A 144,179-nucleotide genomic window follows, 5' to 3' on the forward strand; every position below is an offset into this window, starting at 1 on the left:
GTCAATGGGGACCCGAACTTTGGAGCACTAAAATGTCTCTAAAAAAGTCATGGAAAGGGCTAGAGGGCTGCAAAATGTGGTTAAGAGTATGGCAAACAAATGTGGATAGGGATATGACTTAAAATAACATAAAATATGCAAAAATAAAAAAATATAATCTTGATCTAGGAGGACGAGGTCCATATGGAGTTGGATGTTGAGGAGGCGGTGGAAGCGGCGGTGGAGGAGGTGGAGGTAGCCAACACTGGTTTTGTTTTTTATTTTATTATTTTTTGTTAAATTAGGGTACACCCCAAAACATTGGGAAATATAACCTGTGATAACCCCCTCCAGTCGTGCTAAACAAACGTTCAGACAATACACTGGCTGCAGGGCAGGCCAGCACTTCCAAGGCGTAAAGGGCAAGCTCAGGCCATGTGCCCAATTTGGAGACCCAGAAGTTGAAGGGGGGAGACCCATCAGTCAGTACGTTTAGGCATGTGCAAACATACTGCTCCACCATGTCGCACGTCCCTGTGATGTCCACGATCCAATTGGATATCTTCTCTATCAACTTTCGATGTTCTTTTATACGCCTACCATGGTGATCACGGGGAATCGGGGTTCAATGCCGAAGAGGGAGCATGAGAAAGGGATACCACACCCAAGGCAGGTCAATGGCTGCAATGTGATCGAGAGGAACTGTGGGACAAGTTGTTAAAGCGGAAGCATCAAAGTAAAGGAGGGGCAATTACCCACTCCCGACTCGGGGAGGTAGTAACGATTAACAGTCTTAAGATGCCCTGTTATTGGAATGATTAATAAAAAATTATAGGTAGGGTTGAGCAAACCCAAACTGTAAAGTTCGGGTTCGTAAAGAACTTTAGGATTTTTCGACCCCGGACCCGAACCCGAACTTTTCAGTAAAAGTTCGGGGTCGGTGTTCGGCGAGTTAATGGCGCTTTTTGAAAGGCTGCAGAGCAGCCAATCAATGAGCAATTAACTTGTGTGCCCTTAGAAGCCATCACAGCCATGCCTACTAATGGCATGGCTGTGATTGGCCAGTGCAGCATGTGACCCAGCCTCTATATAAGCTGGAGTCACGTAGCGCTGCACGTAACTCTGCTCTTATTAGTGTAGGGATAGGATGCTGCTGCTGTGAGGGAGAGAATAGTAAAGAATTTTTTATCAGAAGTGCATGTTTAACTCAGAGATATACAACGATTTTGTTTTGTGGGTGCAGTGCACAATTTTTTTTACCCTGTCCTGAGCCCAGTGACACAGAAAAATTACTTTTATCCGTCTGTTATTTAGGTGGGCGTCGGCGGCCATTTTATGCAAGATCAGTGCACCAGCACAAATCCAAGCTTGAAATACTGCCATAATATTCTGGGTTTAAAAAAAACACAAATTTTTGGCAATACCCTACATTTGGGGCCTTTGCTGCATTTGTCAGTGTGAAATACAAGCTTGAAATACTGCAATAATATTCTGGGTTTAAAAAAACACAAATATTTGGCAATACCCTACATCTGGGGCCTTTGCTGCATTTGTAAGTGTGAAATACAAGCTTGAAATACTGCCATAATATTCTGGGTTTAAAAAAACACAAATTTTTGGCAATACCCTACATCTAGGGCCTTTGCTGCATTTGTCAGTGTGAAATACAAACTTGAAATACTGCAATAAAATTCTCGGTTTAAAAAAACACCCATTTTGGGCAAAATACTAAATTTGCAGCCTTTGCTGCATCTGTCACTGTGAAATACAAGCGTTAGACACTCCTGTTATATTCTGTTATAAAAAAAAAAAAAACATTTTGGGCAAAATACTAAATTTGTGGCCTTTGCTGCATCTGTCAGTGTGAAATACAAGCTTGAAATACTGCAATAATATTCTGTTATTAAAAAAAACACCCATTTTGGGCAAAATACAAAATTTGCGGTCTTTGCTGCATCTGTCAGTGTGAAATACAAGCGTTACATACTGCTGTTATATTCTGTTATTAAAAAACACCCATTTTGGGCAAAATACTAAATATGCGGCCTTTGCTGCATCTGTCAGTGTGAAATACAAGCGTTACATACTGCTGTTATATTCTGTTATTAAAAAACACCCATTTTTGGAAAAATACAAAATTTGCGGCCTTTGCTGCATCTGTCAGTGTGAAATACAAGCGTTACATACTGCTGTTATATTCTGTTATTAAAAAAACAACCATTTTGGGCAAGAACCTAAATTTGCGGAGAATGAGGGCAAAATAATAAATTTGCGGCCTTTGCTGCATCTGTCACTGTGAAATAAAGCGTTAGATACTGCTGTTATATTCTGTTATTTAAAAAAACATCCATTTGGGCAAAATACTATATTTGCGGCCTTTGCTGCATCTGTGTGAAATACAAGCTTGAAATACTGCAATAATATTCTGGGTTTAAAAAAACACAAATTTTTGGCAATACCCTACATTTGGTGTCTTTGCTGCATTTGTCAGTGGGAAATACAAGCTTGAAATACTGCAATAATATTCTGGGTTTAAAAAAAATAACCATTTTTGGCAATACCCTACATCTGGGGCCTTTGCTGCATCTGTCAGTGTGAAATACAAGCTTGAAATACTGCAATAATATTCTGGGTTTAAAAAAAACACCCATTTTGGGCAAAATACAAAATTTACGGCCTTTGCTGCATCTGTCAGTGTGAAATACAAGCGTTAGATACTGCTGTTATATTGTGTTATTAAAAAAACAACCATTTTGGGCAAGAACCTAAATTTGCGGAGAATGAGGAGAGTGTCAAATAAGGGACATGGCCCCGGTCGTGGTGCTGCTGGTGGAGCTCCTGTTGCAGGGAGAGGACGTGGTCGATCTGTGCCAGCTACACGCACAAGTGAAACACCTTCCTCAGGTGCGAGTAGGCGACAGAACCTTCAGCGTTATTTGGTCGGGCCTAATGCGGCTTAGGAATGGTGAGGCCAGAACAAGTAGAGGCGATAGTAGATTGGGTTGCTGACAGTGCCTCCAGTTCCTTCACATTGTCTCCCACCCAGTCTCCTGCTGAAAGATCAGAGTTGGCACCTTCAGCCCATGTCCATCAGTCTTTCACCTCACCCCCTTGCAAATCAGCCAAGCAGTCTGAGCCCCAAGTCATGCAGCAGTCTCTTCTGCTTTTTGATGACTCTGCTAGCAGGGTGTCCCAGGGCCATCCACCTATCCTTGCCCCAGAAGTGGAAGAGATTGAGTGCACCGATGCCCAACCACTTATGTTTCAAGATGAGTACATGGGAGGACCATCGCAGCACGTCTCGGATGATGAAAAAACACAGGTGCCAACTGCTGGGGCTTTCGAAAGTGTGCAGACTGACAAGGAGGGCAGGGGTGAAGACTGGATGGAAGATGATGTGGAGGACGATGAGGTCCTCGACCCCACATGGAATCAAGGTCATGCGAGTGACCTGTGTAGTTTGAAGGAAGAGGCGTGTCGCACAGAGCCACCAGGACAGCAGAAAAGGGAGCAGGGTGCAAAAGCGGAGCGGCCGTCCTCTAGACAGTACGCCTGCTACTGCCCACCGCAGCAAGGGACCGAGCACACCAAAGCCAGCCCTAAGGAGTTCCCTGGCGTGGCAGTTCTTCAGACAATGTGCTGACGACAAGACACGAGTGGTTTGCACGCTGTGCAATCAGAGCCTGAAGCGAGGCATACATATAATATTGTAATGTTGTGTCCCTCCTCCCTAATTAATCAATTGTTTGCTAAATATGTACCCAGTGTTTATATGTGTGTGTACTTGCTCCCTTCCTATCTTTGCGCCTGCTTGCTTGGCTCCTTCCTCCCTGGTGCATGGTCCTTTATCCTTTGGTTCGTTGAACCCTTGAGTTTAAGGATATGTGTTTATTTATTTATTTGTTTATCAATTTATAATAATAATTCAACATCCAGGACTCAAGGACACAGGTGCAGGGTGTTCAGGGTATGGCTAGGGTGTATAATTGTACGAATTGAGCCAATAGGAAATTGTGTAATTGAGGGCATCACTTATTTATTTGTGTATTTTTTTATGTAAATATAACAAAACAATAACAAACATAGGTGCACTCTGCAGTCTCACTAATTCTCAAACTGATTTTAAAATTGAGAGATTAGTCAACATGTCCTACGGTGTAGAACATGTCTAAGCCCGGACACCACGACAAGGTTTCTCAAGTAGCCCGGGACCCTACACTCTCCTACCTGAGCCATATGGGCGATACCAGGAGCCAGTGGGCAAATTACAGGAGCATAAGGCCGACTCGCAAACAACTCACCAGTTACCTCCAGCATGTGGCCATGCTTGCAATGGGAGGAGGGAGGAGTCTGTGAGTCCCACTCAAGACTTGCTGATATAGCCCAGGCTTCACAGGTGCACCTAAATGTGACCTGTAGATGGAAAACAGGCACATTTAAATAGGAGTTTATACACCTCCAGGAATCTATATATACAAACTAAGAAGACAGGTTGGCATTAGCAGGAGCTGCTCAAACCCACATGCAGTTGTGCATATATATAGGGGAGCAAATCCTGCACTTGTGGCCCGTTGCTAATGGCAATCCCCAGCAAAATGCATACAATGGAGGATGCCCGCGGCGAACCACAAGTACCACAATAGACATCCTACACAAGGTAACAAGTGTGGATGTGATAATTAATATAACAATATAACAAAACAATAACAAACATAGGTGCACTCTGCAGTCTCACTAATTCTCAAACTGATTTTAAAATTGAGAGATTAGTCAACATGTCCTACGGTGTAGAACATGTCTAAGCCCGGACACCACGACAAGTTTTCTCAAGTAGCCCGGGACCCTACACTCTCCTACCTGAGCCATATGGGCGATACCAGGAGCCAGTGGGCAAATTACAGGAGCATAAGGCCGACTCGCAAACAACTCACCAGTTACCTCCAGCATGTGGCCATGCTTGCAATGGGAGGAGGGAGGAGTCTGTGAGTCCCACTCAAGACTTGCTGATATAGCCCAGGCTTCACAGGTGCACCTAAATGTGACCTGTAGATGGAAAACAGGCACATTTAAATAGGAGTTTATACACCTCCAGGAATCTATATATACAAACTAAGAAGACAGGTTGGCATTAGCAGGAGCTGCTCAAACCCACATGCAGTTGTGCATATATATAGGGGAGCAAATCCTGCACTTGTGGCCCGTTGCTAATGGCAATCCCCAGCAAAATGCATACAATGGAGGATGCCCGCGGCGAACCACAAGTACCACAATAGACATCCTACACAAGGTAACAAGTGTGGATGTGATAATTAATATAACAATATAACAAAACAATAACAAACATAGGTGCACTCTGCAGTCTCACTAATTCTCAAACTGATTTTAAAATTGAGAGATTAGTCAACATGTCCTACGGTGTAGAACATGTCTAAGCCCGGACACCACGACAAGGTTTCTCAAGTAGCCCGGGACCCTACACTCTCCTACCTGAGCCATATGGGCGATACCAGGAGCCAGTGGGCAAATTACAGGAGCATAAGGCCGACTCGCAAACAACTCACCAGTTACCTCCAGCATGTGGCCATGCTTGCAATGGGAGGAGGGAGGAGTCTGTGAGTCCCACTCAAGACTTGCTGATATAGCCCAGGCTTCACAGGTGCACCTAAATGTTTGAGAATTAGTGAGACTGCAGAGTGCACCTATGTTTGTTATTGTTTTGTTATATTGTTATATTAATTATCACATCCACACTTGTTACCTTGTATAGGATGTCTATTGTGGTACTTGTGGTTCGCCGCGGGCATCCTCCATTGTATGCATTTTGCTGGGGATTGCCATTAGCAATGGGCCACAAGTGCAGGATTTGCTCCCCTATATATATGCACAACTGCATGTGGGTTTGAGCAGCTCCTGCTAATGCCAACCTGTCTTCTTAGTTTGTATTTTTTTATGTACCTAATTATAATTTGTTTTGTCTGTGGATCACGTTCACCACTTTTTTATATCTTTTTCTCTGATTATGTTTTGTCTACTATATATATATGTATAAATTATTCGCCTGACTGCAGGTTCATTATGGCCTATGGCCCATATATGTTGTTCACTCAAAATCATATTGTATATATAATCATGTAGTCACTGTTGATCATGTTTTGTCTATCATATATATATGTATGAATTATTTTCCTGATTATAGGTCCACTACGGCCCATGGCCTGGATATGTTGCTTGCTTACTTAAAACCATATTGTATTTATAATCATGTAGTCACCCTTTTGAAATTTGTTCAAAACACTAAATCATGTTAAAATACTAATCTGGCTCTTGTAACTGGCTTGCTTATTGATAGGTACTTTTGTGATCGATTTACATGTCTGTACTAACAGCACCCACCCCTGCTCTTTGCGTTCCATTGCACTCTTCACTTGTTGCGTTCCATTGGTTGTATTAGCGCGGCCTGGCGCCCAGTCTTTGGAACGCATCGCGGCTTCAATTTCCGTTTTGGGCGCCATCTTGCGCATGCACACTTGCTTTGATAACACGCCGGTTCGCACCTCAAAAACAAAGAAAAGTCTCTGGCTCCTCCTGCTTCCTCTTCTGCTGCAGTCTCGGCCTCTTCATCCACCTCTGGAGTGACAGTGGCATCTGGCACCCCGCAAACAGAGGATCTGCCAGCAACACCACCACCTGGGTCACCAAGCATCTCCACAATGTCCCATAGAAGGATTCAGCTCTCTATCTCCCAAACACTCTATCTCCCTCATCCGGTCAGCATTACACATTCATAACCAACTTCAGCACAGCCAGGGGTAAACGACAGCAGGCAGCTTTAAAACTTATCTGTTTGGGGGACCATCCCCACACCGCGCAGGAGCTGTGGACAGGCATGGAACAACAGACCGATGAGTGGTTGGTGCCAGTGAACCTAGAGCCCGGCCTGGTGGTGTGCGATAATGGGCGAAATCTCGTAGCAGCTCTGGGACTAGCCGGTTTGACGCACATCCCTTGCCTGGCGCATGTGCTGAATTTGGTGGTGCAGAGGTTCCTTAAAAATTACCCCGATATGTCAGAGCTGCTGCAGAAAGTGAGGGCCATCTGTGCGCGCTTTCGGCGTTCTCACCTTGCTGCTGTTCGCCTGTCAGTGCTGCAGCGTAAATTCGGCCTTCCCGCTCACCGCCTTGCACATGCTGGCTAGACTGTGCGAGCAGCAGCAGGCGATAGTGGAGTTTCAGTTGCAGCACGCACGGGTGAGACGCTCTGCGGAGCAGCACCACTTCACCACCAATGAGTGGGCCTCCATGCGAGACCTGTGTGCCCTGTTGTGCTGTTTCGAGTACTCCACCAACATGGCCAGTGCCGATGACGCCGTTCTCATCGTTCCTATCCCACTTCTATGCCTCCTTGAAAAATTGCTTTGGGCGATGATGGAAGAGGATGTGGCACAGGAGGAGAAAGAGGGATCATTTCATAGGGTTTCAGGCCTGTCATTCACAAGTGGCTCCGAGGGTGGGTTCCTGCATCCACAAACGCCAGGTACACAATTGTCCAGCCAGGGCACAGTTCTGGAGGATGAGGAGGAGGAGATGGAGAAGGAGGAATCGTGTTCACAGCAGGGTGGCACCCAAACCAGCTCATAACTATCACTGGTGCATGGCTGGGAGGATACAGAGGACACAGATGATACACCTCCCACAAAGGACAGCTTTTCGTTGCCTCTGGGCAGCCTGGCACACATGAGCGAATACATGCTGCAGTGTCTTTGCAATGACCGCCGAGTTGCCCACATTCTAACTTGTGCTGATTACTGGGTGGCCACGCTGCTGGATCCCCGTTACAAGGACAACGTACCATCCTTAATTCCGTCACTGGAGCATGATCGTAAGATGCACGAGTACAAGCGCACGCTGGTAGACGTGCTGCTGGTGGCATTCCCACCTAACAGCGGGGGCACAGTGGAAGCACAAGGCAAAGGCAGAGGAGGAGGAAGAGGTCACCAACGCAGCTGGGGCACCACCAGCACCTCAGAAGGCAGGGTTAACATGGCCGAAATGTGGAAAAGCTTTGTCAGCATGCCACAACAACCAGCACCACCAGCTCATATGGAACGTCTTAGCAGGAGACAGCATTTCAGCAACATGGTGCACACGCCTACACGTACTGAATGATGGGTCTGCCCCCTTCAACTTCTGGGTCTCCAAATTGGGCACATGGCCTGAGCTTGACCATTACACCTTGGAGGTGCTGGCCTGCCCTGCAGCCAGTGTATTGTCTGAGCGTTTGTTTAGCACAGCAGGAGGGGGTTATCAAAGAGAAGCGCAGCCGCCTGTCCACAGCCAATGTGGACAAGCTCACATTCATTAAAATGAACCAGGCATGGATCCCACAGGACTTGTCCGTACCTTGTGCAGAATAGACATGTTTACCGGCCTTACCCAGACATTGTTATACTACAGCGCAATTGCTCATTGTTGTATTTTTGATATTTCACACTCTTTTGGGGTGTACCCTAATTTAAAAAAAGTATAATAATAAAATTAATTAATTAATTAATTAATTAATTAAAACCAAAAACCTGTTTTGGCTACCTCGTCCTCCTCCACCGCCGCTTCCACCTACACCGCTACGTCCACCGCCTCCTCAACCTCCTACTCCATATGGACCTCCACCACATACATCAACATTATTTTTTGTTAATTTTTACGTATTTTATTTTATTTTAATTAATTTCACTAATTTTTCTGATACATTGTTGGGTTACATATCCCAAATTTTTGGCTTTGATATACCCCTGCTCTGTTAGGTCCCGGGCTACTTGAGAAACCTTGGCGTGGTGCCCGGGCTTAGACATGTTCTACACCGTAGGACATGTTGACTAATCTCTCAATTTTAAAATCAGTTTGAGGGTTTAGTGAGACTGCAGAGTGCACCTATCTTTTGTTATTTTCTTATATTGTTATATTAATTATCACATCCGCACTTGTTACCTTGTGTAGGATGTCTATTGTGGTACTTGTGGTTCGCCGCAGGCATCCCCCACCGTATGCATTTTGCTGGGGATTGCCATTAGCAACGGGCCACAAGTCCAGGATTTGCTCCCCTATATATATGCACAACTGCATGTGGGTTTGAGCACCTCCTGCGAACGCCAACCTGTCTTCTTAGTTTGTATATATAGAATCCTGGAGGTGTATAAACTCCAATTTAAATGTGCCTCTTTTCCATTTACAGGCCACATCTAGGTGCACCTGTAAAGCCTGGGACATATCAGCCAGTCTTGAGTGGGACTTGCAGACTCCTCCCTCCTCCCATTGCAAGCATGGTCTCATGCTGGAGGTAACTAGGTGAGCTGTTTGTGAGTCGGCCTGATGCTCCTGTAATTTGCCCACTGACTCCTGGTATTGCCCAAACGGCTCAGGTAGGAGAGTGTTAGGTCCCGGGCTACTTGAGAAACCTTGGCGTGGTGCCCGGGCTTAGACATGTTCTACACCGTAGGACATGTTGACTAATCTCTCAATTTTAAAATCAGCTTGAGGGTTTAGTGAGACTGCAGAGTGCACCTATCTTTGTTATTTTCTTATATTGTTATATTAATTATCACATCCGCACTTGTTACCTTGTGTAGGATGTCTATTGTGGTACTTGTGGTTCGCCGCGGGCATCCCCCACCGTATGCATTTTGCTGGGGATTGCCATTAGCAACGGGCCACAAGTCCAGGATTTGCTCCCCTATATATATTCACAACTGCATGTGGGTTTGAGCACCTCCTGCGAACGCCAACCTGTCTTCTTAGTTTGTATATATAGAATCCTAGAGGTGTATAAACTCCAATTTAAATGTGCCTCTTTTCCATTTACAGGCCACATCTAGGTGCACCTGTAAAGCCTGGGACATATCAGCCAGTCTTGAGTGGGACTTGCAGACTTCTCCCTCCTCCCATTGCAAGCATGGTCTCATGCTGGAGGTAACTAGGTGAGCTGTTTGTGAGTCGGCCTGATGCTCCTGTAATTTGCCCACTGGCTCCTGGTATTGCCCAAACGGCTCAGGTAGGAGAGTGTTAGGTCCCGGGCTACTTGAGAAACCTTGGCGTGGTGCCCGGGCTTAGACATGTTCTACACCGTAGGACATGTTGACTAATCTCTCAATTTTAAAATCAGTTTGAGGGTTTAGTGAGACTGCAGAGTGCACCTATCTTTGTTATTTTCTTATATTGTTATATTAATTATCACATCCGCACTTGTTACCTTGTGTAGGATGTCTATTGTGGTACTTGTGGTTCGCCGCGGGCATCCCCCACCGTATGCATTTTGCTGGGGATTGCCATTAGCAACGGGCCACAAGTCCAGGATTTGCTCCCCTATATATATGCACAACTGCATGTGGGTTTGAGCACCTCCTGCGAACGCCAACCTGTCTTCTTAGTTTGTATATATAGAATCCTGGAGGTGTATAAACTCCAATTTAAATGTGCCTCTTTTCCATTTACAGGCCACATCTAGGTGCACCTGTAAAGCCTGGGACATATCAGCCAGTCTTGAGTGGGACTTGCAGACTCCTCCCTCCTCCCATTGCAAGCATGGTCTCATGCTGGAGGTAACTAGGTGAGCTGTTTGTGAGTCGGCCTGATGCTCCTGTAATTTGCCCACTGGCTCCTGGTATTGCCCAAACGGCTCAGGTAGGAGAGTGTTAGGTCCCGGGCTACTTGAGAAACCTTGGCGTGGTGCCCGGGCTTAGACATGTTCTACACCGTAGGACATGTTGACTAATCTCTCAATTTTAAAATCAGTTTGAGGGTTTAGTGAGACTGCAGAGTGCACCTATCTTTGTTATTTTCTTATATTGTTATATTAATTATCACATCCGCACTTGTTACCTTGTGTAGGATGTCTATTGTGGTACTTGTGGTTCGCCGCGGGCATCCCCCACCGTATGCATTTTGCTGGGGATTGCCATTAGCAACGGGCCACAAGTCCAGGATTTGCTCCCCTATATATATGCACAACTGCATGTGGGTTTGAGCACCTCCTGCGAACGCCAACCTGTCTTCTTAGTTTGTATATATAGAATCCTGGAGGTGTATAAACTCCAATTTAAATGTGCCTCTTTTCCATTTACAGGCCACATCTAGGTGCACCTGTAAAGCCTGGGACATATCAGCCAGTCTTGAGTGGGACTTGCAGACTCCTCCCTCCTCCCATTGCAAGCATGGTCTCATGCTGGAGGTAACTAGGTGAGCTGTTTGTGAGTCGGCCTGATGCTCCTGTAATTTGCCCACTGGCTCCTGGTATTGCCCAAACGCTCAGGTAGGAGAGTGTTAGGTCCCGGGCTACTTGAGAAACCTTGGCGTGGTGCCCGGGCTTAGACATGTTCTACACCGTAGGACATGTTGACTAATCTCTCAATTTTAAAATCAGTTTGAGGGTTTAGTGAGACTGCAGAGTGCACCTATCTTTGTTATTTTCTTATATTGTTATATTAATTATCACATCCGCACTTGTTACCTTGTGTAGGATGTCTATTGTGGTACTTGTGGTTCGCCGCGGGCATCCCCCACCGTATGCATTTTGCTGGGGATTGCCATTAGCAACGGGCCTCAAGTCCAGGATTTGCTCCCCTATATATATTCACAACTGCATGTGGGTTTGAGCACCTCCTGCGAACGCCAACCTGTCTTCTTAGTTTGTATATATAGAATCCTGGAGGTGTATAAACTCCAATTTAAATGTGCCTGTTTTCCATTTACAGGCCACATCTAGGTGCACCTGTAAAGCCTGGGACATATCAGCCAGTCTTGAGTGGGACTTGCAGACTCCTCCCTCCTCCCATTGCAAGCATGGTCTCATGCTGGAGGTAACTAGGTGAGCTGTTTGTGAGTCGGCCTGATGCTCCTGTAATTTGCCCACTGGCTCCTGGTATTGCCCAAACAGCTCAGGTAGGAGAGTGTTAGGTCCCGGGCTACTTGAGAAACCTTGGCGTGGTGCCCGGGCTTAGACATGTTCTACACCGTAGGACATGTTGACTAATCTCTCAATTTTAAAATCAGTTTGAGGGTTTAGTGAGACTGCAGAGTGCACCTATCTTTGTTATTTTCTTATATTGTTATATTAATTATCACATCCGCACTTGTTACCTTGTGTAGGATGTCTATTGTGGTACTTGTGGTTCGCCGCGGGCATCCCCCACCGTATGCATTTTGCTGGGGATTGCCATTAGCAACGGGCCACAAGTCCAGGATTTGCTCCCCTATATATATTCACAACTGCATGTGGGTTTGAGCACCTCCTGCGAACGCCAACCTGTCTTCTTAGTTTGTATATATAGAATCCTGGAGGTGTATAAACTCCAATTTAAATGTGCCTCTTTTCCATTTACAGGCCACATCTAGGTGCACCTGTAAAGCCTGGGACATATCAGCCAGTCTTGAGTGGGACTTGCAGACTCCTCCCTCCTCCCATTGCAAGCATGGTCTCATGCTGGAGGTAACTAGGTGAGCTGTTTGTGAGTCGGCCTGATGCTCCTGTAATTTGCCCACTGGCTCCTGGTATTGCCCAAACGGCTCAGGTAGGAGAGTGTTAGGTCCCAGGCTACTTGAGAAACCTTGGCGTGGTGCCCGGGCTTAGACATGTTCTACACCGTAGGACATGTTGACTAATCTCTCAATTTTAAAATCAGTTTGAGGGTTTAGTGAGACTGCAGAGTGCACCTATCTTTGTTATTTTCTTATATTGTTATATTAATTATCACATCCGCACTTGTTACCTTGTGTAGGATGTCTATTGTGGTACTTGTGGTTCGCCGCGGGCATCCCCCACCGTATGCATTTTGCTGGGGATTGCCATTAGCAACGGGCCACAAGTCCAGGATTTGCTCCCCTATATATATGCACAACTGCATGTGGGTTTGAGCACCTCCTGCGAACGCCAACCTGTCTTCTTAGTTTGTATATATAGAATCCTGGAGGTGTATAAACTCCAATTTAAAAGTGCCTCTTTTCCAATTTACAGGCCACATCTAGGTGCACCTGTAAAGCCTGGGACATATCAGCCAGTCTTGAGTGGGACTTGCAGACTCCTCCCTCCTCCCATTGCAAGCATGGTCTCATGCTGGAGGTAACTAGGTGAGCTGTTTGTGAGTCGGCCTGATGCTCCTGTAATTTGCCCACTGGCTCCTGGTATTGCCCAAACGGCTCAGGTAGGAGAGTGTTAGGTCCCGGGCTACTTGAGAAACCTTGGCGTGGTGCCCGGGCTTAGACATGTTTTACACCGTAGGACATGTTGACTAATCTCTCAATTTTAAAATCAGTTTGAGGGTTTAGTGAGACTGCAGAGTGCACCTATCTTTGTTATTTTCTTATATTGTTATATTAATTATCACATCCGCACTTGTTACCTTGTGTAGGATGTCTATTGTGGTACTTGTGGTTCGCCACGGGCATCCCCCACCGTATGCATTTTGCTGGGGATTGCCATTAGCAACGGGCCACAAGTCCAGGATTTGCTCCCCTATATATATGCACAACTGCATGTGGGTTTGAGTACCTCCTGCGAACGCCAACCTGTCTTCTTAGTTTGTATATACCCCTGCTCTGCCTAGTGGACAATGTAATAAATTTCACAAATTTGTCTGTTACATTGTCAGGTGACATTCACCAATTCTCGGCTGTGATATAACCCTGCTCTACCTAGTAGACAGGTTAATACATTTCACAAATTTTTCTGTTACATAGTTGGGTGACATTCACCAATTTTTGGCTGTGATATACCCCTGCTCTACCTTGTAGACAGGTTAATACATTTCACAAATTTGTCTGTTACATTGTCTGGTGACATTCACCAATTTTTGGCTGTGATATACCCCTGCTCTACCTAGTGGACAGGTTAATAAATTTCATAAATTTTTCTGTTACATTTTCAGGTGACATGCACCAATTTTTGGCTATGATATACCTCTGCTCTACCTAGTGGACAGGTTAATAAATTTCACAAATTTTTCTGTTGCATAGTTGGGTGACATTCACCAATTTTTGGCTGTGATATACCCCTGCTCTACCTAGTGGACAGGTTAATAAATTTCACACATTTTTCTGTTACATAGTTGGGTGACATTCACCAATTTTCGGCTGTGATATACCCCTGGTCTACCTAGTGGACAGGTTAATAAATTTCACTAATTTGTCTGTTACATTGTCGGGTGAAATTCACAAATTTTTGGCTGTGATATACCCCTGCTCTACCTAGTGGACAGGTTAATAAATTTCACTAATTTGTCTGTTACATTGTCAGGTGACATTCACCAATTCTCGGCTGTGATATAACCCTGCTCTACCTAGTAGACAGGTTAATACATTTCACAAATTTTTCTGTTACATAGTTGGGTGACATTCACCAATTTTTGGCTGTGATATACCCCTGCTCTACCTTGTAGACAGGTTAATACATTTCACAAATTTGTCTGTTACATTGTCTGGTGACATTCACCAATTTTTGGCACTGATATACCCCTGCTCTACCTAGTAGACAGGTTAATAAATTTCACAAATTTTTCTATTACATAGTTGGGTGACATTCACCAATTTTTGGCTGTGATATACCCCTGCTCTACCTAGTGGACAGGTTAATAAATTTCATAAATTTTTCTGTTACATTTTCAGGTGACATGCACCAATTTTTGGCTATGATATACCTCTGCTCTACCTAGTGGACAGGTTAATAAATTTCACAAATTTTTCTGTTACATAGTTGGGTGACATTCACCAATTTTTGGCTGTGATATACCCCTGCTCTACCTAGTGGACAGGTTAATAAATTTCACACATTTTTCTGTTACATAGTTGGGTGACATTCACCAATTTTCGGCTGTGATATACCCCTGCTCTACCTAGTGGACAGGTTAATAAATTTCACTAATTTGTATGTTATATTGTCGGATGAAATTCACCAATTTTTGGCTGTGATATACCCCGGCTCTACCTAGTGGACAGGTTAATACATTTCACAAATTCGTCTGTTACATTCTTGGGTGACATTTTACCATTTTTGCCGTGAATAAACCCCTGCTCTGCATAAGTGACAGGGACCTAAATTGCAAAAATTCATCTGTTACATTGTCAGGTGACATTTTACCAATTTTGCCGTATACAAACCCCTGCTCTGCATAGCTGACTGGGACCTTATTTTTTGTAAAATCGTCTGTTGAATTGGTGGGTGACATGAACACAGTTTTGCAGATGAAAAACCCCTGCTCTGCATAGGTGACAGGGACTTAAATTTGTAAAATTTGTCTTTAATTGGCCCATTCATTCGATCCTTCCACTTTGATAACTTTTCCCACATATCAGCTTGATCACATTGCAGCCATTGACCTCCCTTGGATGTGGTATCCCTTTCTCACACTCCCTCTCCGGCGTGGAACCCTGATTCGCCGCTAACCATGATCAACATGGTAGGCGCAGAAAAGAACATCAAAAGTTGATAGAGAAGATATCCAATTGGATCGTGGACGTCACAGGGACGTGGATCAGGCAGAAGGTATCTAGAGTCAATAAAGCGGCTGGTGGTGCTGGTTGTTGTGGCGTGCTAACAAAGCTTTTCCACATTTCGTTCATGCTAACCCTGCCTTCTGAGGTGCTGGTGGTGCCCCAGCTGCGTTTGGGACCTCTTCCTTCTCCTCTGCCTTCGCCTTGTGCTTCCACTGTGCCCCCGCTATCAGGTGGGAATGCCACCAGCAGCGCATCTACCAGCGAGCACTTGTACTCGCGCATCTTACGATCACGCTCCAGTGACGGAATTAAGGATGGTACGTTGTCCTTGTAACGGGGATCCAGCAGCGTGGCCACCCAGTAATCAGCACAATTTAGAATGTGGGCAACTCGGCGGTCATTGCCGAGACACTGCAGCATGTAATCGCTCATGTGTTCCAGGCTGCCCAGAGGCAACGAAAAGCTGTCCTCTGTGGGAGGTGTATCGTCTGTGTCCTCTGTATTGCCCCAGCCACGCACCAGTGATGGCCATGAGCTAGTTTCGGTGCCACCCTGCTGTGAACTGTCACGGAACCATGAACCAGACGTACAACAAGAGATAAGTGAAAATAAGAAGGCTTTATTGAAAATAAAGCTGTAAAGCAAAAGTCCAAACGGATGGCGAAACCGAAGCAGAGTCTTTGCGAAGCCAGAGGTCAGGAACCAGAAGGGTAGTCAGACGAAGCCAGGATTAGGAACCAGCAGGGTAGTCAGACGAAGCCAGGATCAGGAACCAGCAGGGTAGTCGGACGAAACCAGGATCAGGAACCAGCAGGGTAGTCGGACTAAACCAGGATCAGGAACCAGAAGCAGCAGCAGTCTAGAAGCATGTGAACACAGGAGGACCAAGCAAGGAACTAAAGCCACAGACCTCCTATATATATGAGCTAGGCATCCAGCTCCTCCCAGTGGGAAGGAGGAGCCGCAGGGTGGGAGGCTACAAGAAACCCAGAAACCAAGATGGCCACCAGCACATGTCAAACGAAGGAGAACAGCAAGAAGGTAAGACCATGACAGTACCTCCCCCTCAAGGGCCCCTCCTCCGCGGAGTAAAGAACGGTTTCTGAGGGAAGCGTGCGTGGAAGGCTCGGAGCAAGGCAGGAGCATGGACATCTGCGGAGGGAACCCAGGAACGCTCCTCTGGACCATAACCACGCCAATGGACCAAAAACTGCACCCGACCGCGGACCAGGCGTGAGTCCAGGATATTGCTCACCTCATACTCCTCACGATTACCCACTTGGACCGGACGAGGCCGAGGAACCTAGGAAGTGAAACGATTACACACCAGTGGCTTCAACAGGGAGACATGAAACACGTTGGAGATCCGCATGCCAGGAGGAAGCGCAAGGGCATAGGCTACCGGGTTTACCCTGCGAAGCACTCGGAAGGGACCAACAAAGCGAGGCGCCAGCTTGGGAGTGGGCACTCGAAGGTTGAGGTTGCGGGTGGACAACCATACACGGTCTCCGACCTGGTAGGAAGGAGCAGGCGCTCGTCTGCGATCAGCCTGGAGTCTCTGGCGCTGCGCAGAGACCTCAAGGGACTTCTGGATCAGTACCCAAGAAGCACGTAGGACGGAAAGGTGATCCTCCACAGCCGGAATATCCTGGGGAGAGAATACCTCCGGTAACACGGCAGGTTGGAACCCATAATTGGCCATGAAGGGAGACGTCCCAGAGGAAGAGTTCACCGCCGTGTTCCTGGCAAACTCAGCCCAAGGCAGGAGGTCAACCCAATTGTCTTGGTGATCGGAGACATAGCAACGAAGGAATTGCTCCAAGGCCTGATTGGATCGTTCTGCGGCCCCATTGGACTGAGGGTGGTAGGCCGAGGAGAAGGAGAGATGAATCCCCAACTGGGAACAAAAGGCGCGCCAGAACCTGGACACAAACTGACTCCCCCGATCCGACACAATCTCCTTGGGCAAACCGTGCAACCGGAAGACCTCCCTGGCAAAAATCGTGGCCAACTCTTGTGCAGAGGGTAACTTCTTGAGAGGAACACAGTGGCACATTTTGGAAAACCGATCCACAATCATGAGAATGACCGTATGGCCTCGGGATGCAGGGAGGTCCACAATGAAATCCATCCCCAGGTGTGACCATGGGCGCTCCCCGGTGGCTATGGGTTGCAGAAGGCCCAACGGAAGGTGCCGAGGGGACTTACTCTGGGCACAAACGGAGCATGCCGCTACATATGCGGCGATGTCGGAACATAGGGAAGGCCACCAGAACAGACGTGAAACAGCCCAAGACAGCTGATTCTTTCCAGGATGCCCCGCGGTCTTGGAGTTATGGTAGGTTCGCAACAACCGAGTGCGCAACTCCTCAGGCACAAAACATCTGCCGTTGGGTCTCCCAGAGGGAGCACCAGATTGAGCCGCCAAAATCTGCTCACCCAGGGGAGAGGTCAGGCTGGTGCGAATGGCGGCCAAGATCTGATTCGGAGGTATGACCGAAGTCGGAATCGACTCCTCCCTGGACAGCTCGGAGTACTGCCGTGATAAGGCATCCGCCCTGATGTTCTTGGAACCGGGTAGGTAGGAGACCACGTAATTAAAACGTGACAAGAACAGAGCCCATCTGGCCTGACGTGGTGTCAATCTCTTGGCCTCAGAAAGGTAGGTCAGATTCTTGTGGTCCGTCAGGATGAGGACCGGAACCACCGAACCCTCGAGCAAGTGCCTCCATTCTTTAAGGGCCTGCACGATGGCCAATAACTCCCTGTCACCAATCTGATAGTTGCACTCCGCGGAAGACAGTTTCCGGGAGTAAAACCCACAAGGAAGCAGAGGACCCTCTGGTGTTCTACGCTGAGACAGAAGGGCGCCCACTCCCGTCTCAGACGCGTCCACCTCGAGGACAAAGGGCAACCCAGGGTTGGGATGCGACAGAATCGGAGCCGACACAAAGGCGTACTTTAGAGCCTCAAAAGCTCGGATGGCCTCGAGCGGCCAGACCTGGGAATTACTGCCCTTCCTGGTCAGATCCGTGAGAGGCTTGGCTAGCATGGAAAAGTCCCTGATGAACTTCCGATAATAATTGGCGAAGCCCAAAAAGCGCTGCAGGGAACGAAGACCACTGGGCTGGGGCCACTGTAAGACAGCCGAAACCTTCTCAGGATCCATGGAGAACCCCTCAGCGGAAATGATGTAACCTAAGAAGGTTACCTGGGATCGGTGAAATTCGCATTTCTCAAGCTTACCGAACAGCTTGTTCTCTCGTAACCGTTGCAACACTCGTCTGACATCCAGAATGTGGGCCTCCATGGATTCAGAATATACCAAGATGTCATCCAAATAGACCACCACACACTGCTGCAACAGGTCACGGAAAACATCGTTGATGAATTCCTGAAAGACTGTGGGCGCATTGCACAACCCAAAGGGCATAACCAAGGATTCATAATGACCGGTCCTGGTGTTAAACGCGGTCTTCCACTCATCGCCCGCCTTGATCCTTACCAGGTTATATGCCGCCCTCAGGTCGAGTTTGGTAAAGACCGTGGCCCCTTTAAGGCGATCGAACAGCTCGGAAATCAAGGGTATCGGGTAAGCGTTCTTGATCGTGATGCGATTGAGACCCCTGTAATCGATGCAAGGCCTCAACTCACCGCCCTTCTTTTTCACAAAGAAAAATCCAGCCCCTGCCGGGGACGAGGATTTGCGAATGTGTCCGCGTGAAAGCGCCTCCCTCACGTACTCCTCCATGGCCTCATTCTCCGCTACCGACAGTGGATAGACTTTGCCACGAGGAGGAACGGCACCAGATTGTAACTCTATGGCACAATCGTATGGGCGGTGCGGAGGTAGGGCAACCGCGCGCACCTTATCGAATACATCCCGGTACTCCTCGTATTCAGGAGGCAACAGAAAGTCCGAGGAAGTACACAGCAACTTGACAGACCCATGGATGCAACTAGCCCCACACTGCGGTGACCACGAGAGGATCTCGGCCGATCTCCAATCGAAAGTCGGATTATGCTTCCGGAGCCAGGGGTACCCCAAGACCACCGAGTAGTGTGGAGACGAAATAACCTGGAGGCAGACCGACTCTCTGTGAACGGCACCAATGGCTATCCACACTGGAAGGGTCTCATGAGTCACGTGTGGCGGCAGAAGGGGTCTGCCGTCTATCGCCTCAAGAGTCAGTGGGGAACCTCGAGCCTGCAGAGGAATGGAATTGGCGGCAGCGAACACATTATCAATGAACAAACCACCAGCACCAGAGTCCACCAACGCCTGGGTCGTCACCGAGCCCCCGACCCAGGAGAGGACAACAGTGATCAGTGGTTTGTCAACACGGGAAACCGGGGACGAGGAGACTCCACCCAAGATCTGCCCCCGACAGGATCTCAGGTGCGAGCGTTTCCCGGATGGTTCGGACATGCCAACCGAAAATGCCCACCGAGACCACAGTACATGCATCGGCCCTCGCGTCTCCGGAGTACCCTCTCCCCCTCGGACAGGCGAGCAAACCCCAGCTGCATGGGTTCACCCCCAGACAAGTCATCCCCAGGAGGCGTGGGAGGAGAGGGAGGCACGGGTGGGACAGCAAACGTGGGCGCCAATCTGTTAGAAAACCTCCGCAGGCTCTCCTTAAAGGAAGGTCTCTCCCTGAGTCTGGTGTCAATCAAAATCAGGAAAGAAATAAGAGACTCGAGCTCCACTGGTAGGTCCTTAGCTGCAACCTCATCCTTCAAGGCATCCGAGAGACCATGAGAGAAAGCAGCGACCAGAGCCTCATTATTCCAGGCCACCTCTGCTGCCAGGGTACGAAACTCAATGGTGTATTCAGCTACGGATCGTGAACCCTGTCTGATGGACATAAGGAGCTTCGCAGCAGAGGCAGCACGAGCCGGCACATCGAATACCTTCCGAAGAGAAGCAACAAAACCGGAAAACTCGGCAACCACCGGATTGTTGTTCTCCCATAAAGGGCTGGCCCAGGCCAAGGCCTTGTCCGAGAGCAGCGAGATCAAGAAGCCCACCTTTGATCTCTCAGTAGGAAAGGCATGTGGCAGCAACTCGAAATAAATGCCCACCTGGTTAAGGAAACCTCGGCACTGAGTTGGCTCTCCCCCAAAGCGCTGTGGAAGAGGGGCAGAACCGGTCATACCCCGAAACACCGCAGGTGCAACAACAGGTGTCGGGGTAGACTCTGGCGCAACAACCGGAGCGGCAGTAGGAGCGGGCCCAGGAGCGACAACCGACCCATCGGCAACGGGAGCGAAATGAGCCGTGCGTTCAAGCAGGGTTTGCAACGCCACAGCGAACCGACCCAACAGGTGATCCTGCTGATCAAGTCTGGCAACCAGCGTGGGTAGCGAGGATGGCCCTGTACCGTCAGAATTCATGGCTTGGTCCTAATGTCACGGAACCATGAACCAGACGTACAACAAGAGATAAGTGAAAATAAGGAGGCTTTATTGAAAATAAAGCTGTAAAGCAAAAGTCCAAACGGATGGCGAAACCGAAGCAGAGTCTTTGCGAAGCCAGAGGTCAGGAACCAGAAGGGTAGTCAGACGAAGCCAGGATCAGGAACCAGCAGGGTAGTCAGACGAAGCCAGGATCAGGAACCAGCAGGGTAGTCGGACGAAACCAGGATCAGGAACCAGCAGGGTAGTCGGACGAAACCAGGATCAGGAACCAGAAGCAGCAGCAGTCTAGAAGCATGTGAACACAGGAGGACCAAGCAAGGAACTAAAGCCACAGACCTCCTATATATATGAGCTAGGCATCCAGCTCCTCCCAGTGGGAAGGAGGAGCCGCAGGGTGGGAGGCTACAAGAAACCCAGAAACCAAGATGGCCACCAGCACATGTCAAACGAAGGAGAACAGCAAGAAGGTAAGACCATGACATGAACACGGTTCTTCCTCCATCTCCTCCTCCTCATCCTCCATCTCATCATCCTCCAGAACTGTGCCCTGGCTGGACAATTGTGTACCTGGCGTTTGTGGGTGCAGGAACCCACCCTCGGAGCCACTTGTGAATGACTGGCCTGAGACACTATGAAATGATCCCTCTTCCTTCTGTGCCACATCCTCTTCCATCATCGTCCGAAGCGTTTTTTCAAGGAGGCATAGAAGTGGGATAGTAATGCTGAGAACGGCGTCATCGGCACTGGCCATGTTGGTGGAGTACTCGAAACAGCGCAGCAAGGCACACAGGTCTTGCATGGAGGCCCACTCATTGGTGGTGAAGTGGTGCTGTTCCACAGAGCGTCTCACCGTGTGTGCCGAAGCTGAAACTCCACTATCGCCTGCTGCTGCTCGCACAGTCTAGCCAGCATGTGCAAGATGGAGTTCCAAATTGTGGGCACGTCGCATATGAGGCTATACATGTTGAGGTCCTTTAATCTTTCCTGGTAAGTTTTATCCTGCAATCCATGTACTAGTTTAGTAGCTCTTCCCTGAACTCTCTCCAAAGTATCAATATCCTTCTGGAGATATGGTCTCCAGTACTGCGCACAATACTCCAAATGAGGTCTCACTAGTGCTCTGTAGAGCGGCATGAGCACCTCCCTCTTTCTACTGGTGATGCCCCTACCTATACACCCAAGCATTCTGCTAGCATTTCCTGCTGCTCTGTGACATTGTCTGCCTACCTTCTGAAATAATGACCCCTAAATCCCTTTCCTCAGATACTGAGGTTAGGACTGTATCACTGATTTTATATTCTGCTCTTGGGTTTTTACGCCCCAGGTGGATTATCTTGCACTTACCATCGAGGCCTTCTGCAATTTCGCTGATAAAGATATTAAACAATATTGGTCCCAGAACAGATCCCTGAGGTACCCCACTGGTAACAAGACCATGGTCTGAATATACTCCATTGACTACAACCCTCCGTTGTCTGTCCCTCAGCCAATGCCTAATCCATTCAACAATATGGGAGCCCAAGCACAAAGACTGCAATTTATTAATATGCCTTCTATGTGGGACAGTATCAAAAGCCTTACTTAAGTCTAGATAAGCGATGTCTACTGCACCTCCGCCATCTATTATTTTAGTCACCCAATCAAAAAAATCAATAAGATTAGTTTGACATGATCTCCCTGAAGTAAACCCATGCTGTTTTTCATCTTTCAATCCATAGGATTTTAGATGTTCCACAATCCTCTCCTTAAGTATGGTTTCCATTAATTTCCTCACTATTGATGTCAGATTTACTGGCCTATAGTTGCCCGATTCCTCCCTACTACCTTTCTTGTGAATGGGCACAACATTTGCTAATTTCCAATCTTTTGGGACGACTCCTGTTACCAGTGATTGGTTAAATAAATCTGTTAATGGTTTTGCTAGTTCCTTGCTAAGCTCTTTGGGTGTAATCCCATCAGGCCCCTGTGACTTATTTGTATTAATTTTAGATAGCTGACTTAGAACCTCTTCCTCTGTAAAGACACATGCATCAAAAGATTCATTAGTCTTCCTTCCTAACTGAGGTCCTTTTCCTTTATTTTCCTTTGTAAAAACTGAACAGAAATATTCATTGCGGCAGTCAGCTAGTTCTTTATCTTCTTCCATATACCTCCCTTCTTTTGTTTTTAATTTGGTAATTCCTTGTTTTAGTTTCCTTTTTTCATTTATATATCTGAAGCTCTTATAACTTGCTTGGCCTCTCTCTGCCTAATCTTATAAATTTGCCTATCATCCTCGTTTTAGTTTTTTTTATAATTAATAAATGCTATCTTTTTATTTTTAATGATTTTGGCCACTTCTGCTGAGTACCACAGTGGTCTCTTCCTTTTTTTTTTCTTTTACTGACAAGCCTAATGCAATTATCTGTTGGCTTCAATAGTGCCACTTTTAAGTAGTCCCATTTCTCCTGGACTCCATTGAAACTGTTCCAATCTGATAGGGACTCATATACCACTAATCTAATTTTAGAAAAGTCAGTTTTTCGAAAAGCTAAAACTTTTGTTTTTGTGTGGTGTGACTCAGTCACTGTACTTATAGTAAACCACACTGACTGGTGATCACTAGATCCCAAGCTTTCCCCTACAGTAATATCAGATACCAAATTCCCATTTGTGAATACTAAATCTAAAATGGCCTCCTTCCGGGTTGTCTCCTCCACTACTTGCTGTAGAGATAATCCCAGTAGAGAATTTAGAATATCTGTACTCCTGGCAGAACTAGCTATTTTGGTTTTACAGTTTACATCAGGAAGATTAAAGTCTCCCATAATGATAACTTCCCCTTTCAATGTCATTTTAGCTATTTCCTCAACTAGTAGATCATCTAATTCCTTGACTTGGCTAGGTGGTCTATATATCACACCTACACGAGTTACCTTATGATTATCAAGCTGCAATGTAACCCAAACTGACTCTAAATTGGTCTGGCTAACTTGTATTAAATTAGATTTTATGCTATCTTTCACATATAGGGCAACCCCTCCCCCTTTCTTGCCTTCTCTGTCTTTCCTATATAGAGAGAACCCTGGTACTGTTATATCCCAGTAATTACTCACATTGAACCATGTCTCAGTAACGGCTGCTAAATCTATAATCTCAGATGCCATTATAGACTCAAGTTCATTGATCTTATTCCCTAAACTGCGAGCATTTGTAGACAAGAGTCTGAGCTTGTCATTTCTTAACCTATGTGCTACTGACATCTTCTGGCATTGTTCCGGGGGGCAGTCGGACTGCTTGATTATCACTCTTTTGCCCCCCTTTCCTAGTTTAAATGCTCCTTAGCAAATACTTTGAACTGTTCACTGAGGACATTTGTTCCCTTGAGAGAAAGATGCAAGCCATCTTTCTTGTACAGTTCTTTTCCATTCCAACGAGAGCTAACATGAGACACAAAGCCAAACCCTTGGTTCAGACACCATTCACCAAGTCATACATTGAATTCCTTAATGCGCATCTTCCTGTCATGCTGAAGGTTATACACAGGCAAAACTGCAGAAAATGAAACAGTCGATGCAACCTCCTGTATATCATTACCAAGTGTGTGAAAAGCTTCCTTCACCTTTGAAACCTCATTGCAAGCCAAATCATTTGTCCCAAGATTGACAATAACATCCACCTCCCTTTCCTGCTTTGCTTGCCTAACAATATTTAGGATACGTCGTCTGTCCCTCATAGCGGTAGCACCAGGGAGACATCTCACAAAACCATTTTCCTCAAACTTCACACCTCTAATCATAGAATCGCCCACCAACAGCTGCTTACTATCAGTCCTCACCTTATCCATTTTGTCTTTGGCTGCAGTCTTGCATACTTTAGGCATAGGAGATGATTGTTCCTCACCCACTGTGCCTGACCCATCCTCCATGTTGCTCTTGCGCTCTGAAAGTGCTGCAAATAAATTATGGAGAGCCACAGAATGTGGAACATGTCTTCTATCGACAACTCTAAGTCTACCAGAACCTGCAGTAACCCATCTCCCATTTCTAGGGGGCCTCTGTGGCAGTGGCATTGCAACATTCCCAGCCTGAGTTTGTTTAACAGTTAATTTACAAATCTAAGATTTCAAAATGCCATTTCCTGCTGCATTATGGAGAGCTGTCTACAGATCAGACAGCATCCAAACCTCTGAAGAGTAAAACCTGAAATAAAAGCACAACAATTCCTGCACAGAAGCAAGTCTGCGACTTTAAAGAGGGGAAAGATTTTAAACAAACAAATCTTACTTTTTAAGGTTGTATCCACCTCCAGATTATCTCCTGAATATCTCATATGCACTTAGTAATGCTGCAAGCTATAATTACAGATGCAGCAAAAGCCCCAGATGTAGGGTATTGTTTAAAATGGGTATTTTTTTAAACCCAGAATATTATTGCAGTATTTCAAGTTTGTATTTCACACAGACAGATGCAGCAAAGGCGCAAATTTAGTATTTTGCCCAAAATGGGTGTTTTTTTCATAACAGAATATTATTGCAGTATTTCAAGCTTGTATTTTACACTGAAATGCAGCAAAGGTCCCAGATGTAGGGTATAGCCAAAAATGGGTGTTTTTTTTAAACCCAGAATATTATTGCAGTATTTCAAGCTTATTTTTCACACTGACAGATGCAGCAAAGGCCGCAAATGTATTATTTTGCCCACAATGGGTGTTTTTTTAAACCCAGAATATTATGGCAGTATTTCAAGCTTGTATTTCACTCTGACAAATGCAGCAAAGGCCCCAGATGTAGGGTATTGCCAAAAATGTGTGTTTATTTTAAACCCAGAATATTATTGCAGCATTTCAAGCTTGTATTTCACACTGACAGATGCAGCAAAGACCTCAAATTTAGTATTTTGCCCAAAATGGGTGTTTTTTTTAAATAACAGAATATTATTGCAGTATTTCAAGCTTGTATTTCACACTGACAGATGCAGCAAATGCCCCAGATGTAGGGTATTGCCAAAAATAGTTTTTTCTTTTAACCCAGAATATTATGGCAGTATTTCAAGCTTCTATTTCACACTGATGAATTCAGCAAAGGCCCCAGATGTAGGATATTGCCAAAAAAGTTATTTTTTTTAAACCCAGAATATTATGACAGTATTTCAAGCTTGTATTTCACACTGACAGATGCAGCAAAGGCCCCAGATGTAGGGTATTGCAAATAATGGGTGTTTTTTTTTACATCCAGAATATTATGGCAGTATTTCAAGCTTATATTTCACACTGACAAATGCAGTAAAGGCTGCAAATATTTTTTTTTGCCCAAAATTTGCATTTTTTTAATAAAAAAATATAACAGCAGTATTTCAAGCCTGTATTTCACACTGACAGATGCAGCAAAGGCTCCAGATATAGGGTATTGCCAAAAATTCGTATTTTTTTAAACCCAGAATATTATTGCAGTATTTCAAGCTTGTATTTCACACTTACAGATGTAGCAAAGGCCCCAGATGTAGGGTATTGCCAAAAATGGGTGTTTCTCTTAAACCCAGTATATTATGGCAGTATTTCAAGCTTGTATTTCACACTGACAAATGCAGCAAAGGCCGCAAATTAATTTTTTTGCCCAAAATGAGTGTTTTTTTAATAACAAAATATAACAGCAGTATTTCAAGCTTGTATTTCACAATGACAGATGCAGCAAAGGCTGCAAATTTAGTTTTTTGCCCAAAATGGGTGATTGTTTAATAACTGAATATTATTGCATTATTTCAAGCTTGTATTTCACACTGACAGATGCAGCAAAGGCCCAAGATGTAGGGTATTGCCAAAAATTAATGTTTTTTAAAATCTAGAATATTATGGCAGTATTTCAAGCTTGTATTTCACACTGACAAATGCAGCAAAGGCCCTAGATGAAGGGTATTGCCAAAAATGGGTGTTTTTTACATCCAGAATATTATGGCAGTATTTTAAGCTTATAATACACATTGGCAAATGCAGTATTTCACACTGACAGATGCAGCAAAAGCCGCAAATTTATTATTTTGCCCAAAATGGGTGTTTTTTTTTATAACAAAATATAACAGCAGTATCTAATGCTTGTATTTCACACTAACAGATGCAGCAAAGGCCGCAAATTGAATATTTTGCACAAAATGGGTGTTTTTTTAATAACAATATTATTGCAGTATTTCAAGCTTGTATTTCACATTGACAGATGCGGCAAAGGCCGCAAATTTTGTATTTTGCCCAAAATGGGTGTTGTTTTTAATAACATAATATTATTGAAGTATTTCTAGCTTGTATTTCACACTGACAGATGCAGCAAAGGCCCCAGATGTAGGGTATTGCCAAAAATGGTATTTTTTTACATCCAGAATATTATGGCAGTATTTCAAGCTTGTATTTCACACTGACAAATGCAGCAAAGGCCCCAGATTTCGGGTATTGCAAAAAATGGGTGTTTTTTTTTACATCCAGAATATTATTGCAGTATTTCAAGCTTGAATTTCACACTGAGAGATGCAGCAAAGGCCCCAGATGTAGGGTATTGTTTAAAATGGGTGGTTTTTTTTAAATCCAGAATATTATGGCAGTATTTCAAGCTTATATTTCACACTGACAAATGCAGTAGAGGACGCAAATTAATTTTTTTGTCCAAAATGGGTGATTTTTAAATAAATTATAACAGCAGTATTTCAAGCTTGTATTTCACACTGACAGATGCAGCAAAGGCCGCAAATTTAGTTTTTTGCCCAAAATGGGTAATTTTTTAAATAATTTAATATTATTGCAGTATTTTAAGCTTGTATTTCACACTGACAAATGCAGCAAATGCCCTAGATGTAGGGTATTGCCAAAAATAGGTGATTTTTTACATCCAGGATATTATGGCAGTATTTCAAGCTTATATTTAACACTGACAAATGCAGTAAAGACTGCAAATTAATTTTTTTTTCCAAAATGGGTGTTTTTTTAATAACAAAATATAACAGCAGAATTTCAAGCTTGTATTTCACACAGACAGATGCAGCAAAGGCCCTAGATATAGGGTATTGCCAAAAATTAAAAAAATTTAAAACCCAGAATATTATTACAGTATTTCAAGATTGTATTTTACACTGACAAATGCAGTAAAGGCCATAAATTTATTATTTTGCCCAAAATGGGTATTTTTTTTAATAACAAAATATAACAGCAGTATTTCAAGCTTGTGAATTACACTGACAGATGCAGCAAAGGCTGCAAATTTAGTATTTTGCCCAAAATGGGTATTTTTTTAAATAACAAAATATAACAGCAGTATTTCAAGCTTGTATTTCAAACTGACAGATGCAGCAAAGGCTGCAAATTTAGTATTTTGCCCAAAATGGGTGTTTTTTTAATAATAGAATATTATTGCAGTATTTCAAGCTTGTATTTCATACTGACAGATGCCGCAAAGGCCCCAGATGTAGGGTATTGCCAAAAATATGTGTTTTTCTAAATCCAGAATATTATGGCAGAATTTCAAACCTGTATTTCACACTGACAAATGCAAAGGCCTAGATGTAGGTTATTGCCAAAAATGGGTGTTTTTTTTATTCCAGAATATTATGGCAGTATTTTAAGCTTGTATTTCACATTGACAGATACAGCAAAGGTAACAAATTAATTATTTTGACCAAAATGGGTGTTTTTTAAATAAAATATAACAGCAGTATTTCAAGCTTGTATTTTACACTGACAGATGCAGCAAAGGCTGCAAATTTAGTATTTTGCCCACAATGGGTGTTTTTATTTATAACAGAATATTATTGCAGTATTTCAAGCTTGTATTTTAAACTGACAGAAGTAGCAAAGGCCCCAGATGTAGGGTATTGCCAAAAATTGGTGTTTTTAAAAAAAATCCAGAACATTATGACAGTATTTCAAACATGTGTATTTCACACTGACAGATGCAGCAAAGTACGCAAATTTATTATTGTGTTCAAAATGGGTGTTTTTTTAATAACAAAATAAAACAGCAGTATTTCAAGCTGGTATTTTACACTGACAGATGCAGCAAAGGCTGCAAATTTAGTATTTTGCCCACAATGGGTGTTTTTTTTTTATAACAGAATATTATTGCAGAATTTCAAGCTTGTATTTCAAACTGACAGATGCAGCAAAGTACGCAAATTTATTATTTTGTCCAAAATGGGTGTTTTTTAATAACAAAATATAGCAAAAGTATCTAACGTTTGTTTTTCACACTGACAGATCTAGCAACAGCCGCAAATTTAGTATTTTGCCCAAAATTGGTGTTTTTTAATAACATAATATTATTGCAGTATTTCTAGCTTGTATTTCACACTGACAGATGCAGCAAAGGCTCCAGATAAAGGGTATTGCCCAAAATTTTATTTTTTTAAACCAGAATATTATTGCAGTATTTCAATCTTGTATTTTACACTGACAGATGCAGCAAAGGCCGCAAAATTCGTATTTTGCCGAAAATGGGTGTTTTTTAAACCCAGAATATGATTGCAGAATTTCAAGCTTGTATTTCACACTGACAGATACATCAAAGGTTGCAAATTTAGTATTTTGCCAAAAATGAGTGTTTTTTTTTAATCCAGAATATTATGGCAGTATTTCAATCTTGTATTTTACAGTGACAGATGTAGCAAAGTCCCCATATGTAGAGTATTGTTTAAAATGGGTGTTTTTTTAAACCCAGAATATTATGGCAGTATTTCAAGCTTGCATTTCACACTGACAAATGCAGTAAAGGCCGCAAATAATTTTTTTTGCCCAAAATGGGTGTTTTTTTAATAACAAAATATGACAGCAGTATTTCAACCTTCTATTTCACACTAACAGATACAGCAAAGGTTGCAAATATAGTATTTTGCCCAAAATAGGTGTTTTTTTTATAACAGAATATTATGGCAGTATTTCAAGCTTGTATTTTACACTGACAAATGCAGCAAAGGCCCTAGCTGTAGGGTATTGCCAAACATGAGTGTTTTTGTAAATCCAGAATATTATGGCAGTATTTCAAACTTGTATTTTACACTGACAGATATAGCAAAGGTCGCAAATTTAGTATTTTGCCCAAAATGGGTGTTTTTTTTATAACAGAATATTATTGCAGTATTTCAATCTTGTATTTTACAGTGACAGATGTAGCAAAGTCCCCAGATGTAGAGTATTGTTAAAAATGGGTGTTTTTTTAAACCCAGAATATTATGGCAGTATTTCAAGCTTGCATTTCACACTGACAAATGCAGCAAAGGCTGCAAATTAAGTTTTTTGCCCAAAATGGGTGATTATTTAATAATAATTTAATATTATTGCAGTATTTTAAGCTTGTATTTCACGCTGACAAACGCAGCAAATGCCCTAGATGAAGGGTATTTCCAAAAATGGGTGATTTTTTACATCCAGGATATTATGGCAGTATTTCAAGCTTATATTTAACATTGACAAATGCAGTAAAGGCCTTAAATTTATTCTTTTGCCCAAAATGGGTATGTTTTTAATAATTGAATATTATTGCAGTATTTCAAGCTTGTATTTCACACTGACAGATGTAGCAAAGGCTGCAAATTTAGTATTTTGTCCAAAATTGGTGTTTTTATAATAACAGAATATTATTGCAGTATTTCAAGATTGTATTTGAAACTGACAGATGCCGCAAAGGCCCCAGATGTAGGGTATTGCCAAAAATAGTTTTTTTTTTTAATCCAGAATATTATGGCAGTATTTCAAGCTTGTATTTCACACTGACAAATGCAGCAAAGGCCCTAGATGTAGGGTATTTCCAAAAACGGGTGTTTTTTTCCCCAGAATATTATGGCAGAATTTCAAGCTTGTATTTTACACTGACAGATACAGCAAAGGTCGCAAATTAATTATTTTGCCCAAAATGGGTGTTTTTTTACAACAATTTATAACAGCAGTATTTGAAGCTTGTATTTTACATTTACAGATGCAGCAAAGGCTGCAAATTTAGTATTTTGCCTACAATGGGTGTTTTTTTTAATAACAGAATATTATTGCAGTATTTCAAGCTTGTATTTCAAACTGACAGATGCAGCAAAGTACGCAAATGTATTATTTTGTTAAAAATGGGTGTTTTTTAATAACAAAATATAGCAGCAGTATCTAGCGTTTGTTTTTCACACTGACAGATCTAGCAACAGCCGCAAATTTAGTATTTTGCCCAAAATAGGTGTTTTTTTAATAACATAATATTATTGCAGTATTTCTAGCTTGTATTTCACACTGACAGAGGCAGCAAAGGCCCCAGATGGAGGGTATTGCCAAAAATTGTATTTTTTTAAGCCAGAATATTATTGCAGTATTTCAATCTTGTATTTTACACTGACAGATGCAGCAAAGGCCGCAAATTTTGTAATTTGCCGAAAATGGGTGTTTTTTTAAACCCAGAATATGATTGCAGTATTTCAAGCTTGTATTTCACACTGACAGATACAGCAAAGGTCGCAAATTTAATATTTTGCCCAAAATGGGTGTATTTTTTTATAACAGAATATTATTGCGGTATTTTAAGCTTGTATTTCACACTGACAGATGCAGCAAAGGCTCAAGATGTAGGGTATTGCCAAAAATTTGTGTTTTTTTAAACCCAGAATATTATGGTAGTATTTCAAGCTTGTATTTCACACTGACAAATACAGTAAAGGCCGCAAATCTAGTATTTTGCCCAAAATGGGTGTTTTTTTAATAACAGAATATTATTGCAGTATTTCAAGCTTGTATTTCACACTTACAGATGCAGCAAAGGCCGAAAATTTTGTATTTTGCCCTAAATGTTATTTTTCTATTAACAGAATATTTTTGCAGTATTTCAAGCTTGTATTTTACACTGACAGATGTAGCAAAGGCTGCAAATTTATTATTTTGCCCAAAATGGGTGTTTTTTTTAACCCAGAATATTAAGGTAGTATTTCAAGCTTTTATATCACACTTGCAAATGCAGTAAAGGCCCCAGATGTAGGGTATTGCCAAAAATTTGTGTTTTTTTTAAACACAGAATATTATTACAGTATTTCAAGCTTGTTTTTTTACACTGACAGATGCAGCAAAGGCTGGAAATTTATAGTTTTGCCCAAAATGGATGTTTTTTTAATAATAAAGTATAACAGCAGTGTATAACGCTTGTATTTAACACTGAAGAATGCAGCAAAGGCCACAAATTTAGTATTTTGCCCAAAATTGGTGTTTTTTTTAATAACATAATATTATTGAAGTATTTCAACCTTGTATTTCACACTGACAGATGCAGCATTGGCCGCAAATTCATTATTTTGCCCAAAATGGGTGTTTTTTTAAAATAATAAAATATAACAGCAGTATTTCAAGCTTGTATTGTACACTGACAGAGGCAGCAAAGGCCGCAAATTTAGTATTTTGCCCAAAATGGGTGTTTTTTTTTTATTCCAGAATATTATGGCAGAATTTAAAGCTTATATTTCACACTGACAGACGCAACAAAGTATAACAGCAGTATTTCAAGCTTGTATTTCATACTGACAGATGCCACAAAGGCCCCAGATGTAGGGTATTGCCAAAAATGGGTGTTTTTCTAAATCCAGAATATTATGGCAGTATTTCAAGCCTGTATTTCACACTGACAAATGCAGCAAAGGCCCTAGATGTAGGGTATTGCCAAAAATGGGTGTTTTTTTTATTCCAGAATATTATGGCAGTATTTCAAGTTTGTATTTCACACTGACAGATACAGCAAATTAATTAGTTTGCCCAAAATGGGTGTTTTTTATAATATCAAAATATAACAGCAGTATTTCAAGCTTGTATTTTACACTGACAGATGCAGCAAAGGCTGCAAATTTAGTATTTTGCCCACAATGGGTGTTTTTTTTTTATAACAGAATATTATTGCAATATTTCAAGCTTGTATTTTAAACTGACAGATGAAGCAAAGGCCCCAGATGTAGGGTATTGCCAAAAATGGGTGTTTTAAAAAAAAATCCAAAACATTATGGCAGTATTTCAAGCATGTATTTCACACTGACAGATGTAGCAAAGTACGCAACTTTATTATTTTGTCCAAAATGGGTGTTTTTTTATAACAAAATATAACAGCAGAATTTCAAGCTGGTATTTTACACTGACAGATACAGCAAAGGCTGCAAATTTAGTATTTTGCCCACAATGGGTGTTTTTTTTTTCATAACAGAATATTATTGCAGTATTTCAAGCTTGTATTTCAAACTGACAGATGCAGCAAAGGCCCCAGATGTAGGGTATTGCCAAATTTTTTAATTTTTTTAACCAGAATATTATTGCAGTATTTAAATTTTGTATTTCACACTGACAGATGCAGCAAAGGGCGCCAATTTCGTATTTTGCCGAAAATGGGTGTTTTTTTTAATCGAGAATATGTTTGCAGTATTTTAAGCTAGTATTTAACACTGACAGATGCAGTAAAGGTTGCAAATTTAGTATTTTGCCCAAAATGGGAGTGTCTTTTAATAACAGAATATCATGGCAGTATTTCAAGCTTGTATTTTACACTGACAAATGCAGCAAAGTCCTTAGATGTAGGGTATTGCCAAAAATGAGTGTTTTTTAAAATCCAAAATATTATGGCAGTATTTCCAGCTTGTATTTCACATTCACAGATATAGTAAAGCTTGCAAATTTAGTATTTTGCCCAAAATGGGTGTTTTTTTTAATAACAGAATATTAATGCAGTATTTCAAGCTTGTATTTCTCACTGACAGATGCAGCAAAGTCCTTAGATGTGGGGTATTGTTTAAAATGGGTGTTTTTCTAAACCCAGAATATTATGGCAGTATTTCAAGCTTGCATTTCACACTGACAAATGCAGTAAAGGCCGTAAATTTATTTTTTTGCCCAAAATGGGTGTTTTTTTTTTATAAAATAGAACAGCAGTATTTCAAGCTTGTATTTCACACTGACTGATGCAGCAAAGGCCCCAAATTTAGTATTTTGCCAAAAATGGGTGTTTTTTTTTATAACCGAATATTATTGCAGTATTTCAAGCTTGTATTTCACACTGACAGATACAGCAAAGGTTGCAAATTTAGTATTTTGCCAAAAATGAGTGTTTTTTTAAAATCCAGATTATTATGGCAGTATTTCAAACTTGTATTTCACACTGACAGATATAGCAAAGGTCGCAAATTTAGTATTTTGCCCAAAATGGGTGTTTTTTTTTCATAACAGAATATTATTGCAATATTTCAAGCTTGTATTTCACACTGACAGATACAGCAAAGGTTGCAAAATATAGTATTTTGCCCAAAATAGGTGTTTTTTTTATAACAGAATATTATGGCAGTTTTTCAAGCTTGTATTTCACACTGACAAATGCAGCAAAGGCCCTAGATGGAGGTTATTGCCAAAAATGAGTGTTTTTTTTAAATCCAGAATATTATGGCACTATTTCAAACTTGTATTTCACACTGACAGATGCAGCATTGGCCGCAAATTCATTATTTTGCCCAAAATGGGTGTTTTTTTAAAATAATAAAATAAAACAGCAGTATTTCAAGCTTGTATTGTACACTGACAGAGGCAGCAAAGGGCGCAAATTTAGTATTTTGCCCAAAATGGGTGTTTTTTTTATTCCAGAATATTATGGCAGAATTTCAACCTTATATTTCACACTGACAGACGCAGCAAAGGTCGCAAATTAATTATTTTGCACAAAATGAGTGTTTTTTTAATAACAAAATATAACAGCAGTATTTCAAGCTTGTATTTCATACTGACAGATGCCACAAAGGCCCCAGATGTAGGGTATTGCCAAAAATGGGTGTTTTTCTAAATCCAGAATATTATGGCAGTATTTCAAGCCTGTATTTCACACTGACAAATGCAGCAAAGGCCCTAGATGTAGGGTATTGCCAAAAATGGGTGTTTTTTTTTATTCCAGAATATTATGGCAGTATTTCAAGTTTGTATTTCACACTGACAAATGCAGCAAAGGCCCTAGATGTAGGGTATTGCCAAAAATGGGTGTTTTTTTTATTCCAGAATATTATGGCAGTATTTCAAGTTTGTATTTCACACTGACAGATACAGCAAATTAATTAGTTTGCCCAAAATGGGTGTTTTTTATAATATCAAAATATAACAGCAGTATTTCAAGCTTGTATTTTACACTGACAGATGCAGCAAAGGCTGCAAATTTAGTATTTTGCCCACAATGGGTGTTTTTTTTTTATAACAGAATATTATTGCAATATTTCAAGCTTGTATTTTAAACTGACAGATGAAGCAAAGGCCCCAGATGTAGGGTATTGCCAAAAATGGGTGTTTTAAAAAAAAAATCCAAAACATTATGGCAGTATTTCAAGCATGTATTTCACACTGACAGATGTAGCAAAGTACGCAACTTTATTATTTTGTCCAAAATGGGTGTTTTTTTATAACAAAATATAACAGCAGAATTTCAAGCTGGTATTTTACACTGACAGATACAGCAAAGGCTGCAAATTTAGTATTTTGCCCACAATGGGTGTTTTTTTTTTCATAACAGAATATTATTGCAGTATTTCAAGCTTGTATTTCAAACTGACAGATGCAGCAAAGGCCCCAGATGTAGGGTATTGCCAAATTTTTTAATTTTTTTAACCAGAATATTATTGCAGTATTTAAATTTTGTATTTCACACTGACAGATGCAGCAAAGGGCGCCAATTTCGTATTTTGCCGAAAATGGGTGTTTTTTTTAATCGAGAATATGTTTGCAGTATTTTAAGCTAGTATTTTACACTGACAGATGCAGTAAAGGTTGCAAATTTAGTATTTTGCCCAAAATGGGAGTTTCTTTTAATAACAGAATATCATGGCAGTATTTCAAGCTTGTATTTTACACTGACAAATGCAGCAAAGTCCTTAGATGTAGGGTATTGCCAAAAATGAGTGTTTTTTAAAATCCAGAATATTATGGCAGTATTTCCAGCTTGTATTTCACATTCACAGATATAGTAAAGCTTGCAAATTTAGTATTTTGCCCAAAATGGGTGTTTTTTTTAATAACAGAATATTATTGCAGTATTTCAAGCTTGTATTTCTCACTGACAGATGCAGCAAAGTCCTTAGATGTGGGGTATTGTTTAAAATGGGTGTTTTTCTAAACCCAGAATATTATGGCAGTATTTCAAGCTTGCATTTCACACTGACAAATGCAGTAAAGGCCGTAAATTTATTTTTTTGCCCAAAATGGGTGTTTTTTTTTTATAAAATAGAACAGCAGTATTTCAAGCTTGTATTTCACACTGACTGATGCAGCAAAGGCCCCAAATTTAGTATTTTGCCAAAAATGGGTGTTTTTTTTTATAACCGAATATTATTGCAGTATTTCAAGCTTGTATTTCACACTGACAGATACAGCAAAGGTTGCAAATTTAGTATTTTGCCAAAAATGAGTGTTTTTTTAAAATCCAGAATATTATGGCAGTATTTCAAACTTGTATTTCACACTGACAGATATAGCAAAGGTCGCAAATTTAGTATTTTGCCCAAAATGGGTGTTTTTTTTTCATAACAGAATATTATTGCAGTATTTCAAGCTTGTATTTCACACTGACAGATACAGCAAAGGTTGCAAAATATAGTATTTTGCCCAAAATAGGTGTTTTTTTTATAACAGAATATTATGGCAGTTTTTCAAGCTTGTATTTCACACTGACAAATGCAGCAAAGGCCCTAGATGGAGGTTATTGCCAAAAATGAGTGTTTTTTTTAAATCCAGAATATTATGGCACTATTTCAAACTTGTATTTCACACTGACAGATGCAGCATTGGCCGCAAATTCATTATTTTGCCCAAAATGGGTGTTTTTTTAATTACAAAATATAACAGCAGTATTTCAAGCTTGTATTTCACACTGACAGAGGCAGCAAAGGCCGCAAATTTAGTATTTTGCCCAAAATGGGTGTTTTTTTTAATTCCAGAATATTATGGCAGAATTTCAAGCTTATATTTCACACTGACAGACGCAGCAAAGGTCGCAAATTAATTATTTTGCACAAAATGAGTGTTTTTTTAATAACAAAATATAACAGCAGTATTTCAAGCTTGTATTTCATACTGACAGATGCCACAAAGGCCCCAGATGTAGGGTATTGCCAAAAATGGGTGTTTTTCTAAATCCAGAATATTATGGCAGTATTTCAAGCCTGTATTTCACACTGACAAATGCAGCAAAGGCCCTAGATGTAGGGTATTGCCAAAAATGGGTGTTTTTTTTTATTCCAGAATATTATGGCAGTATTTCAAGTTTGTATTTCACACTGACAGATGAAGCAAAGGCCCCAGATGTAGGGTATTGCCAAAAATGGGTGTTTTTTTTATTCCAGAATATTATGGCAGTATTTCAAGTTTGTATTTCACACTGACAGATACAGCAAATTAATTAGTTTGCCCAAAATGGGTGTTTTTTATAATATCAAAATATAACAGCAGTATTTCAAGCATGTATTTCACACTGACAGATGCAGCAAAGGCTGCAAATTTAGTATTTTGCCACAATGGGTGTTTTTTTTTTATAACAGAATATTATTGCAGTATTTCAAGCTTGTATTTTAAACTGACAGATGAAGCAAAGGCCCCAGATGTAGGGTATTGCCAAAAATGAGTGTTTTAAAAAAAAAAAAAAAACATTATGGCAGTATTTCAAGCATGTATTTCACACTGACAGATGTAGCAAAGTACGCAACTTTATTATTTTGCCACAATGGGTGTTTTTTTATAACAAAATATAACAGCAGAATTTCAAGCTGGTATTTTACACTGACAGATACAGCAAAGGCTGCAAATTTAGTATTTTGCCCACAATGGGTGTTTTTTTTTTCATAACAGAATATTATTGCAGTATTTCAAGCTTGTATTTCAAACTGACAGATGCAGCAAAGGCCCCAGATGTAGGGTATTGCCAAATTTTTTAATTTTTTTAACCAGAATATTATTGCAGTATTTAAATTTTGTATTTCACACTGACAGATGCAGCAAAGGGCGCCAATTTCGTATTTTGCCGAAAATGGGTGTTTTTTTTAATCGAGAATATGTTTGCAGTATTTTAAGCTAGTATTTTACACTGACAGATGCAGTAAAGGTTGCAAATTTAGTATTTTGCCCAAAATGGGAGTTTCTTTTAATAACAGAATATCATGGCAGTATTTCAAGCTTGTATTTTACACTGACAAATGCAGCAAAGTCCTTAGATGTAGGGTATTGCCAAAAATGAGTGTTTTTTAAAATCCAGAATATTATGGCAGTATTTCCAGCTTGTATTTCACATTCACAGATATAGTAAAGCTCGCAAATTTAGTATTTTGCCCAAAATGGGTGTTTTTTTAATAACAGAATATTATTGCAGTATTTCAAGCTTGTATTTCTCACTGACAGATGCAGCAAAGTCCTTAGATGTGGGGTATTGTTTAAAATGGGTGTTTTTCTAAACCCAGAATATTATGGCAGTATTTCAAGCTTGCATTTCACACTGACAAATGCAGTAAAGGCCGTAAATTTATTTTTTTGCCCAAAATGGGTGTTTTTTTTTTTTATAAAATAGAACAGCAGTATTTCAAGCTTGTATTTCACACTGACAGATGCAGCAAAGGCCCCAAATTTTGTATTTTGCCAAAAATGGGTGTTTTTTTATAACCGAATATTATTGCAGTATTTCAAGCTTGTATTTCACACTGACAGATACAGCAAAGGTTGCAAATTTAGTATTTTGCCAAAAATGAGTGTTTTTTTAAAATCCAGAATGTTATGGCAGTATTTCAAACTTGTATTTCACACTGACAGATATAGCAAAGGTCGCAAATTTAGTATTTTGCCCAAAATGGGTGTTTTTTTTTCATAACAGAATATTATTGCAGTATTTCAAGCTTGTATTTCACACTGACAGATACAGCAAAGGTTGCAAATATAGTATTTTGCCCAAAATAGGTGTTTTTTTTATGTAGATCTTCGGTCAAATGGGTTCATCCATATACATCAAACATAACTGCGGTGTAGAAATCTGGAAAAATAGAAACCGCACAATGGTGTAGTACTTCTGGAAAGGAGTATCACCTGGCCACAGGTCATACTTACAAAACTCAGATGGTAATAAGCGTAGAAAACCGGCTCAGCACTTTCATCCACCCAGGAGCTGCACACCTCAGATGCCGTCCAATAAGCCACACAAACGGCTAAGATCTTGTTCGTTTGTGTGGCTTATTGAACGGCATCTGAGGTGTGCAGCTCCTGGGTGGATGAAAGTGCTGAGCCGGTTTTCTACGCTTATTACCATCTGAGTTTTGTAAGTATGACCTGTGGCCAGGTAATACTCCTTTCCAGAAGTACTACACCATTGTGCGGTTTCTATTTTTCCAGATTTCTACACCGCAGTTATGTTTGATGTATATGGATGAACCCATTTGACCGAAGATCTACATAAGTATTTCAAGCTTGTATTTCACACTGACAAATGCAGTAAAGGCCGCAAATCTAATATTTTGCCCAAAATGGGTGTTTTTTTTAATAACAGAATATTATTGCAGTATTTCAAGCTTGTATTTCACACTGACAGATGCAGCAAAGGCCGAAAATTTTGTATTTTGCCCTAAATGTTATTTTTTTATTAACAGAATATTTTTGCAGTATTTCAAGCTTGTATTTTACACTGACAGATGTAGCAAAGGCTGCAAATTTATTATTTTGCCCAAAATGGGTGTTTTTTTTTAACCCAGAATATTATGGTAGTATTTCAAGCTTTTATATCACACTTACAAATGCAGTAAAGGCCCCAGATGTAGGGTATTGCCAAAAATTTGTTTTTGTTTTTTAACTCAGAATATTATTGCAGTATTTGAAGCTTGTTTTTTTTACACTGACAGATGCAGCAAAGGCCGTAAATTTATAGTTTTGCCCAAAATGGGTGTTTTTTTTAATAATAAAGTATGGCCTCTTTCACACTACCGTTTTTTTTTTTCCGTTTTGCGGTCCGTTTTTTGCGTTCCGTATACGGTCCGTATACGGAACCATTCATTTCAATGGTTCCGCAAAAAAAACTGAATGTGTTCCGTATGCATTCCGTTTCCGTATTTCCGTTTTTCCGTTCCGTTGAAAGATAGAACATGTCCTATATTTGGCCGCAAATCACGTTCTGTGGCTCCATTAAAGTCAATGGGTCCGCAAAAAAAACGGAACACATACGGAAATGCATCCGTATGTGTTCCGTTTCCGTTCCGTTTTTTTCTGAACCATCTATTGAAAATGTTATGCCCAGCCCAATTTTCTCTATGTAATTACTGTATACTGTATATGCCATACGGAAGAACGGAACCGAAACGGAAACACAACGGAAACAAAAAACGGAAAAACGGATCCGTGAAAAACGGAACGCAAAACACTGAAATGGACATAATGTAGTGTGAAAGAGGCCTATAACAGCAGTGTATAACGCTTGTATTTAACACTGAAGAATGCAGCAAAGGCCACAAATTTAGTATTTTGCCCAAAATGGGTGTTTTTTTAATAACATAATATTATTGCAGTATTTCAACCTTGTATTTCACACTGACAGACGCAGCAAAGGTCGCAAATTAATTATTTTGCACAAAATGAGTGTTTTTTTATAACAAAATATAACAGCAGTATTTCAAGCTTGTATTTCACACTGACAGATGCAGCAAAGGCTGCCAATTTAGTATTTTGCCCAAAAAGGTTGTTTTTTTAAATAACAGAATATTATTGCAGTATTTCAAGCTTGTATTTCAAACTGACAGATGCAGCAAAGGCCCCAGATGTAGGGTATTGCCAAAAAATTTTTTTTTTTTTTTTAAACCAGAATATTATTGTAGTATTTCAATTTTGTATTTCACACTGACAGATGCAGCAAAGGGCGCAAATTTCGTATTTTGCCGAAAATGGGTGTTTTTTTAAACCCAGAATATGTTTGCAGTATTTTAAGCTAGTATTTTACACTGACAGATGCAGTAAAGGTTGCAAATTTAGTATTTTGCCAAAATGGGAGTTTCTTTTAATAACAGAATATCATGGCAGTATTTCAAGCTTGTATTTTACACTGACAAATGCAGCAAAGACCCTAGATGTAGGGTATTGCCAAAAATGAGTGTTTTTTAAAATCCAGAATATTATGGCAGTATTTCCAGCTTGTATTTCACATTCACAGATATAGTAAAGCTCGCAAATTTAGTATTTTGCCCAAAATGGGTGTTTTTTTTAATAACAGAATATTATTGCAGTATTTCAAGCTTGTATTTCTCACTGACAGATGCAGCAAAGTCCTTAGATGTGGGGTATTGTTTAAAATGGGTGTTTTTCTAAATCCAGAATATTATGGCAGTATTTCAAGCTTGCATTTCACACTGCCAAATGCAGTAAAGGCCGTAAAAAATTTTTTTTGTCCAAAATGGGTGTTTTTTTTTAAATAAAATAGAACAGCAGTATTTCAAGCTTGTATTTCACACTGACAGATGCAGCAAAGGCCTCAAATTTAGTATTTTGCCAAAAATGGGTGTTTTTTTTTATAACCGAATATTATTGCAGTATTTCAAGCTTGTATTTCACACTGACAGATACAGCAAAGGTTGCAAATTTAGTATTTTGCCAAAAATGAGTGTTTTTTTAAAATCCTGAATATTATGGCAGTATTTCAAACTTGTATTTCACACTGACAGATATAGCAAAGGTCGCAAATTTAGTATTTTGCCCAAAATGGGTGTTTTTTTTCCATAACAGAATATTATGGCAGTATTTCAAGCTTGTATTTTACACTGACAAAAGCAGCAAAGGCCCTAGATGTAGGGTATTGCCAAAAATGAGTGTTTTTTTTAAATCCAGAATATTATGGCAGTATTTCAAACTTGTATTTCACACTGACAGATATAGCAAAGGTCGCAAATTTAGTATTTTGCCCAAAATGGGTGTTTTTTTTTATAACAGAATCTTATTGCAGTATTTCAATCTTGTATTTTACAGTGACAGATGTAGCAAAGTCCCCAGATGTAGAGTATTGTTTAAAATGGGTGTTTTTTTAAACCCAGAATATTATTGCAGTATTTCAAGCTTGCATTTCACACTGACAAATGCAGTAAAGGCCGCAAATAATTTATTTTGCCCAAAATGGGTGTTTTTTTAATAACAAAATATGACAGCAGTATTTCAAGCTTGTATTTCACACTGACAGAGGCAGCAAAGGCTGTAAATTAATTTTTTTGCCCAAAATGGGTGATTATTTAATAATAATTTAATATTATTGCAGTATTTTAAGCTTGTATTTCACGCTGACAAATGCAGCAAATGCCCTAGATGAAGGGTATTACCAAAAATGGGTGATTTTTTACATCCAGGATATTTTGGCAGTATTTCAAGCTTATATTTAACATTGACAAATGCAGTAAAGGCCTTAAATTTATTCTTTTGCCCAAAATGGGTATGTTTTAAATAATTGAATATTATTGCAGTATTTCAAGCTTGTATTTCACACTGACAGATGTAGCAAAGGCTGCAAATTTTGTATTTTGTCCAAAATTGGTGTTTTTATAATAACAGAATATTATTGCAGTATTTCAAGATTGTATTTGAAACTGACAGATGCCGCAAAGGCCCCATATGTAGGGTATTTTTTTAATCCAGAATATTATGGCAGTATTTCAAGCTTGTATTACACACTGACAAATGCAGCAAAGGCCCTAGATGTAGGGTATTTCCAAAAATTGGTGTTTTTTTTCCCCAGAATATTATGGCAGAATTTCAAGCTTGTATTTTACATTGACAGATACAGCAAAGGTCGCAAATTAATTATTTTGCCCAAAATGGGTGTTTTTTTAACAACAATTTATAACAGCAGTATTTGAAGCTTGTATTTTACATTGACAGATGCAGCAAAGGCTGCAAATTTAGTATTTTGCCTACAATGGGTGTTTTTTTTAATAACAGAATATTATTGCAGTATTTCAAGCTTGTATTTCAAACTGACAGATGCAGCAAAGTACGCAAATTTATTATTTTGTTAAAAATGGGTGTTTTTTAATAACAAAATATAGCAGCAGTATCTAGCGTTTGTTTTTCACACTGACAGATCTAGCAACGGCCGCAAATTTAGTATTTTGCCCAAAATAGGTGTTTTTTTAATAACATAATATTATTGCAGTATTTCTAGATTGTATTTCACACTGACAGAGGCAGCAAAGGCCCCAGATGGAGGGTATTGCCAAAAATGTTATTTTTTTAAACCAGAATATTATTGCAGTATTTAAATCTTGTATTTTACACTGACAGATGCAGCAAAGGCTGCAAATTTCGTATTTTGCCGAAAATGGGTGTTTTTTTAAACTCAGAATATGATTGCCGTATTTCAAGCTTGTATTTCACAGTGACAGATACAGCAAAGGTCGCAAATTTAATATTTTGCCTAAAATGGGTGTATTTTTTTATAACAGAATATTATTGCAGTATTTTAAGCTTGTATTTCACACTGACAGATGCAGCAAAGGCTCAAGATGTAGGGTATTGCCAAAAATGAGTGTTTTTTTAAACCCAGAATATTATGGCAGTATTTCAAGCTTGGAATATAAGGTACAATTTCTGTTCAAATATTTAACTCTCTAGCGCTGCAAAATCCTGGACACAAGTGAGCAAAAAGTCCATGCAATAAAATAGAAGAAATGGAGTGCGCTGCAGGAGAGTATACTAAAATAATAATAATAATAAAGTCCAAAAATATATTTTCTTTCTTATGTAGATCTTCGGTCAAATGGGTTCATCCATATACATCAAACATAACTGCGGTGTAGAAATCTGGAAAAATAGAAACCGCACAATGGTGTAGTACTTCTGGAAAGGAGTATTACCTGGCCACAGGTCATACTTACAAAACTCAGATGGTAATAAGCGTAGAAAACCGGCTCAGCACTTTCATCCACCCAGGAGCTGCACACCTCAGATGCCGTCCAATAAGCCACACAAACGGCTAAGATCTTGTTCGTTTGTGTGGCTTATTGAACGGCATCTGAGGTGTGCAGCTCCTGGGTGGATGAAAGTGCTGAGCCGGTTTTCTACGCTTATTACCATCTGAGTTTTGTAAGTATAACCTGTGGCCAGGTGATACTCCTTTCCAGAAGTACTACACCATTGTGCGGTTTCTATTTTTCCAGATTTCTACACCGCAGTTATGTTTGATGTATATGGATGAACCCATTTGACCGAAGATCTACATAAGTATTTCAAGCTTGTATTTCACACTGACAAATGCAGTAAAGGCCGCAAATCTAATATTTTGCCCAAAATGGGTGTTTTTTTTAATAACAGAATATTATTGCAGTATTTCAAGCTTGTATTTCACACTGACAGATGCAGCAAAGGCCGAAAATTTTGTATTTTGCCCTAAATGTTATTTTTTTATTAACAGAATATTTTTGCAGTATTTCAAGCTTGTATTTTACACTGACAGATGTAGCAAAGGCTGCAAATTTATTATTTTGCCCAAAATGGGTGTTTTTTTTTAACCCAGAATATTATGGTAGTATTTCAAGCTTTTATATCACACTTACAAATGCAGTAAAGGCCCCAGATGTAGGGTATTGCCAAAAATTTGTTTTTGTTTTTTAACTCAGAATATTATTGCAGTATTTGAAGCTTGTTTTTTTTACACTGACAGATGCAGCAAAGGCCGTAAATTTATAGTTTTGCCCAAAATGGGTGTTTTTTTTAATAATAAAGTATGGCCTCTTTCACACTACCGTTTTTTTTTTCCGTTTTGCGGTCCGTTTTTTGCGTTCCGTATACGGTCCGTATACGGAACCATTCATTTCAATGGTTCCGCAAAAAAAACTGAATGTGTTCCGTATGCATTCCGTTTCCGTATTTCCGTTTTTCCGTTCCGTTGAAAGATAGAACATGTCCTATATTTGGCCGCAAATCACGTTCTGTGGCTCCATTAAAGTCAATGGGTCCGCAAAAAAAAACGGAACACATACGGAAATGCATCCGTATGTGTTCCGTTTCTGTTCCGTTTTTTTCTGAACCATCTATTGAAAATGTTATGCCCAGCCCAATTTTCTCTATGTAATTACTGTATACTGTATATGCCATACGGAAAAACGGAACGGAACCGAAACGGAAACACAACGGAAACAAAAAACGGAAAAACTGATCCGTGAAAAACGGAACGCAAAACACTGAAATGGACATAATGTAGTGTGAATAACAGCAGTGTATAACGCTTGTATTTAACACTGAAGAATGCAGCAAAGGCCACAAATTTTGTATTTTGCCCAAAATGGGTGTTTTTTTAATAACATAATATTATTGCAGTATTTCAACCTTGTATTTCACACTGACAGACGCAGCAAAGGTCGCAAATTAATTATTTTGCACAAAATGAGTGTTTTTTTAATAACAAAATATAACAGCAGTATTTCAAGCTTGTATTTCACACTGACAGATGCAGCAAAGGCTGCCAATTTAGTATTTTGCCCAAAATGGTTGTTTTTTTAAATAACAGAATATTATTGCAGTATTTCAAGCTTGTATTTCATACTGACAGATGCCACAAAGGCCCCAGATGTAGGGTATTGCCAAAAATGGGTGTTTTTCTAAATCCAGAATATTATGGCAGTATTTCAAGTTTGTATTTCACACTGACAGATACAGCAAAGGTCGCAAATTAATTAGTTTGCTTAAAATGGGTGTTTTTTATAATAACAAAATATAACAGCAGTATTTCAAGCTTGTATTTTACACTGACAGATACAGCAAAGGCTGCAAGTTTAGTATTTTGCCCACAATGGGTGTTTTTTTTATAACAGAATATTATTGCAGTATTTCAAGCTTGTATTTTAAACTGACAGATGAAGCAAAGGCCCCAGATGTAGGGTATTGCCAAAAATGGGTGGTTTAAAAAAAATCCAAAACATTATGGCAGTATTTTAAGCATGTATTTCACACTGACAGATGTAGCAAAGTACGCAACTTTATTATTTTGTCCAAAATGGGTGTTTTTTAATAACAAAATATAACAGCAGAATTTCAAGCTGGTATTTTACACTGACAGATACAGCAAAGGCCCCAGATGTAGGGTATTGCCAAAATTTTTTTTTTTTTTTAACCAGAATATTATTGTAGTATTTCAATTTTGTATTTCACACTGACAGATGCAGCAAAGGGTGCAAATTTCGTATTTTGCCCAAAATTTGTGTTTTTTTAAACCCAGAATATGTTTGCAGTATTTTAAGCTAGTATTTTACACTGACAGATGCAGTAAAGGTTGCAAATTTAGTATTTTGCCCAAAATGGGAGTTTCTTTTAATAACAGAATATCATGGCAGTATTTCAAGCTTGTATTTTACACTGACAAATGCAGCAAAGACCCTAGATGTAGGGTATTGCCAAAAATGAGTGTTTTTTTTAATATCCAGAATATTATGGCAGTATTTCCAGCTTCTATTTCACATTCACAGATATAGTAAAGCTCGCAAATTTAGTATTTTGCCCAAAATGGGTGTTTTTTTTAATAACAGAATATTATTGCAGTATTTCAAGCTTGTATTTTACACTGACAGATGCAGCAAAGTCCTTAGATGTGGGGTATTGTTTAAAATGGGTGTTTTTCTAAACCCAGAATATTATGGCAGTATTTCAAGCTTGCATTTCACACTGACAAATGCAGTAAAGGCTGTAAATTTATTTTTTTGCCCAAAATGGGTGTTTTTTTGAATAACAAATTATAACAGCAGTATTTCAAGCTTGTATTTCACACTGACAGATGGAGTAAAGGCCGCAAATTTAGTTTTTTGCCCAAATTGGGTAATTTTTAATTAATTGAATATTATTGCAGTATTTTAAGCTTGTATTTCACACTGACAAATGCAACTAAGGCCGCAAATTTAGTATTTTGCCCAAAATAGGTGTTTTTTTAATAACAGAATATTATTGCAGTATTTCAAGCTTGTATTTCACACTGACAGATGTAGCAAAGTCCCGAGATGTAGGGTATTGTTTAAAATGGGTGTTTTTTTAAACCCAGAATATTATGGCAGTATTTCAAGCTTGTATTTCACACTGACAAATGCAGTAAAGGCCTCAAATTTAGTATTTTGCCCAAAATTTGTGTTTTTTAAAATAACAAAATCTAACATCAGTATTTCAAGCTTGTATTTTACACTGACAGATGCAGCAAAGGCTGCAAATTTAGTATTTTGCCCACAATGGGTGTTTTTTTTATAACAGAATATTATTGCAGTATTTCAAGCTTGTATTTTAAACTGACAGATGAAGCAAAGGCCCCAGATGTAGGGTATTGCCAAAAATGGGTGGTTTAAAAAAAATCCAAAACATTATGGCAGTATTTTAAGCATGTATTTCACACTGACAGATGTAGCAAAGTACGCAACTTTATTATTTTTTTTCCAAAATGGGTGTTTTTTAATAACAAAATATAACAGCAGAATTTCAAGCTGGTATTTTACACTGACAGATACAGCAAAGGCCCCAGATGTAGGGTATTGCCAAAATTTTTTTTTTTTTTTAACCAGAATATTATTGTAGTATTTCAATTTTGTATTTCACACTGACAGATGCAGCAAAGGGTGCAAATTTCGTATTTTGCCCAAAATTTGTGTTTTTTTAAACCCAGAATATGTTTGCAGTATTTTAAGCTAGTATTTTACACTGACAGATGCAGTAAAGGTTGCAAATTTAGTATTTTGCCCAAAATGGGAGTTTCTTTTAATAACAGAATATCATGGCAGTATTTCAAGCTTGTATTTTACACTGACAAATGCAGCAAAGACCCTAGATGTAGGGTATTGCCAAAAACGAGTGTTTTTTTAATATCCAGAATATTATGGCAGTATTTCCAGCTTCTATTTCACATTCACAGATATAGTAAAGCTCGCAAATTTAGTATTTTGCCCAAAATGGGTGTTTGCAGTATTGCAGTATTTCAAGCTTGTATTTTACACTGACAGATGCAGCAAAGTCCTTAGATGTGGGGTATTGTTTAAAATGGGTGTTTTTCTAAACCCAGAATATTATGGCAGTATTTCAAGCTTGCATTTCACACTGACAAATGCAGTAAAGGCTGTAAATTTTTTTTTTTGCCCAAAATGGGTGTTTTTTTGAATAACAAATTATAACAGCAGTATTTCAAGCTTGTATTTCACACTGACAGATGGAGTAAAGGCCGCAAATTTAGTTTTTTGCCCAAATTGGGTAATTTTTAATTAATTGAATATTATTGCAGTATTTTAAGCTTGTATTTCACACTGACAGATGCAACTAAGGCCGCAAATTTAGTATTTTGCACAAAATAGGTGTTTTTTTAAACCTAGAATATTATGGCAGTATTTCAAGCTTGTATTTCACAGTGACAGATGTAGCAAAAGGCAGTAAATAGTTTTTTTTGCCCAAAATGGGTGTTTTTTTTATAACAAAATATAATAGCAGTATCTAACACTTGTATTTCACACTGACAGATGCAGCAAAGGCTGCAAATTTTGTATTTTGCCCAAAATGTGTGTTTTTTTAATAACAGAATATTATTGCATTATTTTAAGCTTTTATTTCACACTACCAAATGCAGCAAAGGCCTTAGATGTCGGGTATTGCCTAAAATTGGTGTTTTTTTAAACCCAGAATATTATGGCAGTATTTCAAGCTTGTATTTGACACCGACAAATGTAGTAAAAGCCCCAGATGTAGGGTATTGCCAAAAATAGGTGTTTTTTTAAACCTAGAATATTATTGCAGTATTTCAAGCTTGTATTTCACACTGACAGATGCAGCAACGGCCACAAATTCAGTATTTTGCCCAAAATGGGTGTTCATTTTTATAACAGATTATTGCAGTATTTCAAGCTTGTATTTCACACTGACAGATGCAGAAAAGACTGCAAATTTATTATTTTGCCCAAAATGGGTGGTTTTTTTAACAAAATATCAGCAAGATCTAACGCTTGTATTTCACACTGACAGATGCAGTAAAGGCCGCAAATTTAGTGTTTTGCTCAAAATGGGTGTTTTTTTAATAACATAATATTATTGCAGTATATTAAGCTTGTATTTTTCACTGAAAGATGCAGTAAAGGCCCCAGATGTAGGGTATTGCCAAAAATTTGTATTTTTTTTAACCCAGAATATTATTGCAGTATTTCAATGACACCCCAAAAATGACACCCCAAAACACATTGCCCAACTTCTCCTGAGTTCGGCGACACCAGATGTGTGACACTTTTTTGCAGCCTAGGTGGACAAAGGGGCCCACATTCCAAAGAGCACCTTTAGGATTTCACAGGTCATTTTTTACACATTTTGATTTCAAACTACTTACCACACATTAGGGCCCCTAGAATGCCAGGGCAGTATAACTACCCCACAAGTGACCCCATTTTGGAAAGAAGACACCCCAAGGTATTTCGTGATGGGCATAGTGAGTTCATGGAAGTTTTTATTTTTTGTCACAAGTTAGTGGAATATGAGACTTTGTAAGAAAAAAAAAATAATAATAATAATCATCATTTTTCACTAACTTGTGACAAAAAATAAAAAATTCTAGGAACTCGCCATGCCCCTCACGGAATACCTTGGGGTGTCTTCTTTCCAAAATGGGGTCACTTGTGGGGTAGTTATACTGCCCTGGCATTTTAGGGGCCCTAATGCGTGAGAAGTAGTTTGAAATCAAAATGTGTAAAAAATGCCCTGTGAAATCCGAAAGGTGCTTTTTGGAATGTGGGCCCCTTTGCCCACCTAGGCTGCAAAAAAGTGTCACACATCTGGTATCGCCGTACTCAGAAGAAGTAGGGAAATGTGTTTTGGGGTGTCTTTTTACATATACCCATGCTGGGTGAGAGAAATATCTCGACAAAAGACAACTTTTCCCATTTTTTTTATACAAAGTTGGCATTTGACCAAAATATTTATCTCACCCAGCATGGGTATATGTAAAGTGACCCCCCAAAACACATTGCCCAACTTCTCCTGAGTACGGAGGTACCACATGTGTGACATTTTTTTGCAGCCTAGATGCGCAAAGGGGCCCAAATTCCTTTTATGAGGGCATTTTTAGACATTTGGATCCCAGACTTCTTCTCACGCTTTAGGGCCCCTAAAATGCCAGGGCAGTATAAATACCCCACATGTGACCCCATTTTGGAAAGAATACACCCCAAGGTATTCAATGAGGGGCATGGCGAGTTCATAGAATTATTTTTTTTTTTGGCACAAGTTAGCGGAAATTGTTTTTCTTTTGTTTTTTCTCACAAAGTCTCCCTTTCCGCTAACTTGGGACAAAAATTTCAATCTTTCATGGACTCAATATGCCCCTCACGGAATACCTTGGGGTGTCTTCTTTCCGAAATGGGGTCACATGTGGGGTATTTATACTGCCCTGGCATTTTAGGGGCCCTAAAGCGTGAGAAGAAGTCTGGAATATAAATGTCTAAAAATTTTTACGCATTTGGATTTCGTGAGGGGTATGGTGAGTTCATGTGAGATTTTATTTTTTGACACAAGTTAGTGGAATATGAGACTTTGTAAGAAAAAAAACACAAAAAAAAAACAATTTCCGCTAACTTGGGCCCAAAAAATGTCTGAATCGAGCCTTACAGGGGGGTGATCAATGACAGGGGGGTGATCAGGGAGTGTATATGGGGTTATCACCCCCTTGTATGTGTTATGTGTTTTGCGGATCCGCGGTGTCCGTGTTTTGTGGATCCACGGATCCGCAAAACACATACGGACGTCTGAATGGAGCCTTACAGGGGGGTGATCAATGACAGGGGGTGATCAATGACAGGGGGGGATCAGGGAGTCTATATGGGGTGATCACCCCCCTGTCATTGATCACCCCCCTGTAAGGCTCCATTCAGACGTCCGTATGTATTTTACGGATCCGATGCATGTATCCGTGGATCCGTAAAAAACATACGGACGTCTGAATGGAGCCTTACAGGGGGGTGATCAATGACAGGGGGGTGATCAGGGAGTCTATATGGGGTGATCACCCCCCTGTCATTGATCACCCCCCTGTAAGGCTCCATTCAGACGTCCGTATGTGTTTTGCGGATCCGATCCATGTATCCGTGGACCTGTAAAAAACATACGGACGTCTGAATGGAGCCTTACAGGGGGGTGATTAATGACAGGGGGGTGATCAATGACAGGGGGGGTGATCAGGGAGTCTATATGGGGTGATCATCCCCCTGTCATTGATCACCCCTCTGTAAGGCTCCATTCAGACGTCCGTATGTGTTTTGCGGATCCGATCCATGTATCCGTGGATCCATAAAAAACATACGGACGTCTGAATGGAGCCTTACAGGGGGGTGATCAATGACAAGGGGGTGATCAGGGAGTCTATATGGGGTGATCACCCCCCTGTCATTGATCACCCCCCTGTAAGGCTCCATTCAGACATCCGTATGTGTTTTGCGGATCCGATCCATGTATCCGTGGATCCGTAAAAAACATACAGACGTCTGAATGGAGCCTTACAGGGGGGTGATCAATGACAGGGGGGTGATCAATGACAGGGGGGTGATCAGGAAGTCTATATGGGGTGATCACCCCCCTGTCATTGATCACCCCCCTGTAAGGCTCCATTCAGACGTCCGAATGTGTTTTGCGGATCCGATCCATGTATCCGTGGATCCGTAAAAAACATATGGACGTCTGAATGGAGCCTTACAGGGGGGTTATCAATGACAGGGGGGTGATCAGGGAGTCTATATGGGGTGATCACCCGCCTGTAAGGCTCCATTCAGACGTCTGTATGTGTTTTGCGGATCCGATCCATGTATCCGTGGATCCGTAAAAAACATACGGACGTCTGAATGGAGCCTTACAAGGGGGTGATCAATGACAGGGGGGTGATCAATGACAGGGGGTGATCAGGGAGTCTATATGGGGTGATCAGGGGTTAATAAGGGGTTAATAAGTGACAGGGGGGAAGATGTAGTGTAGTGGTGTTTGGTGCTACTTATTACTGAGCTGCCTGTGTCCTCTGGTGGTCGATCCAAACAAAAGGGACCACCAGAGGACCAGGTAGCAGGTATATGTCACGGAACCATGAACCAGACGTACAACAAGGGATAAGTGAAAATAAGAAGGCTTTATTGAAAATAAAGCTGTAAAGCAAAAGTCCAAACGGATGGCGAAACCGAAGCAGAGTCTTTGCGAAGCCAGAGGTCAGGAACCAGAAGGGTAGTCAGACGAAGCCAGGATCAGGAACCAGCAGGGTAGTCAGACGAAGCCAGGGTCAGGAACCAGCAGGGTAGTCGGACGAAACCAGGATCAGGAACCAGCAGGGTAGTCGGACGAAACCAGGATCAGGAACCAGAAGCAGCAGCAGTCTAGAAGCATGTGAACACAGGAGGACCAAGCAAGGAACTGAAGCCACAGACCTCCTATATATATGAGCTGGGCATCCAGCTCCTCCCAGTGGGAAGGAGGAGCAGCAGGGTGGGAGGCTACAAGAAACCCAGAAACCAAGATGGCCGCCAGCACATGTCAAACGAAGGAGAACAGCAAGAAGGTAAGACCATGACAGTACCTCCCCCTCAAGGGCCCCTCCTCCGCGGAGTAAAGAACGGTTTCTGAGGGAAGCGTGCGTGGAAGGCTCGGAGCAAGGCAGGAGCATGGACATCTGCGGAGGGAACCCAGGAACGCTCCTCTGGACCATAACCACGCCAATGGACCAAAAACTGCACCCGAACGCGGACCAGGCGTGAGTCCAGGATATTGCTCACCTCATACTCCTCACGATTACCCACTAGGACCGGACGAGGCCGAGGAACCGAGGAAGTGAAACGATTACACACCAGTGGCTTCAACAGGGAGACATGAAACACGTTGGAGATCCGCATGCCAGGAGGAAGCGCAAGGGCATAGGCTACCGGGTTTACCCTGCGAAGCACTCGGAAGGGACCAACAAAGCGAGGCGCCAGCTTGGGAGTGGGCACTCGAAGGTTGAGGTTGCGGGTGGACAACCATACACGGTCTCCGACCTGGTAGGAAGGAGCAGGCGCTCGTCTGCGATCAGCCTGGAGTCTCTGGCGCTGCGCAGAGACCTCAAGGGACTTCTGGATCAGTACCCAAGAAGCACGTAGGACGGAAAGGTGATCCTCCACAGCCGGAATATCCTGGGGAGAGAATACCTCCGGTAACACGGCAGGTTGGAACCCATAATTGGCCATGAAGGGAGACGTCCCAGAGGAAGAGTTCACCGCCGTGTTCCTGGCAAACTCAGCCCAAGGCAGGAGGTCAACCCAATTGTCTTGGTGATCGGAGACATAGCAACGAAGGAATTGCTCCAAGGCCTGATTGGATCGTTCTGCGGCCCCATTGGACTGAGGGTGGTAGGCCGAGGAGAAGGAGAGATGAATCCCCAACTGGGAGCAAAAGGCGCGCCAGAACCTGGACACAAACTGACTCCCCCGATCCGACACAATCTCCTTGGGCAAACCGTGCAACCGGAAGACCTCCCTGGCAAAAATCGTGGCCAACTCTTGTGCAGAGGGTAACTTCTTGAGAGGAACACAGTGGCACATTTTGGAAAACCGATCCACAATCATGAGAATGACCGTATGGCCTCGTGGATGCAGGGAGGTCCACAATGAAATCCATCCCCAGGTATGACCATGGGCGCTCCCCGGTGGCTATGGGTTGCAGAAGGCCCAACGGAAGGTGCCGAGGGGACTTACTCTGGGCACAAACGGAGCATGCCGCTACATATGCGGCGATGTCGGAACGTAGGGAAGGCCACCAGAACAGACGTGAAACAGCCCAGGACAGCTGATTCTTTCCAGGATGCCCCGCGGTCTTGGAGTTATGGTAGGTTCGCAACAACCGAGTGCGCAACTCCTCAGGCACAAAACATCTGCCGTTGGGTCTCCCAGAGGGAGCACCAGATTGAGCCGCCAAAATCTGCTCACCCAGGGGAGAGGTCAGGCTAGTGCGAATGGCGGCCAAGATCTGATTCGGAGGTATGACCGAAGTCGGAATCGACTCCTCCCTGGACAGCTCGGAGTACTGCCGTGATAAGGCATCCGCCCTGATGTTCTTGGAACCGGGTAGGTAGGAGACCACGTAATTAAAACGTGACAAGAACAGAGCCCATCTGGCCTGACGTGGTGTCAATCTCTTGGCCTCAGAAAGGTAGGTCAGATTCTTGTGGTCCGTCAGGATGAGGACCGGAACCACCGAACCCTCGAGCAAGTGCCTCCATTCTTTAAGGGCCTGCACGATGGCCAATAACTCCCTGTCACCAATCTGATAGTTGCACTCCGCGGAAGACAGTTTCCGGGAGTAAAACCCACAAGGAAGCAGAGGACCCTCTGGTGTTCTACGCTGAGACAGAAGGGCGCCTACTCCCGTCTCAGACGCGTCCACCTCGAGGACAAAGGGCAACCCAGGGTTGGGATGCGACAGAATCGGAGCCGACACAAAGGCGGACTTTAGAGCCTCAAAAGCTCGGATGGCCTCGAGCGGCCAGACCTGGGAATTACTGCCCTTCCTGGTCAGATCCGTGAGAGGCTTGGCTAGCATGGAAAAGTCCCTGATGAACTTCCGATAATAATTGGCGAAGCCCATAAAGCGCTGCAGGGAACGAAGACCACTGGGCTGGGGCCACTGTAAGACAGTCGAAACCTTCTCAGGATCCATGGAGAACCCCTCAGCGGAAATGATGTAACCTAAGAAGGTTACCTGGGATCGGTGAAATTCGCATTTCTCAAGCTTACCGAACAGCTTGTTCTCTCGTAACCGTTGCAACACTCGTCTGACATCCAGAATGTGGGCCTCCATGGATTCAGAATATACCAAGATGTCATCCAAATAGACCACCACACACTGCTGCAACAGGTCACGGAAAACATCGTTGATGAATTCCTGAAAGACTGCGGGCGCATTGCACAACCCAAAGGGCATAACCAAGGATTCATAATGACCGGTCCTGGTGTTAAACGCGGTCTTCCACTCATCGCCCGCCTTGATCCTTACCAGGTTATATGCCGCCCTCAGGTCGAGTTTGGTAAAGACCGTGGCCCCTTTAAGGCGATCGAACAGCTCGGAAATCAAGGGTATCAGGTAAGCGTTCTTGATCGTGATGCGATTGAGACCCCTGTAATCGATGCAAGGCCTCAACTCACCGCCCTTCTTTTTCACAAAGAAAAATCCAGCCCCTGCCGGGGACGAGGATTTGCGAATGTGTCCGCGTGAAAGCGCCTCCCTCACGTACTCCTCCATGGCCTCATTCTCTGCTACCGACAGTGGATAGACTTTGCCACGAGGAGGAACGGCACCAGATTGTAACTCTATGGCACAATCGTATGGGCGGTGCGGAGGTAGGGCAACCGCGCGCACCTTATCGAATACATCCCGGTACTCCTCGTATTCAGGAGGCAACAGAGAGTCCGAGGAAGTACACAGCAACTTGACAGACCCATGGATGCAACTAGCCCCACACTGCGGTGACCACGAGAGGATCTCGGCCGATCTCCAATCGAAAGTCGGATTATGCTTCCGGAGCCAGGGGTACCCCAAGACCACCGAGTAGTGTGGAGACGAAATAACCTGGAGGCAGACCGACTCTCTGTGAACGGCACCAATGGCTATCCCCACTGGAAGGGTCTCATGAGTCACGTGTGGCGGCAGAAGGGGTCTGCCGTCTATCGCCTCAAGAGCCAGTGGGGAACCTCGAGCCTGCAGAGGAATGGAATTGGCGGCAGCGAACACATTATCAATGAACAAACCACCAGCACCAGAGTCCACCAACGCCTGGGTCGTCACCGAGCCCCCGACCCAGGAGAGGACAACAGTGATCAGTGGTTTGTCAACACGGGAAACCGGGGACGAGGAGACTCCACCCAAGATCTGTCGTCCTACAGGATCTCAGGTGCGAGCGTTTCCCGGACGGTTCGGACATGCCAACCGAAAATGCCCACCGAGACCACAGTACATGCATCGGCCCTCGCGTCTCCGGAGTACCCTCTCCCCCTCGGACAGGCGAGCAAACCCCAGCTGCATGGGTTCACCCCCAGACAAGTCATCCCCAGGAGGCGTGGGAGGAGAGGGAGGCACGGGTGGGACAGCAAACGTAGGCGCCAATCTGTTAGAAAACCTCCGCAGGCTCTCCTTAAAGGAAGGTCTCTCCCTGAGTCTGGTGTCAATCAAAATCAGGAAAGAAATAAGAGACTCGAGCTGCACTGGTAGGTCCTTAGCTGCAACCTCATCCTTCAAGGCATCCGAGAGACCATGAGAGAAAGCAGCGACCAGAGCCTCATTATTCCAGCCCACCTCTGCTGCCAGGGTACGAAACTCAATGGCGTATTCAGCTACGGATCGTGAACCCTGTCTGATGGACATAAGGAGCTTCGCAGCAGAGGCAGCACGAGCCGGCACATCGAATACCTTCCGAAGAGAAGCAACAAAACCGGAAAACTCGGCAACCACCGGATTGTTGTTCTCCCATAAAGGGCTGCCCCAGGCCAAGGCCTTGTCCGAGAGCAGCGAGATCAAGAAGCCCACCTTTGATCTCTCAGTGGGAAAGGCATGTGGCAGCAACTCGAAATAAATGCCCACCTGGTTAAGGAAACCTCGGCACTGAGTTGGCTCTCCCCCAAAGCGCTGTGGAAGAGGGGCAGAACCGGTCATACCCCGAAACACCGCAGGTGCAACAACAGGTGTCGGGGTAGACTCTGGCGCAACAACCGGAGCGGCAGTAGGAGCGGGCCCAGGAGCGACAACCGACCCATCGGCAACGGGAGCGAAATGAGCCGTGCGTTCAAGCAGGGTTTGCAACGCCACAGCGAACCGACCCAACAGGTGATCCTGCTGATCAAGTCTGGCAACCAGCGTGGGTAGCGAGGATGGCCCTGTACCGTCAGAATTCATGGCTTGGTCCTAATGTCACGGAACCATGAACCAGACGTACAACAAGGGATAAGTGAAAATAAGAAGGCTTTATTGAAAATAAAGCTGTAAAGCAAAAGTCCAAACGGATGGCGAAACCGAAGCAGAGTCTTTGCGAAGCCAGAGGTCAGGAACCAGAAGGGTAGTCAGACGAAGCCAGGATCAGGAACCAGCAGGGTAGTCAGACGAAGCCAGGGTCAGGAACCAGCAGGGTAGTCGGACGAAACCAGGATCAGGAACCAGCAGGGTAGTCGGACGAAACCAGGATCAGGAACCAGAAGCAGCAGCAGTCTAGAAGCATGTGAACACAGGAGGACCAAGCAAGGAACTGAAGCCACAGACCTCCTATATATATGAGCTGGGCATCCAGCTCCTCCCAGTGGGAAGGAGGAGCCGCAGGGTGGGAGGCTACAAGAAACCCAGAAACCAAGATGGCCGCCAGCACATGTCAAACGAAGGAGAACAGCAAGAAGGTAAGACCATGACAGTATATTAGACGCTGTTATCAAAACAGCGTCTAATATACCTGTTAGGGGTTAAAAAAATCGCATCTACAGCCTGCCAGCGAACGATCGCCGCTGGCAGGCTGGAGATCCACTCGCTTACCTTCCGATCCTGTGAACGCGCGCGCCTGTGTGCGCGCGTTCACAGGAAATCTCGCGTCTCGCGAGATGACGCGTAGATGCGTGACTCTGCCTGGAGCTGCCGCCTCCGGAATGCGATCCTGCGTTAGGCGGTCCGGAGGCGGTTAATAACAGAATATAACAGCAGTATATAACGCTTGTATTTTACACTGACTTATGCAATGGCCGCAAATTTAGTATTTTGCCCAAAATGGGTGTTTTTTTTAACAACAGAATATTATTGCAGTATTTTAAGCTTGTATTTGACACTGACAGATGCAGCAAAGGTCCCAGATGTAGGGTATTGCCAGAAATCTGTGTTTTTTTTTATAACAGAATAATATTGCAGTATTTCAAGCTTGTATTTCACACTAACAGATGCAGTAAAGGCCCCAAATGTTGTATTTTGCCCAAAATTTGTGTTTTTTAATAACAGAATATTGTTGCAGTATTTCAAGCTTGTATGTCACACTGACAGATGCAACTAAGGCCGCAAATTTAGTATTTTGCACAAAATAGGTGTTTTTTTAAACCTAGAATATTATGGCAGTATTTCAAGCTTGTATTTCACAGTGACAGATGTAGCAAAAGGCAGTAAATAGTTTTTTTTGCCCAAAATGGGTGTTTTTTTTATAACAAAATATAATAGCAGTATCTAACACTTGTATTTCACACTGACAGATGCAGCAAAGGCTGCAAATTTTGTATTTTGCCCAAAATGTGTGTTTTTTTAATAACAGAATATTATTGCATTATTTTAAGCTTTTATTTCACACTACCAAATGCAGCAAAGGCCTTAGATGTCGGGTATTGCCTAAAATTGGTGTTTTTTTAAACCCAGAATATTATGGCAGTATTTCAAGCTTGTATTTGACACCGACAAATGTAGTAAAAGCCCCAGATGTAGGGTATTGCCAAAAATAGGTGTTTTTTTAAACCTAGAATATTATTGCAGTATTTCAAGCTTGTATTTCACACTGACAGATGCAGCAACGGCCACAAATTCAGTATTTTGCCCAAAATGGGTGTTTATTTTTATAACAGATTATTGCAGTATTTCAAGCTTGTATTTCACACTGACAGATGCAGAAAAGACTGCAAATTTATTATTTTGCCCAAAATGGGTGTTTTTTTTAACAAAATATCAGCAAGATCTAACGCTTGTATTTCACACTGACAGATGCAGTAAAGGCCGCAAATTTAGTGTTTTGCTCAAAATGGGTGTTTTTTTAATAACATAATATTATTGCAGTATATTAAGCTTGTATTTTTCACTGAAAGATGCAGCAAAGGCCCCAGATGTAGGGTATTGCCAAAAATTTGTATTTTTTTTAACCCAGAATATTATTGCAGTATTTCAATGACACCCCAAAAATGACACCCCAAAACACATTGCCCAACTTCTCCTGAGTTCGGCGACACCAGATGTGTGACACTTTTTTGCAGCCTAGGTGGACAAAGGGGCCCACATTCCAAAGAGCACCTTTAGGATTTCACAGGTCATTTTTTACACATTTTGATTTCAAACTACTTACCACACATTAGGGCCCCTAGAATGCCAGGGCAGTATAACTACCCCACAAGTGACCCCATTTTGGAAAGAAGACACCCCAAGGTATTTCGTGATGGGCATAGTGAGTTCATGGAAGTTTTTATTTTTTGTCACAAGTTAGTGGAATATGAGACTTTGTAAGAAAAAAAAAATAATAATAATAATCATCATTTTTCACTAACTTGTGACAAAAAATAAAAAATTCTAGGAACTCGCCATGCCCCTCACGGAATACCTTGGGGTGTCTTCTTTCCAAAATGGGGTCACTTGTGGGGTAGTTATACTGCCCTGGCATTTTAGGGGCCCTAATGCGTGAGAAGTAGTTTGAAATCAAAATGTGTAAAAAATGCCCTGTGAAATCCGAAAGGTGCTTTTTGGAATGTGGGCCCCTTTGCCCACCTAGGCTGCAAAAAAGTGTCACACATCTGGTATCGCCGTACTCAGAAGAAGTAGGGAAATGTGTTTTGGGGTGTCTTTTTACATATACCCATGCTGGGTGAGAGAAATATCTCGACAAAAGACAACTTTTCCCATTTTTTTTATACAAAGTTGGCATTTGACCAAAATATTTATCTCACCCAGCATGGGTATATGTAAAGTGACACCCCAAAACACATTGCCCAACTTCTCCTGAGTACGGAGGTACCACATGTGTGACACTTTTTTGCAGCCTAGATGCGCAAAGGGGCCCAAATTCCTTTTATGAGGGCATTTTTAGACATTTGGATCCCAGACTTCTTCTCACGCTTTAGGGCCCCTAAAATGCCAGGGCAGTATAAATACCCCACATGTGACCCCATTTTGGAAAGAATACACCCCAAGGTAATCAATGAGGGGCATGGCGAGTTCATAGAATTATTATTTTTTTTGGCACAAGTTAGCGGAAATTGTTTTTCTTTTGTTTTTTCTCACAAAGTCTCCCTTTCCGCTAACTTGGGACAAAAATTTCAATCTTTCATGGACTCAATATGCCCCTCACGGAATACCTTGGGGTGTCTTATTTCCGAAATGGGGTCACATGTGGGGTATTTATACTGCCCTGGCATTTTAGGGGCCCTAAAGCGTGAGAAGAAGTCTGGAATATAAATGTCTAAAAATTTTTACGCATTTGGATTTCGTGAGGGGTATGGTGAGTTCATGTGAGATTTTATTTTTTGACACAAGTTAGTGGAATATGAGACTTTGTAAGAAAAAAAACACAAAAAAAAAAACAATTTCCGCTAACTTGGGCCCAAAAAATGTCTGAATCGAGCCTTACAGGGGGGTGATCAATGACAGGGGGGTGATCAGGGAGTGTATATGGGGTTATCACCCCCTTGTATGTGTTATGTGTTTTGCGGATCCGCGGTGTCCGTGTTTTGTGGATCCACGGATCCGCAAAACACATACGGACGTCTGAATGGAGCCTTACAGGGGGGGTGATCAATGACAGGGGGTGATCAATGACAGGGGGGGATCAGGGAGTCTATATGGGGTGATCACCCCCCTGTCATTGATCACCCCCCTGTAAGGCTCCATTCAGACGTCCGTATGTATTTTACGGATCCGATGCATGTATCCGTGGATCCGTAAAAAACATACGGACGTCTGAATGGAGCCTTACAGGGGGGTGATCAATGACAGGGGGGTGATCAGGGAGTCTATATGGGGTGATCACCCCCCTGTCATTGATCACCCCCCTGTAAGGCTCCATTCAGACGTCCGTATGTGTTTTGCGGATCAGATCCATGTATCCGTGGACCTGTAAAAAACATACGGACGTCTGAATGGAGCCTTACAGGGGGGTGATTAATGACAGGGGGGTGATCAATGACAGGGGGGGTGATCAGGGAGTCTATATGGGGTGATCATCCCCCTGTCATTGATCACCCCTCTGTAAGGCTCCATTCAGACGTCCGTATGTGTTTTGCGGATCCGATCCATGTATCCGTGGATCCATAAAAAACATACGGACGTCTGAATGGAGCCTTACAGGGGGGTGATCAATGACAGGGGGGTGATCAGGGAGTCTATATGGGGTGATCACCCCCCTGTCATTGATCACCCCCCTGTAAGGCTCCATTCAGACATCCGTATGTGTTTTGCGGATCCGATCCATGTATCCGTGGATCCGTAAAAAACATACAGACGTCTGAATGGAGCCTTACAGGGGGGTGATCAATGACAGGGGGGTGATCAATGACAGGGGGGTGATCAGGAAGTCTATATGGGGTGATCACCCCCCTGTCATTGATCACCCCCCTGTAAGGCTCCATTCAGACGTCCGAATGTGTTTTGCGGATCCGATCCATGTATCCGTGGATCCGTAAAAAACATATGGACGTCTGAATGGAGCCTTACAGGGGGGTTATCAATGACAGGGGGGTGATCAGGGAGTCTATATGGGGTGATCACCCGCCTGTAAGGCTCCATTCAGACGTCTGTATGTGTTTTGCGGATCCGATCCATGTATCCGTGGATCCGTAAAAAACATACGGACGTCTGAATGGAGCCTTACAAGGGGGTGATCAATGACAGGGGGGTGATCAATGACAGGGGGTGATCAGGGAGTCTATATGGGGTGATCAGGGGTTAATAAGGGGTTAATAAGTGACAGGGGGGAAGATGTAGTGTAGTGGTGTTTGGTGCTACTTATTACTGAGCTGCCTGTGTCCTCTGGTGGTCGATCCAAACAAAAGGGACCACCAGAGGACCAGGTAGCAGGTATATGTCACGGAACCATGAACCAGACGTACAACAAGGGATAAGTGAAAATAAGAAGGCTTTATTGAAAATAAAGCTGTAAAGCAAAAGTCCAAACGGATGGCGAAACCGAAGCAGAGTCTTTGCGAAGCCAGAGGTCAGGAACCAGAAGGGTAGTCAGACGAAGCCAGGATCAGGAACCAGCAGGGTAGTCAGACGAAGCCAGGGTCAGGAACCAGCAGGGTAGTCGGACGAAACCAGGATCAGGAACCAGCAGGGTAGTCGGACGAAACCAGGATCAGGAACCAGAAGCAGCAGCAGTCTAGAAGCATGTGAACACAGGAGGACCAAGCAAGGAACTGAAGCCACAGACCTCCTATATATATGAGCTGGGCATCCAGCTCCTCCCAGTGGGAAGGAGGAGCCGCAGGGTGGGAGGCTACAAGAAACCCAGAAACCAAGATGGCCGCCAGCACATGTCAAACGAAGGAGAACAGCAAGAAGGTAAGACCATGACAGTACCTCCCCCTCAAGGGCCCCTCCTCCGCGGAGTAAAGAACGGTTTCTGAGGGAAGCGTGCGTGGAAGGCTCGGAGCAAGGCAGGAGCATGGACATCTGCGGAGGGAACCCAGGAACGCTCCTCTGGACCATAACCACGCCAATGGACCAAAAACTGCACCCGACCGCGGACCAGGCGTGAGTCCAGGATATTGCTCACCTCATACTCCTCACGATTACCCACTAGGACCGGACGAGGCCGAGGAACCGAGGAAGTGAAACGATTACACACCAGTGGCTTCAACAGGGAGACATGAAACACGTTGGAGATCCGCATGCCAGGAGGAAGCGCAAGGGCATAGGCTACCGGGTTTACCCTGCGAAGCACTCGGAAGGGACCAACAAAGCGAGGCGCCAGCTTGGGAGTGGGCACTCGAAGGTTGAGGTTGCGGGTGGACAACCATACACGGTCTCCGACCTGGTAGGAAGGAGCAGGCGCTCGTCTGCGATCAGCCTGGAGTCTCTGGCGCTGCGCAGAGACCTCAAGGGACTTCTGGATCAGTACCCAAGAAGCACGTAGGACGGAAAGGTGATCCTCCACAGCCGGAATATCCTGGGGAGAGAATACCTCCGGTAACACGGCAGGTTGGAACCCATAATTGGCCATGAAGGGAGACGTCCCAGAGGAAGAGTTCACCGCCGTGTTCCTGGCAAACTCAGCCCAAGGCAGGAGGTCAACCCAATTGTCTTGGTGATCGGAGACATAGCAACGAAGGAATTGCTCCAAGGCCTGATTGGATCGTTCTGCGGCCCCATTGGACTGAGGGTGGTAGGCCGAGGAGAAGGAGAGATGAATCCCCAACTGGGAGCAAAAGGCGCGCCAGAACCTGGACACAAACTGACTCCCCCGATCCGACACAATCTCCTTGGGCAAACCGTGCAACCGGAAGACCTCCCTGGCAAAAATCGTGGCCAACTCTTGTGCAGAGGGTAACTTCTTGAGAGGAACACAGTGGCACATTTTGGAAAACCGATCCACAATCATGAGAATGACCGTATGGCCTCGGGATGCAGGGAGGTCCACAATGAAATCCATCCCCAGGTGTGACCATGGGCGCTCCCCGGTGGCTATGGGTTGCAGAAGGCCCAACGGAAGGTGCCGAGGGGACTTACTCTGGGCACAAACGGAGCATGCCGCTACATATGCGGCGATGTCGGAACGTAGGGAAGGCCACCAGAACAGACGTGAAACAGCCCAGGACAGCTGATTCTTTCCAGGATGCCCCGCGGTCTTGGAGTTATGGTAGGTTCGCAACAACCGAGTGCGCAACTCCTCAGGCACAAAACATCTGCCGTTGGGTCTCCCAGAGGGAGCACCAGATTGAGCCGCCAAAATCTGCTCACCCAGGGGAGAGGTCAGGCTGGTGCGAATGGCGGCCAAGATCTGATTCGGAGGTATGACCGAAGTCGGAATCGACTCCTCCCTGGACAGCTCGGAGTACTGCCGTGATAAGGCATCCGCCCTGATGTTCTTGGAACCGGGTAGGTAGGAGACCACGTAATTAAAACGTGACATCTGGCCTGACGTGGTGTCAATCTCTTGGCCTCAGAAAGGTAGGTCAGATTCTTGTGGTCCGTCAGGATGAGGACCGGAACCACCGAACCCTCGAGCAAGTGCCTCCATTCTTTAAGGGCCTGCACGATGGCCAATAACTCCCTGTCACCAATCTGATAGTTGCACTCCGCGGAAGACAGTTTCCGGGAGTAAAACCCACAAGGAAGCAGAGGACCCTCTGGTGTTCTACGCTGAGACAGAAGGGCGCCTACTCCCGTCTCAGACGCGTCCACCTCGAGGACAAAGGGCAACCCAGGGTTGGGATGCGACAGAATCGGAGCCGACACAAAGGCGGACTTTAGAGCCTCAAAAGCTCGGATGGCCTCGAGCGGCCAGACCTGGGAATTACTGCCCTTCCTGGTCAGATCCGTGAGAGGCTTGGCTAGCATGGAAAAGTCCCTGATGAACTTCCGATAATAATTGGCGAAGCCCAAAAAGCGCTGCAGGGAACGAAGACCACTGGGCTGGGGCCACTGTAAGACAGTCGAAACCTTCTCAGGATCCATGGAGAACCCCTGAGCGGAAATGATGTAACCTAAGAAGGTTACCTGGGATCGGTGAAATTCGCATTTCTCAAGCTTACCGAACAGCTTGTTCTCTCGTAACCGTTGCAACACTCGTCTGACATCCAGAATGTGGGCCTCCATGGATTCAGAATATACCAAGATGTCATCCAAATAGACCACCACACACTGCTGCAACAGGTCACGGAAAACATCGTTGATGAATTCCTGAAAGACTGCGGGCGCATTGCACAACCCAAAGGGCATAACCAAGGATTCATAATGACCGGTCCTGGTGTTAAACGCGGTCTTCCACTCATCGCCCGCCTTGATCCTTACCAGGTTATATGCCGCCCTCAGGTCGAGTTTGGTAAAGACCGTGGCCCCTTTAAGGCGATCGAACAGCTCGGAAATCAAGGGTATCGGGTAAGCGTTCTTGATCGTGATGCGATTGAGACCCCTGTAATCGATGCAAGGCCTCAACTCACCGCCCTTCTTTTTCACAAAGAAAAATCCAGCCCCTGCCGGGGACGAGGATTTGCGAATGTGTCCGCGTGAAAGCGCCTCCCTCACGTACTCCTCCATGGCCTCATTCTCCGCTACCGACAGTGGATAGACTTTGCCACGAGGAGGAACGGCACCAGATTGTAACTCTATGGCACAATCGTATGGGCGGTGCGGAGGTAGGGCAACCGCGCGCACCTTATCGAATACATCCCGGTACTCCTCGTATTCAGGAGGCAACAGAGAGTCCGAGGAAGTACACAGCAACTTGACAGACCCATGGATGCAACTAGCCCCACACTGCGGTGACCACGAGAGGATCTCGGCCGATCTCCAATCGAAAGTCGGATTATGCTTCCGGAGCCAGGGGTACCCCAAGACCACCGAGTAGTGTGGAGACGAAATAACCTGGAGGCAGACCGACTCTCTGTGAACGGCACCAATGGCTATCCCCACTGGAAGGGTCTCATGAGTCACGTGTGGCGGCAGAAGGGGTCTGCCGTCTATCGCCTCAAGAGCCAGTGGGGAACCTCGAGCCTGCAGAGGAATGGAATTGGCGGCAGCGAACACATTATCAATGAACAAACCACCAGCACCAGAGTCCACCAACGCCTGGGTCGTCACCGAGCCCCCGACCCAGGAGAGGACAACAGTGATCAGTGGTTTGTCAACACGGGAAACCGGGGACGAGGAGACTCCACCCAAGATCTGTCGTCCTACAGGATCTCAGGTGCGAGCGTTTCCCGGACGGTTCGGACATGCCAACCGAAAATGCCCACCGAGACCACAGTACATGCATCGGCCCTCGCGTCTCCGGAGTACCCTCTCCCCCTCAGACAGGCGAGCAAACCCCAGCTGCATGGGTTCACCCCCAGACAAGTCATCCCCAGGAGGCGTGGGAGGAGAGGGAGGCACGGGTGGGACAGCAAACGTAGGCGCCAATCTGTTAGAAAACCTCCGCAGGCTCTCCTTAAAGGAAGGTCTCTCCCTGAGTCTGGTGTCAATCAAAATCAGGAAAGAAATAAGAGACTCGAGCTGCACTGGTAGGTCCTTAGCTGCAACCTCATCCTTCAAGGCATCCGAGAGACCATGAGAGAAAGCAGCGACCAGAGCCTCATTATTCCAGCCCACCTCTGCTGCCAGGGTACGAAACTCAATGGCGTATTCAGCTACGGATCGTGAACCCTGTCTGATGGACATAAGGAGCTTCGCAGCAGAGGCAGCACGAGCCGGCACATCGAATACCTTCCGAAGAGAAGCAACAAAACCGGAAAACTCGGCAACCACCGGATTGTTGTTCTCCCATAAAGGGCTGCCCCAGGCCAAGGCCTTGTCCGAGAGCAGCGAGATCAAGAAGCCCACCTTTGATCTCTCAGTGGGAAAGGCATGTGGCAGCAACTCGAAATAAATGCCCACCTGGTTAAGGAAACCTCGGCACTGAGTTGGCTCTCCCCCAAAGCGCTGTGGAAGAGGGGCAGAACCGGGCATACCCCGAAACACCGCAGGTGCAACAACAGGTGTCGGGGTAGACTCTGGCGCAACAACCGGAGCGGCAGTAGGAGCGGGCCCAGGAGCGACAACCGACCCATCGGCAACGGGAGCGAAATGAGCCGTGCGTTCAAGCAGGGTTTGCAACGCCACAGCGAACCGACCCAACAGGTGATCCTGCTGATCAAGTCTGGCAACCAGCGTGGGTAGCGAGGATGGCCCTGTACCGTCAGAATTCATGGCTTGGTCCTAATGTCACGGAACCATGAACCAGACGTACAACAAGGGATAAGTGAAAATAAGAAGGCTTTATTGAAAATAAAGCTGTAAAGCAAAAGTCCAAACGGATGGCGAAACCGAAGCAGAGTCTTTGCGAAGCCAGAGGTCAGGAACCAGAAGGGTAGTCAGACGAAGCCAGGATCAGGAACCAGCAGGGTAGTCAGACGAAGCCAGGGTCAGGAACCAGCAGGGTAGTCGGACGAAACCAGGATCAGGAACCAGCAGGGTAGTCGGACGAAACCAGGATCAGGAACCAGAAGCAGCAGCAGTCTAGAAGCATGTGAACACAGGAGGACCAAGCAAGGAACTGAAGCCACAGACCTCCTATATATATGAGCTGGGCATCCAGCTCCTCCCAGTGGGAAGGAGGAGCCGCAGGGTGGGAGGCTACAAGAAACCCAGAAACCAAGATGGCCGCCAGCACATGTCAAACGAAGGAGAACAGCAAGAAGGTAAGACCATGACAGTATATTAGACGCTGTTATCAAAACAGCGTCTAATATACCTGTTAGGGGTTAAAAAAATCGCATCTACAGCCTGCCAGCGAACGATCGCCGCTGGCAGGCTGGAGATCCACTCGCTTACCTTCCGATCCTGTGAACGCGCGCGCCTGTGTGCGCGCGTTCACAGGAAATCTCGCGTCTCGCGAGATGACGCGTAGATGCGTGACTCTGCCTGGAGCTGCCGCCTCCGGAATGCGATCCTGCGTTAGGCGGTCCGGAGGCGGTTAATAACAGAATATAACAGCAGTATATAACGCTTGTATTTTACACTGACTTATGCAATGGCCGCAAATTTAGTATTTTGCCCAAAATGGGTGTTTTTTTTAACAACAGAATATTATTGCAGTATTTTAAGCTTGTATTTGACACTGACAGATGCAGCAAAGGACCCAGATGTAGGGTATTGCCAGAAATCTGTGTTTTTTTTTATAACAGAATAATATTGCAGTATTTCAAGCTTGTATTTCACACTAACAGATGCAGTAAAGGCCCCAAATGTTGTATTTTGCCCAAAATTTGTGTTTTTTAATAACAGAATATTGTTGCAGTATTTCAAGCTTGTATGTCACACTGACAGATGCAGCAAAGGCCGCACATTTTGTATTTTACTCAAAATGGGTGTTTTTTTTAATAAGAGAATATAACAGTAGTATCTAACGCTTGTATTTCACACTAACAGATGCAGCAAAGGTCGTAAATTTATTATTTTTCCCAAAATGGGTGTTTTTTTAAACCCAGAATATTATGGTAGTATTTCAAGCTTGTATTTCACACTGACAAATGCAGTAAAGGCCCCAGATATAGGGTATTGCCAAAAATTGGTGTTATTTTTAAACCCACAACATTATGGCAGTATTCATAGCTTGTATAACACACTTAGAAATGCAGCAAAGGCCCCAGATGTAGGGTATTGCCAAAAATTTGTGTTTTTTTAAACCCAGAATATTATGGCAGTATTTCAAGCTTGTATTTCACACTGACAAATGCAGCAAAGGCCCCAGATGTAGGGTATTGCCAAAAATGGGTGTTTTTTTTGGAAACCCAGACTATTATGGCAGTATTTCAAGCTTGTATTTCACACTGACAAATGCAGCAAATGCCCCAGATGTAGGGTATTGCCAAAAATTGGTGTTTTTTTTAAACCCAGAATATTATGGCTGTTTTTCAAGCGTTTTTTTTTATAACAAAATATTATTGCAGTATTTCAAGCTTGTATTTCACACTGACAGATGCAGCAAAGGCCGCAAATTTAGCATTTTGTCCAAAATGGGTGTTTTTTTAATAACAGAATATTATTGCAGTATTTCAAGCTTATATTTTACTCTGACAGATGTAGCAAAGGCCCCAGATGTAGGGTATTGCCAAAAATGGGTATTTTTTTTAAACCCAGAATATTATGGCAGTATTTCAAACTTGTATTTCACACTTAAAAATGCAGCAAAGGCTCCAGATTAGAGTCGAGCGGACACCTGGAAGTTTGGCTTCAACGGGTTCAGCCGAACTTCACAAAAAAGTTCTAGTTCGGGACCTTAACTTGACCCGAACTTGACCCCAAACATGAACTTTATTATAGTCAATGGGGATCCGAACTGTTGAGCTCCAAAATGGCTAAAAATTTTATGGAAAGGGCTAGAGGGCTGCAAATGCCAGCAATATTTGGTTAAGTGCATGGCAAGTGCTCTGCAAACATATGCGGATAGGGAAATGACTTTAAATAACATAAAATACATAAAAAAATATATAATAATCTTGATCTAGGAGGACGAGGTCCATATGGAGTAGGGGGTTGAGGAGTCGGTGGATGTGGCTATGTAGGTGGAAGTGGCAGTGGAGGAGGAGGAGGTAGCCTACACTGCTTTTTGGTGCTAAATTTATATTTATTTTTTTAAATTAGGTTACACCCCAAAACATTGGGAAATATAACCTGTGATAACCCCCTCCAGTCGTGCTAAACACACGTTCAGACAATACACTGGTTGCAGGGCAGGCCAGCACCTCCAAGGCGTAAAGGGCAAACTCAGGCCATGTGCCCAATTTGAAGACCCAGAAGTTGAAGGGGGAAGACCCATCATTCAGTATGTATAGGTGTGTGCACACATTCTGCTGCACCATGTGGCTAAAATGCTGCCTCCTGCTAAGACGTTCCATATCAGCTGGTGGTGCTGGTTGTTGTGGCGTGCTGACAAAGCTTTTCCACATTTCGGCCATGCTAACCCCGTCTTCTGAGGTGCTGGCGGTGCCCCAGCTGAGTTGGCGACCTCTTCCTCCTCCTCTGCCTTCGCCTTGTGCTTCCACTGTGCCCCCGCTGTCAGGTGGGAATGCAACAATGCGCTTGTACTTGCAGATCTTACGATCACGCTCCAGTGACGGAATTAAGGACGGTACGTTGTCCTTGCAACAGGGATCCAGCAGCGTGGCCATCCAGTAATCAGCACAAGTTAGAATGTGGGAAACCCGGCGTTCATTGCGGAGACACTGCAACATGTAATCGCTCATGTGTGCCAGGCTTCCCAGAGGCAACAAAAAGCTTTCCTCTGCGGGAGGTGTATCGTGTGTGTCCTCTGTATTCCCCCATCCACGCACCAGTTATGGCCATGAATTGGTCTGGGTGCCACCCTGCTGTCAACATGGTTCCTCCTCCTCAATCTCCTCATCCTCCACCTCGTCATCCTCGAGAACTGTGCCCTGGCTGGACAATTGTGTTCCTGGCGTTTGTGGGTGCAGGAACCCACCCTCGGAGCCACTTGTGAATGACTGGCCAGAAACCCTATGAAATGATCCCTCTTCCTCCTCCTCGTCCTATGCCACATCCTCTTCCATCATCACCAGCAGTGTTTTTTCAAGGAGGCATAGAAGTGGGATAGTAACGCTGAGAATGGCGTTATCGGCACTGGTCATGTTGGTGGAGTACTCGAAACAGCGCAACAAGGAACACAGGTCTCGCATGGAGGCCCAGTCATTGGTGGTGAAGTGGTGCTGTTCTGCAGAGCGACTAACCCGTGCGTGCTGCTGCTGAAACTCCACTATCACCTGCTGCTGCTTGCACAGTCTGGCCAGCATGTGCAAGGTGGAGTTCCACCTTGTGGGCACGTCGCATATGAGGCGGTGATCGGGAAGGCCGAAGTTACACTGCAGCGCTGACAGGCGAGCAGCAGCAGGGTGAGAACACTGAAAGCGTGCACAGACGGCCCGCACTTTCTGCAGCAGCTCTGACATATCGGGGTAATTTTTAAGGAATCTCTGCACCACCAAATTCAGCACATGCGCCAGGCAAGGGATATGCGTCAAACCGGCTAGTCCCAGAGCTGCTACGAGATTTCACCCATTATCGCACACCACCAGGCCGGGCTTGAGGCTCACTGGCACCAACCACTCATCGGTCTGTTGATCCATGCCCGTACACAGCTCCTGCGCGGTGTGGGGTTTGTCCCCCAAACAGATACGTTTTAAAACTGCCTGCTGTTGTTTACCCCTGGCTGTGCTGAAGTTGGTGGTGAAGGTGTTACGCTGACCGGATGAGGAGCCAGTAGAGGATGAGGAAGCAGAGTAGGAGGAGGAATCAACAGGAGGTAAACTGAAGCGCCCTGAAATCTTCTGTGGTGGAAGGACATGCGCCAAACTGCTATCCGCCTCAGGCCCTGCCGCCACTGCATTTACCTAGTGTGCTGTTAAGGAGATATAACGACCCTGACCGTGCTTACTGGTCCACGTATCCGTAGTGAGGTGCACCTTGCGACAGATAGCGTTGCGCAGTGCACACCTGATTTTGTCCCCCACTTGGTTGTACAAGGAAGGGATGGCACGCCTGAAAAAGTAGTGACGCTTGGGCATGACGTAATGTGGAATAGCTACCGCCATAAGGCTTTTAAAACTCTCTGTCTCCATCAGACGGAATGACAGCATTTCAAAGGCCATTCATTTTGAAATGCTGGCATTCAGGGCCAGAGATCGCGGGTGGGTAGGGGGGTATTTCCTCTTCCGCTCCAGTGTTTGGGAGATGGAGAGCTGAACGCTTCCGTGGGACATTGTGGATATGCTTGGTGACCCAGGTGGTGGTGTTGCTGGCAGATCCTCTGTTTGCGGGGTGGCAGGTGGCACTGTCACTCCAGAGGTGGATGAAGAGGCCGAGACTGCAGAAAAAGAGGAAGCAGGAGGAGCCAGAGACCTTTCTTGCTTTTTGAGGTGTCTACTCCAAAGCAGCTCATGCTTTGCACTAAGATGCCTGGTCATGCAGGTTGTTCTCAGGTTAAGAACATTTATGCCTCTCTTCAGGCTCTGATTGCACAGCGTGCAAACCACTCGTGTCTTGTCGTCAGCACATTGTCTGAAGAACTGCCACGCCATAGAACTCCTTGGAGCTGGCTTTGGTGTGCTCGGTTACTTGCTGTGGTGGGCAGTAGCAGGAATACTGTCTAGGGGATGGCAGGAGACTGGGTTGCTGACAGTGCCTCCAGTTCCTTCACATTGTCTCCCAACCAATCTACTATCGCCTGTACTTGTTCTTGCCTCACCATTCGTAGAGCCGCATTAGGCCCGACCAAATACCGCTGAAGGTTCTGTCGCCTACTCGCACCTGAGGAAGGTGTTTCACTTGTGCATGTAGCTGGCACAGATTGACCACGACCGGGGCCACGTCCCTTATTTGACCCTCTCCTCATATTTCTCAAATTAACAGAATAGAACAACAGTATCTAAAGGTTGTATCTCTCAATTACATATGCAGCAAAGGCTGCAAAATTAAGATTTTTGCCCAAAATGGGTGTTTATTTAACCCCTTAAGGACCCAGCCCTATTTCACCTTAAGGACCAGGCCATTTTTTGCAAATCTGACCACTGTCACTTTAAGTGCTGATAACTTTAAAACGCTTTGACTTACCCAGGCCGTTCTGAGATTGTTTTTTCGTCACATATTGTACTTCATGACACTGCTAAAATTGGGTCAAAAAAGTTAATTTTTTTGCATAAAAAAATACCATATTTACCAAAAATTTTGAAAAATTAGCAAATTTCAAAGTTTCAGTTTCTCTACTTCTGTAATACATAGTAATACCCCCAAAAATTGTGATGACTTTACATTCCCCATATGTCTACTTCATGTTTGTAGCATTTTGGGAATGATATTTTATTTTTTGGGGATGTTACAAGGCTTAGAAGTTTAGAAGCAAATTTAGAAATTTTCAGAAATCTTCAAAATTCCACTTTTTATGGACCAGTTCAGGTTTGAAGTCACTTTGTGAGGCTTACATAATAGAAACCACCCAAAAATGACCCCATTCTAGAAACTACACCCCTCAAGGTATTCAAAACTGTTTTTACAAACTTTGTTAACCCTTTAGGTCTTCCACAACACTTCATGGCAAATGGACATACATTTTTAGAATTTAGATTTTTTGGAAAATTTTCCAATATAATCAATTTTTTCCAGGAAAAAAACAAGGGTTAACTGCCAAACAAAACTCAAAATGGGTTGCCCTGATTCTGTAGTTTGCAGAAACACCCCATATGTGGTCGTAAACTACTGTTTGGCCAAACGGGAGGACATAGAAGGAGGGGAACGCCATATAGGTTTTGGAAGGCAGATTTTTCAGGACTGGTTTTGTTTATACCATGTCCCATTTGAAGCCCCCCCTTGCACCCCTAGAATAGAAATTCCAAAAAAGTGACTCCATCTAAGAAAGTACACCCCTCAAGGTATTCAAAACTGGGTTTACAAACTTTGTTAACCCTTTAGGTGTTCCACAAGAGTTATTGGCAGATGGAGAAACAATTTAGAAATTTCTATTTTTTGGAAAATTTTCCAATATAATCAATTTTTTCCAGGAGTAAAACAAGGGTTAACTGCCAAACAAAACTCAAAATGGGTTGCCCTGATTCTGTAGTTTGCAAAAACACCCCATATGTGGTCGTAAACTGCTGTTTGGCCAAACAGGAGCACGTAGAAAGAGGGGAACGCCATATGGGTTTTGGAAGGCAGATTTTGCAGGACTGGTTTTGTTTATACCATGTCCCATTTCAAGCCCCCTGTTGCACCCCTAGAATAGAAATTTCAAAAAAGTGACTCCATCTAAGAAAGTACACCCCTCAAGGTATTCAAAACTGGGTTTACAAACTTTGTTAACCCTTTAGGTGTTCCACAAGAGTTAATGGCAGATGGAGAAACAATTTAGAAATTTCTATTTTTTGGAAAATTTTCCATTTTAACCTTTACTTTATTACTGAATAAAATGGGTTCACAGCCAAACAAAACTCAAAATGGGTTGCCCTGATTCTGTAGTTTGCAGAAACACCCCAAATGTGGTCGTAAACTACTATTATGCTAAACGGCAGGACAAGGGGAACGCCATACGGTTTTTGGAAGGCAGATTTTGCTGGACTGGTTTATTTACACCATGTACCCTTTCAAGCCCCCTGATGCACCCCTAGAGTAGAAACTCCATAAAAGTGACCCCATCTAGGAAACTATGGGATAAGGTGGTTGTTGTTTTGGGACTATTTTAGGGGTAAATATGATTTTTGGTTGCTCTATATTACACTTTTTTGAGGCAAGGTAACAAAAAAATAAAATTCTAAAAATTTTCTACATTTGCTATTTAGTTTTGTGGAACACCTAAAGGGTTAACAAAGTTTATAAAGTAACTTTTGAATACCTTGAGGGGTGTAGTTTCTTAGATGGGGTGACTTTTTTGGAGTTTCTAGTCTAGGCTACATCAGGGGGGGCTTCTAATGGGACATGGTGTCAAAAAAAAAACTGTCCATCAAAATCTGCCTTCCAGAAACCATATGGAGTTCCCTTCGTTCTATGCCCTGCCGTGCGGCTATATAGCCATTTATGACCACATATGGGGTGTTTCTGCAAACTACAGAATCAGGGCCATAAATATTGAGGTTTTTTTGGCTGTTAACCCTTGCTTTATTACTGGAAAAAAAGGATTCAAATGGAAATTTTGCCCAAAAATGGGTGTTTTGGCACCGTTTTTATTTTATATTTTTAACGCTGTTCATCCGAGAGGTTTGGTCAAATGTTATTTTTATAGCGACGACTTTTACGCACGCGACGATGCCCAATATGTATGGCTCTCAGACTTTGGAGACACTAAGCAGGCACCCTAAAACTGCGGCCCTCCAGATGTTGTAAAACTACAATTCCCACCATGCCCTGCTGATGGCTGTAGGTTGTCTGGGTATGCTGGGAGTTATAGTTTTACAACATCTGGAGGGCCGCAGTTTGAGGATGCCTGCACTAAAACTAATATTTTTTTGGGGAAAAAAAATTGTTTCTGTGTCTCCAAAGTCTGAGAGACATAGTTTTTTATGTTCTCTAGGGGACTGTTGGAGATTATAAAAATTTAGTACTCCATGGAAGTGTGATACTCCCTGAAGCAATCGATAACGCAGAGGCCCGGATAATCGGGGCAAGTGTCACACTGAGTAGTGGTGTCCTTCCGTATCCCCCTCTTGTGACACACTCTGCATCTTTTTTGGGTTCGTCCCTTCTTTCCAGTATGGGGGACCACACCTGGAAAGTGTTGGCCAGGGACGATCCGGGCGCCTCCAGTTCCCGAGGTACTCCGGCCTGCTCTTTCCCGGTCCGAAAAGATCAGGTCTTTGAGGACTGCCTCATAGAACTGGAGGAATGTCCCTGTGCTGCCAGCGCTTCGGGATAGTACAAAAGAGTTGTACATGGCAACCTGTACCAAGTAGACCGCAACTTTTTTGTACCATGCCCGGGTTTTGCGCATGGCATTATATGGCTTGAGGACTTGATCAGAGAGATCAACTCCTCCCATATACCGATTGTAGGCGACGATACAATCGGGCTTGAGGACCGTTGCCGCGGTACCTCGCACAGAGACGGGGGTGGTGCTGTTACCGTGGATTGTGGACAGCATAAGGACATCCCTCTTGTCCTTATACCTGACCAGCAACAGGCTTCCACTGGTAAGGGCACGGGTCTCACCCCTGGGGATAGGTACCTGGAGGGGGTGGGCAGGGAGGCCGCGTTGATTTTTCCGCACGGTCCCACAAGCGAACGTGGATCTGGCGGCAAGGGACCTGAACAAGGGAATGCTGGTATAAAAGTTGTCCACGTACAAGTGGTAACCCTTATCCAGCAGTGGGTACATAAGGTCCCACACGAGTTTCCCGGTAACACCCAGAGTGGGGGGACATTCTGGTGGTTGAATCCGGGAATCTCGCCCCTCGTACACACAAAATTTGTAAGTGTACCCTGAGGTACTCTCACAAATTTTTTATAGCTTCACGCCATACCTCGCCCGCTTTGTGGGAATGTATTGGCGGAAACTGAGTCTCCCCTTGAACGCAACGAGAGACTCATCAACCGCGACCTCCCTTCCAGGTACGTAGGCCTGCTGAAATGTGGCCCCAAAGTGATCGATGACCGGCCGTATCTTGTACAGCCGGTCATAGGCAGGATCACTTCGGGGGGGACATGCTGCATTATCGGAATAATGCAGACATTTCCGGATGGCCTCAAACCGAGAGCGTGTCATGGCCGTACTGTACAGTGGGGTCTGGTAGAGTATGTCCCCACTCCAGTATTGCCTGACACTGGGTTTTTGCACTAGACCCATATGCAGCACGAGGCCCCAAAATGTCCTCATCTCGGCTGCACTGACCGGCGTCCAGCCACCGGGTCTAGCCAAAAATGAGCCCGGGTTTTGAGCGACGAACTGTTGGGCGTACAGATTCGTCTGCTCCACCATCAGATTCACCAGTGGGTTACTGAAAAAAAAACTAAAAAAGTCAATTTCAGTAAACCCCACTGTGGGAATCTGGATTCCTGGATTGCCAGCAAAGGGTGGGGGGGCTGGTGGTGGGGGGGATGCGGGGGGGGCAAGTGGCAGGGGGGGTCTGGGGTCTGAAAGCTGAAACAAAAAAAGTTTAGAATAAATGTGCTTTTTTTTTCTTCTAACTTTTCCCTTCTATCCCTGCCTAAAGGTGCCTCTCCCTCACTGACCCTAACCTACCTGGGTGGCGATGGGTGCAGGAGGGTGATGGATGGCGATTAGGGGGACACAGGAGCTGGTGCTGGACGATGCTGCACGGTCAGGGTGCTGGACAGGAAGAGGAGGGGAGAGAGGAGCGCAGGAAGTTTGAATCTCGCGCCTCTCTCCCCTGCACCAATCAGCACCCTGGACAGCGGCATTCAGCACCAGGGCCAGCACCGCCTCTCCAAATCCTCGGACTGCGATAGGTGGTGTATAATTACGCCACCGATCGCAGTCTTTTTCCGGTTCATCGGGTCACAGGACACCCGAATGGACCGGAAACGCAGAAAACCGCAGGTCTGAATTGACCTGCGGTTTTCTGCGATCGTCGATGCGGGGGGGTCAAATGACCCCCCCCTGCATTGTTACAGGATGCCGGCTGAATGATTTCAGCCGGCATCCTGTTCCGATTAACCCCCGCGGCGCCGGCATCGCTATTTAAAGCCATGACGTACCGGTACGTCATGTGTCCTTAAGGACTTGGGAAACATGCCGTACCGGTACGTCATGTGTCCTTAAGGGGTTAATACCAGAATAGCACAGCAGTATGTAAAAGGTGTATCTTACAATGACAGATGCAGTAAAGGCTGCAAAATTAAGATTTTTGCCCTAAATGGGTGTTTTTTTTTAATAACAGAATAGAACAACAGTATCTAAAGGGTGTATCTCACAATGACATATGCAGCAAAGGCTGATTTTTTTTTTTTTTTGCCCTAAATGGGTGTTTCTTTTAATACCAGAATATGACAGCAATATATAACGCTTGAATTTCACACGTACAGATGCAGACAAGGCCTCAAATTAAGTATTTTGCGCTCAATGGGTGTTTTTTAAAACCCAGAAAATTATAGTTGTATTTCTACCTTAAATTGCCTACTGACTAATGCGGCAGAGGCCCCAGATGGAGGGTATTGCCAAAAATTGGTGTTTTTTTCAAAGCCAGAAAACTATTGAAGAATTGCAAGCTTGTTTTAACAATAACAGATGCAGCAAAGGCTGCAATATTAAGTACTTTGCCCAAAATGGGTGTATTTTCAATAACAGAATATGACAGCAGGAAATAACGCTTGAATTTCACATTGACAGATGCAGCAAGGGCTGTAAAATTGAGTATTTTGCCCAAAAAGGGTGTTTTTTAAAGCCCAGAAAATGATAGCTGTATTTCTAGCTTAAATTGCACACTGACTAATGCGGCAGAGGCCCTAGATGTAGGATATTGCAAAAAATTGCGTTTTTTTTAAAACCCAGATTATTATTGCAGTATTTCAAGCTTGGATTTCAATGTCACAAAAGCACATATGCTGTGCTGGTGCACTGAACTTGCATAAAATGGCCGCCTACGCCCACCTAACTAACAGACGGATAAAAATAAAAATTCTGTTTCACTGGGCTCAGGGCAGGGTAAAATAATTGTGCACTGCACCTACAAAACAAAATCACTGTAGATTGCTGAGTTAAACAAGCACTTCTGATAAAAGATTCTTTCCTATTCTCTCCCTCATCATAGCAGCAGCATCCTATCCCTGCACTAATAAGAGCAGAGTGACATGCAGTGCTACGTGACTCCAGCTTATATAGAAGCTGGGTAACATGCTGCACTGGCCAACCACAGCCTTGCCATTAGTAGGCATGGCTGTGATGGTTTCTAAGGGCACATGAGTTAAACGCTTGTTGATTGGCTGCTCTGCAGCCTTTCAAAAAGCGCCATTAACTCGCCAAACACCAAACCCGAAGTTTTACTGAAAATTTTGGGTTTGGGTTCGGGGTCCAAAAATCCTAAAGTTTGGTACGAACCTGAACTTTACAGTTCGGGTACGCTGAACCCTAGTCAGGGGCAATCCAGGCCTTGTTCATTTTAATTTGAGTTAACCTGTCAGCATTGCTAGTGGACAAGCAGATACGCTTATCTGTTATAATGCCACCAGCAGCACTAAATACACGCTCAGACAAAACGCTGGCGGCAGGGCAGGCCAGCACCTCCAAGGCGTAGAGCGCAAGTTCGTGCCACATGTCCAGCTTGGACACCCAGTAGTTGTAAGGCACTGAGGGATCATTTAGGACGCTGACACTGTCTGCTATGTATTCCTTCACCATCTTCCAAAACTTTTCCCTCCTTGTACCACTACGCCGCGCTTCAGGGTGAGATTGCTGGCGGGGTGCCATGAAAGTGTCCCATGCCTTGGAGAGTGTTGCCCTGCCTTTGTTGGAACGGCCTTCCTCGGTTGCCTAAGGAAGTACGAACTCTGCCGCCATTGTTGTCAGTTGGAAAATTTTGGCACAATTTTCCAAGAAGGTTGTTCTGGTATTGCACAATTTTGCTCATCCTCTCCACCAGAGGAATGAGAGATGAGAAGTTGTCTTTGTAGCGGTGGTCGAGTATCAGGCGATGCGTTCCATAAACAACCAATGGCATCTGTTTGCGTTCCACAGATAGGAAGTAGCGATCACATGATGCCAAAACTTCAGATCACATGACCGGATGTGACGTATCAGGGCATCGGCGTAATAGAGAATAGCGAGGCCGGACAACAGGTACGTCACTTATGTGGTACCTAGTGTTAACACCAATGAGAACACCGGCATAACAACACACCCACTGAGACATCACTCACCTATGAGTCAGAGGGGGCGTTACTAAATATCTGGCGCCAAAAGTCCGCTATTTAAACTCTGTTTTAATACACAAGGGGTTGCATATCATCAGCCTCTGTTATCGCCAGAATCTTTAGCCACCATCTTTCGGCTATGGGAATATAAAGTCCCCTGACGAACCAAGTTCTTTACTTGGGGAAACGCGTCGGGACATTTCACCATCATTTATAGGACAATCCACCTTGTCCTTAAAAACAAGCAGCCCACTGTGAGAAAGCACCTTAGGGTCATGTAGGGGTAAGTAAAGGGTCTAGTTACCAGGTACCTATAAGGATATCTAACCTTTAGCCCGCACCTGTAATACATCTACCTTACAAGGATATCTTCAAATCGTAAGTGCCATTTCTTTCCCTACCTATAATCAACAAAGTATTTTTTGCTACCCTAATGCTAAAGGTGGGTTCAGCTTCATTTTAGTCTGGCTTACAAATATAATATCATGGAATATTTGGAATGATGCTCTTTTAAATATCCTTTAGTAAAAGTTAAATTTTAAAATTGGTAGCTATATTTTTTCCTGTGATATCGCTGGAAAGGCAGCCTAACATGAAGTCAGCCATGTGTGCCAGAGTACCAACCGGCAAGATGTCGACATCAGGATAATAAATCAGGATAATAAATTAAAGTTCCATGGGTACTGCCCTCTGTAGCTGAGGCAACTGTCTCCAGCTCCTCCTCCTCTTTATGGTCCAATTCGCGCTGAGAAGATGACCTGAGGGTGGGCTGGCTACCACCCTGTGTAATGTCCTCCTCCATTTCCTTGTCTGCCACATTCAGAGCGTCGTCCTTAATTGTGAGCAGCGATCGTTTGAGTAGACACAGCAGTGGGATGGTTACGCTAATAATAGCGTTATCGCCACTAACCATTTGAGTGGATTCATCAAAGTTTTTTAAAACCTCACAGAGGTCTGACATCAATGCCCACTCCTCTCTTGTGAATAGTAGCAGTTGACTTGAAAGGCGACAACTGTGTTGCAGCGGGTATTCCACGACTGCCCTCTGCTGCTCACAAAGCCTGGCCAACATGTGGAATGTAGAGTTCCAGCGCATGCTCACGTCGCACAACAGTCGGTGAGCTGGAAGCCGCAGGCGCTGCTGCAGCGTTGACAGACCGGCCACCAAGTTACGGCCATTGTCAGACACAACCATGCCTGGTTGTAGGTTGAGTGGCGAGAGCCACAGCTCTGTTTGGTCCCTTATACCCTGCCAGAGCTCTGCGGCAGTATGCTGTTTGTCCCCTAAACAGATCAACTTCAGCATGGCCTGTTGACGCTTACCCACAGCAGTGCTACACTGCTTCCAGCTAGCGACTGATGGCTGACTGCTGCTGGAGGTGGAAGTGGAGGAGGAGGCGGCGGAGGAGAAGTGGTGGTTGGAGCCAGTAATATAGCTACTGGCGGAGACCCTGATGGACATAGGGCCCGCAATTCTGGGCGTGGGTAGCACCTGTGCCATCCCAGGGTACGACTCACTCCCGGCCTCTACAACATTCACCCAGTGTGCGGTCAGGGAAATGTAGTGTCCCTGGCCACCAGCACTTGTCTATGTGTCCGTGGTTAAGTGGACCTTCCCAGTAACTGCGTTGGTCAGGGCACTGGTGATGTTCTGGGACACATGCTGGTGTAAGGCGGGAACGGCACACCATGAAAAATAGTGGAGGCTGGGGACTGCGTACCGAGGGACGGCCACCGACATCAGGCTGCGGAAGGCCTCAGTTTCCACAAGCCTAAATGGCAACAATTCAAGGGCCAGTAATTTTGAAAGTTGTGCATTTAGTGTTATGGCCTGTGGGGGGGTGGGGGGGAAGTTGCGCTTGCGTTCAAATGACTGTGTTATGGACATTTGGATGCTGCGCTGGGACAGGTAAGTGGATGTTGTTGCGGATGGTTCATGCGAAGGTCCAGGTGCAGGGCGAGGGGCATCCGGGCTTGTGCCTTCGACAGGGGATTGGCCAGCAGTGCGTAACACAGGGGAAGAGGAGGCAGTGGTGTGAACCGCAGACCCAGATTGTGGACCCAGGCGTTCGGCCCACTTGTTAGGGTGCTTGGATGCCATGTGGTAGATCATGCTGGTGGTGGTGGTAACTGTGATTGGCAACTGTGTCTCATCATCATCCACCTCGTGAACACATGATTGCAGTTCACCAACGTCATCTTTTTGAGACTGTGAAGGCTCAAGAGGTTGGGAATCAGGGCACAATATCTCAGGTCCCTCTTCAAGCGTGCTGGGCACGTGGGGTCAAATGTAATAGTGCCGCTGGATAGAGCTCCTCGGAATATCCGAGTGTGAGATCACTTGTTTGGCAAGCCTCTCCGTGGTGGGAGGAAGGATGATCAGAGAGAGTATTTGGTTGACCAGACTCTTGGCTATAGACTGGACTTGGTGGAAGAGAGGGTGGTGATTAACCGACTGGAAGCATTATCTTCAGCAATCCAACTGACCAACTGTTCGCATTGGTCCGATTTGGACAGTGTTGTCCTGTGACGCCCAGCTAAGTTGGACATGAAACTGGCTACAGTGAATGTTTTTTTTTTCTGGTGCACTGTCAGCAGGCACAGTTTCATTGCGCCCAGGGCCGCAGCCTCTGCGTGCACCATCAGCATCACGCCCACTTCCCCGTTCCCTTAGTGCTCGCCTTCTTCATTTTAATTGTTTTGTCACTGTAGTGTCCCACTAGGTAAATGTGGGCACTACACAAGGGTCAATTGGGCCATGTTGTTCTCCTGTGGAACAGTGGCATTGTATTTTACATCACATTTTAATGTATATTGCTATGTTTTATGTGCATTTTCCCTGCTTTATCTTTGTATCAGGCCTGTTAGGGTGCAGTTCCTCCTCCTAGACAGTAGAGGGAGCTAGGGAACCCCTAATATATATAGTCAGGTCCTGTTCAGGGAAAAGGGCGTAGAGTCAGTTCAGAGTGGGCACTTTAGCCAGGCAGGAGCTGAAGGCCAGGTTCTGACATGCAGTTAGACAGTCCAGGCTTCTAGTTGCCCCACCAGGAGAAGGGTCTGCCTCCTGAGAGAAACCAAGTTCCCATAACAGAGCAGAGCAGAGCCAGTATTCCAGCCAGACAAGAGAGCTGAAGGGCAGAAGGATTTATTTGAAAGCAAGGACATATACCTGAGGAAGTTTCCCTAACCAAGGATAAAGCCAACAATAGGGCGTACGGGCCTTGGGATAAAGACAGACAGGATTTCTGAGGAAAAGTGCAGCCTGATCTGTAAGTGTGTTAACCCCAGTGGCGTATCCAAGCTATGGCAGCCATGGCTAGTGCCATAGGCGCCAAGCGGGGGGGGCGACCAGGGCCGATCCTACACGGGGTGCAGTGGGTGCCCGGGCCCCGCACCCCAGCGCTGCGGCCCTGGTGACAAGTGGGGGCGGCCGCGGCCGGCGGCAGGGCAGAGCAGGAGATGAGCGCCTCCATTGCGGAAGCGCTCATCTCCATAGTCATCTGTATTGCCGTCCTCAGGACGGCAATACAGATGCCTGTCTGTGCTGCGGCAGAGGAGGGAGAGGTGTGTCCCCTCCTGTTCCTCTGATAGGCTGCCGGCTTAGTGCTGGCAGCCTATCAGAGGCCGGTGATGGCGCGATGACGTCATCGCGTCGTCGCCTGAGCCGTATAGCGAGGGACACACAGACGGAAGAGGTGGCCTGCATCGCATCGCATTGCTGGAGGTAAGTATAAGTGTATTATTTTTTTTAATTTTTTTATATAGGTACAATACTGGGCTGGCACATGATAAGGGGGGCTACTGGGCTGGCACATAAGGGGGGCTACTGGGCTGGCACATAAGGGGGGACTACTGGGCTGGGCTGGCACATGATAAGGGGGGCTACTGGGCTGGCACATGATAAGGGGGGACTACTGGGCTGGCACATGATAAGGGGGGCTACTGGGCTGGCACATGATAAGGGGGGACTACTGGGCTGGCACATGATAAGGGGGGACTACTGGGCTGGCACATGATAAGGGGGGACTACTGGGCTGGCACATGATAAGGGGGGCTACTGGCACATGATATGGGGGGCTACTGGCACATGATATGGGGGGCTACTGGCACATGATAAGGGGGGCTACTGGGCTGGCACATGATAAGGGGGGACTACTGGGCTGGCACATGATAAGGGGGGACTACTGGGCTGGCACATGATAAGGGGGGCTACTGGCACATGATATGGGGGGCTACTGGCACATGATATGGGGGGCTACTGGCACATGATAAGGGGGCTACTGGCACATGATAAGGGGGGCTACTGGGCTGGCACATGATAAGGGGGGACTACTGGGCTGGCACATGATAAGGGGGGACTACTGGGCTGGCACATGATAAGGGGGGCTACTGGCACATGATATGGGGGGCTACTGGCACATGATATGGGGGGCTACTGGCACATGATAAGGGGGGCTACTGGGCTGGCACATGATAAGGGGGGACTACTGGGCTGGCACATGATAAGGGGGGACTACTGGGCTGGCACATGATAAGGGGGGCTACTGGCACATGATATGGGGGGCTACTGGCACATGATATGGGGGGGCTCTGGCTACTGGCATATGATATGGGGGGCTCTGGCTACTGGCACATGATGGTGGGGGGGCTCTTATTTCTGGCACATGATTGGGGGCACTCTGGCTACTGGCACATGATATGGGGGGCTCTGGCTACTGACACATGATATGGGGGGGCTCTGGCTACTGACATGATATGGGGGGGCTCTGGCTACTGGCACATGATGGTGGGGGGGCTCTTATTACTGGCACATGATTGGGGGCATCTATGGGGGCACATCTTACTGCAGATTATTGGGGGGCACTATAGGGGCATCTACTGAGGCTAAAAAAGAAGATATTTTATATGGGGGCTCTGTATAGGGGCATTTTATACTGGGACACATTATGGTGGGTACTATGGGGAAGGGGGGGGCACTATGGGGGTCATCTACGGGGGCACTGAGAAGGGGTATTTTATATTGGCACATTATGGGAACATTAGCTCAACTGGGGGCATTACAAATGTTTTGCATATTATAAGGAGAATTATTACTACTGGGGGGCATTATGGTGGGCTTTATTACTCCCCCATGGTATGACCCCCTAGTAGCAGCACCAGCCTCTCCCTGCTCTGCTATCCCTCTGCCCTTTCTCCAAATCCTTATTATGAAATCTTTCTCATTAGGTTAAAGCACAACATCAGCTCCGCCGAGCCCCCGGCCATAGTGTTGAAGTGGCGTCCGAGATCCCCAAGGGCCAAGCCAAGTAACTGTAAGTTTTTATGGGGGTTCTACAAAAGAGCTATCGTGTTTTTTTTTTTGTTAAGGTTATCTGAAAGATGGGTTTAAAATATTTTGACAGGGGCGCAGTTTCAGTGCTTGCCATAGGCGCCATTTTCACTAGATACGCCTCTGGTTAACCCTCTGAGTATCTTGCAAGAACATTGTGCCTGCCATTTGTATAAGCCTGCTTGTGACTGCTGCTGACATATGGAACTGAACAAAAGACTGTAAATAGTTGATTGTTTCCAGTAAAAGGAAGTTTTGGTTCACCACAAATTCGTGTTTCTCAATTATTCCTATTATAAATCGGTGTGCCACCGTTACCGGCACTGGCGTCACAAACTTAAAGGGATCTTGCCACCGGCACATTAAACCAGGAACTCCCAGGGCACCTCACCTAGCACCGGCCTGGTCCCTATACACTGAGAGTGCCCCAGAGGACTTCTCTGCCAGCCTCTCCATCACTGCTGTACGCCTGCCCATGGTCTCCTATGAACTGTGAGTAACCAAGAGCAACCCTCATTTGCCTATTAACCGTGACCTCACCATCGCAATACCCTGCAGGGCTGCGTACTGCATCACTACATGTGACGCAGATTGTTTTACAGTACACTAAAGACACAGTTTTCTGATGCAGGACAGTATATGTCACAGAAACACACAGAATATGGACACTAGATTAGGCCCAGATATTAGGATTTTGCTATAAAGACACTGTATTCTGATGCAGGACAGTATATGTCACAGAAACACACAGAATATGGACACTAGATTATGCTCAGATATTTGGATTTTGCTCTAAAGAAACCGTTTTCTGATGCAGGACAGTATATGTCACAAAAACACACAGAATATGGACACTAGATTAGGCCCAGATTTTTGGATTTTGCCCTAAAGATACAGTTTTCTGATGCAGGACAGTATATGTCACAGAAACACACAGAATATGGGCACTATTTTATGCTATAACAAAAACAAAGACAGGTGCACTCTGCGGTCTTACTAAGCCCTCAAACTAGTGTTGTAGGACATGTTGGCTAATCTCTCAATTTTAACACCAGTTTGAGGGCTTAGTAAGACCGCAGAGTGCACCTGTCTTTGTTTTTGTTATATTATATATACTGTTTATCACATCCACACATTTGCTATCCTGTGTAGGATGTCCATTGTGGTACTTGTGGTCCGCTGCAGGCATCCTCCATTGTATGCATTTTTGCTGGGGATTGCCATTAGCAGCGGACCACAAGTGCAGGATCTGCCCCCCGGTATAGATGCACCACTGCATATGGGGTTGAGCACTTCCTGCTTTCTAATACCACGCCAATTTGTAGTCACTATTTTATTCCCAGATTATTGGAATCTGCGGTACAGACACTGTTTTCTGATGTAGTTTATATTTATATTTGTGGTCATGGCTACGGCCAAGAGATATCCGAAGAACCCTAGGGAGAGAAACAACGGGAATAACCTAACCGAGCTAGGCGTGTCTTAGCTGACCTGACTAAATGGCTTGTTGTGTGCCCTAAGCCATGATCGTCTGTAGGCCTGTAAGTGGGCATACCCTGTGGAAATGAGAAGATAAGGGAGGGAGGGTGGGGCACCTGAGAACCCACGCCTGTGAGTGAGGCTGTGGCTCGTATATGAAGAGCCTCCGCCCCTCCCACAAATGCAGGCTGGCTAATCAGCCTTACCAACTTGTGGTCATGGCTACGGCCAAGAGATATCCGAAGAACCATTGGGAGAGAAACAACGGGAACAACCTAACCGAGCTAGGCATGTCTTAGCTGACCTGACTAAATGGCTTGTTGTGTGCCCTAAGCCATGATCGTGGGTAGGCCTGTAAGTGGGCAAAAACCAAGCCAAGTAGGGTAGAAAAGGAACTCTAATGGCATGTGCAAACTAATCCCCAAGCCAACTGCAAGGCATCAGGGATCTAGAGCGAAAAATTTGGGGTGTATGAGGCAAGGCCAGAAGGAGACCTACAACCCATCTTGTGGATGACAAGGCCAGAGACATGATGCTCAATATTGCGGATACTGCCCCAAAGCGGAATGGAGGACCGGGAATACGTTGTGAAATGGATCATGAAAACCAACTGAACCTTGTAAAGTTTTGGTTCTAGGGAGTACTGGCAATGCCCTAGCCTCAGGAGATCGTGGGACCGAAACCTAACTGCGTAGACTATGCAGGAATGAGGGCCAAAAAGAACTATGTAGATAGGAAGAGAATCCTTGAATAGTTCCCCAGACAACAGCTATCTGCTAGCCGTGGTCCACGCGTTGTTCTACTGTGTGCCCCTGAGAATTGTTTTAACGCTTGAGACGTGAAGACCGACCTACCATCTGAATCTTCTACTGTGAGGAAATGCTGAACCACGATTTAACGTGGTTGTAGAGAGTCTGAGGTTAGTGCGGCAAGGAGCTACGAAGCCATAATATACAAGATTCTGTCTATGACCTCCCATGAGTGAGGGAATGCAATTGCAATGAAGCTACCGGCGAAAATGAATTCCTAGTCGTGGTAAAAAGGCAAAGACTTTACGTGGGGACCTGGTTGACAAGATATGGTCGACTACTTGTTCCTCCTCTGGCAAGACGAAATATCTGCGTAAGACATGACAATGATGCTGTAGGGCGAACTGGACCAGTTTGCGGTCAAAACATAAAGTGAGCGATCAACATGGATTATTAGGAAATTAGGGAAGCAGGTATGTGTGTGATACATACGAGCCAAATCAGCCCAGATTGCCTGGTTGGTTGTCTATCAGCCCAGCAGGACTGAAAACAGTCATCGGGCCCCAGAAGCCATGGGGCCGAAGCCATCATCGGGCCCCCCGAAGCCATGGGGCCGAAGCCGTCGTCGGGCCCCCGAAGCCATGGGGCCGAAGCAGTCGTCAGGCCCCGAAGCCATGGGGCCTAAGCAGTCGTCGGGCCCCCAAAGCCATGGGGCCGAAGCAGTCGTCGGGCCCCCGAAGCCATGGGGCCGAAGCAGTCAGCAGTTTTTTATATTTTTTTAAAATCAAGAAATTATGACTATAATAAGTGACCTGAATAAGGTGCAGGTGAAATTAAACCATGAGCCTGACCGATGTGGCAGGCGATACCTAAGATAAACTACCTGGCCTGAATAACATGCAAGGCGAAATATCGTTAGGAACGAGACCTGACCGACGTGGAAGGTGACCCCCAACATGAATTCAACTGCATGACCTGAAAAGAAGAAGGGAAACGTGTCAGCAGCGGCTGAACCTGACGGTCCAGTTGTCACCCAACATTTAGCTTGTCCTGGGCGATCCAGGTAACAAGACAAATGACATAGCATGGTATCTGAAGTAGCTGAACCTGGGCGATCCAGGTGACATACAACATTTAATTCGGCCTGGGCGATCCAGGTGACATACAACATTTAACTCGGCCTGGGCGATCCAGGTGACATACAACATTTAACGTGGCCTGGACGATCCAGGTGACATACAACATTTAACGTGGCCTGGACGATACAGGTGACATACAACATTTAACGTGGCCTGGGCAATCCAGGTGACATACAACATGTAACTCGGCCTGGGCGATCCAGGTAACAAGACAAATGACATAGCCGTGATCTGCAGTGGCTGAACCTGGACGATCCTGGTGACATACAACATTTAACTCGGCCTGGGCGATCCAGGTGACATACAACATTTAACTTGGCCTGGGCGATCCAGGTGGCATACAACATTTAACTCGGCCTGGGCGATCCAGGTGGCATACAACATTTAACTCGGCCTGGGCGATCCAGGTAACACATAACATGTAACTCGGCCTGGGCGATCCAGGTGACATACAACATTTAACTCGGCCTGGGCGATCCAGGTGACATACAACATTTAACTCGGCCTGGGCGATCCAGGTAACAAGACAAAAACATATAGTATCAGCCGTGGCTGAACCTGGATGGACAAGGTAACATGCGGCCTGTGCACCTGAGAACCCACGCCTGTGAGTGAGGCTGTGGCTCGTATATGAAGAGCCTCCGCCCCTCCCACAAATGCAGGCTGACTAATCAGCCTTACCAACTTATATTTTTCACTATATCTGGCCCTGACAACGACAAAATGTATTGAAGCGCAGATCACTGATTGCACCGTTGACAGCAAAAATGTGGATAGATTATGGCGGGAAAAAAGTGCTTTCTGTATTCAAATTTTTTCCCTATATCTGGCCCTGACAACCACAAAATGCATTGAAGCGCAGATCACATAATTCACAGATTGCACCGTTGACAGCAAAAATGTGGATAGATTATGGGAAAAAAATAGTGCTTTTTGTATTCAAATTTTTTCCTTATATCTGGCCCTGACAACCACACAAGGTATTGCAGCGCAGATCTGACCACTCACGAATGACACCGTTTACAGCAAAAATGTGGATAGATTATGGGAAAAAAAACGTATTGTTTTCACTATTATTCTTCCTATCTTTGCCCCTGACACACAGACGGTATTGCACAGATGTCACAAGTCACTGCAGACTCCCTCTATATAGAAAAAGAATCGCTATTTTGCAAAGTATGTAAAAAAAAATTTGAGTACTACTTTGCTAAAATTGCTGCCAACCACACACAATAGTCCTTAAAAGGACTTTTAGGTCTTTGAAACGTTATTCACTTGAATAAAATACGATCACAAACTCCCTACACTATCTGTCCCTTACTAAGTGCAGCTCTCCCTGACTCGCAATGAGCCGAAGCCATGTAATCTGGTGCTATATAGCACCTGATGACGCATTCCGGCCAGCCAATCACTGTAATGCCAGCAGCCAACATGGCAACTGGCAATACAGTGAAGCAGTACTTACCTGCACGTTTATTGGCTGCTTAGCAGCCGCGAAACGCGCAGGAAGGAAACTCGAGCATGCCGCTATGTGCCTAGCATAGCGATGCTCGTGCAGAACAAGTATTCGGCCAAGCATGCTCACTCATCACTACAAAACCCATTTAGGAGCTTTGCCTTCTCTTGATCCCCAGTGACCAACACCTCGTTACCCTCATTTAGTGACCCTACATCTACTGACCTTGGTTTTTTGCATTAATGTTTTGGGGTTGTTCTTACTTTCTTTGGTCACCTGTATTTCATTGTGTATTTTCGCAGATTTTTTTTATTACTTTTTAAGGGCTACAGCTGACCCCTCTGATTTGTATTTGTTAAAGGGTTTCTGTCACCACACGTTTCACTATTAAACAGGCTAACATTATACATGCACAAATTTCACCTGAATTTAACTCTGCTATTCTTTTTTTTCAGTGTGCCCCTGTTTTTGTGCAATTATAACTTTTATTATATGCTAATTAGCCTCTAGGAGCAGGGACGGCATTGCACCTGCTCCTAGAGGCTCCGTTCGCCCACCTCTTTCCGCTCCCTTCTACTCTTGATTGGCAGGGCCAGGCCAGCGTTGGTCTCCTCCTGCCGGCCCTGTCTGCCTGGGAAATCTCGCGCCTGAGTACGCCGCAGTGAGGAAGCCAGCAGCCGGCGAGAGTCCTTCCATCACTGCGCCTGTGCCAAATACTGAACGGGATGACGCAGGCGCAAGATTTCCCAGGCAGACAGGGCCGGAAGGAGGAGACCAACGCTGGCCTGGCCCTGTCAATCAAGAGTAGAAGGGAGTAGAAAGAGGTGGGCGAACGGAGCCTCTAGGAGCAGGTGCAACGCCCTTCCCCCGGCTCCTAGAGGTTAATTAGCATATAATAAAAGTTATGACAGAAAGGCCCTCTTTTTGTCATGTATTGCCCTTTTTACACTATTTGTAAGCCATCTGGTGTTTAGTTTTATTTGCTTGTACTTATTACCCCTAGAAATGTAATTAACAATCACATTCAAAATCATGCTAAATAGGAGTCAGCATACACATGCTATCATTTAAAGTGCCTCTGATTAACCCCAAATAAAGTTCAGCTGCTCTAGTTGGTCTTTCCTGAAATTTTCTTAGTCGCATCACACAGCAAAAGCCATGGTCCAAGGATCTCATTGTTAAAAGGTATCAGTCAGGAGAAGGGTACAAAAGAATTTCCAAGGCATTAGATATACAATGGAACACAGTGAAGACAGTCATCGTCAAGTGGAGAAAATATGGCACTACAGTGACATTACCAAGAACTGGACGTCCCTCCAAAATTGATGAAAAGATGAGAAAACTGGTCTGGGAGGCTACCAAGAGGCCAACAGCAACATTAAAGGAACTGCAGGAATATCTGGCAAGTACTGGCTGTGTGGTACATGTGACAACAGTCTCCCGTATTCTTCATATGTCTGGGCTATGGGGTAGAGTGGCAAGACGAAAGCCTTTTCTTACGAAGAAAAACATCCAAGCCAGGCTACATTTTGCAAAAACACATCTGAAATCTCCCAAAAGCATGTGGGAAAACGTGTTATGGTCTGATGAAACCAAGGTTGAACTTTTTGGCCATAATTCCAAAAGATAAGTTTGGCGCAAAAACAACACTGCCCATCACCAAAAGAACACCATACCCACAGTTAAGCATGGTGGTGGCAGCATCATGCTTTGGGGCTGTTTTTCTACAGCTGGAACTGGGGCCTTAGTTAAGCTAGAGGGAATTATGAACAGTTCCAAATACCAGTTGATATTGGCACAAAACCTTCAGGCTTCTGCTAGAAAGCTGAACATGAAGAGAAACTTCATCTTTCAGCATGACAACGACCCAAAGCATACATCCAAATCAACAAAGGAATGGCTTCACCAGAAGAAGATTAAGATTAAATCTGTGGGGTGATCTGAAGAGGGTTGTGCACAGGAGATGCCCTCGCAATCTGACAGATTTGGAGTGTTTTTGCAAAGTAGAGTGGGCAAATCTTGCCAAGTCAAAATGTGCCATGCTGATAGACTCATACCCAAAAAGACTGAGTGCTGTAATAAAATCAAAAGGTGCTTCAACAAAGTATTAGTTTAAGGGTGTGCACACGTATGCAACCATATTATTTTATTTTTTATATTTTTTTCTTCCCTCTACCTAAAAGATTTTAGTTTGTTTTTCAATTGAGTTGTACAGTTTATAGGTCACATTAAAGGTGGAAAAAGTTCTGAAATGATCTCTCATTTTTTACATCACAGAAACCTGACATTTTACCAGGGGTGTGTAGACTTTTTATATCTTTTTATATCCACTGTATGTGTATGTATATATATATATATATATATATATATATATACACACACACATATACATATATATACACACACTGAGCAAAAATATAAACGCAATACTTTCGGTTTTGCTCCCATTTTGCATGAGCTGAATTCAAAGATCTGAAACATTTTCTACATACACAAAAGACCCATTACTCTCAAATATTGTTCACAAATCTGTCTAAGGGCTCTTTCACACCTGCGTTCTTTTCTTCCGGCATAGAGTTCCGTCGTCGGGGCTCTATGCCGGAAGAATCCTGATCAGGATTATCCCCATGCATTCTGAATGGAGTGAAATCCGTTCAGGATGCATCAGGATGTCTTCAGTTCCGGAACGGAACGTTTTTTGGCCGGAGAAAATACCGCAGCATGCTCCGGTCAAAAATCCTGAAGACTTGCCGCAAGGCCGGATCCGGAATTAATGCCCATTGAAAGGCATTGATCCGGATCCGGCCTTAAGCTAAACGTCGTTTCGGCGCATTGCCGGAGCCGACATTTAGCTTTTTCTGAATGGTTACCATGGCTGCCGGGACGCTAAAGTCCTGGCAGCCATGGTAAAGTGTAGTGGGGAGCGGGGGAGCAGCATACTTACCGTGCGTGCGGCTCCCGGGGCGCTCCAGAGTGACGTCAGGGCGCCCCAAGCGCATGGATCACGTGATCGCATTGGACACGTCATCCATGCGCATGGGGCGCTCTGACGTCATTCTGGAGCACCCCGGGAGCCGCACGGACTGTAAGTATACCGCTCCCCCGCTCCCCGCTCCTACTATGGCAACCAGGACTTTAATAGTGTCCTGGCTGCCATAGTAACACTGAAAGCATTTTGAAGACGGTTCCGTCTTCAAATGCTTTCAGTACACTTGCGTTTTTCCGGATCCGGAGTGTAATTCCGGCAAGTGGAGTACACGCGGGATCCGGACAACGCAAGTGTGAAAGAGGCCTAAATCTGTGTTAGTGAGCACTTCTCCTTTGCCGAGATAATCCATCCCACCTCACAGGTGTGACATATCAAGATGCTATTTAGACAGCATGAATATCTTTGAGTTCAGCTCATGCAAAATGGGAGCAAAACCGAAAATGTTGCGTTTATATTTTTGCTCAGTGTATATATACATAAACACACTGTACTATTATAGGTATACATTAAATGTATTATATATAATAATAAAAAAAAAAAATATATATATATATATATATATATATATGAATAGAAGGTATATATCTGTGTAATTGTATCAAAAAATATATAAATGTTTTTGATCTGTTTATAATATTTAAAGAAAATAGACCTTTTACTATAAAAAGTACTATTGTGTGCAAATATATATTTAAATTAAATATAAATGTGTGTGTATGAATATAATTATAGATATGAGAAAACTGCTTATATGTTTCTTAGTGTACTTTAGTGTGTATATATGGCCTCATGCACACGACCGTTGTGTGCATCCGCGTCCGTGCTTCCGTTTTCTGTTTTTTTCGCGGCTCCATTGACTTTCAATGGGTCCGTGGAAAAATCGGAAAATGCACCGTTTGGCAGCCGCATCCGTGATCCGTGTTTCCTGGGCGTGAAAAAAATATGACCTGTCCTATTTTTTTCACGGTCAACGGTTTGCGGACCCATTCAAGTCAATGGGTCCGTGAAAAATCACGGATGCACACAAGATTGTCATCCGCGTCCGTGATCCGTGTCCGTGATCCGTGTCCGTTTTTTCCTATCATTTCAATGGCAAACTTGACTTAGATTTTTTTTTTTCATTTTTCATGTCTGTGGATCCTCCAAAAATCAAGGAAGACCCACGGACGAAAAAATGGTCACGGATCACGGACCTACGGACCCCGTTTTTGCGGACCTTAGATGTAATATACCGGTATATCAATAGATAGATAAATAGCGATAAATACAAAGATAGACATGCGATGGAAAAATTACAATAGATAGATAGATAGATACACTGTAGATAGATAGATATGAGATATATAGATAGATAGGGCCCCAGTGGTATTGCACCTACTGTTGCTGTTCTTGTTTGTTTAAAGATAGATAGGCAGACGGGCAGGCAGGGCCATGGGATTGTAGTAAATTGCAGAGCCAGCACTCAGCTATTTTGTAAACTCCCATAGTGGTGAATCAGGTGGTTGCGCATGCACAGTTCACTTTCTCTTTAGGCAGAGTTCACATCTCCATTTCATTTTCCATTCTTCTGATCCTTCAGAAGTAAAAAAAAAACAGGATCATTTCCATGTGAGATCAGTTTTTTAAGACAAAAAAAAATGCTGCATACTGTACATTTCCGTCCCCCCAAAAAATGGATCTCAGACGGCTCGAACAGATGCCAAATGTGGAACCAGATCTGAATCAGAATCCTGTTTTGTTTTTTTTTCTGAAGGATCAGAAGAAAAGAAAATGAAACGGAGATGTGAACTCAGCCCAAGGGCTCATGCACATAAACGTGTGCCGGACATGACCGTATTGCAGCCCACAAACAGCACAACGCGTCACGAATGCAGACCCATTCACTTGAATTGGTCCGCGATCCTCAATTTTCCTTCCGCAAAAAAATACTATGTTCTATTTTTTTTGCGGTGCGGAGGCATGGACAAAAATACAATGGAAGCATTCCGTAGTGCTTCCGTGGGCTTCTGTTCCATGCCTCCGCACCGCCTTGCACTGTATCTCCCGGATTGTGGACCTATTTAAGTGAATGGGTCCGCATCCGTGATACGGTGTACACACTGCCGATACGCGTTGTGACGATCCCTACTCTCGGGTCACGGGGGTGAATTATACTAGTGAGCTCATCAATTTACCACATAAATTCCCACCCACCTATTCTAGATGACGAAATTACGCTAACTTTCTCTCCTAGATTCTAACATCCCAATATTTTCTATCGCAATCGCTGCCACCACCTATACTATAAGGCAATAGGGGCCTATACTCATATATTCTATCAACCCAAAATTCACACAGTAACACAAGTTATCTATATGGAAACACTACCGATAACGTTATTCCCTTCGAAAGAACAAGTTCTATAAGACCAGAAGGAAGGGACTTATTAATGTTTAAATTTATCCTCTTCCCGACCTTTGACGTACTGTTACATCAGGGGAACCACTGAGTTCCCGCAATAGGACGTAATAGTACGTCATAGTAATCGCGCGCACCAGAGCGATGCGCGCACGATCACTGCAGGGGCCCGGCAGTCCGTGGTAGCCTGGCCCCTGCTGTATCCGCCGGCATCGCTGTAAAAGCCGATGCCGGCGGATTAACCCCTTCTATGCCGCGGTCCGCGCTGACCGCGACATAGAAGAGGTTTGTGTCAGGTGAACGATCGCATCGAGTCCCCGCGCTGCTGTGGCGGGGAACCGATGTGACACAAGGCAGCCCGATGCCGTGCAGAGGCTGCCCAATGCCTTGCACGGCATCGGGAACTGCCTTCTACGGGAGCCCAGGAGATCCAGCCTCAGGCTGGGTCTCCTAGGCAACCTGTTAGTGTATGACTCAGTGTCATACACTAACAGGCAATGCATTACAATACAGATGTATTGTAATGCATTGCAGAGGGTATCAGACCCCCAAAAGTGAATGTCATAAATAAAGTAAAGTAAAAAAATAAAAAATAAATTGTTTTTAATAAAATTAATAAAGTAATAAAATTAATAAAGTAAAAAAGAAAAAAAAAGCCCCTTTCCCCTTATTTTATAATAAAAAACTGAAAACAAAAAACAAAACCCACACCCCCATATTAGGTATCGCCGCGTCCGTAATGACCGTCTCTATAAATATATCACATGATCCACCCTGTCCGATAAACACCATCAAAAATAAAAATAAAAACGGTGTAAAAAAAAGCCATTTTTGTCACCTTACATCACAAAAAGTGCAACACCAAGCGATCAAAAAGGTGTATGCCCCCCAAAATGGTATCAATAAAACCGTCACCTCATCCCGCAAAAAATGAGCCCCTACCTAAGACAATCGCCCAAAAAATAAAAAAAACTATAGCTCTCTGAACATGGAGACACTAAAACATAATTTATTTTGTTTCAAAACTGCTATTATTGTGCTAAAGTGAAATACATTAAAAAAATATACATATTAGGTATAGCCACATCTGTAACAAACAGCTCTATAAAAATATCACATGACCTAACCACTCAGGTGAACACCGTAACACCGTAAAAAAAAAAAAAAAAACGGTGTAAAAAAATGCCATTTTTGTCACATTACATCACAAAAATTGCAACAGCAAGTGATGAAAAAGGCATATGCCCCCCAAAATAGTACTAATCAGACCGTCACCTCATCCCGCAAAAAATGAGCCCCTACCTGAGAGAATCGGTCAAAAAATAAAAAAGCTATGGCTCTCAGACTGAGACACTAAAATATCGTTATTTCGGTTTCAAAAATGCTATTATTGTGTAAAACTTAAATAAATAAGAAAAAGTTGACATATTAGGTATTGCCACGTGCATAACGATCTGCTCTATAAAAAAGTCACATGACCTAATCCCTCAGGTAAACGCTGTAAAAATTTAAAATAAAAACGGTGCTGAAACATCCATTCTTTTTGTTACCTTGCCTCACAAAAAACATAATATAGAGCAATAAAAAATCATATGTACCCCAAAATAGTACCAATAAAACTGGCACCTTATCCCGTAGTTTCCAAAATTTGCATCAGGGGGGCTTTAAATGGGACATGGCATCTAAAAACCAGTTCAGCTAAATTTGCCTTCCAAAAACCATATGGCGTTCCTTTCCTTCTGCGCCCTGCCGTGTGCCCGTACAGCAGTTTACGATCACATGTGGGGTGTTTCTGTAAACCGCAGAATCAGGGTAATAAATATTGAGTTTTATTTGGCTGTTAACCCTTGCTTTGCTACTGGAAAAAATTGATTAAAATGTAAAATCTGCCTTTTAAAGTGAAATTCTGAAATTTCATCTCCATTTTCCATCAATTCTTGTGGAACACCTAAAGGGTTAACAAAGTTTGTAAAATCTGTTTTTTATACCTTAAGGGGTGTAGTTTCTAAAATGGGGTAATTTTTGGGTGGTTTCTATTATATAAGCCTCACAAAGTGACTTCAGACCTGAACTGGTCCTTAAAAAGTGGGTTTTGGAAATTTTTTGAAAAATTTCAAGATTTGCTTCCATACTTCTAGGCCTTCTAACGTCCCCAAAAAATAAAATGTAATTTTCAAAATTATCCAAACATGAAGTAGACATATGGGGAATGTAAAGTAATTACTATTTTTGAAGGTATTACTATCTATTATAAAAGTAGAGAAATTTAAATTTGGAAATTTTTCTAAATTTTTGGTAAATTTTGTATTTTTTTATGAATAAAAATGCTATTTTTTTTACTTATTTTTACCACTGTCATGAAGTACAATATGTGACGAGAAAACAATCTCAGAATGGCCTGTATAAGTAAAAGCGCTTTAAAGTTATCACCACATAAAGTGACATATGTCAGATTTGCAAAAAATGGCCTGGGCAGGAAGATGAAAACAGGCCCGGGGTTGAAGGGGTTAATACACAATAGTGCAGTGCAAAACAAAAGAAAGTGTCAGATAAAAGATAAAAACAAAATATAAATACAATAACAATGCAGTGAACAGATAAAATAAATGGGATAAAATACAGAATATTGGCTTACTGAGATGCAGCAGTTATATTCCGGCTGTAGGGACAGCTGAGGATACGAGCAGTCACTCCAAACGATGTGGATCCCCTAACTGTTCTTTACCACCCATTTTTATCCCCCCTCTGCTGAGGGGTGGGCTGTGATGGAACCTCCCTCCTTTCGGTCCGGCCTTTTGGGACATCCCGGTCATACAGACACCAAATATGATCGGGTTATGATTTCCAGAAGGCCAGAACCTGAATACCGAGAAATGCCTCATGTCCAGTACGGGGTGTCTGGATTCTCCCCGAAGCCCATGCCAAGCTGAACACAATTACCAGGGTTCTGAGGATGTGGGTGTTATGAGGTCGGAGTTATGGCTTCTGATATTATTTCATCCACCTACTGAATGGCTTATACCACCTGCTGGGTTAGCAGTCACCATGTCTGGAGTTTGTTCTGCATTTTAAGTGGTCCATTCCAGTATGCCCATATATATGGCTTGTAAGTCACAGTCCAGTGCTAAATGAAGTTTCCTCTGAGAATGTGGAGTGTCTTCACCTTTTGTAGACAGGTTGGCACCCACAGGCACAATCTGCATAAGTCCTTAATAGAGCAAAGACATTGACATACAATCAGCTATTGATAATGCAAGTTTAGAAAAATCTAAAATCTATCTATCTATCTCAGATTTTGTAACACCTTCCCCTTCACAACATGGCATGGGATTATTGATATAGCAATGACTATAAGAAGCCATGCTCAGCCGCCTCTCCCTGACGCGATAACCCATCTGCGTTACAATGCTCACTGCCTTTTTTGTGCTGGATAGTAAAGTCATAGTGTTGCAAGGTCAGACTCCATCTCAGCAGCTTTCTATTGTCACCTGCCACCCGATATAGCCAACTAAGGGGGTTGTGAACGGTCACCACGGTAAATTTTCGCCCTTAAAGGTATGGCTGCAGTTTCTGTAAAGCCCATACAATGGCCAGACATTCTTTCTCTACACTGCGTGCAGAATTATTAGGCAAATGAGTATTTTGACCACATCATCCTCTTTATGCATGTTGTCTTACTCCAAGCTGTATAGGCTCGAAAGCCTACTACCAATTAAGCATATTAGGTGATGTGCATCTCTGTAATGAGAAGGGGTGTGGTCTAATGACATCAACACCCTATATTAGGTGTGCATAATTATTAGGCAACTTCCTTTCCTTTGGCAAAATGGGTCAAGAAATATCTCAAGACTGATTTTTCTAAGGTTTTATGGACTGATGAAATGAGAGTGAGTCTTGATGGGCCAGATGGATGGGCCCGTGGCTGGATTGGTAAAGGGCAGAGAGCTCCAGTCCGACTCAGACGCCAGCAAGGTGGAGGTGGAGTACTGGTTTGGGCTGGTATCATCAAAGATGAGCTTGTGGGGCCTTTTCGGGTTGAGGATGGAGTCAAGCTCAACTCCCAGTCCTACTGCCAGTTTCTGGAAGACACCTTCTTCAAGCAGTGGTACAGGAAGAAGTCTGCATCCTTCAAGAAAAACATGATTTTCATGCAGGACAATGCTCCATCACACGCGTCCAAGTACTCCACAGCGTGGCTGGCAAGAAAGGGTATAAAAAAGAAAATCTAATGACATGGCCTCCTTGTTCACCTGATCTGAACCCCATTGAGAACCTGTGGTCCATCATCAAATGTGAGATTTACAAGGAGGGAAAACAGTACACCTCTCTGAACAGTGTCTGGGAGGCTGTGGTTGCTGCTGCACGCAATGTTGATGGTGAACAGATCAAAACACTGACAGAATCCATGGATGGCAGGCTTTTGAGTGTCCTTGCAAAGAAAGGTGGCTATATTGGTCACTGATTTGTTTTTGTTTTGTTTTTGAATGTCAGAAATGTATATTTGTGAATGTTGAGATGTTATATTGGTTTCACTGGTAAAAATAAATAATTGAAATAGGTATATATTTGTTTTTTGTTAAGTTGCCTAATAATTATGCACAGTAATAGTCACCTGCACACACAGATATCCCCCTAAAATAGCTAAAACTAAAAACAAACTAAAAACTACTTCCAAAAATATTCAGCTTTGATATTAATGAGTTTTTTGGGTTCATTGAGAACATAGTTGTTGTTCAATAATAAAATTAATCCTCAAAAATACAACTTGCCTAATAATTCTGCACTCCCTGTATAGTGGCATAGGCCACCTCTCTTGGTAGGAGCTTCCTGCTCAAATACATTATGGGGTGCTCATCCCCTTCAGGATTCACTTGGCTGAGCACTGCGCCTAGGTCATAAGCACTAGCATCAGTCTGAACCACAAACTTGCGGATAAAATCTGGGCTTTGCAAGACTGGAGAGCTAGCAAGAGCAGATTTCAAAGCTGACAGAGACAGTCTGCGGTCCAGTTAACTATTTGCGGAAGCTTCTTCTTTGTGAGGTCCGTCAAAGGTTTTGCTAGGGTGCTATAATTGGGGACGAATTTCTGATAGTACTCAGCTGTCCCTAAGAAGGACATAACCTGCTTTTTAGTCTTAGGGGTAGGCCAATTGGAGATGGCATCTACTTTCCTGGCTCTGGCTTAAGCGTCCCTCAACCTGCCTGGTGCCCAAGGTACTGCACCTCAGACATGCCTATCTGGCACTTTCCAGGCTTGATGGTCAGTCCTGCATCCTGGATTCGCTTGAGCACCTGGGACAGGTGGGTCAAGTGATCCTTCCAGGTCTGACTGAACACAGCGATGTCATCCAGGTAAGCAACGGCAAACCCTTCAAACTTGTCCAACAGCTGGTTCACCAAACACTGGAATGTGGCAGGGGCATTTTTCATGCCAAAGGACATTACCTTGAACTCATAGAGCCCAAAAGGAGTGAAGAAGGCGGATCTCTCCTGGGCCCCAGGGGACATGGGAATCTGCCAATACCCCCTACTCAAGTCCATAATGGTTATGTACTTGGCACTGGCTATCTGGTCCAACAGCTCATCTATGAGCTTCCTGTAGTCCATGCAAAAGCGTGTGGTCTTATCCTTTTTGGGGACAAGCACTTAAGGTGATGCCCACGCACTTTGAGATTCCTGGATCACGCCCAGTCCTAACATTTCCTCTACCTCTCTCTTCATGTCCGCTCTCACCTCTATGGAGACTCGATAGGCCTTTTTGTCTAATCGGCAGATGATCCCCAGTGTCCACGTGGTGAGTGGCCAGGGGAGTCCTTCCAGGTCTCCCTGTAAAAGTGCCAAGAAAGGGGTTAAGTACCTCCCACAGCTGGGATTTCTGAAACTCGGACAGCTGTGAGCTAACTACCGCATCCTCAAGGGACCCTACCTCCTGTGCTGAAGCCACTAAATCTGGTAGGGTGTCACTTTCCCCCTCCTCCAGTAAACTGCAGACAGGCAGGACGGATGTATCTCTGTCATGATGCGCCTTGATCATATTCACATGAAAGACTTTGTGCTTCTTGCGAACATGATCGATCGTGACTTCATAGTCCACGTCATTTAAGCGTTCATGAATGGGATACAGGCCTTTCCATGCCGCCTGGAGTTTGTTTTGGGTCATACCTTCTGACCCACCTCGTACACCCTCTCCCTGGCATTTCTATCATACCACCTTTTTTGATTCGCCTGTGCCTTAACCATGTTCTCATGTACAACGCTGGTCAGTTCCTGCATTCTTTCCCTGAATTTTAAGACATAGTCAATCACAGAGACTTTGGGCGAAACCAATTCTCCCTCCCATGATTCATTCAGGAGATCTAGGGGCCCCCGCACCCTCTTCCCATACAGGAGCTCAAAGGGTGAGAAACCCATTGATGCTTGAGGTACCTTTCTGTAGGCAAATAGCAGGTGCGGTAGATAACGCTCCCAGTCTCGCCCATGGGTATCCCCAAGCATTTTGAGCATCTGCTTGAGGGTCCCGTTAAATCACAGAGACCGTGTGTCTGCGGGTGGTACGGACTGGCTAGCAGGTGTTGCACCTGTATTTTCTTACAGAGGCTCTGCATAAGATTAGACATAAACTGGGTTCCCTGATCCGTGAGCATCTCTCTGGGGAATCCTACCCAGGAAAATATGGTGAGAAGTGCATCTGCCACCTTGTCCGCCCTGACGGATGATAATGCGACGGCTTCTGGGTAACGTGTGGCATAATCCACGACTGTCAAGATGAAGCGTTTACCCGAGCTGCTGGGAATGGCCAATGGCCCCACAATATCCACAGCAATCCCCTGGAAAGGCTCCTCAATGTTGGGAAAAGGGATGATGGGGGCCCGATGCACAGGTCCTGCCTTCCCCATCCTTTGGCACACAATACAGGAACGGCAGTAATCCGCCACATCATTCCCCAAACCGGGCCAGTAAAAGTTATGTTTTAAACAGCTTTTCGTTTTACTTATCCCTAGGTGACCAGCTAGTGATATCTCGTGGGCAATCCGTAGGAGTTGCTCCCGGAACTGCCGAGGTACCACTAGTTGCCTGTCTTTAACCACTTCCCATCTGGGCCCTTTGCCCCCTTCCTGACCAGGCCAAATTTTGCAAAACTGACATATCTCACTTTATGTGGTAATAACTTTGGAACACCTTTATTTATCCAAGTCATTCAGAGATTGTTTTCTCGTGACACATTGTACTTCATGATAGTCATAAATTTGAGTCAAAATATTTCACCTTTATTTATGAAAAAATCCCAAATTTACCCAAAAATTTTAAAAATTCGCAATTTTCTAAATTTCAATTTCTCTGCTTTCAAAACAGAAAGTGATACCTCATAAAATAGTTATTATTTAACATTTCCCATATGTCTACTTTATGTTGGCATCATTTTGGAAATGTCATTTTATTTTTTTAGGACGTTAGAAGGCTTAGAAGTTTAGAAGCAATTCTTCAAATTTGTAAGAAAATTGCCAAAACCCACTTTATAAGGACCAGTTCAGGTCTGAAGTCACTTTGTGGGGCCTACATAGTGGATACCCCCATAAATGACCCCATTGTAGAAACTACACCCCTCAAGGTATTCAAAACCGAGTTTACAAACTTTGTTAACCCTTTAGCCGTTCCACAAGAATTAAAGGAAAATGGAGATCAAATTTTTAAATTTCACTTTTTTGGCAGATTTTCCATTTTAATCAAATTTTTTCTTTAACACATCGATGGTTAACAGCCAAACAAAACTCAATATTTATTACCCAGATTCTGCGGTTTACAGAAACACCCCACATGTGGTCGTAAACTGCTGTATGGGCACACGGCAGGGCGCAGAAGGAAAGGAACTCCACATGGTTTTTAGATGCCATGTCCCATTTGAAGCCCCCTGATGCACCCTTACAGTAGAAACTCCCAAGAAGTGACCCCATTTTGGAAACTAGGGGATAAGGTGCCAGTTTTATTAGTACTATTTTTGGGTACATATTATTTTTTGATCATTCATTATAACACTTTATGGGGCAAGGTGACCAAAAAATTGGTTGTTTTAGCACAGTTTCTATTTATTTATTTTTACAGCGTTCACCTGAGGGGTTCAGTCAAGTGACATTTTTATAGAGCAGATTGTTACGGACGTGGCGATACCTAATATGTATACTTTTTCTCATTTATTAAAGTTTTACACAATAATAGCATTTTTGAAACCAAAAAATTATGTTTTAATGTGTCCATGTTCTGAGAGCTATAGTTTTTTTATTTTTTGAGAGATTTTCTTATGTAGGGGCTCATTTTTTGCGGGATGAGGTGACGGTTTTATTGGTACTATTTTGTGGGACATACGCGTTTTTGATCACTTGGTGTTGCACCTTTTGTGATGCAAGGTGACAAAAATTGCTTGTTTTGACACCGTTTTTTTTATTTATTTTTTACGGTGTTCACCCGAGGGGTTAGGTCATGTGATATTTTTATAGAGCTGGTTTTTACGGACGCGGCAATACCTAATATGTATACTTTTTTTTATTTGTTTCACTTTAACACAATAATAGCATTTTTGAAACCAAAAAAATGATGTTTTAGTGTCTCCATGTTCTAAGAGCTATAGTTTTTTTATTTTTTGAGAGATTTTCTTATGTAGGGGCTCATTTTTTGCGGGATGAGGTGACGGTTTTATTGGTGCCATTTTGTGGGACATACGCGTTTTTGATCACTTGGTGTTGCACCTTTTGTGATGCAAGGTGACAAAAATTGCTTGTTTTGACACAGTTTTTTTTATTTATTTTTTACGGTGTTCACCCGAGGGGTTAGGTCATGTGATATTTTTATAGAGCTGGTTTTTACGGACGCGGCAATACTAAATATGTCTATTTTATTTTATTTTTTCTATTTTTTTTTTTTTTTTTTATTCCTTACTTGGGATTTTTTTTTTTTTTACATGTGAACCTTTTTTTTATTTTATTTTTTCAACACTTTATTTTATTTTTATTTTATTTTACACTTTTCGTCCCCCATAAGGTCATACAAGACCTCTGGGGGACATTTACTTCACTTTTTTTTTCACAGTTGATTTCTCCTGTAACTGGGGCTGAGATAGTAGCCCCAGTTACAGGACAAATGCACCCCTATAGAGGCTGTACAGCAGCAATCCTGCGCTGTACAGCCTCACAGCAGGGCTGATCGAGGTCTCTGAGAGACCTCACACAGCCCCTGCACTCTCCGGTCCCGGCGGTCACATGACCGCCGGGCCGGAACAGGAAGCGCACAGCTCGGTGAGCGCTGTGTCTGCAGCGATCGTGAAGGCAGGGACACCTGGGCACTGTCCCTGCCTTATCTCTGGGTTGCCCTGCTGTCACTGACAGCGGGCAACCCGATCAGCAGCTGCACGATTAGCGTGCAGCTGCTATTTCTGACAGGACGTTTTAAAACGTGCTGTCAGAAATAGACGTCCACCCATAGGACGTTTATATCCTATGGGCGGACGTGAGGCGGTTAAAGATATGCTGCTGGGGGCAAGTGGGAATACTTTGCCTATACAGCCTCCTCTGGTCCCAGGTTATGATTTCTTTGTCTCCTTCCTCAGGGGTCAACCAGCCATCTCCAGACGGTCATCAGTGTGTAGCGCAGTCTGAAACAAGTGAAGGTCCGCGTCTGTGCTGGTGGATAACATCACATTCTGACTAATCCCAGCCCCTGGCTGTGGACTGCAAGCTCACTTTGTTTCTTCTATAGCCCAGACAGTAGGGGGCCCAGAACCCAGACCTGAGTTAGCCTCCAGGGCACCCTGACTGCGGGTTAAGAAGAAATGCACACACCATCCTCATCCTCCCCCTCTCGGTGGAGGAGGGTGGATGTGGACGTGACAGGAACTTCATGCATCTTTATGACATTTCCTGGTACTAAATCGCTACACAAGCCATTATCTTTTGATGGACATGTATCACCTTCTACATTATTGTTAGTTGTGCAAACTTCACCCAATGTATTGGTTACTACATTCAGGTTATCACTAGGCACAGTATTATTATGCAACTCTAACACATTGGTAAATACAGAGTCATCACATTTGGTAATCGGCACAGTCTCAATATCACCATAGGCGACCGGTGCCAACTCGCATGGGGCTGCACGCACGCCTGCATCCTCCCCAATGTCGGAGGGAATATACCTAGAGAATCTTATCTGTTACTCCCACTTCCATCTTCCCGTCCCCCAATCCAGGTAAACCCGGGCCATGGGTAAAGCAGAGTTTAGACCTCCAACTCCAGCAATGGTTAGAGTTCTTCCGGGGATGAGGTCCTCTGAATTGACAAGCTCTGGGCGCACGAGGGTCATCTCGGCACCAGTGTCCCTCAGTCCCATGGTGACTGTGTTGCCCACAGTGACCGCTTGTAAATTGTCACAATATGCCCTCTTTTTCCCACCCACAAACAAAACTGCTGGGGACTGGAGATGGCCCGAATAGTTCGGCGGCGAATAGTTCCCGGCGAACATAGCTTGTTCGCGTTCGCCGCTGCGGGCAAACATATGCGATGTTCGGTCCGCCCCCTATACATCATCATTGAGTAAACTTTGACCCTGTATCTCACAGTCAGCAGACACATTCCAGCCAATCAGCAGCAGACCCTCCCTCCCAGACCCTCCCACCTCCAGGACAGCATCCATTTTAGATTCATTCAGAATCTGCTTTCACAGAGAGAGGAGGGAGAGTGTAGCTGCTGCTGATTCAATAGGGAAAGCGTTAGCTAGGGCAGTGTTCTGTGTCCACAGACTCATCTGCTGTAAGGACAGCGTCCTGACAGCACCCCAAAAAGCCCTTTTCAGGGCTGGTACATCAGTGTGCTTTTTTTTATTTTTTATATATATATATATATATATATATTGCAGTTGCCTGGCTGCCCGTGTGTGAGAGGCTGCAGGCTCAGTCATAGACAGTACTGTGTGCACAGTGCACACCATTCATACAGGGTGTGACAGAAAATCCATTGCAGATAAAAAAAAAATTCTATTTAATATTTTTCTGTGATCTAATCACATTTGCAAGCCCGTGTGTGTCAGGCCCCCACACATACTGTATTGTGTCCACTGGTTAGTGGCTGGTTCTGCCTGCACTCATACCGTTACAGGGTGTCATTCGCCCAAATACATTTCAGGAAAAAAAATTATATTTAAAATTTAACTGTGATCTAATGACATTTGCAAGCCCGTGTGTGTCAGCCAGGCCCACACAGACTGTACTGTGCCCACTGCCCACCACTTATATAGAGTGGCACAGTACCTTGCACGCATAGTAACACTTATCTAATAAAAAAATGACAGGCAGAGGCAGGCCACGCCGCAGGGGCCGTCGTGTTCGTGGTGCTGTGATTTCCACTGGCCCTGAAATAATGCCCTGAAATAATGCCCAGTGTTCAGAGGCCACGTACCCTGAACCCAAAAAAATCAGAGAAAATAGTTGACTGGCTTACTGTCATGGTCTTACCTTCTTATTTTCACTTATCTCTTGTTGTACGTCTGGTTCATGGTTCCGTGACATTAGGACCAAGCCATGAGTTCTGACGGTACAGGGCCATCCTCGCTACCCATGCTGGTTGCCAGACTTGATCAGCAGGATCACCTGTTGGGTCGGTTCGCTGTGGCGTTGCAAACCCTGCTTGAACGCACGGCTCATTTCGCTCCCGTTGCCGATGGGTCGGTTGTCGCTCCTACTGCCGCTCCAGTTGTTGCGCCAGAGTCTACCCCGACACCTGTTGTTGCGCCTGCGGTGTTTCGGGGTATGACCGGTTCTGCTCCTCTTCCACAGCGCTTTGGGGGAGAGCCAACTCAGTGCCGAGGTTTCCTTAACCAGGTGGGCATTTATTTCGAGTTGCTGCCACATGCCTTTCCTACTGAGAGATCAAAGGTGGGCTTCTTGATCTCGCTGCTCTCGGACAAGGCCTTGGCCTGGGCCAGCCCTTTATGGGAGAACAACAATCCGGTGGTTGCCGAGTTTTCCGGTTTTGTTGCTTCTCTTCGGAAGGTATTCGATGTGCCGGCTCGTGCTGCCTCTGCCGCGAAGCTCCTTATGTCCATCTCTTATTTCTTTCCTGATTTTGATTGACACCAGACTCAGGGAGAGACCTTCCTTTAAGGAGAGCCTGCGGAGGTCTTCTAACAGATTGGCGCCTACGTTTGCTGTCCCACCCGTGCCTCCCTCTCCTCCCACGCCTCCTGGGGATGACTTGTCTGGGGGTGAACCCATGCAGCTGGGGTTTGCTCGCCTGTCCGAGGGGGAGAGGGTACTCCGGAGACGCGAGGGTCGATGCATGTACTGTGGTCTCGGTGGGCATTTTCGGTTGGCATGTCCGAACCGTCCGGGAAACGCTCGTACCTGAGATCCTGTCGGGGGCAGATCTTGGGTGGAGTCTCCTCGTCCCCGGTTTCCCGTGTTGACAAACCACTGATCACTGTTGTCCTCTCCTGGGTCGGGGGCTCGGTGACGACCCAGGCGTTGGTGGACTCTGGTGCTGGTGGTTTGTTCATTGATAGTGTGTTCGCTGCCGCCAATTCCATTCCTCTGCAGGCTCGAGGTTCCCCACTGGCTCTTGAGGCGATAGACGGCAGACCCCTTCTGTCGTCACACGTGACTCATGAGACCCTTCCAGTGGGGATAGCCATTGGTGCCGTTCACAGAGAGTCGGTCTGCCTCCAGGTTATTTCGTCTCCACACTACTCGGTGGTCTTGGGGTACCCCTGGCTCCAGAAGCATAATCCGACTTTCGATTGGAGATCGGCCGAGATCCTCTTGTGGTCACCGCAGTGTGAGGCTAGTTGCATCCATGGGTCTGTCAAGTTGCTGTGTACTTCCTCGGACTCTCTGTTGCCTCCTGAATACGAGGAGTACCGGGATGTATTCGATAAGGTGCGCGCGGTTGCCCTACCTCCGCACCGCCCATACGATTGTGCCATAGAGTTACAACCTGGTGCCGTTCCTCCTCGTGGCAAAGTCTATCCACTGTCGGTAGCGGAGAATGAGGCCATGGAGGAGTACGTGAGGGAGGCGCTTTCACGCGGACACATTCGCAAATCCTCGTCCCCGGCAGGGGCTGGATTTTTCTTTGTGAAAAAGAAGGGCGGTGAGTTGAGGCCTTGCATCGATTACAGGGGTCTCAATCGCATCACGATCAAGAACGCTTACCCGATACCCTTGATTTCCGAGCTGTTCGATCGCCTTAAAGGGGCCACGGTCTTTACCAAACTCGACCTGAGGGCGGCATATAACCTGGTAAGGATCAAGGCGGGCGATGAGTGGAAGACCGCGTTTAACACCAGGACCGGTCATTATGAATCCTTGGTTATGCCCTTTGGGTTGTGCAATGCGCCCGCAGTCTTTCATGAATTCATCAACGATGTTTTCCGTGACCTGTTGCAGCAGTGTGTGGTGGTCTATTTGGATGACATCTTGGTATATTCTGAATCCATGGAGGCCCACATTCTGGATGTCAGACGAGTGTTGCAACGGTTACGAGAGAACAAGCTGTTCGGTAAGCTTGAGAAATGCGAATTTCACCGATCCCAGGTAACCTTCTTAGGTTACATCATTTCCGCTGAGGGGTTCTCCATGGATCCTGAGAAGGTTTCGGCTGTCTTACAGTGGCCCCAGCCCAGTGGTCTTCGTTCCCTGCAGCGCTTTTTGGGCTTCGCCAATTATTATCGGAAGTTCATCAGGGACTTTTCCATGCTGGCCAAGCCTCTCACGGATCTGACCAGGAAGTGCAGTAATTCCCAGGTCTGGCCGCTCGAGGCCATCCGAGCTTTTGAGGCCCTAAAGTCCGCTTTTGTGTCGGCTCCGATTCTGTCGCATCCCAACCCTGGGTTGCCCTTTGTCCTCGAGGTGGACGCGTCAGAGACGGGAGTAGGCGCCCTTCTGTCTCAGCGTAGAACACCAGAGGGTCCTCTGCTTCCTTGTGGGTTTTACTCCCGGAAACTGTCTTCCGCGGAGTGCAACTATCAGATTGGTGACAGGGAGTTATTGGCCATCGTGCAGGCCCTTAAAGAATGGAGGCACTTGCTCGAGGGTTCGGTGGTTCCGGTTCTCATCCTGACGGACCATAAGAATCTGACCTACCTTTCTGAGGCCAAGAGATTGACACCACGTCAGGCCAGATGGGCTCTGTTCTTGTCACGTTTTAATTACGTGGTCTCCTACCTACCCGGTTCCAAGAACATCAGGGCGGATGCCCTATCACGGCAGTACTCCGAGCTGTCCAGGGAGGAGTCGATTCCGACTTCGGTCATACCTCCGAATCAGATCCTGGCCGCCATTCGCACCAGCCTGACCTCTCCCCTGGGTGAGCAGATTTTGGCGGCTCAATCTGGTGCTCCCTCTGGGAGACCCAACGGCAGATGTTTTGTGCCTGAGGAGTTGCGCACTCGGTTGTTGCGAACCTACCATAACTCCAAGACCGCGGAGCATCCTGGAAAGAATCAGCTGTCCTGGGCTGTTTCACGTCTGTTCTGGTGGCCTTCCCTACGTTCCGACATCGCCGCATATGTAGCGGCATGCTCCGTTTGTGCCCAGAGTAAGTCCCCTCGGCACCTTCCGTTGGGCCTTCTGCAACCCATAGCCACCGGGGAGCGCCCATGGTCACACCTGGGGATGGATTTCATTGTGGACCTCCCTGCATCCCGAGGCCATACGGTCATTCTCATGATTGTGGATCGGTTTTCCAAAATGTGCCACTGTGTTCCTCTCAAGAAGTTACCCTCTGCACAAGAGTTGGCCACGATTTTTGCCAGGGAGGTCTTCCGGTTGCACGGTTTGCCCAAGGAGATTGTGTCGGATCGGGGGAGTCAGTTTGTGTCCAGGTTCTGGCGCGCCTTTTGCTCCCAGTTGGGGATTCATCTCTCCTTCTCCTCGGCCTACCACCCTCAGTCCAATGGGGCCGCAGAACGATCCAATCAGGCCTTGGAGCAATTCCTTCGTTGCTATGTCTCCGATCACCAAGACAATTGGGTTGACCTTCTGCCTTGGGCTGAGTTTGCCAGGAACACGGCGGTGAACTCTTCCTCTGGGACGTCTCCCTTCATGGCCAATTATGGGTTCCAACCTGCCGTGTTACCGGAGGTATTCTCTCCCCAGGATATTCCGGCTGTGGAGGATCACCTTTCCGTCCTACGTGCTTCTTGGGTACAGATCCAGAAGTCCCTTGAGGCCTCTGCGCAGTGCCAGAGACTCCAGGCTGATCGCAGACGAGCGCCTGCTCCTTCCTACCAGGTCGGAGACCGTGTATGGTTGTCCACCCGCAACCTCAACCTTCGAGTGCCCACTCCCAAGCTGGCGCCTCGCTTTGTTGGTCCCTTCCGAGTGCTTCGCAGGGTAAACCCGGTAGCCTATGCCCTTGCGCTTCCTCCTGGCATGCGGATCTCTAACGTGTTTCATGTCTCCCTGTTGAAGCCACTGGTGTGTAATCGTTTCACTTCCTCGGTTCCTCGGCCTCGTCCGGTCCGAGTGGGCAATCATGAGGAGTATGAGGTGAGCAATATCCTGGACTCACGCCTGGTCCGCGGTCGGGTGCAGTTTTTGGTCCATTGGCGTGGTTATGGTCCAGAGGAGCGTTCCTGGGTTTCCTCCGCAGATGTCCATGCTCCTGCCTTGCTCCGAGCCTTCCACGCACGCTTCCCTCAGAAACCGTTTTTTGCTCCGCGGAGGAGGGGCCCTTGAGGGGGAGGTACTGTCATGGTCTTACCTTCTTATTTTCACTTATCTCTTGTTGTACGTCTGGTTCATGGTTCCGTGACACTTACACAGGACACCCAATCTTCAACAGCTTCCGCTAAGAACCTTGACGCACCATCCTCCTTCAGCTCAGCTTTGGTCACCACTCTCCCGCCCGCCGCCACCACCACCACTACCACCACAGCCACCACAGCCGCTTCACTTGATCCCTCAGAGGAGTTATTTACACATCAGTTGGATGAAATTAGTGATGCGCAACCATTATTGCCAGGGGATGTAGATAACAGGGATATGTCTCAGTCAGGCAGCATTACACACATGGACGTACAGTGTGATGATGATGATGATGATGTTGTACCCGCTGCTGCTTCCTTTGCTGAGGTGTCAGATACAAGTGAAGCGGTTGATGATGACGATGTGTCCGTGGATGCCACGTGGGTGCCTGCTCGAAGAGAAGAAGAAGAGGGGGAAAGTTCAGAAGGGGAGACAGAGAGAAGGAGGAGACGAGTTGGAAGCAGGGGGAGATTGTCGCAAGGAGCTAGTGGCACAGTCAGACAGCATGTATAGGCACCCGGGGTCAGCCAGACAGCAAGCCAATCAACACATGCTGCTGCCACCACCAGAATGCCGTCATTGCAAAGCTCAGCAGTGTGGCATTTTTTTTGTATGTCTGCCCCTGACAACAGCGATGCCATTTACAACCTGTGCCAAAAGAAACTGAGTCATCGGAAATCCAACACCCACCTAGGTACAACTACTTTGCGAAGGCACATGATCGCACATCACAAACGTCTATGGGATCAACACATGATGACGAGTAGAAGCAGCACACAAGCTCAAAGCCACCATCCTCCTCCTGGTCCAGCATCTTCAGCCACGTCAACCACTGCTGTCCTCCTTGCCCCCTCTCAACCACCCGCCACTCCACCTCTCACCTTCAGCAGTTCCATCTCATCTGCCCACAGTCAGGTGTCTGTAAAGGAAATGTTTGAGCGTAGGAAGCCAATGTCCCAGAGTCACCCCCTTGCCCGGCGTCTGACAGCTGGCTTGACGGAACTCTTAGCCCGCCAGCTTTTACCATACCAGCTGGTGGAGTCTGAGGCCTTCAAAAAATTTGTAGCTATTGGGACATTACAGTGGAAGGTACCCGGACAAATTTTTTTTTCAGAAAAGGCAATCCCAAACCTCTACTCAGTGATTGAAAAGGAAGTCATGGCATCTCTGGCATACAGTGTTGGGGCAAGGATCCATCTGACCACTGATACCTGGTCTTCAAAGCACGGTCAGGGCAGGTATATCACCTACACTGCGCATTGGGTCAACCTGCTGACGGCTGACAAGCATGGAATGCGTGGCTCTGCAGCGGAGTTGGTGACACCGCCATGACTTGCAGGCAGGCCTACTGCCTCCTCCTCTACTCCTCCTACTCCATCCTCTTCCATAACCTCCTCGGCTGAGTCCTCTTCTGCTGCGGCGTCTGGCTGCACATCAAGTGAATCCCCCCAGCTCCCCAGGGGCTATTCCACATCACGGATACGACAGTGTCACGCTGTCTTGGGGTTGACTTGCCTGAAAGCAGAGAGCCACACCGGACCAGCACTCCTGTCCGCCCTGAACGTATAGGTGGATCAGTGGCTGACCCCGCACCAACTGGAGATCGGCAAAGTGGTGTGTGACAATGGAAGCAATTTGTTGGCGGCATTGAATTTGGGCAAGTTGTCACATGTGCCGTGCATGGCACACATGTTGAATCTCATCGTACAACGCTTTGTGTCTAAGTACCCAGGCTTACAGGACGTCCTCAAGCAGGCCAGGAAGGTGTGTAGCCATTTCAGGCGTTCCTACACGGCCATGGCGCACTTTTCAGACATTCAGCGCCGAAACAACATGCCAGTGAGGCGCTTGATTTGCGACAGCCCGACACGTTGGAATTCAACACTCCTAATGTTCGACCGCCTGCTCCAACAAGAAAAAGCCGTCAACGAGTATTTGTATGACCGGGGTGCTAGGTCAGCCTCTGCGGAGCTGGGAATTTTTTTGCCACGTTACTGGACGCTCATGCGCAATGCCTGTAGGCTCATGCGTCCTTTTGAGGAGGTGACAAACCTAGTCAGTGGCACCGAAGGCACCATCAGCGACCTCATCCCATTTGCTTTCTTCCTGGAGAGTGCCCTGCGAAAAATGCTGGATCAGGCTGTAGATGAGCGTGAAGAGGAAGAGTTGTGGTCACCATCATTACCAGAAACAGCCTTGTCATCATCGCTTGCTGGACCTGCGGCAACGCTGGAAGAGGAGTGTGAGGAAGAGGAGTCAGAGGAGGAATGTGGCTTTGAGGAGGAGGAAGACCAACCACAGCAGGCATCCCAGGGTGCTCGTTGTTGTCACCTATCTGGGACCCGTGGTGTTGTACGTGGCTGGGGTGAAGAACAGACCGTCAATGACATCAGTGAGGACGAGGAACGGGAAATGAGTACCTCGGCATCCAACCTTGTGCAAATGGGGTCTTTCATGCTGTCATGTCTGTTGAGGGACCCTCGTATAAAAAGGATGAAGGAGAACGACCTGTACTGGGTGGCCACGCTACTAGACCCCCGGTGTAAGCAGAAAGTGTCGGAAATGTTACCAACTTACCGAAAGTCAGAAAGGATGCAGCAGTTCAAAACAAAACTAAAAAATATGCTTTACACAGCTTATAAGGGGGATGTCACAGCACAACGGGAATCTAACAGGGGAAGAGGTGAAAGTAATCCTCCTCCTACCACGACCACGGCGGCAAGGACAGGACGCTTTACAGATGTGTTGTTGATGGAGGACATGCAGAGCTTTTTCAGTCCTACACCTCGCCACAGCCCTTCGGGATCCAGCCTTAGAGAACGACTCAACCGACAGGTAGCAGACTACCTCGCCTTAACTTCAGATATCGACACTCTGAGGAGCGATGAACCCCTTAACTACTGGGTGTGCAGGCTTGACCTGTGGCCTGAGCTATCCCAGTTTGCGATAGAACTTCTGGCCTGCCCCGCTTCAAGTGTCCTGTCAGAAAGGACCTTCAGTGCAGCAGGAGGCATTGTCACTGACAAAAGAAGTCGCCTCGGTCAAAAAAGTGTTGATTACCTCACCTTCATTAAGATGAATGAGGCATGGATCCCGAATGGACTGACAGTGGGGGGATACGTTTGACTAACAAAGGGCCTGATGACATGCCTTGGCCTCAAAATGGTCCCCACGCTGCTGTATTTAATGTCTGCATACATTAATGTGAATTCTCCACCACCAACTAGGGTTCAAGCCGCAATGTTTTAGTCACCTTTCTGCCTTGAAAACATCAATTTTTCTGGCCGCTGCTACAACAGCGGCTGCAACAATAACATAATTTTTCAGGCATGTGTACATGCCTAATTTTTCTGGCCTCTGGTGCTGCACTGTGGCTGCAAAAACAAAACAAAAAAAAAAGGCACATACAAGTGTCAATTCCCCTTCGTGATCGTTACCTTGTTGTGGTGAAGGGGCTTGCATATCACAATTAAGCGATCATCCCCTCTATGAGTGTGTTGGCAATGTTGCCACACCCCAGATGATAAGGCCGTTGCTTCATTATAATCAGACCAAAAGCGATCGGCTGGATAATTTTTCATAGAAAAAACATAAATTTTTTAGTATTTTTTTTTAAAGTTGTATGGGTGGGTTTTTAATACATAAAATAAAAGAATCATAATAAAGTCTCTTAATAGTTTATTAGAAATAATGCAGACAAAAAAATCCCCATCAATTCCAATACAAAGCAAGTACAAAGCTCAGAACTAAATTATTCCAGGATGTCGTAATGGTTTGTTTATTCGACAATGGTTAATCAATTCGACACACGTCCCCGGATAGGGGACATAACAGGGATTGAACTGATAGGAATAGTACTAGTTAAGACACCACTCATATAGGGTGTCACAGCACATTGCTCCGTGCACGCGCAGTGCCCCAACTTGGGACTGAGTAAGAGGACCGACCAAGCTGCTTTTTCCATCTCCCGGTTCCTAAAATCAATTCATTTTGGTGTATCAGAGTTTGGTCTGTCACTGTGAAGGCAGTCGAAGGTACCCGGCCTAAATTTTTTTTCACAGAAGGCAATCCCACCCTGATATGGGACGTAACAGGGATTAAACTGATGAGAATAGTACTACAGAAAATACCACTCATATCCGGTGAGGCAGTAAATTGCACGGTGCAGACGCAGTGACCGTGGCGTGGATTCAAACAAAGGGGAGGGAGCCAGCATTTTTTAACCATCTTCCCGTTCGAAAAATCTATTTAATAATTTGACCCCAGATTTGGGACGTAACAGGGATTAAACTGATGAGAATAGTACTACAGAAAATACCACTCATATCCGGTGGGGCAGTAAATTCCACGGTGCAGACGCAGTGACCGTGGCGTGGATTCAAACAAAGGGGAGGGAGCCAGCATTTTTTAACCATCTCCCCGTTCGAAAAATCTATTTAATAATTTGACCCCAGATTGGGGACGTAACAGGGATTAAACTGATGAGAATAGTACTACAGAAAATACCACTCATATCCGGTGGGGCAGTAAATTGCACGGTGCAGACGCAGTGACCGTGGCGTGGATTCAAACAAATGGGGAGGGAGCCAGCATTTTTTTAACCATCTCCCCGTTCGAAAAATCTATTTAATAAATTGACCCCAGATTGGGGACGTAACAGGGATTAAACTGATGAGAAGAGAGAACTACAGAAAATACCACTCATATCGGGTGGGGCAGTTAATTGCACGGCACAGACGCAGTGACCGTGGATTCAAACAAAAGGGAGGGAGCCAGCGTTTTTTTAACCATCTCCCCGTTCGAAAAATCTATTCAATTCACCTTTCGGGGACCCTTGGTGTTGTACGTGGCTGGGTGGAGGAAGAAACCTTCAATGACATCAACGGGACATGGCTAGCTTGGTATCCAACCTTGAACAAATGGGGAGTTTGCGGTTGGGCAAATGGACTGTTTGCGGTTGTTTGCGGTGCATTAAAAGGGGAGTTTGGTCTGTCACTGTCTGTGAAGCGGGCGTAACCCTTACACTACCTGATCGATACAACATCATACCTGATCGTATACACACACTGGATGTTTTAAACCACGTTGTTCAAAAAAAATTGGATTGTTAGGTGATTTATGCCCTTTATGGATTAAAATTCAACTCTGCGTCAACTATGTAATTTTCCATGGGAGTTTTGCCATGGATCCCCCTCCGGCATGCCACAGTCCAGGTATTAGTCCCCTTGAAACAACTTTTCTATCACTACTGTGGCTAGAAAGAGTCACTGTGGGTTTTAAAATTTGCCTGCCTATTGAAGTCTATGGCGGTTCGCCCGGTTCGCGAACATTTGCAGAAATTCGCGTTCGGCGTTTGCGAACGGAAAATTTTATGTTTGCGAAATCACTACTGGGGACTAAATAGATGGTTTGGGCGAAGGGGTGGTTTTCCTCTTTTCTGTGCAAGCAGTGCTGATATACCCGACTTGGTTGCACACAAAACTCCTGCGGTTATCCACAGCAGGCCTGGGGACTGGGGTAGGGGTAACTCCTGGGGATCTGCGAGTAGAGGTAAAGGTGTTAACAGGGTTTTTTCCCCCATTCCAACCTGGCACAGCAGGCTTCCGTGTCTCTGGCACTCGACTGGCAGCATATACATCCGCAATCTGGGCAGCTTTATCCAGGGTCCTGGGTTCCAGCTCCAGAATAAACTGTCTCACTTCCATAGAACAGGTGTGGAGCAACTGGTCCAGGAGCATCAGATCCTCCAGGTCTTCCAGAGTAGTAACACCCCATCCCTGGGTCCACTGCCTCAAGTGGTTCCTTAGTCCAACAGCCAGGTCTGAGTAGCTGTCAGTACTTGTGCGCTGCAAAGTCCTGAACCGTTTTCGGTATACCTCTGGGGTGAGGTTAAACCGTTGGATTAAGGCCTTTTTAATAGCCTCATAATCTTGATCCACAGTCGTGGGTAATGCTGCAAACACATCCAGTGCTTTGCCTCTTAGTTCTGGAGTCAGATACTTAGCCCATTCTGCAGGGGGTAGCTGGAATTGCCTGCAGACCTTTTCAAAACTTTTGAGGAAAACATCCAAATCACTGTCTTTCTCCATGACAGGGAAACGATCTAGACGAGGTTTAAGGGATACAGTGTCCGTGGACTCACCCTGGGGTGACGATGAAGCACTTTGCAGCTGCATTTGTATCAACTTTAGCTGTTACTCCCACTCTGCCTGGCGTTCGGCGAACTCTCGATCCGCTTTGCATTCTGCATCTTCTCGCTCTGCTTGGCACTCTTGCAACCACAGCTGCGTCCTCAGATTAGGATCACAGGCATCAATCTGCTGGAGAATTAGAGGAAGAGAAGATTCCATACCGCTTTGAGCACTGGTACTGTCCTGCCCAGCCAGTTCCTGAATAGGATCTTCTGTCTGTTCCTCAGAGGCTGAAGGTCCCTGCTCCGGTTCCACAAGACGATGGGACTGTGTATCAAACTCCATCAATGTTTGAATCAGCTCTGCTTTGGTCTGGTTTGTTGTGTCCAGCCATCTCTCTGCACAGCAGTTCAGCTTTGGCCCTGTTCCTATACACATCTGCCATCCTAGCAGCGGTTTTCTCAAATAAAAGACAGGAAAGAAAACAAGAGAACGGGGGTGGCAGTGGTGGGGCTGTTCTGCACGTATGTATGTTACCTGACCAATAGTATGCACAGTCCTTCCTTGTGAACTGTCGTATCCTTCCCAAGGATACTCCAGACCTTAAGTGTAAGGGTTAATTTATTAAACCAAACACTTAACGTCTTTAACAGTGTAAAAAACAAGAACACTATCCCACTGCTTGCCACCAATCTGTGACGATCCCTACTCTTGGGTCACATCACGGGGGTGAATTATACTAGTGAGCTCATCAATTTACCACATAAATTCCCACCCACCTATTCTAAATGACAGAATTATGCTAACTTACTCTCCTAGATTCTAACACCCCAATCGCTGCCACCACCTATACTATAAGGCAATAGGGGCCTATACTCAGATATTCTATCAACCCAAAATTCACACAGTAACACAAGTTATCTATATGGAAACACTACCGATAACGTTATTCCTTTCGAAAGAACAAGTTCTATAAGACCACAAGGAAGGGACTTATTAATGTTTAAATTTAATACACGATAGTGCAATGCAATACAAAAGAAAGTGTCAGATAAAAGAAAAAACTAAATATACATACAATAACAATGCGGTGAACAGATTAAATAAACAGGATAAAATACAGAATATTGGCTTACTGAGATGCAGCAGTTATATTCCGGCTATGGGGACAGCTGAGGTTACGTGCAGTCACTCCAAACGATGTGGATCCCTAAAATTGCTGACACCTAACTGTTCCCTACCACCCATTTTTTTTTTTCCAAGAAAATTTTTATTTTCAAACAAAAGGACATACATAAAATACAATTCAAAAGCATTGTATGTTTGTTACAAAATATTTCCAGAGAACAGACATTGATGTCTATGTATACAGTAGAGACTCAAAACAAGTTGTCCTTTATTTAATAATTTTCATAACCCTTCAAATTAAACCCCCCCCTCCCCCAATCTGAGAAAACTCAATTACCCTCCCCCCTACACCTAATCGAAACTAACTAACGTCCTGCCAAAACATTCGCCATACCTTTCGACAGACATGGTCTAAAATAATGATATCAACATATTAGTAACGTTGTGGGTGGTTGTAGGAAACCTGTTATTGTGCCAAGCGGCCTAGCGACCCTTTCAACTGTTCCTCCAGATACCATTTTGTTAAAGTGAAGGGTCTCATGATGTATTCAATATCAGAGTCAGAGAAAAACTGTGCCAGAAAGACTCTCCACCTCTTTAGGAACCTGCCTCCCCTCCCCTTCTTATGTTTTAAAACATCCCCTCGCTCCAGATTCAGTAGCTCTCTAAGGCATGCTAAAATGTCATCCTTTGAGGGGACCGAGGGCCGGAGCCAATGTTGTAGAATGCTCCTCTTAGTTACCATACAAAGTGCATGGAAGAGGGTCGGCAGTCTCCGCTCCAGAAGGACCCCATCCTTAAGCTTCTCCCAATAATGAAAGAGAAAGGTCATAGGGCTCAACGGGACCGTCAAATTCCAACTATCCTTAGATATTTGGGCCACCTGCTTCCATAAATCCTGTATGTGAGGGCAGGACCAAAGACCATGAAATAGATCAGTGTGCATGACCTTACACTTTGGGCAACTGGTGATCCTGTCCGACCTGTTGGGACCTGCCGGGAGGTTAAAAGCATAAATAGCATTATGCATTATCCTGAACTGTGTATCCCTCCAAATTTCATTTATGACTGAATTCCTCATGGCCCACCATCCCTTCAGAATCTTCTCTCCTGCCTCGTTGTCCTCTAATATACGAGCCCATGGGCGAAAAGCTAGTTGTGGCAGACCATCCCCCAAAATCACCCTTAATTGGGAATATAATAGAGAAATGGATTGTGGGCCTGTACCCTTCATTACTATCTTATCAAAGTCATTAGTCGCAATTTCCTTAGAGACATCCCTCAGCCTATCAGTTAAGAGTTTATTAACCTGGGAGTATTGAATAGTTTGAAAAGGACTCAGGTGAAAAACGTCCCTAACCTCCTGACATGATACCCATCTATTCTCAGTCTTGTGTAATAACTGCTGGGCCGTCAATATTCCTTTCTGTTTCCATTCCTTAAACAGAGCATTCCTCCTTCCCTGTTCAAATTCCGGATGCCCCCACAGAGGTAAAAATTTCGAGACTCTCTGACACAGTCGTAAATTCTTCCTAATAATTCTCCACGCTGCCCATGTGTGGCGGAAGATAATCGAATTCCGCAGATGCATGGGTAGGGCTCTCAAGGCCGTGTGTAACAGGGTGCAGGGATCCCAAGGTGCGCAAAGTTCCCTCTCCAAAGAATAATCAGAATGGAAACTTGTGTGGCGCATCCAGTCAATAATGTGTCTAAGAAGACATGCCTGGTTATACATCCTGACATCTGACATGTTCATTCCCCGTTTCAGTTTAAGGGCCATCAGCTTCCTCAGACCTATACGTGGTCTCCTTCCCTTCCAAATGAAGTGTGTCACCTCACCATGGAGCCTACTGACATCCACATGCTTAATCAGCAAGGGTAATGTCTGGAGAGGATAAAGGAGTCTGGAGAAGCTGATCATTTTGACTAAATGGATTCTGCCCAGTAGGGGCAAGGGCAGGTTCTGCCATCTACGCAACTCACTAGTCACCTTACTCAATAAGGGGGTATAATTCAGACCGTATAATGATTCTGCCCTAGGACCTATCTTGATACCTAAATATGTTATGTGACCTTTAGCCACCGGTATCCCTTCTAAAGTACTCCCAGGCTTCAATATAGTTTCCCCTCTCCCCAGCTGTAGAAGAGCACACTTGGCTGTATTTATTGTGAATCCTGAGAATTGACCAAATTTTGCAATGCTGCTCAGTACTGCCTGTAGATCTGACACAGGGTTGCCCATAAATAAGAGTATGTCATCTGCGAAAAAAATTGCTTTCAGTTCAGAGTTCCCTAATTTAAATCCCACCCGAGTTTAGAAGACGAACCAGAGGCTCTACAGCCAGGTCGAACAACAAGGGGGATAAAGGACAGCCCTGCCTTGTACCCCTATGTAAGCTAAAAGGGTCAGAAAGAAAGCCTTGCATGCCTATCCTGGCCATAGGAGTTGTGTAAAGCTGAGTAAGGTATTCCCTGAAAGAGCCTCTCACCCCAAATTTATCCAACACCCTCCATAGCCACTCCCAATGTACTTTATCAAAGGCTTTTTCGGCGTCAAGAGTGACTATGGAGGGCGCTGAAACCCCCCCCCCCTCCCCCGACCCACCTCATCCAAGACCGCCAGGACACGACGAATGTTGGTAACTGCTGACCGGTTTCTAATGAAACCAACCTGAGATGGGCTGATCAGGCTCGGGAGGATGGATGCTAATCTATTGGCCATAAGTTTCGAGAGGATTTTAACATCCTGATTAATGAGGGATATAGGTCTGTACGACGCGGGGTCCTCTGCTGGTTTACCCTCCTTAGGGAGCATACGTATGTGTGCCATGTTCATTTGAGCAGATAATCTCCCCCCCTGCAAGAGGACATTTCCCAGTTTAGATAGTATCGGTGATATTTGTGCTTTAAGGGCTTTATAGAAGTCACCCGAATATCCATCCGGACCCGGTGCCTTATTCCCAGGTAACTGTGCTATCGTTCTCAAGATTTCCTCTTCCGTGATGGGCCTATTAAGCTGATCTAGTTCCTCCTGTGCTATCACTGGGAGATTTAAGCCTTCCAAGATACTAGGGCCCAAGCCTACACTGTCAGTAGGCATGCTATATAGGTCAGAATAGTAACTCCTAAAGATTTTCAGGATATCGGGGGGTTGGGACCTGACTTTACCTGCTGAGTCACGTAGAAGGGTGATAGGAATTGTTTGTCTAAGCCCTTTAGCCAGATTTGCCAGGAGTTTGCCTGCCTTGTTACCGAACTTGTGCAACTCCAGTTCCCATCTAGCTGTGTGGAAACTTTCCTTTCTCTTTGCCCAAATCTCGAACTCCTCCCTTGCTGCGCTCCATTTTTCCTTGTTCTCTGACGTAGGAGATTGCACAAAAATCCTATAGCAACCTTGGACCGCCTGACTACATTTAACAAATTGTGCCTTCGTAGCTTTCTTGAGACCTGTTACGTATGCTATCAGTCTGCCCCGCATAACTGACTTGCCTGCTTCCCAGAAAAGAAGAGGGTCAGATTCATGCTCCTGATTAATAGTGCTGTATTCCAGCAACCAACCCCGTAGTAGTTCTACAAAGGTCTCATCCTCAGCAAGGAAAGACGGGAATTTCCAGATGTATTCTGTCCCTCTCGGTTCCATATCCGCCAAAGACAGAACCACTGGCGAATGATCTGAGATCACCAGGTTTTCAATAACTACCTCGCTAACTCTGGATAAAAGTTCTGGCTTAGCCAACCAGTAGTCTATACGGGACCACGAGTTTTGCGCATGGGAGAAGTGGGTAAAGTCCCTCTCATCCGGATGTGACATCCTCCAGGTATCCACCATAGCAATGTCCTCTATAAGGGAAGACAAAACCCCACCTCTCCCATGAGCCCTATTCCTCACCGCCCCCGACTGCTTACGATCCTCGCTTTCCACCATTGTGGCATTAAAATCCCCTCCCATCAATATATTGCCCAACTGATCTGCCAGTATCTTATCCCTCAGGGAGGCAAAAAAACGACCTTGCTGTACATTGGGTGCATAAACATTATATATGTTGAGATTCCTGTTCCCATCTTTCAATGTCAGAATCAACACCCTGCCCTCATCATCAGCAGTGTAACCCTGGACCCTATGTAGTAAGTTCTTGTGAACCAGTGTGATCACACCCGCCTTGCCCTGTATAGCCGGAGAACCATATACCTTGCCCACCCAGAGCCTTGACATTCTCATAAAATCCGCCTCCATGAGATGCGTTTCCTGCAGAACCGCAATATCTGCCTTTAAGCGCTTGAGATGGCGTAGCACCATTATGCGTTTCTGCGGGGAGCGCAGGCCCTTGACGTTCCACGTTACAATCTTAATCATCACCCCACATTTTTAGAAGGTATTTCCCCCCGCTGTCGTTTGTATAAGACAAGGAGATTGGCAGGACAACATTAACATAACTAAAACATGAGAAAAAAACAGAAACAAACATCCCTGAATAGCCTGTACAGGCCAGTGACCCAAACATTACATCCTGGGCTCCACTTTTTTCTGGTACCATCTTTTCAACCCACCCAATTCCCCCTGAATAGCTTACAATGGAGGATTGATCCTTCACTCCCCCCACTTATTTCTTACATCCCTCTTTATGAAGGCGCAGATACATGAGGCATGGCACCTCTCATTTTTGCTGCTTCCTCTGATTGCCAGACGAAAAGTGCAGGGTCTCATCTCTCCGTTGCGGCTTGTCTCTGGAAGTCCCTTGAAAGCCTGATTGTGGACTCTGTGACCCTTTTCTTCCTTTCTCCACCGGGTCCTCAGGTTCGGTGAGATATGGGCCTTGAGCAAAAAAAGCTGCAGCATCTGAGGCGTTATTAAAGTTCCTGAAGACTCCATCTGCACACTTCACCTTTAACACCGCCGGATACAGTAGTTGAAAACGGATTTTCCTCTGAAACAGCGAAGTGCATATTTAGCTGAAACCTCTCCTTTTCTTCGTGATCACTGCCGAGTAATCGTTGAAAAGCATGATCTTCTGCCCCCTATAGGTTAGGGGCTCTTTTCGCGCCCTAAAAGCGCGTATAATGTCCTCTTTATCAGAGAAATCAAGGTACTTCATTATGACCTGTCTGCCTCTCTGTGAACGGTTAGTCACCTCCTTAGATCCCTCCGGAGGGCTCTGCAGGGACCCCAGCCTGTGCGCTCTTTCCACTTTGCGGGGAATCGACAGTCCCAGCGCTCTGGGGAGTTCGGACTCACAAATGTGTTTAAGCTCTGTGCCCGGTATGTCCTCAGGGAGACCCACTAACCTGAGGTTACTGCGCCGTGAGCGGTTTTCAAGGTCATCGACCTTATCCTTTAGCTCGTTCACCGTCTGCATTAGCACTTTTATTCGCGACTGAGTGCCCTGCATGTCTTCCTCCATGCATGACGTCCTCTGCTCCAGTTTGTCTATGCGATATCCCTGCTGGTTGTAGGCTTCCTGCAGCTCTGTAAGGGAATCCTGTATCGTCGCTGCCAGCGTAGATTTGAGATCAGGTGCCAGGTGGGCCGCGACCTCTAATGCCAGCCTTTTGAGGTCTGCAGCTGGCAGCGGAGTAGACTGGAACAAGTCCTCTTGTGAGGATATCAGAGGCTGGTTCGGTTCAACTACCCGCGGCGTGGTCTCAATCTCGGCCGCCATCTTGGGCTCTGTATGTTGCCGCTCCGGCCGCGACTCTTCTCCTTCCTCCGGTTTCTTCCCGCTACGTAGCAGGTACCTCTCCATACACACAGCGCTGTCTGCCAACACTTGCCACACTTTGTGTGGTTACTTGAGCCCGTAGGCAGTAATCGGAGGGTAAAGCTGTTAGGGAAGGTGGCGGAGCTCCGCTACACGCGTCTCCTCATACCAGCGCCGGAACCGGAAGCCCACCACCCATTTTTATCCCCCCTCTGCCGAGGGGTGGGCTGTGATGGAACCTCTCTCCTTTCGGTCCGGCCTTTTGGAACGTCTGAGATTATTCAGGTTTTTGCCCCACCTTCCCAAACGGCTGACCGATGGGGCAGTAGGAATCACAGCAATTCCTCGCCGTATGACAGGGACTGCGGGTACAGGTAAGATCCGTCCCGGTCATACAGACACCAAATATGATCGAGTTATGATTTCCAGAAGGCCAGATCCTGAATACTAAGAAATGCCTCATGTCTAGTACGGGGTGTCTGGATTCTGCCCAAAGCCCATATCAGGCTGAACACAATTACCAGGGTTCTGAGGATGTGGGTGTTATGAGGTCGGAGTTATGGCTTCTGATATTATTTCATCCACCTACTGAATGGCTTATACCACCTGCTGGGTTAGCAGTCACCATGTCTGGAGTTTGTTCTGCATTTTAAGTGGTCCATTCCAGTATGCCCATATACACTCACCTAAAGAATTATTAGGAACACCTGTTCTATTTCTCATTAATGCAATTATCTAGTCAACCAATCACATGGCAGTTGCTTCAATGCATTTAGGGGTGTGGTCCTGGTCAAGACAATCTTCTGAACTCCAAACTGAATGTCAGAATGGGAAAGAAAGGTGATTTAAGCAATTTTGAGCGTGGCATGGTTGTTGGTGCCAGACGGGCCGGTCTGAGTATTTCACAATCTGCTCAGTTACTGGGATTTTCACGCACAACCATTTCTAGGGTTTACAAAGAATGGTGTGAAAAGGGAAAAACATCCAGTATGCGGCAGTCCTGTGGGCAAAAATGCCTTGTGGATGCTAGAGGTCAGAGGAGAATGGGCCGACTGATTCAAGCTGATAGAAGAGCAACGTTGACTGAAATAACCACTCGTTACAACCGAGGTATGCAGCAAAGCATTTGTGAAGCCACAACACGCACAAATTTGAGGCGGATGGGCTACAACAGCAGAAGACCCCACCGGGTACCACTCATCTCCACTACAAATAGGAAAAAGAGGCTACAATTTGCACGAGCTCACCAAAATTGGACTGTTGAAGACTGGAAAAATGTTGCCTGGTCTGATGAGTCTCGATTTCTGTTGAGACATTCAAATGGTAGAGTCCGAATTTGGCGTAAACAGAATGAGAACATGTATCCATCATGCCTTGTTACCACTGTGCAGGCTGGTGGTGGTGGTGTAATGGTGTGGGGGATGTTTTCTGGGCACACTTTAGGCCCCTTAGTGGCAATTGGGCATCGTTTAAATGCCACGGGCTACCTGAGCATTGTTTCTGACCATGTCCATCCCTTCATGACCACCATGTACCCATCCTCTGATGGCTACTTCCAGCAGGATAATGCACCATGTCACAAAGCTCGAATCATTTCAAATTGGTTTGAACATGACAATGAGTTCACTGTACTAAAATGGCCCCCACAGTCACCAGATCTTAATCCAATAGAGCATCTTTGGGATGTGGTGGAACTGGAGCTTCGTGCCCTGGATGTGCATCCCTCAAATCTCCATCAACTGCAAGATGATATCCTATCAATATGGGCCAACATTTCTAAAGAATGCTATCAGCACCTTGTGGAATCAATGCCACGTAGAATTAAGGCAGTTCTGAAGGCAAAAGGGGGTCCAACACCGTATTAGTATGGTGTTCCTAATAATTCTTTAGGTGAGTGTATATGGCTTGTAAGTCACAGTCCAGTGCTAAATGAAGTTTCCTCTGAGAATGTGGAGTGTCTTCATAATCTGCATAAGTCCTTAATAGAGCAAAGACATTGACATACAATCAGCTATTGATAATGCAAGTTTAGGAAAATCTAAAATCTATCTATCGAACTATCTATCTATCTACCTCAGATTTTGTTACACGCGTATATTGCAGACCCGCTTTTTGTGGGCCACAATACGGGCTTGGCCAGCACACATTCATGTGCATGAACCCTAACATAGTAAATCAAAGACAGCTATGCAGGAACCCTAAGGCCCCTTTTTACACGGGCGAGAATTCCCTGCGGGTGCAATGAGTGAGATGAACGCATTGCACCCTCCCTGATTCCGGACCCATTCACTTCAATGGGGCTGTGTACATGAGCGGTGATTTTCACACATCACTGGTGCGTTGTGTGAATATTGCAGCAAGCTCTATATTGTGCGTTTTTCACGCAACGCAGGCCCCAAGTGACTGGGGCTGCATGAAAATCGCAAGCATCCGCAAGCAAGTGCGGATGTGGTGCGATTTTCACGCATGGTTGCTAGGAGACGATTGGGATGGGGACCCGATCTTTATTATTTTCCCTTATAACATGGTTATAAGGGAAAATAATAGCATTCTTAATACAGAATGCTTAGTAAAATAGTGATGGAGGGGCTAAAAAAAAAACAACAACTATTAATAGACTCACCTTAATCCACTTGAATGCTCAGCCTGGCATGTCTTCTTTCTTTTTTGATGAAAAGAACCTGTGGTTCTCCACTTCTTTCTACTTTCTTCAGGACCTGGCTAAAGGACCTGTGGTGACGTCACTGCGCTCATCACATGGCCCATCACCATGGTGATGGACCATGTCATGAGCGCAGTGACGTCATCAAAGGTCCTTTAGCCAGGTCCTGAAGAAAGTAGAAAGAAGTGGAGATCCGCTACGCGATCACGTGGATGGGGTGAGTTAAATTTGTTTATTATTTTTAACCCCTCAATGGTCAATTTACTAAGCATTCTGTATTAATAATGCTATTATTTTCCCTTATAACCATGTTATAAGGGAAAATAATAAAATCTACACAACACCGATTCTGTAAAGAAGGCCGGGTTCGGGTCCGGGTACATGCCGATTTTTCTCACGCACGTGCAAAACGCATTAAAACGCTTTGCACTCGCGCTGAAAAATCGTGCATTTTCCCGCAATGCACCCGCATCTTGTCCGACTCTCACACGCGACGCCCGTGTGAAAGAGGCCTAACTCTCTAGATCCTCCAGGATATTGGATTATGAAACCTGGCATATTTTGTTGCAGAAAATTTCTGAAAATGAATTTGAATACATTTCTGCAAGCCCTATTCAGGTGAATAGAACAGATTTTCAGTGTATGCTCACAAGGCAGCTTATGTCACCAGAGTTTTGTTGCGGACTATGCACCAAAAATCTGAAAGTGGTCACCTGATGTCTGCCTCCCATTGTTTTTAATGGCAGGCAGCACTGAAGTTTATTTCTGCCTCTTGCTTTGTCGCATATATAGAGAATATTACACAATGCCATATTGATATATACATATAGGGGGTCATTTATTAAGACCGGTATTTTAGACGCTGGTCTTAGTAAACCTTTGTGCTGTGGTGGCCGTGCTTAAGTTATGTAGAGGCGCTGGCCTCTACATAACTTCGGCGCATCCACTGTCTCTCTAAATCTACGTCCATTTCTTTAGACCAAATGATAAATGAGATGGGCCTGCCGGCTTGACCCCTTCCCCGCCCACACCCCTTTTTTTAGACTTGATGTGAGCGAGGAAAAGTCCCAAATTGTGGCACAAATAACCTTTGCGCCACAATATGCGCCAGATATATGCCAAAAATGTGTGCATATCTAAAAATAAATGATCCCCATACTGTTTACTATTACACATGTATAAATACACACACAGTGGTGTAACTAGAAATGACTGGGCCCCACAGCAAATTTTTGAATCCCCCCCACACCCCAGCAACTGGTTTGCAACCCCCTCCTCCCATACAAATCCCCCCTCTTGTGGCTAGTCAAGATTGCTCTCTGAGACGAGGTCCAGCAGGCGCTCCGTCCGTTTCCTACACTGTCACTGTATGTACTGTCAATGTATATAATGTCATTGTATAATACTGTTGAGGGAGCCCTGACAATAAAACCTTTTAGTCCTCCTTCTGGGTGGGCCCAAAAGCAGCCACTTTCCCTGTTACCCCTATAGCTACACCCCTGCATACAAACATTTATATATAATATATATTTAATATATACTATTGCACATGCAGTTATGTATAAATATATATAGATATCCACACAGGTTCACTATATAATATTACACATGTAATCATACATAAATACACACACTATTTACTATTACACATACTACACTCCTGATCAAAAGTTTAAGACCACTTGAAAAATGCCAAAAAATCATATTTTGGATCTTAACAAGGTTCCAAGTAGAGCTTCAACATGCAACAAGAAGAAATGAGAGTGAGACAAAACATTTTTTGCGCATTCAATTAATTGAAAATAACAATTAAACTGAAACATGCTGTTTTTCAGCTGATCCAAATTTTAGGACCACATGCCTTTAAAAGGCCAAATCTGTGCAAAGATGTGGATTCATTGTCATTTTCTGTCAGGTAGTCACACGTTGTGATGGCAAAGGCAAACAAACTCTCCCTTTTTGAACGTGGTCGGGTTGTTGAACTGTATAAGCAGGGTCTCTCACAGCGTGTCATCGCTGCTGAGGTGGGACGCAGTAAGACAGTCATTTGGAATTTATTAAATGATCCTGAGGGTTATGGAACAAAAAAGTCAAGTGGAAGACCCAAAAAAATGTCATCAGCACTGAGCCGGAGGTTCCAATTGGCTGTCCGTCAAGACACTGGACGATCCTTGACCCAAATTAAGGCCCTTACTGGTGCTGACTGCAGCCCCAAAACCATCAGACGGCGTCTGAGACTGAAGGGCTTCAAAAACCAAAAACGTCTTCAAAGACCTCGTCTTCTTGAACGCCACAGAACTGCTCGTTTGGACTTTGCAAGAAAGCACGAAACATAGGACATTCAAAGGTGGAAGAAAGTTTTATTCTCTGATGAGAAAAACAAATTTTTGAAGTAATAAACAATAACGGCAGAGCTACTCATTACTGAGTTCATGTTTGGAAGTTGGATTTCTGTTTTGGGGGGTTTATTATTTTTTTTGGAGGTGTGGTCCTAAACTTTTGATAAGCTGAAAAACAGCCTGTTTCAATTTATTCATTTTTTTCATTAAATTGAATGCTCAAAAAATGTTTTGTCTCACTCCCATTTCTTCTTGTTGCATGTTGAAGCTCTACTTGGAACCTTGTTAAGATCCAGCCATGCTAAATATGATTTTTTTGTCATTTTTCAAGTGGTCTTAAACTTTTGATCAGGACTGTATATATATATATATATATATATAGTTTCCAAAGATGAGGCAGCACTCCAATAGACATAAAAAAGTGGATCCTTTATTCCCCTCTGTGCGACGTTTCAACCATCTCAATGCGGTCTTTCTCAAGCATAACAAAAAGGTGTCATCAAGGGGTATATATACCCACAATACATTGCAAATAATGAACGTGACAATTATATAATCTTTAAGACAATAAAGCATAAACAAAACAATCTATGGTGTACAAAAACCCAAAGTGTTATATAGCCAAGTGGTCTACATTGCATAATATTTATCATAGTGCAATACAGTGTACAAACACATTTGATCATTGTGATAACAATCAAATGAACTAATTGACCAATATCCAGTTAATCAAAAAAGTGTAACATCACCTGTGTAAATAAATAAGTGCATGTAGTTTAAAAAACTCACACCGGATCGTATGGATCGGCGCGCCAAACTTCCGCGTCCTCACCGTCAGAGTGCGCATGTCCCAAGTACCTGCCACGTCACCAGACGGACGCTCCATGCCGAGGAGCCAGGCGTCATCACTATGGAAACGTGTAGACACATGACCAGAGCGATAGACCCTCCCCAGGAGGGCGCGCCGGGTAGAAACATCAGTATGGGATTGGACATTTCTTGACATGCAATAGTTCATATGTGATCTACGTGCTCTCCTGTCCTTGTGGCCTCCTCTACGTTGGGGAGACCACTTGTGACATGAAGGCACGGTTGAACAATCATCGTTTTTCCATTCGACAAAAAAGAAAAGATCTGCCCGTGCCTAAACACTTTGTCGAGGCCAATCACAGGGAGAAGGATTTGAAATTTATGTTAGTGGACCATATTTCTCTGTCTAGAAGGGGAGGAGACAGGACATTGGCTCTCAAACAACGTGAGCTTAGATGGATCCATCGTCTCAACACACTGAGACCTCATGGTCTCAATGTTGATTTTAAGTGGAGTGTAGTATAGGATGGGGCTTTTTGCTATTCCCTGGTGCCCCTCTTCAGGTCATGTCCTGGTGTATGTGAATTCTATATTGGTGTCATTTTTTTTATATATAACCAATTTGTTACATACAGATGTATAGTTCTCTGTCTTATTGCTTATATTCTACTCTTTCTTTCTTTAGATCATTGGTGCTCCGCTGGTGTTTTCTGTGGACGGTATGCGCCTTCTTCTGCTTCTCCATGTTGGGATTATGATGATGGGAGAGATCCCTGGATGCATTTGTATTGGCTTTGCCATGTAACGTGTGGGTTTACTATAATCATGTTGTCTACCTGGAGTGGTGGTCTGTTTATTTTATCTTGGACTGTAGGGTCGGTGTTCGGGTTTGGGACCTGTGGCATGGACGTGTCTCTGATCCCTTGCCTTCCATGGACCAGGGGTTCTGCCGTGACAACGGCGGGACCTTTTGATCCCCGGCCTGTTGTCCTATCTTTGAAGTATGGCACAGGTTATTACTATTCTTTCCAGTGCTGATATACTTTATGTAAGCCACGTTCACTCTGGTTTATATATATATACAAATTACAGTGACCTGTTTTGGTCCTTCTACCCACATAGTTCATTGTTGCGATGCCAGTGTCCCTTTTCTCTCCTCTCGTCTGTTATTTCCCCCTCTCCTGCCGTTTTTATGTGCCCGGGTACCTGTGCCTGTCATGTGACCGGTTGGTGGACTACGATACACATTGCGGGACTGCTGGTGCTGGGGGAGCAGTGTTTCACTGTTGCCTAGCGACGCGGGTCCGGCCTTGTGGGCGTGTTTCTACCCGGCGCGCCCTCCTGGGGAGTCACGGGTCTATCGCTCTGGTCATGTGTCTACACGTTTCCATAGTGATGACGCCTGGCTCCTCGGCTTGGAGCGTCCGTCTGGTGACGTGGCAGGTACTTGGGACATGCGCACTCTGACGGTGAGGACGCGGAAGTTTGGCGCGCCGATCCATACGATCCGGTGTGGGTTTTTTAAACTACATGCACTTATTTATTTACACAGGTGATGTTACACTTTTTTGATTAACTGGATATTGGTCAATTAGTTCATTTGATTGTTATCACAATGATCAAATGTGTTTGTACACTGTATTGCACTATGATAAATATTATGCAATGTAGACCACTTGGCTATATAACACTTTGGGTTTTTGTACACCATAGATTGTATTGTTTATGCTTTATTGTCTTAAAGATTATATAATTGTCACGTTCATTATTTGCAATGTATTGTGGGTATATATACCCCTTGATGACACCTTTTTGTTATGCTTGAGAAAGACCGCATTGAGATGGTTGAAACGTCGCACAGAGGGGAATAAAGGATCCACTGTTTTATGTCTATTGGAGTGCTGCCTCATCTTTGGAAACTATACTTATTCATAGCCGTCTTAGCCTGCGGCTGAGAGGACTTGCACCCACTGCTTTTGGTCTTGTGCTGCTGAGCTTTGTTTTTGGTTTCTATATATATATATATATATATATATATATATATATATACTGTGACACAGTGAGAGGTTTGGTCTGGGAAAACAGGTATTTTTCTCCCAGATTGTGCTGCTGGGCTGATTTACAGCCAGGTGAGGTCAAATACCGGACCGGATTTTAAATGCCAGTCCGGGTTTTGGCAGCACCTGGCTGTCCTTAAATAGGCAGTTGGGCTCAGAAGCCAGGTCTCTGTGTTGGGATCTGGGAGGATTGTGTCTGGATGAAGGCTTGCTACCTGTTTGGCGTGAAAACAGGTTGGTGCTGCTATCAGCAAGGACTTTTTGAGGCAGAATTGCCGCATGGTGTGAATTACTGCAAGGTGACTTTTTGTTTGAATATGACTGCTTGTTTTGTCACTTGTCTAAAGTGTGAATAAAACACTGAACTGTTTGATCCAAAGAACTTGTTGTTGCCTCTATACTTCGTCCGCTAATCCTGTCTACCAGAGCGAGTCCCGCTACTATATATATATATATATATATATATATATATATATACACTGCTCAAAAAAATAAAGGCAACACTTAAACAACACAATGTAACTCCAAGTCAATCACACTTCTGTGAAATCAAACTGTCCACTTAGGAAGCAACACTGAGTGACAATCAATTTCACATGCTGTTGTGCAAATGGGATAGACAACAGGTGGAAATTATAGGCAATTAGCAAGACACCCCCAATAAAGGAGTGGTTCTGCAGGTGGTGACCACAGACCACTTCTCAGTTCCTATGCTTCCTGGCTGATGTTTTGGTCACTTTTGAATGCTTTCACTGTAGTGGTAGCATGAGACGGAGTCTACAACCCACACAAGTGGCTCAGGTAGTGCAGCTTATCCAGGATGGCGCATCAATGCGAGCTGTGGCAAGAAGGTTTGCTGTGTCTCTCAACGTAGTGTCCAGAGCATGGAGGCGCTACCAGGAGACAGGCCAGTACATCAGGAGATGTGGAGGAGGCCGTAGGAGGGCAACAACCCAGCAGCAGGACCGCTACCTCCGCCTTTGTGCAAGGAGGAACAGGAGGAGCACTGCCAGAGCCCTGCAAAATGACCTCCAGCAGGCCACAAATGTGCATGTGTCTGCTCAAACGGTCAGAAACAGACTCCATGAGGGTGATATGAGGGCCCGATGTCCATAGGTGGGGGTTGTGCTTACAGCCCAACACCGTGCAGGACGTTTGGCATTTGCCAGAGAACACCAAGATTGGCAAATTCGCCACTGGCACCCTGTGCTCTTCACAGATGAAAGCAAGTTCACACTGAGCACATGTGACAGACGTGACAGAGTCTGGAGACGCCGTGGAGAACATTCTGCTGCCTGCAACATCCTCCAGCATGACCGGTTTGGCATTGGGTCAGTAATGGTGTGGGGTGGCATTTCTTTGGAGGGCCGCACAGCCCTCCATGTGCTCGCCAGAGGTAGCCTGACTGCCATTAGGTACCGAGATGAGATCCTCAGACCCCTTGTGAGACCATATGCTGGTGCGGTTGGCCCTGGGTTCCTCCTAATGCAAGACAATGCTAGACCTCATGTGGCTGGAGTGTGTCAGCAGTTCCTGCAAGACGAAGGCATTGATGCTATGGTGTGGCCCGCCCGTTCCCCAGACTTGAATCCAATTGAGCACATCTGGGACATCATGTCTCGCTCTATCCACCAACGTCACGTTGCACCACAGACTGTCCAGGAGTTGGCAGATGCTTTAGTCCAGATCTGGAAGGAGATCCCTCAGGAGACCGTCCGCCACCTCATCAGGAGCATGCACAGGTGTTGTAGGGAGGTCATACAGGCACGTGGAGGCCACACACACTACTGAGCCTCATTTTGACTTGTTTTAAGGACATTACATCAAAGTTGAATCAGCCTGTAGTGTGTTTTTCCACTTTAATTTTGAGTGTGACTCCAAATCCAGACCTCCATGGGTTGAAAATTTTTTTTTTTTTTTTTTTTTTTTTTGTGTGATTTTGTTGTCAGCACATTCAACTATGTAAAGAACAAAGTATTTCAGAAGAATATTTTATTAATTCAGATGTAGGATGTGTTATTTTTGTGTTCCCTTTATTTTTTTGAGCAGTGTATATATATATACACTCACCTAAAGAATTATTAGGAACACCTGTTCTATTTCTCATTAATGCAATTATCTAGTCAACCAATCACATGGCAGTTGCTTCAATGCATTTAGGGGGGTGGTCCTGGTCAAGACAATCTTCTGAACTCCAAACTGAATGTCAGAATGGGAAAGAAAGGTGATTTAAGCAATTTTGAGCGTGGCATGGTTGTTGGTGCCAGACGGGCTGGTCTGAGTATTTCACAATCTGCTCAGTTACTGGGATTTTTACGCACAACCATTTCTAGGGTTTACAAAGAATGGTGTGAAAAGGGAAAAACATCCAGTATGCGGCAGTCCTGTGGGCAAAAATGCCTTGTGGATGCTAGAGGTCAGAGGAGAATGGGCCGACTGATTCAAGCTGATAGAAGAGCAACGTTGACTGAAATAACCACTCGTTACAACCGAGGTATGCAGCAAAGCATTTGTGAAGCCACAACACGCACAACCTTGAGACGGATGGGCTACAACAGCAGAAGACCCCACCGGGTACCACTCATCTCCACTACAAATAGGAAAAAGAGGCTACAATTTGCACGAGCTCACCAAAATTGGACTGTTGAAGACTGGAAAAATGTTGCCTGGTCTGATGAGTCTCGATTTTTGTTGAGACATTCAAATGGTAGAGTCCGAATTTGGCGTAAACAGAATGAGAACATGTATCCATCCTCTGATGGCTACTTCCAGCAGGATAATGCACCATGTCACAAAGCTCGAATCATTTCAAATTGGTTTCTTGAACATGACAATGAGTTCACTGTACTAAAATGGCCCCCACAGTCACCAGATCTCAACCCAATAGAGCATCTTTGGGATGTGGTGGAACGGGAGCTTCGTGCCCTGGATGTGCATCCCTCAAATCTCCATCAACTGCAAGATGCTATCCTATCCTATATGGGCCAACATTTCTAAAGAATGCTATCAGCACCTTGTTGAATCAATGCCACGTAGAATTAAGGCAGTTCTGAAGGCAAAAGGGGGTCCAACACCGTATTAGTATGGTGTTCCTAATAATTCTTTAGGTGAGTGTATATACACACACACAAGCAGTTGTCTCTCCCTCTCTACAAACACAGATTTATATTGTGCTGTATTCACATAAACATTTTTTTTCCGTCAGAAGAACAGAATAAAAAAGAATCCTTTTATTTGAGCATCCTTCGTGCTTATTTTGCATCCATTTTTGTCATTTCAATCGGAGATCCGTTATTTTCCAGACGGGAAAAAAGTGCAGGACATTTTCTCCCATCTAAAATAACGGATCTCTCACGGAATTGACAAAAAGGATGCAAAATAAGCACGACTGATGCTCATATAAAAGGAACATTTTTTATTCTGTTCTTCTGATGGATCAGAAGAACAGAAAAAAATGTTTCTGTGAATACAGCACAATATAAATCTGTGTTTGTTTAGAGGGAGAGACAACTGCTTATGTGATGGTTATGTGAATAGAGACTTACAAATACACTACTCACAAAAAGTTAGGGATATTTGCTTGTAAATGAATTTTCAGGAGGAACTTAAAATGCAATCTAACCTTTACAGGTGAACTTAATGTGACCTTCTCTAAACTTTTGAATGCACATGTCCAACTGTTCAATGTTTCAGTACCTTTTGCACGACTTGCTCTTCTCTAAGGCTAAGTTCACAAGAACGTGTGTGATCTGTGGCCGTATTGCGGCCCTCAAATCGCGGGCCGCAATACACGGCCACAGTTCCGTGTGAATTCCGCATCACGGATGCGGGCCCATTCACTTCAATGGGTCCGCAAATCCGGAATCGCGGAATGGCCGCACGGGACGGGAGCCCTCGGAAGCACTACGGCAGGGCTGGCCAACCTGCGGCTCTCCAGCTGTTGCAAAACTACAACTCCCAGCATGCCCAGTCTGCCTACAGCTATTAGCCTACAGCAGGGAATGGTGGGAGTTGTAGTTTGACAACAGCTGGAGAGCCGCAGGTTGGCCAGCCCTGCACTACGGAGTGCCTCCGTGGGGTTACGTCCCATACTTCCGTTCCGCTAAAAGATAGAACAAGTCCTATCTTTTAGCGGAACGGCCGGATCGCGGACCCATTAAAGTGAATGGGTCCGCGATCCGATGCGGCTGACCTACGACCGGCGATCGTGCATTGCGGCCCGCTATTTGCGGGCCGCAGCACAGGCACGGGTCACACATGTTTGTTTGAACTCGGCCTAACAAGGAGCGTAACGGCAAAATTCACAACAGGTGTTTGAACCATGAATCGCCCAATACATTTCCTGGTTCAATTAGAATTGGTATTTAAACACTCCTCCTTATCATGCAATTCACATTTTGACATCATGAGACCAAGACAACACCTAATAAATAATTGATCAACAGTACCTCGCCATTGCGAGACTTCAAGTGGGATGTTCTCAGATGGAAATGGACACGGAGCTTAGAGTGTCACAGAGTCTCATCAGCAGGGTGAAACAGAGATACAGAGTCACTGGAAGAGTCACAGAAAGGCATAGAAGTGGACATCTTTTGGCCACATCCCACACTGATGACCGCTTCATTGTGAACAATGCCCTGTGGACCTGGATAATGAATGCCACACAACTCCAGGCACATTTAAGGGAGGTGAAAGGCACCCAAGTGTCACGTCAGACTATTGTAAAACAAAACATGCAATGCAACGGCTCTGTGCAAACCAAATAAAGTACAAAAATGCATAATAATTACTAGTGCTATACTTATAAATTAGAGATGCTTGGCAAATACATTTTGTACAAAATTATTTGAGCCCGTCTGCTGCTTGTCAAGGCGATCTCTGTAAGGTTCCTAACACTAAATTCTACCTGTTATGTGCCATATATGTTTTGTTTTACAGTGTTGTTTTCAGCCATAGCAACGTGCCCCTGCACATTGGGATGTGCTGACTGACCCCCTTTTTCTTTGCATTTGAAACCATTGTACATGAACCCTATGAATTTGTAAAGCGCTGCAAAATATGGTGGCGGTATATAAATACATTTTATTATTTTATTATCAGCGTGGTCTGCATACTAGGCCACCTGCAAGGGTACCTGATCACACCACCAGGTTCAGGGGTCATCATCTTGCATGGGCAAGGGAGCATCTACGCTGGACGAGGGACCAGTCAGCCTCAGTGCTGTTTACTGATAAAAGTCAGTTCACGCTGAGCAGAAATTATGGCCGCCAACGATGTTGGAGATGTCAAGGAGAGCGCTAACTGTTGTCACCAGATGAGCCTTTGGTGTTACAGTATGGGCAGGTGTGTATAGTCAATACAAAACTGCCCTACATTTTGTGAATGGTACAGTGACAAGCACATACTACTTGAATAACATCATTATTCCAGTTATTGTGCCTCTGCATGAACAACATAGGCCTAATTTCATCTTCATGGATGAAAATGCGCCAGCTCATAGAGGTCGCATCATTAGGGAGCGGCTTCTGGAGACTGGGGTACGGTACCTCAAATGGAGTGACCTGCAGTTTCTCAAGACCTGAATCCCATTGAAAAGCTATAAGATCAGTTTCCGTGTAGAGGTTCGTAGCTCTGTACCCCAGAACCACAATGTCCTGAGTCTGCACATCAAGAAGAGTGGGATGCCATTCCTCAGCCAACAATAAGTCAACTTGTGAACAGCATGAGACGTCGTTGTTAAGCTGTAATTGATGCTCAAGGCCACATGACAAATTATTGAGAGATTGACTTTTTGTGGGGGTATACCCACCACTATTGTTGGCTTTTAATTCAATAAATTGTTTGAGATGAGGAAATCACCATTGCATGCTTCTACTTAAATGCCCTACTTTCATGATATAATATCACTGTAGTGTGAACTTTTTACGTTTTACATAAATTTCATCCGAAAGCCAACTATCCCTAAGACGTTTTACATAAATTTCACCCGAAAGCCAACTATCCCTAACTAGATTGTGCTGCTGGGCTGATTTACAGCCAGGTGAGGTCAAATACCGGACCGGATTTTAAATGCCAGTCCGGGTTTTGGCAGCACCTGGCTGTCCTTAAATAGGCAGTTGGGCTCAGAAGCCAGGTCTCTGTGTTGGGATCTGGGAGGATTGTGTCTGGATGAAGGCTTGCTACCTGTTTGGCGTGAAAACAGGTTGGTGCTGCTATCAGCAAGGACTTTTTGAGGCAGAATTGCCGCATGGTGTGAATTACTGCAAGGTGACTTTTTGTTTGAATATGACTGCTTGTTTTGTCACTTGTCTAAAGTGTGAATAAAACACTGAACTGTTTGATCCAAAGAACTTGTTGTTGCCTCTATACTTCGTCCGCTAATCCTGTCTACCAGAGCGAGTCCCGCTACTATATATATATATATATATATATATATATACACTGCTCAAAAAAATAAAGGCAACACTTAAACAACACAATGTAACTCCAAGTCAATCACACTTCTGTGAAATCAAACTGTCCACTTAGGAAGCAACACTGAGTGACAATCAATTTCACATGCTGTTGTGCAAATGGGATAGACAACAGGTGGAAATTATAGGCAATTAGCAAGACACCCCCAATAAAGGAGTGGTTCTGCAGGTGGTGACCACAGACCACTTCTCAGTTCCTATGCTTCCTGGCTGATGTTTTGGTCACTTTTGAATGCTTTCACTGTAGTGGTAGCATGAGACGGAGTCTACAACCCACACAAGTGGCTCAGGTAGTGCAGCTTATCCAGGATGGCACATCAATGCGAGCTGTGGCAAGAAGGTTTGCTGTGTCTCTCAACGTAGTATCCAGAGCATGGAGGCGCTACCAGGAGACAGGCCAGTACATCAGGAGACGTGGAGGAGGCCGTAGGAGGGCAACAACCCAGCAGCAGGACCGCTACCTCCGCCTTTGTGTAAGGAGGAACAGGAGGAGCACTGCCAGAGCCCTGCAAAATGACCTCCAGCAGGCCACAAATGTGTATGTGTCTGCTCAAACGGTCAGAAACAGACTCCATGAGGGTGATATGAGGGCCCGATGTCCATAGGTGGGGGTTGTGCTTACAGCCCAACACCGTGCAGGACGTTTGGCATTTGCCAGAGAACACCAAGATTGGCAAATTCGCCACTGGCACCCTGTGCTCTTCACAGATGAAAGCAAGTTCACACTGAGCACATGTGACAGACGTGACAGAGTCTGGAGACGCCGTGGAGAACATTCTGCTGCCTGCAACATCCTCCAGCATGACCGGTTTGGCATTGGGTCAGTAATGGTGTGGGGTGGCATTTCTTTGGAGGGCCGCACAGCCCTCCATGTGCTCGCCAGAGGTAGCCTGACTGCCATTAGGTACCGAGATGAGATCCTCAGACCCCTTGTGAGACCATATGCTGGTGCGGTTGGCCCTGGGTTCCTCCTAATGCAAGACAATGCTAGACCTCATGTGGCTGGAGTGTGTCAGCAGTTCCTGCAAGACGAAGGCATTGATGCTATGGTGTGGCCCGCCCGTTCCCCAGACTTGAATCCAATTGAGCACATCTGGGACATCATGTCTCGCTCTATCCACCAACGTCACGTTGCACCACAGACTGTCCAGGAGTTGGCAGATGCTTTAGTCCAGATCTGGAAGGAGATCCCTCAGGAGACCGTCCGCCACCTCATCAGGAGCATGCACAGGCGTTGTAGGGAGGTCATACAGGCACGTGGAGGCCACACACACTACTGAGCCTCATTTTGACTTGTTTTAAGGACATTACATCAAAGTTGAATCAGCCTGTAGTGTGTTTTTCCACTTTAATTTTGAGTGTGACTCCAAATCCAGACCTCCATGGGTTGAAAATTTTGATTTTATTTTTTTTTATTTTTGTGTGATTTTGTTGTCAGCACATTCAACTATGTAAAGAACAAAGTATTTCAGAAGAATATTTTATTAATTCAGATGTAGGATGTGTTATTTTTGTGTTCCCTTTATTTTTTTGAGCAGTGTATATATATATACACTCACCTAAAGAATTATTAGGAACACCTGTTCTATTTCTCATTAATGCAATTATCTAGTCAACCAATCACATGGCAGTTGCTTCAATGCATTTAGGGGGGTGGTCCTGGTCAAGACAATCTTCTGAACTCCAAACTGAATGTCAGAATGGGAAAGAAAGGTGATTTAAGCAATTTTGAGCGTGGCATGGTTGTTGGTGCCAGACGGGCTGGTCTGAGTATTTCACAATCTGCTCAGTTACTGGGATTTTTACGCACAACCATTTCTAGGGTTTACAAAGAATGGTGTGAAAAGGGAAAAACATCCAGTATGCGGCAGTCCTGTGGGCAAAAATGCCTTGTGGATGCTAGAGGTCAGAGGAGAATGGGCCGACTGATTCAAGCTGATAGAAGAGCAACGTTGACTGAAATAACCACTCGTTACAACCGAGGTATGCAGCAAAGCATTTGTGAAGCCACAACACGCACAACCTTGAGACGGATGGGCTACAACAGCAGAAGACCCCACCGGGTACCACTCATCTCCACTACAAATAGGAAAAAGAGGCTACAATTTGCACGAGCTCACCAAAATTGGACTGTTGAAGACTGGAAAAATGTTGCCTGGTCTGATGAGTCTCGATTTTTGTTGAGACATTCAAATGGTAGAGTCCGAATTTGGCGTAAACAGAATGAGAACATGTATCCATCCTCTGATGGCTACTTCCAGCAGGATAATGCACCATGTCACAAAGCTCGAATCATTTCAAATTGGTTTCTTGAACATGACAATGAGTTCACTGTACTAAAATGGCCCCCACAGTCACCAGATCTCAACCCAATAGAGCATCTTTGGGATGTGGTGGAACGGGAGCTTCGTGCCCTGGATGTGCATCCCTCAAATCTCCATCAACTGCAAGATGCTATCCTATCCTATATGGGCCAACATTTCTAAAGAATGCTATCAGCACCTTGTTGAATCAATGCCACGTAGAATTAAGGCAGTTCTGAAGGCAAAAGGGGGTCCAACACCGTATTAGTATGGTGTTCCTAATAATTCTTTAGGTGAGTGTATATACACACACACAAGCAGTTGTCTCTCCCTCTCTACAAACACAGATTTATATTGTGCTGTATTCACATAAACATTTTTTTTCCGTCAGAAGAACAGAATAAAAAAGAATCCTTTTATTTGAGCATCCTTCGTGCTTATTTTGCATCCATTTTTGTCATTTCAATCAGAGATCCGTTATTTTCCAGACGGGAAAAAAGTGCAGGACATTTTCTCCCATCTAAAATAACGGATCTCTCACGGAATTGACAAAAAGGATGCAAAATAAGCACGACTGATGCTCATATAAAAGGAACATTTTTTATTCTGTTCTTCTGATGGATCAGAAGAACAGAAAAAAATGTTTCTGTGAATACAGCACAATATAAATCTGTGTTTGTTTAGAGGGAGAGACAACTGCTTATGTGATGGTTATGTGAATAGAGACTTACAAATACACTACTCACAAAAAGTTAGGGATATTTGCTTGTAAATGAATTTTCAGGAGGAACTTAAAATGCAATCTAACCTTTACAGGTGAACTTAATGTGACCTTCTCTAAACTTTTGAATGCACATGTCCAACTGTTCAATGTTTCAGTACCTTTTGCACGACTTGCTCTTCTCTAAGGCTAAGTTCACAAGAACGTGTGTGATCTGTGGCCGTATTGCGGCCCTCAAATCGCGGGCCGCAATACACGGCCACAGTTCCGTGTGAATTCCGCATCACGGATGCGGGCCCATTCACTTCAATGGGTCCGCAAATCCGGAATCGCGGAATGGCCGCACGGGACGGGAGCCCTCGGAAGCACTACAGCAGGGCTGGCCAACCTGCGGCTCTCCAGCTGTTGCAAAACTACAACTCCCAGCATGCCCAGTCTGCCTACAGCTATTAGCCTACAGCAGGGAATGGTGGGAGTTGTAGTTTGACAACAGCTGGAGAGCCGCAGGTTGGCCAGCCCTGCACTACGGAGTGCCTCCGTGGGGTTACGTCCCGTACTTCCGTTCCGCTAATGCAACGGCTCTGTGCAAACCAAATAAAGTACAAAAATGCATAATAATTACTAGTGCTATACTTATAAATTAGAGATGCTTGGCAAATACATTTTGTACAAAATTATTTGAGCCCGTCTGCTGCTTGTCAAGGCGATCTCTGTAAGGTTCCTAACACTAAATTCTACCTGTTATGTGCCATATATGTTTTGTTTTACAGTGTTGTTTTCAGCCATAGCAACGTGCCCCTGCACATTGGGATGTGCTGACTGACCCCCTTTTTCTTTGCATTTGAAACCATTGTACATGAACCCTATGAATTTGTAAAGCGCTGCAAAATATGGTGGCGGTATATAAATACATTTTATTATTTTATTATCAGCGTGGTCTGCATACTAGGCCACCTGCAAGGGTACCTGATCACACCACCAGGTTCAGGGGTCATCATCTTGCATGGGCAAGGAAGCATCTACGCTGGACGAGGGACCAGTCAGCCTCAGTGCTGTTTACTGATAAAAGTCAGTTCACGCTGAGCAGAAATTATGGCCGCCAATGATGTTGGAGATGTCAAGGAGAGCGCTAACTGTTGTCACCAGATGAGCCTTTGGTGTTACAGTATGGGCAGGTGTGTATAGTCAATACAAAACTGCCCTACATTTTGTGAATGGTACAGTGACAAGCACATACTACTTGAATAACATCATTATTCCAGTTATTGTGCCTCTGCATGAACAACATAGGCCTAATTTCATCTTCATGGATGAAAATGCGCCAGCTCATAGAGGTCGCATCATTAGGGAGCGGCTTCTGGAGACTGGGGTACGGTACCTCAAATGGAGTGACCTGCAGTTTCTCAAGACCTGAATCCCATTGAAAAGCTATAAGATCAGTTTCCGTGTAGAGGTTCGTAGCTCTGTACCCCAGAACCACAATGTCCTGAGTCGGCACATCAAGAAGAGTGGGATGCCATTCCTCAGCCAACAATAAGTCAACTTGTGAACAGCATGAGACGTCGTTGTTAAGCTGTAATTGATGCTCAAGGCCACATGACAAATTATTGAGAGATTGACTTTTTGTGGGGGTATACCCACCACTATTGTTGGCTTTTAATTCAATAAATTGTTTGAGATGAGGAAATCACCATTGCATGCTTCTACTTAAATGCCCTACTTTCATGATATAATATCACTGTAGTGTGAACTTTTTACGTTTTACATAAATTTCATCCGAAAGCCAACTATCCCTAAGACGTTTTACATAAATTTCACCCGAAAGCCAACTATCCCTAACTTTTTGTGAGTAGTGTATACAGTTGTGTTCAAAATTATTCAACACCCAATGCTGTAAAGGGTTTTAGGGAATTTAGTGTACATTTGTAATTGTGTTCAGAATGAAATCTTACAAGGACTTTTTAAAGAACCAAATGCAACTAAAATGACATCAATTGTTTTTGTAATACAGTATTAAATGTTTTTTTTGTGATTTCTTCATTGACACAATTATTCAACCCCTTAAAGACTACCACTCTTAAGAACAGAGGTTCATTCAAGTGTTTTCAATCAGGTATTGAAAACACCTGTGGATGTCAAGGAGCAGCAATCAAGCATAATAAGCACCAAGTAGGCAGATTTAAAAGGACTGTGATACTCAGCTCCTTCTAGACATTTACTGGTGTGTTTACAAACATGGTGAAGTCAAGAGAATGGTCCAGGAAGACAAGAGAAGAGGTGATTTCTCTTCACAGGAAGGGCAATGGCTATTAGAAGATTGCAAAGATGTTAAACATACCAAGAGACACCATAGAAAGCATCATTCGCAAATTCAAGGCAAAGGGCACTGTTGAAACGCTACCTGGTCATGGCAGAAAGAAGATGCTGACTTCGACTGCTGTGCGCTACCTGAAGCGCAAAGTGGAGAAAAGTCCCCGTGTGACTGCTGAGGAACTGAAAAAAGATTTGTCAGATGTGGGTACTGAAGTTTCAGCTCAGACAATAAGGCGCACACTGCGTAATGAAGGCCTCCATGCCAGAACTCCCAGGCGCACCCCCTTGCTGTCTCCAAAGAATAAGAAGAGTCGACTGCAGTATGCCAAAAGTCATGTGGAAAAAACACAAAAGTGTTCTGTGGACTGATGAAACAAAATTAGAACTGTTTGGGCCCATGGATCAACGCTATGTTTGGAGGAGGAAGAACAAGGCCTATGAAGAAAAGAACACCTTGCCTACTGTGAAGCATGGCGGGGGGTCAATCATGCTTTGGGGCTTTTTTGCTTCTACAGGTACAGGGAAGCTTCAGCGTGTGCAAGGTACCATGAATTCTCTTCAGTACCAGGAGATATTGGATGAAAATGTGATGCAGTCCGTCACAAACCTGAGGCTTGGGAGACGTTGGACCTTTCAACAGGAAAATGATCCAAGCATACCTCCAAGTCCACTAGAAAATGGTTGCAGATTAAAGGCTGGAACATTTTGACGTGGCCATCGCAGTCACCAGACTTAAATCCGATTGAGAACCTCTGGTGGGACTTAAAGAAAGCAGTTGCAGCGCGCAAGCCTAAGAATGTGACTGAACTGGAGGCTTTTGCCCATGAAGAATGGGCGAAGATACTCGTAGATCGCTGCAAGACACTTGTGTCAAGCTATGCTTCACGTTTAAAAGCTGTTATAACTGGAAAAGGATGTTGTACTAAGTACTAAGATTGAATGTCACTTGGGGGTTGAATAAAACTGATAATGATGTGAGCACAGAAAATACATTTGTGGTTATTTCATTATAAATGTTATGTTATATTTGTCTGACTTACAAGTGCCTCTTTGATTTAATTGTAAACAAGATGACTGAAATGATCAAAATCAATGTCAAACTGGCCAAAACACTCAATTTCAGTAGGGGTTGAATAATTTTGAACACAACTGTATGTAATGTATATAGAGAAACTTATATGAATAAATGCACAGACACAGTACAGTCTAGTAATCTATATATAATTTTCCTTTATAAGATCACAATGATTTACATATAATTTGTTTTGAGAGCTTTGCCACAAGGAAAGTTCAGTTTCTGATAGATAATCTCCGAAAGTTGCCAGAAATGACTAACTTACACAATCAGCAGCTGACCATGTAGCTGGTCTTCCTCTCTCCTGTCAGACTGACAGATCACAGCACACAGCCGAAAACTCAGCCACAGAGAAATGATTTGTGATGATGTAGCCGGCCTCCCTCACTCCTGTCAGACTGATGGGGCACAGCACACACTGCCATAAGAGCAGATTCCTTTTAAGGCTACTTTCACACTAGCGTCGGGGCTCCGCTTGTGAGCTCCGTTTGAAGGGTCTCACAAGCGGCCCCAAACACATCCGTCCAGC

Source organism: Bufo bufo, chromosome 9, assembly GCF_905171765.1.
Source record: "Bufo bufo chromosome 9, aBufBuf1.1, whole genome shotgun sequence".
Taxonomy (NCBI): Eukaryota; Metazoa; Chordata; class Amphibia; order Anura; family Bufonidae; genus Bufo; species Bufo bufo.